Source organism: Diadema antillarum, unplaced genomic scaffold (assembly GCF_040938485.1).
Source record: "Diadema antillarum isolate AM-2024a unplaced genomic scaffold, OU_Dant_1.0 seq00000975_RagTag, whole genome shotgun sequence".
Classification (NCBI taxonomy): Eukaryota; Metazoa; Echinodermata; class Echinoidea; order Diadematoida; family Diadematidae; genus Diadema; species Diadema antillarum.
This window is the reverse complement of record NW_027271817.1, coordinates 962,772-1,095,000: the sequence shown is the minus strand read 5'-3', so window position 1 is coordinate 1,095,000 and position 132,229 is coordinate 962,772. Positions and strand designations below refer to the sequence as shown.

The 132,229-nt window shown below is 38.9% G+C and overlaps 2 protein-coding genes across 2 annotated transcripts; one reads left to right on the top strand and one right to left on the bottom strand.

Moving 5' to 3' along the window:
* The first annotated feature begins 30,719 nt into the window (after positions 1–30,719).
* Positions 30,720–92,292, top strand: LOC139742037 (large neutral amino acids transporter small subunit 1-like). Its single transcript, XM_071652598.1, has 10 exons — positions 30,720–31,697; positions 69,734–69,859; positions 78,247–78,346; positions 79,774–79,818; positions 80,296–80,419; positions 81,708–81,811; positions 83,542–83,638; positions 86,416–86,565; positions 90,804–90,981; positions 91,838–92,292. The coding sequence occupies exons 1-10, from the start codon at positions 31,199–31,201 to the stop codon at positions 91,897–91,899; spliced, it is 1,485 nt and encodes a 494-aa protein (XP_071508699.1). The 5' UTR covers positions 30,720–31,198; the 3' UTR covers positions 91,900–92,292.
* A 13,782-nt stretch (positions 92,293–106,074) lies between these two features.
* On the bottom strand, positions 106,075–116,534 carry LOC139742058 (aquaporin AQPAe.a-like). The gene is made up of 3 exons (XM_071652618.1): positions 115,835–116,534; positions 106,579–106,659; positions 106,075–106,214 (listed from the first exon to the last, which is right to left on the bottom strand). Exons 1-3 carry the CDS (start codon positions 116,444–116,446, stop codon positions 106,077–106,079), a joined length of 831 nt encoding a protein of 276 aa, XP_071508719.1. The 5' UTR covers positions 116,447–116,534; the 3' UTR covers positions 106,075–106,076.
* Positions 116,535–132,229: the final 15,695 nt, after the last annotated feature.

Sequence of the window (132,229 nt, the reverse complement as noted above, 5' to 3'; positions counted from 1 at the left end):
TCATGTACATTTACACGAACAGGCATGCATTCACACAAATCATGAATGAATACACATTACAAACTTTCAACCTCGCTGATAACTGGTGAACGTTCATTTTTCGACAGGATTTCTTGAGTCTCACTTTGTTTTGGTGTTAAAAGCATGCGAACGTCAATGCAAATCTACAACATACGAATCTTTTTTCACGGAGGTCTTTACTTTATTTCCTATCAAAAGCACACAAATAGCAGAATTCCACTAAGCATACTAAGATATTGAGATAATATTTCCTCGAATGGAACTATCAATATCATTGTTTTTAAATGAAAAACCGCAAACAAAAATGCCAAGCAGAGCCTAAATGCTGATAATGTATAATGTATGTCTGTAAGCACAGACATTTAAATTGCGTAGTTCGCGCTATACAGATACTGAGTAATATACGTTTGGGGAACATGCAGTCGGTGCAATCTTTAAATGAATTGTCAGGCTCTCTTTTTATTTTGCCACATAAGGAAGGTTTGCCCTTGTTCCTCACTTGAAAAAGTGCAATCTGCATAATATCCTGGTGTTTTTACTCTATTGAATAGAGTGAGTGAGTTTGAGTTTGAAATACATCAAACTACATCAACCCATCGACATAAATTATTATTAAAAAAATAATTATAGCAATGATATATCGAGCTCTCACCGGCATGAATCAGTAATACGTGATGTTGATCATTGTTTCATCAGTGCCCTCATGCATGTCATGCGATTCCAATTCATTATTTAATACCAATACAAACACATCGAGGTTTAAGCTACATATAAGACATTTAAGATTGCATGATACAAAACAATCTAGTAGGGGAAATGTGTTACATAAAACTAAGGGAGTTCGTCGAAAATGCCTACGGATGGGAACTGTCGAACTGTATGTTTGTCATATTTTGTTTTTTGACATATTTTGCAATACCTATCTAAACTTGACCTTTTCCCCAAAAATGTCCCTAGGGGACAAGAGGTCACTTTGTAAGTACACATAAGTCACTTTCTAGGTACTTGTCACTTTTGAGGGACCCTTAAGTCCCTTTTGGGGCACACGTAGGTCACTTTTCGTGCACACGGCAGTTACTCTAGGGGGACAACAGTCTCTTTCCTGGGACCCATGTTTCTTTTTTAGATACCCTAACGGCACTTTTCAGGTACTGTTTCTTTTGGGTACAAAAGGTCACTTTCCAGGTACTGTCTCTTTTGGGGTACGTAAAGGTCACTTTTCGGCGACGGTCTCTTTTTCGGTGCCTGTGCCTGTTTGGCACTATATCTGAGCTTGGAGATGCACTCACTATAAACGGAGTGCCATATTTATAGAGACACAAATTCACGAGCGTGATAAAATGAATCTGTGATTTGGGGGATATCGTGTATGTGTGTGTGTGTGTGTGTGTGCCTGTAATTAGTTTCTTATAAACATTTACATAATAATGAATGCATTCACACATACTATGAATGAATACACATTTCAAACTTCTGCTCCTCGCTGATAACTAGTGAACGTTCATTTTCGACAGGATTTGTTGAGTCTCACTTGTGAATGTCAAAGCATATCTTACATTCTGTTTCTCTCTCTTTCACAGAGAGAGGGAGAGAGAATATAAAAGACGCAGGTATACGACATGCACAAAACGCAGAGACGCAGGTACAGACACAGATGCAAATCTATAAACAACTGATACCATACAAGTCTGTATTCATGAAGGTGTTCATTTCCTTTATTTCCAATGAAAAGCACACAAATAGCCGAGTTCCACTAAGCATATTGCGATATCTAAATAATGTGTCCTTTAATGGAAATATGAATATCATTTTATTAATTTAAAAAACGCAAACAAAAATACAAAGCAGAGCTAAACTGCTGATTATGTATTCTTGTCTATAATCACAGACATTAAATTGCATAGTTTTGACTTTACATAATCCCTGAGTGAAATACACTTCTATCAAATGGGGTACGTGCAATCGGTGCAATTTCTAAATGAATTGTCAGTCTCTCCTTTTATTTTGCAATATCAGGGGATTTTCTGTTGTTCCTGAATTGAAAATGTTCAAACGTCTTTAACCTGCTTTTTTTACTTCATATAATAGAATCAAACACTATTGAAATATCCCATCAGGGAAATCAAAACCTACTCTTGGTGACAGGGCATTCTTGTTTGCTACACAAAAATTATGGAATAATCTCCCTTTGTTTGTAAGGAAAGCAGTTACAATTAATGAGTTTAAGGTCAGGTTAAAAAGTCATCTTTTGAAGTGATATATTCTATGTTTGAATTATGTATGTTACTTTGTAATGCGAAATAGAGTATATTATTATCGTAGCTGCGCAATATAAATGTCCTTTATTATAATTGTTGTTATTAGAGTAAGTTCAAGTTTGAAATACATCAAACTACACCACCCCATTGGCATACTGTTTAAAAATAATCATTATGGCAATGATGTATCAAGCTCTTCACCTGCATGAATCAAATGTTGCCCATTCTTTCATCAGTGCCCCCCCCCCCCCATGCGATTCCGATACATTGCTTTATACCAATATAAACAAATCGAGGGTTCAAGCTTTATATTAAGGCATTAAAGATTGCATTATATAAAACCAGGGGCGGATCCAGGAATTCCGCAAAGAGGGGGCGCATTTACGAAAATAAAGGGGAGGCGCACTCACCCCTCCCCCCATTTTTTCTTTTTATTTCTTTTGTTTCAACAAAAAATAAAGGGGGGCGTGCGCCGGTTGCGGTCCTCCCTGGATCCGCCCCTGAAAACAATATGATAAGGAAAAGTATGTTACGTATAAAACTAAGGGTTTTCGTCGAATTATGCCTACGGATGGGCTGCTGTTGAGCTGTATATCGTCGGGTGCCCGTGCATTGGCCGCTAACGCAATACAATTTGTATTGCATTAGCGGCCAATGCACGGGCACCCGACGATATGTTATATTCGTTTAAATGGAATGCTGTTACTTTTGAAAGCATATGTCAGAAAATCTTCAAACTGCAGAAAGTTTACGAAGATTTCAATACGGCAATCGGTAGAAGGTTTTGGCCATATTTTACAATACATATCTAAACATGAATTCCCCCACAATAATTATATTTCTGACGGACGCAGAGGTCACTTTTGAGGTACAAATATTATGTGTAAGTCACTTTCTGGGTACTTGTCACTTTTGAGGGATCCAGAAGCCACTTTTGGGGTACACGGAGGTCATTTTTTGTGTACACGGCAGTCCGGGGGGGGGGGGGGGCGACAATAGTCTCTTTCCAGGGACCTATAATATGTCTCTACCCTAACGTCACTTTTCAGGTACTGTCTTTTAGGAAAATTGGTTGGGGTGTGTTGTATACAAAAGTTGAAAAACTGTTATTGTTTGTTACAGTTGCGTGCGCAAGGGTCATGAACCAATTTCCTCTTTTTTTTCTGTAAACTACGTGAATTGACATTTACACTAATGCTTTACATGAGGCAAGGTATTCCCTTTTCTGATATTTTATTATGAAGATAATGTCATCAGCTATTGCACAAGTGAAACGTGGCGATGGATAATAGACATTGTAAATTAAATTAGCAGAGGTGTATTAACATGCTAGGCAATCAGAGTGGTGGCGTTATTTCTATAGCGGAAGGCCGCCGCTGACACATGCTGAAACGAATTTACATAACTCAAGTGCATTATGAAATTGAAATTACTTGAGTTTCGAATGAGTCCCTTCATAAGTGTCCGAACGCGATTCGATCGTGCGCACAGGCGCACAGGAAGTAGCTGCGGCTATCGCGATTTGACGAGACTGAATGGGAACTCGCGAAGTTGAAGATTTCAAGCGAAATTGTGGACGAAAAGGGTATCTCTACAGGCGGCGAATTCAATGTGATGATGGTGACCGCTGGAAACGCTTAACGATGATGCGACGCTCCGTGGTGGCGAGATTGAAGAGTCAAGACGGAGGTTGAATGATGTTAGAAGTTGATCTCGACCAGCGACAGTGGGTCATCGTGCCTGGAGATGTTTGGAATTTCCTCAGCGACGGCGCGTGGTCGTCCTGAAGAAGCCGAATATCTCGACGTCCGTAAACTCGCCGAACGGAGACGAAGGAAAGATGTCCATGGTGAGACAGCGTAGCTAAAAACTGAAATGTTCCTGGGTCAGAACTCTAGGCGGAGTGTACTACAGCCGGTAAAGAAACACCTCAGCTAGCAGTCAACACCTGTCCACCAAGTGCAAAAGATTGCGCATGACGACATGAACGAGCCCATGCTCGATACAGGTTGATGCAGGAGCGTGACGATGGTGGCGTTGACTCAAGCAAGATTGAGTGTGCGAGTGGTGATCGATGTGGATGTTCGCGTTGTGTCTGAAATCTGCAACAGTTGAGGTGCGAATTTCGGGTCGCGACTGGTCAAAGGTGACATGCATATTGACAATGTAAACTTAATATTCGTTCAAGAATAACATTGATGGGGTTCAGTTTCCACATTACGAGTAATGTCAAATCTAGAGTCTAGTCGAGATCGTGAATTGGCCTGAACCGGGTCAGCAAGCTAGGTCAGCTAGGTAAGCGTGGAATTTTCCACTCTGTCTTCTCAAACTGGGGAGTTTTACTGAAATCTAACAGCATCATAGCGGGGCAACCAAATGCAAAAAATGATGTACAAATTTAATAAAAAAATTGTCATAAAGTGCTGCTACAGTTTCTTTTGGGGTACGAAAGGTCTCTTTTCAGGTACTGTCTCTGTTTAGGTACCCTATTGGCCCTTTTCTTGTACTGTCTCTTTTGGGGTACCCTATTGGCACTTTTAGGGTACTGTCTCTTTTTGGGTACAACAGGACACTTTCCAGGTACTGTCTCTATTGGGGTACCATACTGGCACTTTTTAGGGACTGTCTGTTGCGACAAAAATTGTCGCCCCGTCAAAAATTGTCGCCCCCGGCTCGGGGCGACAATTTATGACGGAGTTGGCGGCAAGAATTGTCGCCCCGTCACAAATTGTCGTCTGGCGACAATTTTTGATGCTTGTGCAGTTCCCAATTTTTGACCTCGATGGCGACAATTTGTGATGGCAAAAACACTTGTTGCGACATAAATTGTCGCCCCGTCAAAAATTGTCGCCTCCGGCTCGCGAATATTTTTTCCGTACATGGAAACGCTACAGTACATGAATTATTCATAAGTTTAGCTGAAATCTCGAAGTGCGCAGGCGCGTGGACTAGGCCAGCTTGGCCAACTTGTACACAATGAACGGACTCGACTAGTGAGACTCGCACAGCCCTACTCTCTGTGTACACATGCAGTAGTAGTACACGCTATATAGTACCTGTGGGCATAATCGGTACCTGTCAGTGCCGTATATTAAGAGAGTTTATAAAATGGGTTCAAGAATGTAGCCATTTGGAAGCGCTGAAATGAGTCACGTGTGCGTGCATTAATTTCTTAGTAAATGCACGGCCGGGGCCTGACGTACGTCACAATGTTTACACTAGCAGTGCGCACTCAATCAGTTGTTACAAGTGCGTCACGCGCTACTATACGCGCTGTCAATCCTGTAAACAACTTCTAGTTCGGGCTGCCACAACAGCCGGCGGCCTTTCTTGTGCATAACACGTGGCGTACGTATACTCTTATACGTACGTACAGTACTTATGTGCGGGATTTCCGAGTGCGACGTGCGTAAATGTTTGGGACGAACATCTTCGGACATCTTGACTTTTGAGCGAGTGCTACATGTAGCTGACTGGTATTGACCCACAAAGGTACGTGAATAATGCTGTTAGTTTTCGACCCATTTTATAAAACAAATGATGCACAGGATTATTTCGTGGCGTTAGTGAAGGTGCGGCTCACTCTCGAGTATTGACAACGGTTGCAAACATGCACTCGGCTGCGCCTCGTGCATGTCGCACCATTGTCAATACTCTCGAGCGCGCCGCACCTTCACTAACACACTCTATCCTGTGCATCATTTGTATACTGGCCAACTCTTAAATTGGACGCCATGTCGTTACCCAGCGTACAGTGTGCTTATGGTTTTAGCGTGTGCGCTTTGGGGTTAGCGCAGGCGTCCCAAAGGCGCAAGGCGCTGTGTTGCTTGACTATTTTTTTTTAATAGAGAGAGAGGGAGAGAGAGAGAGAGAGAGAGAAAGGGTGTAGGTTGGGGGAGGGACATTCTCTCATTCCATCCATGTTGAACAAAGCCAACAATCAATCATTTTTACACATTCAAATAGACACAAGCACACAGGTATATACAATAGGGAAGCTGTTTAAAGGACATAATTCCTGAATATTTTATTGCTGTATGAATAAAAGAAGAATTCACAGTATGTCGTGTCGTAAACTTTCACTAGACTGTAGGCCCCTATGCTATATTGTATATTCAGCAAGTTGTCCAGGGAACAAGAATATTGTATAACAAAATGATACAATGTATATTTACAATTCTAGCTGTACTGTGCACAGACGATCGACGAATTTCACAGTTTTACTGTTTCGCACATAATAACTATCAATTACAAGCCTATTTAGTATACCATAAACTGACAAGAAGGCCTACTAGTATAAGTAGGCCCTAATTCAAGAGGAATACACCTATGTATAATGTATATACATGAAACGTCATCGGCAAGTGTATAAATTATAATGGTATGTAAATTGATCTCAAATTCTTTAAAAATAATATTAAAAAAAGACCTATAATTGAACAATTGAACAAGCACAAGTACCTGGAAAACATAATAATCATGAGGGATATCATCAGTGACATCCGTACCCAATATAAACTATGATCAGAACCATTGAATGGATATGAAATGAGTTTTAAAAAAATGAAAATGTCCAAATGGCGACCGGTATACCTCCGCCATATTACATTGTGCTTAGTAGATGTAGAGTACGCCTTGACAATGTTACACGAAAGTTTCACATATTATTGGCAGAAAAATTTGTCACAAAATTTAATGCGTCGAGTGTTTACTTTCCCTTGAACTAGGTGTAAATGGATGAGTTTTATTAAAAGAGAAGTATTAAGGAATTTGAGCATTTTTTACTCGTAAGTTGACCAATATATTTTCATGGCAATACTTTAAGCGGTTATTTTACAAATCTGCGGAAATTACTGCCATTTTAGTATTTTCACTTGACCTTTGATCATCATGGCCAAAATCTTTCCCTATGCGTCATTGTGTAGTAATGGTGGCATGCAAATACCGCGTTTGGTTTTAAGTTTGTGCATTGGGTATAATCTCCAAGGTATGGATGAACTGGGTAATAATATTTCAACAATAGATAGTAGAATTGTAACATTTTACCTGACATCGATCCTTGACCTTTGCCAGCTCCCATGACCCCCAACCCCAACCCCAACCCCCTCCCCCCCAAAAAAAAAAAAAAAAAATCACAAGAGTTTCGTCTGGAAATACATACTCACCTTCAGAAATTTTATACGGATATGGGGGAAATGGCAGTATTTTAAGATTTTAACCATTATAATTTTGACCGTTCACTTTGAGCATGTTTTCACAAATGTTATATGCTAAAAAAAACTTCCACTCCCACATGCACACACTCATGTCAAGTTTCATGGCCAACGGTTTCAACAAAAATTGATTACGAATGAAGGACAGACAAATGCCTCAGGCGACACTTCGTACGTTGTAGCGGTGACATACAATCTTAATGTGAATCAAAACTTGGATAGTCTGAAAGACACCGCGAGGAATCCAAAGAAAAAAAAATCATATAGGCCTAGTTTTCCCGTCACACTCTAATTTCCCACTTCTTTCCTTCGTTTTGGATCTGTCGGAAAGCGGTGCATCATTACACTTGAGCCAGATCGGTTAGCGCAACGCCATGCTGGAAAGGCATGACGAATTTTCAGTTTATAGCAGTAAGATATCAAAATATCTTTCGTACACTTCAATAAAATAGACAACGGCAAGGACATTGAATTGCACCGTGACTGATATTGGGGATGTCCCAAAGGCAAGCAATACGCGTAGCTGCGCATGTTCAACAATGGGCACTGCCAGTGCCGTATATTAAGAGAGTCTGGCCAACTCGGTTTTCGGCTTATGTGTTTTGAAGCCTGTGATTGGTCAAAAGCTGGTCCCGTGATCTACAGGCGCCATGTCGTTACCAAAGTCAATCACGCGGGCGCAAGCAGAGCTCATACGCCGTGCCCATTGTTCATCCTGCGCTACTACGCGCTAATATTGTCTGCCTTTGGGACATCCCCAATATCAATCACGGTGCAGTGGGGACCCCCCCCCCCCCAAAAAAAAAAAAAATATATACAAAAATAAAAAAATAAAAAAATAAAAGAATAAAAAAATAATAATAATAACATTGCCGTTGTCCACTTATTGAAGTAGAAAGTAAATATGAAAAATATTTTGATAACTAGCTGCGATAAACGTAAAGATTCGTCACGCCTTAATTCCTGTGCAGCATGGCGTTGCGCGAATCGACCTGGCTCAAGTGTAATGATGCACCGCTTTCCTTTACGAAGGAAAAAAAAGTGGTTAATCTGGGGGGCATTTCATGAAGGAACTTGTCGGATTTAATGTCCGACAAGTCAATTATATCCGACAAGTTCAGAGAAGTTACGCGATGTTTTGCATATGCACGTCAACCCGAAAACAGCTCAAATCATGATTTCGTGTGCAAATCCAATGCAAATTTTGTGTGTTTTTTTTTTATTCTTTTTTTTTTTTTGGTTTAATTGATATAAATTAGATTATTTCGACTTTTGACCATTGAAATTAATCAATCCTAATGTAGATAAGCTTGAAAAAGTGCCTGCAACAGATTTTGGCAAAAAAAAAAGGAAACAAAAGGTCGAAAAAGCAATAACTACGGTACATAAGAGATTAACAAAACAATGACAAACAAAAGAAACTGATTTTGATTGCGCTATCTTTTTTACAAGAAAATTGTTTTATGTGTCTTGAGGAACTCTGACACAAAAATTTAGCAATCCTTCATTCTTTTTGATGGAGTTATAGGTGAAAAATTGATTAATCAAAAAATATAAAATCAAAATTTTTCTATTGTATGACCATGTAATCTTGTAGTTGACATCCAGCTCTATCTTCAGGCAAAATTTTGCGGCGATCGCGCGATCGGCCGCAGAGATCTGAAGGTTGGGGATTGGCCCAATTGAAATAGGGTTAAATAAATGTCGGATGTTTGCTTTTACCTTCGAAAGTAAATAGCAATAACATTCGGCTCCGGAAGATGCCAAAATAAATGTCAAACGCTTGCTTTTACGTTTGGAAGTGAATAGCAGTAACATTCTGCTCATTCTTCTCCATATGATGCTAAAATAAATGTCGGATATTTGCTATTATATTTCGAAATGAGTAACAGTAACATTCAGCTGCGTTTGATGGTAAAGTAAACGTCTGATATGATGTATATGCCTTGATGTTCAAAAATGAAAAACAGTAACATTCGGCCCCGTACGAGGCTAAGATAATTGATTCATTGTTTCACTTTCGGAAGTGGACAGCAGTAACATTGCCTCCGTACGATAAATGTCGGATGTTTGCTTTTAAATTTGGAAATGAATAACGATTATATTCTGCTCCGTACGATGCTACAATGAATAATAACAGATTGCTGCTTTTACATTGGGAAATGATTAAGTGTATGAATCGGCTCAGTTAGATGCTAAAATAAATAGCGGATGTTTGCTTTCACGTTGGGAAATGAATAAGGATAACATTCAGCTCCGTAAAATGCTAAAATGAACGCCGGTTGTTTGCTTTTATATTTGAAAATGACTAACGGTATAACATTCGGCTCCGTAAGGTGTTAAAATACTAGTAAATGTTGGATGATTGCTTTTACTATCTGAAATGAATAACGGTAACTTTCGGCTCTTTACAATACTAAAAACAAATATCGGATGTTTACAAATGTCTGCAAATGCTCCCACTTTCTCATTTCAAACGTAAGTTTTGACCACCTGAATAGGCATCAACTTTAATAATAATCTTAAACCTATTTGCTAAATCTTAACTCAGAATAACAGTAAGATGATTGAATTTTCTATTAATTTGTCTTAAACATGGGTAACTGTATATCACTTCAGTACTACTTAATATCAAATTATTTTTCTATCTTAAGTAGGACCGATTTAGTTTTTCTTTTGTTTTTCTTGATTTTTTTTTCGGGCGACCATATTTTACTTTCGGGCCACCAAAAAATAAAAATCAATGATTTTGGTGGCCCGATCAGGCCACAAAAAAAAAAAGTCAGTTTACGACACGGCATACTGTGGCTTCTTCTTTTATTTTTGCAGCGATAATGAGAGTACCTATTCAGGAATTATGTCCTTTAGACAGCTTCCTTATGTGCTTGAGTCTATTTGAATGTGTAAAAAATAATGATTAATTGTTGGCTTTTGTTCCACATGGATGGAATGAAAGAATGTCCCTCCCACAACCTACAACCTTTCTTTCTCTCTTTCTCAATAAAAAGGTCAAGCAACATCGTGCTGTGTGCGCCTTTGGGACGCCTGCGTGTACACGCTAACCCCCAAGCGCACACGCTAAAACCATAAGCGCACTGTACGCTGGGTAATGACATGGCGTTCAATTTATGAGTTGGCCAGACTCTCTTAATATACGGCACTGGGCACTGCGGTTGAACTCTGCTCACGCCCGCGTGATTGACTTTGGTAACGACATGGCGCCTGTAGATCACGGGACCAGCTTTTGACCAATCACAGGCTTCAAAACGCATAAGCCGAAAACCGAGTTGGCCAGACTCTCTTAATATACGGCACTGGTACCTGTGTATGTGTGTGTGTGTGTGTGTGTGTGTGTGTGTGTGTGTTGTGCATGTACATACATTCGAGCGTAAACATGTCACTACCACTAGGCACTGAGATCAGTGGTCACTACACTCACGATCGAGGTTCGTCCGATCTCAGTGAACAACATGCAGGAAAATGACCTTGTACGTCTGATACAATCACGCTGACAATATCACCTAACCAATGTTACTTCTTACTTACTTGACTTAAAGGCGTAGGACGGTGTGTCCCTTTGCACTCCTCCGGGTGAGCTCACTCCAACCTCTCCTGTCCTTTGCCTGGTGTTCAAGGCTCAGTAGGGTTGATCCCGTATCACCGCGAAGTTGGTCTCTCCATCTGAGGGGAGGACGACCAGGTGGTCGTGCTGTGTGGAAGTCATTATAGTAAGCTTCCCGTGGCAGCCGATTCTCTGGCATGCGGATGACATGCCCAAACCATTTCATTCTGCGTGAGGTGATTTCTTGGCTGATGGATCTTTTGGCGTTCAGAGACTTCCTGATGTCCTCATTCCTGATGCGGTCTAGAAGCTGAACGCCTGCAATGGTCCTGAGGCATCTCATTTCAAAGGATTCCAGTCTGCTTGTGTCTGCCTTCCTTAGGGTCCATGTTTCAGCACCATAAGTGGCGATTGGTCGGATGAGGGCTTTATGTATTCTCACTTTTAAGGTTCTCGAGATGTTTTGGTTTGACCATATTGTTCCTTTGAGACGGCCGAAAGCCCAGGCTGCAAGGGTGGTCCTTCGTTTAACATCATTTGTAACTGATGGGACAGTGCTGCCAAGGAAGACAAATTTGTCTGTCTTTTCTATCGCTTCATCATCTACAATGATGTCACCTTGTTCACTTGACATTATTCGGCACTTTGAGATGTTAATTTTCATTCCCCATGCTTTACATGCTTCTTCCTGTTTTTGTGTAGAAATCTGTAGCTTATCAAATACCAGGTCTAACAGCGTGGTGTCGTCGGCATAACGTATGTTATTGATATTCATTCTGCCCATGTGGATTCCACCATCTGATGTCTTGATGTCATCCATTACAAATTCGAGAAAGAGGTTGAAAAAGCTGGGGGAGAGGAGACATCCCTGCCTTACACCTGTGAGGACATCAAACCATTCAGTGATCTTTCCATTCACAAGTACTGCACATTTCGATTTAGAGTAAATACTTTCAATCAGGTCCACCAATACACTGTCAACTCCAATGGAACGGAGACACTTCCACAATGCATCCCTCCAGATAGTGTCGAACGCTGCCTTGAAATCTATGAAGTTCCAGTGAATCGGGATCCGCCTCTCTCTTGCTTTTTCCATGATTTGGCGTACTACAAATATGGCATCTGTCGTTCCTCTGGAAGTTCGGAAGCCGCATTGTTCTTCTGAGAGGTAACTGTCGATGGTCTGTTATATTCTGTTCAGCACCATCTTGCATAGTACTTTCCCTGGTGTGGATAGTAGCGTGATAGCCCTGTAGTTTGCTGGGTCAAGCCTATCACCTTTCTTGTGTACTGGGGTGATGAGTCCCTTGCTCCAGTCTTCCGGTGTTTTACGTTCAGCCCACGCCGTATTGATGATCTTAAGGAGAAGTTGATTCATACAGGGTCCTCCGGACTTCAGAGTTTCTGCAGCTATCTTATCCAAACCGCAGGCTTTATTGTTCTTCATTGCTTTGACAGCTCTTTCAACTTCTTCAATGGAGAATGGCTCACTAGGTGAGACTGCAGGAGGAGGCTCCGGTATAGTCTGGAGAATGTTTTCATCTCTTGGGAACTTCACATTTAGATGAGAGCTGAAATGAGATTTCCAGCAGTCTAGGACTTCAGCAGGAGCAGTTCTTAGTTCTCCATCCTTATTCTTAGCAGCTGGTTGAAGTCTTTCTTTTTCTCCAGCTAATCGCCTGACCCTTTTGAATAATTCATGACTGTCATTTTTTGCATATGCTAATTCCATTTCTTGAACTTCTGAATTGAGCAGATTCTTCTTCCACCGTTTCACATCCCGCTTTACTTTCTGGTTCAGACATTTATATTTCTTCTTATTTTCTGAATTTGGATGGTTTAAAACTGTGATCCTTGCCTTCCTTCTTTCTTCACAAGCGCTACGTACGTCTTCAGGCAGACCTTTTACACGTTTACCAATATTAAACCCGACAACTTTTTCAGTGATGTCATTAGTTGTGTCTTTGAACTTCGTCCATAAGGTCTCAACATCTCTGTCCTCAAGCTGAAGTAGCGGTTCAAAGGCTCCTCCAATCCTTGCTCTAAACTCTTCTGCGATGGCAGGATCCTTAAATCTGCTCACATCATACGTTTTTGGAAGGCTCTTCATTCGCTTTGACTTTGTTGGTTGTATCTTTATGTTTGCCAAGACTAGAAGGTGATCTGAACCAATTTCTGCTGATGAGAATGATCTGCAATTGTGGAAGAGTTTCAGACTTTCTTGTTTTGTAACCATGAAGTCAATCTGGTTTTTGTAGGTTCCACATGGGGAGATCCAGGTTGTCCTCCTACAGTCTTTGTGTTGGAAGTGTGTGTTGCATAGGACAAGCTTATGAAGTGTGCAGAACTCCAAGAGTTTTTCTCCCCTGTCGTTCCTCTGGCCCAGACCAAACTTGCCTAGGGTAGGTGCCCATGTGCTGACATCAGATCTTACTTTTGCGTTAAAGTCGCACATGACTATGAGCTCCTCTTTCTTTGGGACTTTTTGGATGTGATGGAGTAGAATGTCGTAGAACAGGTCACTGTCTTGCTCACTATGGGCTGATGTGGGTGCATAGACCTGGATGATGTTCAGAGTGCCTTCCTTCATCTTAAACTTAGCTGTTATAAGTCGGGATGAGACTGCTTCATAACTAACCAGGCTTTGTATCATTCTGTTTGATATCATTAAGGCGACTCCTTCCCTGCCGATGTTGTCTGCTCTACTGGAGAGGATGACTGTGAATTTGTCCTTGGTTATGAACGTCTCTCTGTTTGTCAGATGCGTTTCACTGAGGCCAAGGATATCTATGTCGAGTCGCAGTGCTTCTTCAGTGAGAATGTCCCACTGGCCATCCGACCTCATGGTTCTCACATTCCATGTGCCTATGTTGAGTATGTCACCACTCCTGTGTTTATGGGAAGTGTTTTTATGCATATGAGTCATGCTTTGGTGGCTACGTTGGATCCTGGCACTTATTACTGGTCGCTTACTTACATTTCTTAAGTGGTCTTCTATTCCTGTGCTGTTCTTGTTGGCGCTGCACCTTGTAGATGTCCTCTTTCTATCAATCGTAGAGGTCTTCTTCCGGGGATGGGCTGTTGTTCTTCCTGCCATCTTCACTCTGGGTACCTGTAAGGATGGCAGCCCTGAAGTGTCGTCGACCGGCAGATTCTTAGCACCCCTGCCACCCTTCTGCCATGGGGTGGCCACCGGGACTCGGGGCCATGGTTTAGGATCAGCTTTTATATTGGATTGGATTAGGTTTCCCGAGGGAGTTGTGGCCATGCACCGAAGTGCAGGAGGCTGGGCACGAGGCCAATGAATTCCCAGCCGGGAGCAGCGATGGTATGCTGTGTCCGAGAGAGAGCTCTTGCCCCCTCCGAGGTTTGATTCGGGTTTTCCTTCCCTATCCAGAGCCCCGTTGGTTCCCCAGGCTGTAGAGCCCAGGTATCCAGGTTAGTACCACGAGGAGGTGGGGATGGAGCACACACAGAGAGGAGATTATGAACTGGCAGGCTTTCAGTGCACTGGCAGCACTGAAAAGTCGATTGTGAATACACGTCCGCTTCATAAATCATAGCCAAAACGTGGTATGGAGTGGGCCAACTGTATGATGTGGTAGCGATGTATTTACGAATACTAGACTAGTACCCGATCCACAAAAAGGGTCGTGCAAAAGATTTCGAAAGAGCTGACAAATTGCTACCAGTGCATACAGCAGGAGAGGAAAAATACTAGAAGCCGGCGAGGGCATGGAATAGCAAAAGGGGAGGGAACATGCAGGGAGTGAGCAAATAGGAAGCGGAAAGGTGAAAAGGCGACTACTGCTGGAGTTGCGCATCTGCATGCTTTACTAACCCAATGTTACTTCTAGCATTAATTAACTGATCAGTTTGAAAACACAGAACTAGACTCTACTGAAGTTCAATCTACTATTATTAGTCTACATGTGGATTTGTAATGATCTTATCGTTGTAATTCGAAAGTGCACTCGAGATGTTCGATCTCGAGTCACCATGATATGTGCACTGGCAGCACTGAAAAGTCGATTGTGAATACACGTCCGCTTCATAAATCATAGCCAAAACGTGGTATGGAGTAGGCCAACTGTATGATGTGGTAGCGATGTATTTACGAATACTAGACTAGTACCCGATCCACAAAAAGGGTCGTGCAAAAGATTTCGAAAGAGCTCTTATTTGGCCATTTATGCATGTACGAAAAGTGGTAATGTGGCATCAATTCCACAAGCCTATGGCTGTAGAAGTTGTGACTTTTAAAGTTTTACATTTCACGTGAACTACGCATGTACCTGCTCTCCTATCCATCACGCTGGCCGCCCTGGCTGACAATCACGATGCTCGCTCTCCGCCGCGCCACTAGCTCCCCGCATATTTCCAGCTCGGTTACGTAGGGCACTCATGAACTGCGAATCGAATGTAAACTGAATAGCGAGCACGTACGTACGCCCGCAAGTGATTACACGTGATGATGTATGTAGATAATGTACAGTATGGTAGTCCGTTCATCCTGTACAAATTGGCCAAGCCATAGAAATTTAGCGGAGTCCACGCGCCTGCGCACTTCAAAATTTCAGCTAAACTTATGAATAATTCATGTCGTGTAGCGTTTCCATGTACGGAAAAAATATTCGCCCCCGGCTCGGGGCGACAATTTGTGACGGAGTTGGCGGCATAAATTGTCGCCCCGTCAAAAATTGTCGTCTGGCGACAATATGTGATGCTTGTGCAGTTCCCAATTTTTGACCTCAATGGCGACAATTTGTGATCGCAAAATGAAACGTAGCTGCACAAATAGTGTATTGTCGCCGGCCATGTACTGTGAATTGTGTGGTTGGGGTGGTTGCTCCGGTGTTATGCTTTGGTGGGGGGTGGGTATGACTGGTAAGTTATGCGTATGTGTGTGTGTGTGGGGGGGGGGGGGGCTACATGGTATGTGTGCTGTATAAGATTTGTAGGTGCGTATTATGTGACTTGTGTATGCGTTTGCGCAGAGCTGTGTGTGTGTGTGTGTTTGGAGTATAATAATACAATATGTGGAAACTGTGCATGTGAGGTGGTTGTATAGTGGTAGTGGTTTGTTTGTCTATGTGTATACGTGTGCCTGAATGCGTACGTGTGTCTGTTTGTGTTTGTGTTTTGATGTTTGTGCGAACGAACTTTTTGGGCTGCAGCAGGCACTACTGTGGCAATGAAAATGCCTTCAATGTGTATGAGCACGTGTTTATAGAGTTCACAGCGGCGTTGATTTCAAAATAGTATGGGTGTGTCAATTTCAGCGGTGAGGCGGGCTAGGAGAGAGAGACCGAGAGAAAAGGCATGTGAGGGAGGTACCATCCTTAAAATAACTGTCTTTGTTCATTTTTTCACTGCAGTCATATTCTTCCATCAGTCGTAACTTCAACTTCCATATCACTATTCTTTGTCCCAGAATAAGTTTGGCATGCTTTATGCATGAACGAATAATTTCGACACGCCGTAAATAAGTTATCAAGCGTTAGTTGATTATAGTACAAACGAACTGCCATTTATGCACACCGCAAATGCATACGAAATTATTAAAAAACACCAACAAACACTCAAACAAATCCTCATAATGCATAATAAACCACATCAACACTTTTTTCCCCTTGATATTCGATTTCATTCAAATCATTCATAAATCAACCCATTCTGGGTGTAACATGAAACAAAGACGGTACAAATGCAATTCAAAACACAAACAAATCCATTTTTCAATTTATACTACAAAATAATCTCACTTCAACATAGATAACTCAATTTTGAATCAACCCTACTAACAATTTCTTCACGAGAAAGTTTTGACATGTACCAAACCTATATCCCTTGAATATATTGGATCATATTACTCCTTCTCACTTACAAGGGAATATACATTTAAAAAAACCCAAATGCATTACACAAATCTAGAATTAAATCATTCATAAAAAAGCCCGACCAACCCTTCCCCTCCCAACCGATACAAATCTACATCTATTATGAATATATTAAATTCTATCAATATCTGTCATACCATTTATAACTTTCCTTCTTCAAATCAAATCCCCATCCCACCAACCCCCGATTAACCAAAACCTAAATCATCCCACACCCACATTCACCAACCCACATGCACACACACACGCACACACCCGAACCGATACAACCTTGCTTCCTGATGAAACGACTTCCCAATGTTGATACGTAAGACATAATGGACCGTATGCATAAAAGCAGCATCCGCCCGCACGCAAGCACCACTCCGAATTCAAATACAAAACCGTCAAACTCATCAAACTCAAAGCTGCTGATAAACAATCAGTATAACTTTAATGCCAGCAACAGCTTACCCCTCCCCACGCGCAGCCAATACACATGATAAACACATTCTTTCATAGTATACAATAACACACACACGCACACATACACAAACACACACACGCACGAACGGACACTCAATTATCATGTGCGCGCGCACATATTCCTTGAAACCTCACCGTGACTTTTTACATATAGCTTGTTTGCATGGATGTAGCCATGTAAGTTATGATTTGGTATTTCAATGTCAAGAATGATATTACCCCCCAAAATGTGCTTCGAGGGCGGGCAACAATCTTTGCCGTCAGCCCTCATCATAAATTGTCGCCAGACGACAATTTGTGACGGGGCGACAATTTAAGCCGCCAACTCCGTCAAAAATTGTCGCCTGTTTCAGGGGGCGACAATTTTTGACGGGGCGACATAATGTCGCAACAGCTATCTCTTTTGGGGTACGTAAAGGTCACTTTTCGGGAACGGTCTCTTTTTTGGCGCCTGAGACCGTTTGGCACTATCTGAGCTTGGAGATGCACTCACAACGGAAAGCCATGAAAAGACACTAGCGTGATATATAGGGCCTATGAGTCTATGATTTGGGGGATTTGTGTGTGTGTGTGTGTCTGTCTGTCTGTCTGTCTGTCTGTCTGTGTACCTGTAATTAAGTTCTTATAAACATTTACACAATTTTGCATGCATTCACTCAAATCATGAATGAATACACATTACAAACTTCTGCACCTCACTAATAACTGGTGTATAAAGGTTCATTTTCGACAGGATTTGTTGAGTCTCACTTGTTTCTCAGTTAATAGCATGTGAATGTCAAAACATATCTTACATTCTGTTTCTCTCTCTCCCTCTTACACACACACACACACACACACACATACACATACAAGTCTGTATTCAAATATGATGTGCTCATTTCCTTACTTTCCAATGAGAATCACACAAATAGCCGAGTTCCATCCTAAGCATATACTGAGATATCTAGATGTACTGTGTCCTTTAATGGAATGATCAATAATCATTTCATTAATTGAAAAACGGCAAACAAAAATACAAAGCAGAGCTTAACTGCTGATTATGTATTCTTGTCTACAATCACAGACATTAAATTGCATAGTTTTCACTTTATATAATCAAAATACTGAGTAAAATACTTCTATGGGTAATGTGCAGTCTTTGCAATTTCTATATGAATTGTCAGTCTCTCTTTTTTTCGTCACATCTGGAGATTTTCTCTTGTTCCTGAATTGGAAACGTGCAAACTTCTTTTATGCTGCTGTTTTTTACTTTATATGATAGAGTAAGTAAGTTCAAGTTTGAAATACATCAAACTACACCACCCCATTGGCATACTGTTTAAAAACAATCATTATGGCAATGATGTATCAAGCTCTTCACCTGCATGAATCAGATGTTGGCCATTTTTTCATCAGTGCCCCCCCCCCCCCATATTGCGATTCCAATACAATACTAATACCAGTATCAACACATCGAGGTTTTATCTTTATATCAAGGCATTTCCAATCTATAAGGAAAAGTATGTTACATAAAACTGAAGGTTTTTGTCGAATTATGCCTATACGGATGAATGGCATACATTGGACTGTATATGTTATATTAGATGGATACTATTACTTTTGAAAGCGTATGTCAGAAAATCTTTTAGTTATTGCAGGTTTACAAAGATTTCAATAGGGGCAATCGATATAGGATTGTTTTCGCCATACTTTACAATACATATCTAAAGATGAATTTCCTCACAATGATTATTTCTCTGAGGGACGTAGAGGTCACTTTTGAGATGTAATGGCCCGAATTCACGAAGGTGGTACAGAAACCGTGGTTTAAACCATGGACAAAAACCATGGAGCGCCAAGTGTCGCATGGAATATTTCATTACGAAATCAATCTTTTCGTTGATGAAATGATTATTTTGTAACGAAATGACAACATTTTGTAACTAAATGAACATTTCTTCCACTACATGATAATTTCGTTAACGAAACGGTAATTTTTTCTACGAAATTACCAACTTCGTAACGGAGTATTCCGTGCGACACTTGGCGCTCCATGGTTTTTGTCCATGGTTTAAACCATGGTTTCATTTGTACCACCTTCGTGAATTCGGGCCAGTGGGTACTTGTTACTTTTGAGGGCCCAGAAGTCATTTTTGGGGCACACAGGGAGATCATTTTTCGTGTATGTATGTGCACGGCAGTCACTTTGGGTGGACAATAATCTCTTTCCAGGGACTTATATGTCTCTTTTTTAAGGTACCCTAACGGCACTTTTCAGATGCTATCTCTTGGGGTACGAAAGGTCCCGTTTGATCAGGTACTGTCTCTTTAAAGGTACCCTATTGGCCCTTTTCAGGTACTGTCTCTCTCCGGGTATACACTATTGCACTTTTAAGGTGCTGTCTCTTTTTGGGTACAAAAGGTCACTTTTTAGGTATTGTCTCTTTTGGGGTATCCTATACTGGCACTTTTCAGCGACTGTCTCTGTTGGAGTTACGTTAAGTTCACTTTTTCGAGGACTGTCTCTTTTCCGGTGCCTGTGCCCGTTTTGCACTACCATAGTATCTTAACTTGGAGATGCTCTCACTATATACGGAGTGGCATTGACACACGAGCGTTATATATTTGAGTCTGTCATGTGTGTCTGTTTATTTGTTTGTGTGTGTGTGTGTGTGTACGTGGGTGTGCGTGTGTGTCTGTGTAACTGTAATTAGTTTCTTATAAACATTTACACAATTATGCATGCATTCACACATACCATGAGTGAATACACATTACAAACTTCTGCTCCTCTCTGATAAGTGGTGTAGGTTCATTTTAGGCAGAATTAGTGGAGTCTCACTTGTTTCGGTTCGGTGTAAAAATGGCAGAGGTAAAAATGGCAGGGGTAAAAATGGCAGAGGTAAAAATGGCAGAGGTAAAAATGGCAGAGGTAAAAATGGCAGAGGTAAAAATGGCAGGGGTAAAAATGGCAGGGGTAAAAATGGCAGGGGTAAAAATGGCAGGGGTAAAAATGGCAGAGGTAAAAATGGCAGAGGTAAAAATGGCAGCGGTAAAAATGGCAGAGGTAAATAATTATGTGGTAAAAATGTCAGAGGTAGAGTTGTCAGTGGTCGAAATGTCAGTGGTCAAAATGATAGAGATAAAACATGCCATTGATAAAATTTAGTCGTTGAAATGCAAGAGGACGAGGTAAAAGTGACAGAGAATTTTTTTTTCTTCATGTTTCTGACACCTTTCTCGCAATACGCGCTTTTCGTGCCTTCTCCTGAAATAAAGCACAGGGAGACCGGGGAGAAATATGGGACACTCATGTAACTTGAAAAATGCTCGGCCAGGCAACAATCCAATTATATCAGTAAAAGATGAGCCTCGGTATACACCTAAAAATGGACATATTAAAATATTATACAGCTCTATAGGTATCTTGTCCGTAAAATATCAAACTTACTTTAGATCTGGTAGGTCCTATACTAGGTTAATAAGTATTTTAAAAAGTGTGCAAACTTCTGAAAATAAAATTGCTTGATAACAGACATGCAGGTATGAAAAATTGGCAGGGATCTTTTACTGTTTCTGTTACCACTGGGAGAAATTTAAAAGGGCAATGTTACATTTCTCCCCGCGGCACATGTAAAGAGAGTCTTGCAGAGCTTCAGCGATCCCTGTGTAAATTGAATCGCGATCATAGTGTCATAGGCGGTGATTTCAATCTATACCTGGATGGGGTTGGATTGGATTTTCTTACTGTTGTTGCATAAGGAGGGAACAACGTCATTTTCGGTGGCTGAATCTACCAATCTTTAGCAACACACCATGTTGATAACATAATGGAATCTGACTTTGGAGCAACAGCTAAGTTTGAAAGGCATCAAACATTTACATTTTTTCGCCTGCGGATTCATTCAACAATGATTGAAAGAAATCCCATGGCAAACTATCAGTTTTTACTCTCACTAGAACAGTTTATTGCTAAAGTTCGTCTCCAGTTTTAATAGGCATAAGTTTGTAAAGTGACTACAAAGTGTTCATTTAACTTCGAGATATTTGTTTTTGCGCCATGTGATGCTTGAACAATGTAATAAAATATTTTGCAAGAGCTTATTTATTTTTGCGCCATGTGATACTTGAACAATGTAATAGAATATTTTGCAAGAGTTTACTTATGTCTGCCGATACATCTGCTGTAGTTTATTTTTTGCGTTTTGTATTTTTACTTCTACATTATGTCGTGATCAGGCCTTGTGAGATAAACAGGCTCCTACGAAACCTGAATGTGAGAAAATAATATTGAACAGGTGAAAAATTAGTGGTTTGCTTCGACTATGTCTCCTTCACTTCTTTACACTAAACAGTTCAAAAAATGAAAAGTAATGACAATATACTAGCCTGGACGTGAGCGGAATTCGTTTGTGTAAGAGTGTGTATGTGAGAGTATGTATATCTGCGTATAATTTTATGTTTATGCCAAAAGTGGGTTCGTGTGTGTGTGTGTGTGTGTGTGTGTGTGTGTGTGTGTGTGTGTGATAACTTCATTGGGCGAAACAACGTAGGATTATACTGTTTAAGGGTTTTGCATCATTGTTGGAACGCCCTTATAATGATAAATGATAATAATAATAATAATAACAACAACAATATTACTGAATAATGAAAATAATTTCCCATAGGCCTACTAGGCTCTTAGCTGGTTTATTATTTCTCTGCACACAGACAGATTACGCCACTGCACTTGAATCAAACTCAGAATAATGAGAGTGCTCTAATCTTTTTAAAACATGATTAAATCAATATTCTTCAAATCTGCAATTTGGATTTGTTAATTCGAGAAATACATTTTGCTCTGACTAGGATATCATTCAAGACCTCTTCATACGTTTATATCTGACGAAATCGCTCTCATTACTTCTGACATTTTACCTCTGCCATTTTACCTCTGCCATTTTTACCTCTGCCATTTTTACCCCTGCCATTTTTACCTCTGCCATTTTTACCCCTGCCATTTTTACCCCTGCCATTTTTACCTCTGCCATTTTTACCTCTGCCATTTTGACCCCTGCCATTTTTACCCCTGCCATTTTTACCCCTGCCATTTTTACCCCTGCCATTTTTACCTCTGCCATTTTTACCCCTGCCATTTTTACCCCTGCTATTTTTACCTCTGCCATTTTTACCTCTGCCATTTTTACCTCTGCCATTTTTACCCCTGCCATTTTTACCCCTGCCATTTTTACCTCTGTCATTTTTACCTGGCACCCTTGTTTCGGGGTTCATAGCATGTGAATGCCAAAACATATCTTACATCTCTCTCTCTCTCTCTCTCTCTCTCTTACACACACATACACACACACGTCCACACTCAAAGATATAACTTGATACGTGCATGCTATATCCTATCATGTAAACATTTTGCAATAAGTCCTAAAACATAAGGAGATATCATAATTTTTCTCAATAAACCATAGCTGCAATGAACGGTTTAGTCTATAAAAAAAAATCATTATAGGCCTAACTATTGTTCGCATTTTGTATATTTAACAAACCTTAACATTGATTATACTAATTAAGATTTTTACATTGGTGTTTTCTATCCCAAACTCACATTCAAGAACTATTTTGAAGCACTATAAAGCTGGGTTTTTGTTTCATCTGCAAATGGTAGATACAGATGTATTGCATCAAAAACAATCACCTTCTATAGCAGCAACGCGTACACCTGTCCAGACTTGGCGTGATACGCATGGATACTGGTCCTGGACATAACCACCAAGTGGAAAGCCACCTATGTTCTCTCATCAATTTATATATTGTTCTCTTACTTCCACATAACTCTCGGTCTCCGATTCTTTTGTTCTCGGGGGATTATTCTGTTTTTTCCGCGACATAACCACTGGAAAAAAATTCACCTATAGAGTTATAGTACACTAAGAATGCTATCAACTCTCGTAATTAATTTTCTCTAATTTTTTACAAGATTACGGTTTAACATCTGAGCACTTCAATTTTCATCAGCTCAAACTCGTGTAAACAGCAAGCAGAGAGGTGACCTGTAGGGCTCACACCTGTAAATAAAATGGAATGTCCCTGACCGCTTCACAAAATGAAAAAAAGCATTCCTCTACAAACTGCATTTTGGTTGGAACATGAAAGCTTTTCTCATGGAATTTAAAGGGACTATAATTATTTCACTGGGAGCATGTACAGAAAATAGGTGATTTTTTCTTTTGTGAAAAGAAATCGTAGTCTTGCTTTGCGGACCCTTGGACAGAGTTTGAGCTGATGAACCCACCATGGAAATTTGATGGATGAAAGGGTATATCTCACTTATCTAGGTTAGTGATGATGAATTACCTCAATTCTTTAAGCTATATTTTACAGCATCTTTTTTTAGCCCTGTACCACAGAACTCTGTGCCCTTATGGCCTCACGCTCCTAATTCAACTCGCGCATTGCCTACCGGGAAGGCAGTACAAAGATGAGGTAATGTTATTTTTTACCAAAAAAATCATTAAAATCAGTCAAGTGGAAAATTGCCATCTTTGGTAGAGTTTGACATTGCTTGAGGACAGAAGCTTCTGCAGGCTATGAAGAAGTTGTGTGAATCAGGGTTTTTGTATTTTGAATGAATTTTTATTGATGTACGAGGTAATTTGCTATTTTTATCGTTTTTGAGAGTGACTGGATGACTAGTCTCGTATGGAGGCTCTTAACTTTTTTTTAGAGCTGGAAAACATCCCAAAATATGTTGTTTGCTTGAAAGCAGAGAAAATTTCCCTTCATCTGCTTCAATTAAAAAAAAAAAAATCTATGATTCGATTATTATTTTATGATTCATGGAATATATGCTGCATTTAACACAGGTTTCTATGGGAGCCCAGAAAAGGAGCGTGAGGCCTTATATAAAGCACTCTGCTGCGAGAACGCCCTCTGCAGCCGATAAAAAGCCATTTTTTATGTTGATTGTCTAGCCCTTATACACATTATATACAAATCAAACTCTCAATTTCTCTAATCGTTACAAGATTACGGTTTAAGATTGTATGAATGTGCCGATGAATATCAACTTTAAGTTCTTCTTCCTAAATAAAAGGCAACATTACGTAAAAAATGTTCTCTGATGGTTCTCGTAGGGATCAGTTTATGCGTATAAACAATTAATGTAGTCCCATCACTAACCAAGGAGGTGACACTCTCACCTCCCTGCACTAAGTTTATGAATATGTATCAATTTATGAAATTTTGCTACCACAAAGAGGGCATTTTGAATTCATTTTCTCGTCTGATGTTTTGAACAGATTCGTCCTTAACGCTACATCTATTACATAATTGTTCTGTAATTGGTGATCTCTTTCGTTGTTAAAATCATTATTTCATCATAATATTAATTTTCGTTAATGCATATAACATGCTGTTCCTTTCACAATATTATACCGTTTATGCCATTCTTCTGTTTAAAAAAAAGGGTTATAGTGTATGTTTTTATTCTGTCACGGACTTAAGATATATTTAGATTGGACTGAATAGAGACATTATTTTGATTTAATGGTTGGCGGTGGCGTTTAAAAACAAGGAACTTGCGACACAGTGGAAAGTCCCAGCGGGAGATTTTCTTTGGCGAAGTTCCAAAGTCCTAACCATGCGATCCTATACCTATGCTCAACTGGCTGGGAGTTTTCAACGCCTGTTATATGACCCGTATCTCTTTTTCTGTTACATTTTGTTTGTTTGTTTGTTTGTTCGTTCGTTTTTTTTTTTGTCAAATTATCTTCCGAAAGGCATTGTTTTTATTCTCATGAGAGTCTTATATAGGCTTTTATTTTTCCCCTGATCACTTGCTTTCTCCTTGACTTATTCAGAATTATCCAGACACCAGTGATTACAGTGTTATGTATTATCAGTATCAACAGGGGATACAAAAATCTTTAAACCCTGGTAATGGCGCTCTTAAAAGCATCTCGCAGCCTGAAAGGTATGTCATGGATCTGTAGCAGCTCAACTTTTCTCTGCTTCTTTCTCCTCCACAATCTCCTCTCCGCTCCGACCTCTGATCTCTGTCTTCCACACATGCACTCTCACTCTCTCTCCTCCTCTCTCTGTGGGTCATTAATCCTCCCCGCTGGTTCTCTTCAAAACAATTCCAAGGTAACCGCTTGACAACACTGACCACTTGTTTGTTTCACTGTCTAATACCAGAGAGGTGAGTCACCTCCTGTACATGTATAAATACCGACTGCTCTTTGTGTAAAAATGCAGAGTGTATCACAATTTCACCGTCGTCACATCAGTGACTGGCTCCCACAACTTGGTGCAGAGCCTCTAATAAACCATCCAATCTACAATGTACGCTCGGAGTGCTCGATGTCTTCATTTCCTATAGTGTATTCGACCTTAATTAATTAGTGAGTAGGTGTTGCTACCACTACACAATCATCATACCCACTCGCTAAATTGGTGACCCCGTATTACGAACAACAACGCAGCAATCATGACTGACACGACATCAACTCCAACCACGCCCGAGCTTGCGTCAACAATGGCTGCCGACACTACTGCCTCTCTGCACCTTGAGATGGATATTCCTGATTGCCTAAGTCCATCTCCCCTTTCTCGGAGCCAATTTTCTGCATCACTGTAATCTGCTTTTCGACATGCACCACTCAACTTTGCATCAACGGGATCGCTCCTTTTTCTCGTCACCGGCCCGCTGCCACATGCACTCGACCAGCCCGCGGCCACTCCCTCAATACATTCACCGAAAGGACTTTCCCTCGATCTCGTGCACGCATTTCATCGACACACCTATTGACATTTCAACCACGCTTCTCTAGTCATGAGCTACTCCCCGACTCAACTGGTTCTCTGAACCATGTTACGCTTACTGCCGGGGAAATTCATCGCGCCCATGACGAACTGACATCTTACGACGATTTCGACCCCGTCACTTACACCGGCACTTACGCTCATTTTTTGTACGTCACAACGCAGTCGACGACGACATCGCCAGCCAAGCCAACAGCAATCATCTTCGAACATGTCATCGCAAAGAGCACGCTGCATGTTATTGCCCGCCACAATGCCGCACGGCCGCCGTCTACTTCACCCGCCGCACGCCTCGACGGTTCCTTCGGCAGGCACGCACGATCGACATCCACGACCGCCTAATCCCCGCACTGACACCGACACCTGCCAGCACGACCCGCCTTCAACCGCGCTATACGCCATTCGAATCGCTCGAACTCTCGACACGATATGATACGAATTGCTCAACAGCTGTCGCTTCGACACGATACGGCACACCGCGATACGAATCGCTCAACTCTCGCAACGCCACGATACGACTCGACCTCGCCGACCGTTGCCGCATCGACCGCCACGAACTCTCGATCGCTTTCTGCCTAATTTTGACTCGACCTCGAACACATCGCGCATCGGCTTCTACCGGCACGACTCGCTGCTGCCGCTGGCCATCTCGAGCTTGCCGACTATCAACACGACATCTCCAGGCGACTCACTGTCCTGTCGAGAGACCGTTGATAGCTGACAATCTGACATCGACATCGCATCCGTCCATCCCGACTCTCACACCACGTACGTCCTACTGACTACAGTTAGTCTTCGTCAACCGCGATAGCCGGACAATCCCCGAGCACGTTATAATCGCAAGAGATAAAAAGACTCAGTCATATTCAGGAAATTCGTGTTGGACATTCATTTCACCGTTTGTATCGTGATTACTTTATCATGTCTGTCAAGTAAGCATCACCTTGCACATTTCAATTGTACTATGATCTGATGATCATGCTTTAATTCTCTAAATTTCTATGTTGCCTTTCGATATGCGATAACACGGTTTATAAACACTGCCTGCAACGACACGCGTCAAACTGCCAGTGATTATTTTTGTATCGTCATCTTGAAACGAAAACATGTAAATTGACAGAATTATTGTGTGCAAATTCCAATTGTTCATACGTTTACCAAATCCCATGCATTTTAATTGTAAATGACGCATACAATTTGATAAGTTCATTGCTTTGAAACGATTCAGCATAATTGACATTTGTTCGTTTGCATTTCTCGAACCACGTTCACTTTGGCATTGTCATGTATACGATTACATAGCGCGTATCATGCCTTACAACGGTTCACGAAATTTAACATAACGAATGTTAGCATGTACGTTTTCCAAACCATTCAGTACGTTTTATAATTTCTACATGTGCTCTAGCCTCGCTGCATCCTTTTACATTTTCTATCGTTCACATCTCTCCTTCACCTTTCGAGAAGCTCACTAGGGGGGAGCTACTGTAGCAGCTCAACTTTTCTCTGCTTCTTTCTCCTCCACAATCTCCTCTCCGCTCCGACCTCTGATCTCTGTCTTCCACACATGCACTCTCACTCTCTCTCCTCCTCTCTCTGTGGGTCATTAATCCTCCCCGCTGGTTCTCTTCAAAACAATTCCAAGGTAACCGCTTGACAACACTGACCACTTGTTTGTTTCACTGTCTAATACCAGAGAGGTGAGTCACCTCCTGTACATGTATAAATACCGACTGCTCTTTGTGTAAAAATGCAGAGTGTATCACAATTTCACCGTCGTCACATCAGTGACTGGCTCCCACAACTTGGTGCAGAGCCTCTAATAAACCATCCAATCTACAATGTACGCTCGGAGTGCTCGATGTCTTCATTTCCTATAGTGTATTCGACCTTAATTAATTAGTGAGTAGGTGTTGCTACCACTACACAATCATCATCCTTATCGGCGTAGTATGATCTAGTGTACACTGAACACCAAGTATAGGCCTATACTCTTTCCTGACTGTTTATCCCCGCGCGGTTATCTTCCAGTTCATAAAAGGTATCTGAATAATACACGACGGCCATAATAGCACACATCCAATCAAAACAATTGATGATTATATGAGTATGGACTTAGAAGGCGTTTCGATCTCTTGAACTGGCCACTCCCACAGATCGACGGTCATCGTTGTCATACATTTTCAAACATCTCCGCAGAGACTCCAACCCCAAGCACCTTCTGATCTGGAGATTCTCCCGCCCGACACCCCTAGCAAACGGGAGACTGCAAGTTGATGTGTGCGAAGCGAAGTTCCTAGGGTTCTAGATGTTCTCTGCTGCTAATAAGGCTTATTTTGTCGACATATACGATAGCAATAAGTAAGAAATCCTTTCCACCGGGAGACACAGAGCCAGGGCGGGAGAAATCAAATCTCAAACGGGAGAACGGGAGACTTTGCAAAAATGGACTTTCGGCGGGAGATCTCCCGTCGAAAACGGGAGAGTTGGAGTCTCTGTCTCCGTCTCAAATTCATGAAAAAAGACTTTCGCTATTTCTTTCCACACCAAGACGACCAGACAAATTCAAAGTCAAAGAGATATACGTACCATACAGCTGTACCAATCTCCTCGGTCAACACATCAAAGCGTCCGCACATAGCTCACAGCAAGTTAAATTTGATATGATAATATTATCATTACAGGACAATATCAATCATGACATTTCCCCCTCTTATGTATGAGTGGGAGAGTTTTTTGGCGATTGTATCATCGCCGAGGATGACTTCTCTATAAAGACTTAACTTTTCGTGCATGCAATCACTATAAGGACTGTACTGTACGTTATTTTTTCCGTGTGAGTTAAAAAAAAAGAATCACTGTTGCGTCCAACTTCACCCTATGTATACCCATCTTAGCTCGAAAGTGAAGTTTATCTCATTATATAGAGAGAGTGAATTTAGCCTCCTTTGATTTGGGTTCAAGCCTATACAGTGATAGAGACAACGTGCAAGGCAGAATTTTGACTATGTCAAGATCTTACGCTACGTGTTACAAAAAAAAATCCCACTTTTGATCCTTATAGTTCGAAAACTAGAAAATTACATAACACTGCCATTGATAATAAGTAATAGCTGAATAGTGTACAATTCAGAGGTAATTTTAAAATGAACTATAAATCAGTTTCATTAAATCCATAATTGATTTAATAGTTAGATTCCAAATTTTTGTTAAATTTTAATCATCTGTACAAAACTTTAACTTTGACACATACCAATGATGTGTGTACGAACCTGGCCCCTGAACAATGGACATGAATATCACCTGTTCTGAGCTCTGCTGGCTAGGCTTCTGGTCTCTAGTCGATCTCCAAGGAACATGAATGGCGCTGCTAGTCTGAATTCATGGTAAAGGGTGAAATGCATGAACCTGGGGAAAAAAGTAAGCGCATACTTTCATGTGCTTGCATACACTACATTTCAGGATGAATAAAAACTAGCTGTGATAGTGGAATTCCTCATGAGTAGGACCATTGTCTGGGTGTTGACCACACACTCCCATACACACTAAAATTGATCCCTGTGCAAAACTAAACTTTTATACAGGAGGTTGAAAATAGAGAAAAATCTGAACCCTAACATGAAAATTATTCTTGAATTTAATGAAATCGATTAATGCTTTTATTTTCAAATAACCTCCACAAAATTTTACACTATTCATCTATTGCTTTGTGTCAGTGTTATTTGATATATGGGAATAAATGTAACACCCAGTAGTTGAACCAACATTCTGATCGTAAATTTCCTGCCAAATCATGTTAATATCAAGAGGAGGAAAACAAAGGCATAGCGCACGTTTTGATATTCACTGTGCTGTGTATAGACTAGCTAAATCCCGCAATATTGTTGTTACATGTACTGACTGCTTTGGCACCGCAATTATTGCATCAGCCGGGGCAGCGTGGTTTCAAAAGAGAATGCGGATGTACTTCGTTATGATCAGCTTTGCTCTCATCGGCACGTTATTACGTGTGTATGTGTAGTAAAATCTCAGCGGACCAATCAACGGCTAGGAAGTAAATTTATGAATGGGGCTATGTCGCTGTGACGAGCCTTGAGCAAAAGGGTGATGCAAGAGTGTACATTCCATTCTAGATATGGGGAGTAAATGTTATTCAAAATCTGCGTTTTTTTTCTCCATGCTAACTCCACCATCAGGCTCCCAAAATAAAATCTGTTCAAATTTCGATCAAATGCTATATCCATAAGAATGTCTTTGATCACAGCTACTGAGTACATCGGAGAGCTTTACCTTTATGTACAAGTCGTACAAGCCGACAGTCACGTGGTTTCAATGTTGTCAATGCATGCTCCAAGCACTGGGCCAAATCAGGCGTGACGCGCGCACACACACCCATTCTTTCGATCAACCGCTAGTACGTTGTTGTACTGTATTCGCTCTGTCTGTGTGTGTACCAGTAGCGGCGTACTATACCTCGTGCGTTGGGATCGTTGTTTCTATGTGGCTGCTGTTGTTTTGTGAAATGAATCGACGGTCCTTCACTGACACTGATTTGTGAAAATACCAGGTGAAATGGTCATTGTTATCTAGAGATCTGCAAGTTTACTCCTGTTGTGGTATTTGACTAGAGATATATTTGCTGTTGAAGTTCTTAACACGGCGGGCGACACAAGCAAAAGACGGAGATTGCATACATCTGAGCATACCGGCCTTTTCACGTGGCGTTCATTCATTGAGTGTGGGTTGTTTACGTCGGATATACTAAGCTAGCTGGGAACTGACTGGGTCCATGCTGCATGCTGTGTCTCTGCACACCGAACTCGGCCTTGGCTATTTACAGTCATTTTTCAGGTTGGACGGAACACTTGTGACTTGTGTAACTTAAATGATACACCATCGAAATTTGATATTTATATTAGATAATATCCAATAATTACTCAACTCTATTAGAGGTAATCTCCAACCAAGTCGGTGGATATGGCTGATGAAAAACAGACCGCGAAGGGTGGTAACGCAGCCGTTGCTGACCCAGTGGCAAATGGCGACGATACTGGGAGTGATCGCATTGTTCTAAAACCCAAGATCTCTCTCTTTAATGGCATTACCATTATCGTTGGAATCATCATTGGTTCTGGCATTTTCATCTCACCTCAGATTGTACTAATGTACAGTGGCTCTCCGGGTATGTCTCTGGTAGTATGGGTGGTATGCGGCATTTTCTCTATGATCGGTGCTCTATGCTACGGGGAGCTCGGAACCATGATCACCATGTCTGGTGGTGATTATGCCTACATTCTAACAGCTTTTGGCCCTCTTCCAGCCTTCCTCTTACTGTGGGTTACACTGGTCATCATCCGGCCTACAGCTCAGGCTGTTGTGGCTATGACCTTTGGCAAGTACTTGCTTCAGCCATTCTTCACGCTGGACTGCCCCCCACCAGACATTCCTGTTAAAATTCTGGCAGCCTCGTGCATCAGTAAGTAATCATTAATTAATATGAAAGACCTCTCAAGAGTGTTTTATGATGAAATCACTAAAATGAATTGTCATTGACATTGTTTTGACCTCAATAGATGCATCCCCATGAATATGCAGAGCTGGAAGGAGCCGGAGCAGCAATGTAAACAAAGTAGGAGGTGAAAGCAACTCGGTCAAATGCAAGCAAAATGTACATTTGTAGGCTCAATGTATTGGTAGTATGGGCCTGGCTGGGCACAGTTAGGCTGTGCCATGTGGGTTAACAATTACAAATAATGCATTTTACTGTACATTGTACATGTATTGATTTTGTATCTACCTGTAAATTGTATGTTTGCTGTGAAATGGCAGTAGGGTAGAGGGTTAACCCCCTGCCCCTGGCCCTTATTATGATTGTCACACATTGTACTTTACAATGTACAGTGTACATGTACATTGTAGATGTATGCAAACAGTCGCAATGCTACATACGTGTAATTATTGTCTACAAATAACATGTAAAAGCCCTCTGCATTATACGGGCAATTCCATGGGAATGTGGACATGGCACTAAAATTTCAACTTTATCATATTGCAAAAGAATTACTCATTATGTATTACCCATATATTGAAGTTAAAGAAACTCAAAGAATTATATCAATTGGTCAAATAATTCCCGAGAAACAGCTGCAAATGTTGAAGACAATTTTTCAGTCATCCAAATTGCTAAAATGCATGCTTAACTTGATATAATCTTTTTTAATAGAAAAATTCTGCTAGCACTTCAATTAATTTATTTTAAAGAAGCAAATTGGTTCTACTTCAGTCTCCCATGAGGAAATTTTTATGCCACCTTCAAAAAATTCTAATCACCACATGAAAGTTCAGCCCTTGAGCCATGTAACGCGAGTTACCGAAACAAGAAATATTTTTCATTCTGAAGGAAGCAGTGGAGGTAATTTGTTGGGAATCATAATTTTCTAAATTCATCACACCCTGATACTGTACACAGGATGTTGACTTGAATAAACACTGTTATCACATTAAAAAATGTCAATGAAAAGTGTAACGCGAGTTACCATGTAACGCGAGTTACCGGCATGTAATGCGAGTTACCAACTATAAACACAAGTTTCCCCCAACATAAGCAAATTTTAGCACTTAATTGAGCTAGATTGTGGTGAAAACAATCAAATGCAGTGCTATACACACTATGCTGGACTGAAACAAAGGAGGGCAGCCTAATAAACTGTGATTAGCATCAAAGCCACTGATCACATGCCACATTGAAGAGTCTAGCCTGGCTTTCACTGCATACTGTACATGTATCCAGCAGTGAATGAGACCATTAGATTTATCTTTTGAATTTCCTGCATCAGTATTACAGAATTTTTATTACAGAATGCTATAAAGCACAGCAAGTGTTGGTTCTAATCCTTGTTCGGTGGTCTACTGAAGATGACACCTGTCCGGAGATCAGGAGGTTGTGGGTTCGAATCCTGCTCAAGTATGTATGCCCATGATTTTTTATCATGGCTACTAATAAAACACTGATCAATTCAGTGAGCTTATTAACGTTGATGTAGGGCAAGTTGTCAATCAGTTGCAATGAAAACATCTCAACGGAAGAATTTCATGAATTTGAATAATTACGCAGTACCCACTGCATGTTATAAGGATTAGAACCAGCACTTGCTGTCGGGCAAAAGCACGGTGGTCTAGTGGAGATGACACCTGTCCGGTGATCAGGAGGTCGTAAGTTTGAATACTGCTTGAGTATGTACGCCCATGACTTTTTTATCATGGCTACATTTGTACTACTAAAACACTGATCAATTCAGTGCTTATTTACGTCGATGTAGGGTAATAAGCCAGTTCGTATACACTGTTGCTCATGTACACATTGGTACAAATGACCTTTCTTTTTTCTCAGTTGGTTCGGCACTTCACTTGTTTTCAAAGCAGCATAATGCATAAGCTTGCATGACATAACAATTTATGGAACTTCTGTTCAAAAAAAGAATGAACTTGCATTTAGATCAGGGGATCAGAATACTCCCATCAGTTTATAATTTAGCAGGCATCCATTTCATTGTTTTGTATTGAATGCAGTAACAGCTTATTTCCATTTATATTGCAAAATACCATTCTTGCTGTCAGGTGGATGTGCTGGCAAGCATCATTTAGATAAGGATCGCATGAATAATCATCGCATCACAGATGCTTATGTCAGTGAATTTACAAACCAAAATGCCTGTTCGTACAAATGATCTTTTTTTGTTCATGCACAAAGTGGAATTACGAACTGGTCTTTTTGTCAATCAGTTGCAAAGAAATGTACTAGTTTTCACTCCTCACAAAGATAGGATTTGAATTTTTGAAAGATTGTAAGCTGTTTCGTAAACTTGTATATAGGGTTTGATACTTTTATGTTTTGTTTTAAAAAGACTTTCAACATTTTTCATCTTTACACTCTGAAACTTACAATGTAATAATACACCTATATCATCTAGTATATATTCAAACATATTCAAGGTCTCTATGAGGAGTGAAGCTCTTATTAGTCTTAAACACACTCTTCTATGGGGTTTATTAGTAAAATATTTGTTTAACATTTATTCGTTTTACTTGTGTATCTACACAAATAAGCATTTCTCAGATTATTCAACACAAGATTCAGTGCCATCAGAACAATTGTATGTCATCAATTTGTGTCACCCTGTGGTAGTGGACATAATGTAACGCGAGTTACCGTAACGCGAGTTACCGACATAAAGGCTCCCTACATTTTTCCAGGTCATTGTTACTCAACTTTGATATTGTTAATTTATGAGTCCTAACCCACTATCAATTCAAGGTAGGAAAACTTTTATCAAGATTGTCTAGTATGAGGAGACTTTCCAAAAAGAGGTCTTCATAGAATTGACCATGTCCTTTTTGTGTAACGCGAGTTACCGAAATTAGATGATTCAAGAATCCCAACATGTTTGTCCTTTATTTTTCTTTTTGGATTCATTTAGTTGGTGTATGTCTACTTAACCCATGATGAAAAAAGTAACTTGTAGATCCTACCAATTACAAAGATATTGGCACATTATCCCCAAAATGTACCCATTATTTGTAACGCGAGTTACCGTGGAATTGCCCCATACCATCATTATTTTTCTCACTCTTTCCAGTCTGATTTTTTTTTTTAATGTTGTACAGTGTACAACATGTACATTTTGTATTTCTATACAAATGTACTGTAACCATCAATTCTAAACTGACAATGACAAAACCTCTTTTCTGTGTGTACAGTGTACACCTGCTCTTTATACCTTGAGAGTACATGAAACTTCTATCGTGTAACAAAAATACACATAATGCAGAGAAGTAATGCTACCCTTAATTAAGTGTCATTGTAGTTGGTTCATATAGCCAATGGACACAGATGTCATAAAGAAAACAAAAAGATGGTTCAGTGGTCACTTTTTCATGAGTTAAAGGGATGGTACAGTATTGGTGGAGATGAGAATTAGGCTTTTAACTTTTTGCGAGATACCAAGAAAACACTTATGAAATACATAGTACAGAGCATACCATTCTAAGAGGAATTCAAAGTTGATTTGATGAAAATCGGGTTTAGATTGACTGAAACATCCAAAAACAAAGTAAAACAATGCGATCGTAAAAAAGTGTGGGTCCCACACTTTATTAGAATCGCTGTGTTTTGGATATCTCAACCATTTCAAAACCAATTTTCATCAAATAAACATTGAATTCCTCGTGGAATTACATGCTCTTTCATATTTTATAAGAGGTTTCTCATTATTCCACCAAAACATGTTAGAAACCTGAAATTAAGTCTCAACCAAAACTATCGATCCCTTTAAATTGATCACATGTACTGTACATGGTTGAGAGTTTGAACAAGAGTGTCATACATGTAAGATAAACATGGTAAAGAACTGTATGAATGTACAATATACAGTATAATACAGTTTAATGTACAACATGTATACACACCTACACATGTACATGTGTAGCAACTGAAAGTTATGAATGTTGCAATGACATCCTGCGGATGTTGTGGATGGAGGTCTTTTCCAGCTCTTGTTATACTTGTACATCTAGAACCCTACTCCTGGGCCGCAGACTAACACTTTTTTTTCTACTGGTCCGACCTGTCTGTCAGACCAGTAGCCCAGTTTTTCCATTTTTATACCCCCGCCAAACGAAGTTTGAAGGGGGTATATAGGAATCAGCGGACGGTCGGTCGGGCGGTCGGGCGGTCGGGCGGTCGGTCGGGCGGTCGGTCGGGCGGTCGGTCCGTTGCAAATCTTGCGTCGCGAACTACTTCCTCAGTTTTCAACCGATTCCCATAAAACTTGGCACAGATGTGTGCCTTGGGTTGTAGATGTGCAAGACGTATTTTTTGACAGTACCCAAAAGTATGTTGCCATGGTAACGGCATATTATGGGCAAAAATGGGTACAAATCTTGCGTCGCGAACTCCTCCCACAGTTTTTGATCAATTTTTATGAAATTAGGTACAGATGTTCATCTGAATATGTTAATGTGCAAGACACATATTTCCGCAGTGGCAAAAAGTGCGTTGCCATGGTAACGCCATGTTATTGGTAAAATATAGGGCAAAATGCTTCATGGCAAAACTGCTTCATCAGTGTTCTTCCAATTCTCATGGAATTCATATTGAATGTTTGTCTTAGGATATAGGTCAGCATGACACATTTCTTGACAGTGACAAAAAGTTTGTTGCCATGGTAACAGCTCACATATTATGAGCCAAAATGATGGAAAATTTTGTGTTGCAAACTACTTCCTCAGTTTTTGCCCAATTTCCATGAAACTTGGTACAGATGTGTGCCTTTGGTTGTAGATGTGCAAGACGCATTTTTCGACAGTACCCGAAAGTACGTTGCCATGGTAACGGCATATTAATGGCAGAAGATCAAGGAAAGATCTTGCGGATTTAACTACTTCCTCAGTTTTTTGACCAAAGCTTATGAAATGTTGTTTGGTGGGGGTATAACCAGTCGCTGTAGCGACATTTCTAGTTTTACTTGTCCATTCCTGAAAAAGTTACTGATCACACAGTGATTTTTACTGGTCAGGGACCGTCTGGGACCGTCGGCCGAGGGCCAGTGTGCAGCATTGCCTATTCTCATCGCCCACTTAATGCCCAAAATGATCAAAATACAGTGTATGATTTGTCCTGAACTTGCATACTACAATGTATCTACATTGTATGTACACTGTATAGAAGTACCGGTATGTATTGAGCAAGTGCTACAGCAGAATTTTACAAGAAAATGCAACTACAGCGTACAATTTAAGTACAAAATGCAAATTATGTACAGCTACATGTACTTGTGTGTGGTACCATGCCATGGTAGTGATTACTTTGTGCACTGAACAGGTCCATGTGCATGTGTCATCAGCCTGATCAGAGTCTCTTGGCCATCATTATGGATACTTTTTGGGTTTTCTTTTTGTATTTTTTTCCACAATTTTGTGAACATACAAAATGTACAGTGTACATGTACTAGTACAGTTTGTACCTTTTTGACAAATTTCATGTTCCGTGTTCAATAGTCCAAAGATTTACTTGATTTCACTTGCCTTTTCTGTTTCACTGATACACATGTACATGTACATTGTAGTAACACCTTTTCACTTCTAATTGTTTGTAGGGGGTGTTATCCTGTGTAGTTTGATATCTCACACCCCCCCCCCCCACACACACACACACACAATCACACCGTACAAATCAGTTAAATTATGTGTGTTTTATTTTGCATTTTTTCCCACTATTATATAAATATAGTGCCTTTTTGGCAAATTTCAAATCCATATTCAATAGTCCAAAAATTTGCTTGATTTCACTTGCCTTTTCCGTTTTTACAGATATACTGTATAACACTTTTTTTTTTTCACTTCTTATTACCGGTATGTTTGTAGGGTGTACGTATTGTATTATCCTGTATACTGTATATGCAGTGGCAGATCCAGATGGGGGTGCACCGGATGCGTGCCCCCTCTTTATTTTTTGTTAAAACAAAAGAAATAAAATGAAAATAAGTGGGGGATGTGCGCCCCCGTTTAATTTTGTAAAGGTGCCTCCCCATTACGGAATTCCTAAATCCACCCCTGGCTATCTCACCCCTCCCCCCCCCCCCCCCACCCCCAACACACACACACAATCACACTGTACAAATCAGTTTTGTGTGTGTGTGTTTTTCCATGTGGAATGGGGGATTGGACGTGGGAAGATTATGCAGTCTACGTCCTCACTGATTTGCCATGGAGACTGTCAGTTTTCCAGGCACCATTGTCTGCATATCCATAATTCAATGTTAATGTTTTACACATTTGTAATACGTTGTATCATGTAAACGAACTTTAGTTAGCAGTACGTCGTACAGAAAGGATACAAACCACTGTATTAGTTGCATACATGTACCAGGGGTAGGCCTGCTGTGTTTTCCCTGGTTTTCCAAAGGGGAATATAAAAGGCTAGTATGCTACACAGTATTCATACTGTAGGCCGTGTCACACCTTTCCGGGCAAGCTACTCGGGCTTGTTGCGAGGAGGGATTTTCCAGCACGCAGGAGAATTTCCCTGGGCGGACAAGAATGTTTGCGAGTTTCGCACTTGTTTCTTACCTACTAGACGCGTGCTACTTACCTTCTACTTGCGTGTATTCCATGTGACCTGCCTGAGAGCTTTGAAACCGATCCGTTTTCTGTTACGACCGACTTACAGGTGCTGAGAAGTACCTGCGTTGGAGTTACCTGAGAGGTGCTGCCGGTAAGGGTCTCCTACTGGTGTTCTGCGTGTACCTCTGAAAGCGAACCCCCACGACTCACCCGGAACAAGTTTTGCACATGCTCAAGGCCTTGCCATACCGTATCTGGGGAAGTTTTGCGGCTTGACTCTATGCAGTTGGTCCGCACCTGACAGTACCTAGCGCGTATCTCGCCTGTAGTTGCGCGGAGGTGCGCACGCAAGTCCCATTTAACCGCAGCCAAGTTTTGAGCATGACCAAAACTTTTTTCCGGGTGAGTCGCGGGGATGCCCGGAGAGGTCCACACAGAACGCCAGTAGGAGGCCCTTAGCGACAGCACCTCACAGGCAACTCCCACGCAGGTACTTCGCAGTCCCCGTATGCAGCCAAGATAATGACATTCTGTGGGACTTCTGCCATTCCTTCAGAAGGAATTCCTTCACTGAGTTGTCAGCACCCACGCGACTGGTACACAGGTCACACAGTATACCCGCAAGTAGAATTTAAGTAGAACGCATCCAGCAAGTAAGACACATGCTCTGACTCGCCCAAATCCTTGTCTGCCCTCAGAAATTGTCCGGTATGCTGAAAAATCCCCACACACAAGCCCGCGTACATGTAGCATGCCCGGAAAGGTGTGAATATGACAGGGCCTAAACATGGATGCGGGTAAAAAGATTTGCGTGCGCACCTCCGGGCGACTACGAGTGAGATACAGTGTACGTGCTGTATCACCCCTAAATGTAATATCAACGCTAAATGTAACATCGACCCTAAATGTAATACACCTTAACCCTAAATGTAATAACAACTCTAAATGTAATGCATTTTAACGCTATATGTAATAATCGAGTCAACCCTAAATGTAATACATTTTAACCCTAAATGTAATAACCGGAGACAACCCTAAATGTAATACATGTCAACCCTAAATGTAATATCGACCCTAAATGTAATACATATTAACCCTAAATGTAATATCGACCCTAAATGTAATACACCTCAACCCTAAATGTAATAACAACCCTAACTAAATGTAATACATTTCAACCCTAAATGTAATATCGACCCTAAATGTAATACACCTCAACCCTAAATGTAACAACCCAAAATGTAATACATTTCAACCCTAAATGTAATATCGACCTTAAATGTAATACCGACCCTAAATGTAATACATCTTAATGCTAAATGTAACAACAATCCTTAATGTAATTCATGTCAACCCCATCAAATATGATATACAGTATTCAACGCTCAATGTAATTACGACCTTAAATATTATACCTGATTATAGAGAGGGTAAGCAACGCAGAATATCGGGCAAAATGTCAGGGGGTATACGAATGAGATATGACGCAACTTTCTCTCGCACTCTTGAAAGAACGATAATAGTTGGTTAGACTTATTTTTGTTGTTTACCCAGGTAAAAATCACACAGTCTTATTAAATCTATCGTTTGCTGCAAAGTTAATTAGGTCCATGTGACATAGTTCTTAAATCTATTAGCTTTATCATGCTATCACATAAACATTTTGTATTCCCATCTTTGTTCAGTGTTCATTATTGCTTAGAGTTTTGTTGAAAAAGAAAAAAAAATGCCTTACTCATACATTCATATATCATAGGAAAGTCAACATATAAATGGTGACTCAAAGATGATAAAAAAGACATCTATTTCTTTTTGCTTTACTGGCATTTTTAAATCTATTTCGTGTACCCTCCCCAAGACCAATTAGTGTCCCAGTTTCGTGTAAGTATAGTCGTGATTACCAAGAGTCGTGAACAATGTCATGAGGCTAATATTTCGGACAGTGATTTGCTGCCATGTCAATGTGTGACAGATATTTCGTCATTGAAAACATTACATAGATTATGATGGTTCGTAAAAAAATTTGCGAAATATTTCTAAATCTTTATAATTTCTAATTTTCTCAATCTACTCGCTTTATCATCCCGTTTCATCAGTAGGTATATGTTTTTTGTCCCCGCTGAACAAGTTCGAGCAGGGGACTATGAAACGGGCTCCGTACGTGTGTGTGTCCGTGTGTCCGTCCGTCCGTGTGTCCGTGTGTGCGTCCGGGTGTGATCAAAATGTTCAATTTGCTACTTCTCTGTCATTTATGAGCCGATTTTGATTCTGTTTGCTTTATATGAGAGCACTACATGGGAGCTTTGAAACTTGTACACAGAATTTCAGTTGTGACCTTTGACCTTGACCTTTGACCTATATTGTACATTTTGCTACAAAATGCTACTCCGCATTTCTAACCCGATTTCAATTCCGTTTGCTTTATATGATGGCACTAGGTGAGGGCTTCAAAACTTCTACACAGAATTTTGACCTTTGACTTCTTTGACCTTTGACCTTGATTTTTTTACCTGTATTGTACATTTTGCTACAAAATGCTACTCCTTTGCCATTTCTAACCCGATTTCGATTCCGTTTGCTTTATGTGATGGCACTAGGTGAGGGCTTCAAAACTTCTACACAGAATTTTGACCGTTGACTTCTTTGACCTTTGACTTGATTTTTGACCTATATTGTACATTAGCTACAAAATGGTACTCCTTCGCCATTTCTATCCCGATTTCGATTCTGTTTGCTTTATGTGATGGCACTAGGTGAGGGCTTCAAAACTTCTTCACAGAATTTTGACCTTTGACTTCTTTGACCTTTGACCTTGATTTTTGACCTGTAGTGTACATTTTGCTACAAAATGCTACTCCTTCGCCATTTCTAACCCGATTTCGATTCCGTTTGCTTTATGTGATGGCACTAGGTGAAGGTTTCAAAACTTCTACACAGAATTTTGACCTTTGACTTCTTTGACCTTTGACCTTGATTTTTGACCTATATTGTACATTGCATGGCTACAAAATGCTACTCCGCCATTTCTAACCCGATTTCGATTCTGTTTGCTTTATGTGATGGCACTAGGTGAGGGCTTCAAAACTTGTACACAGAATTTTGACCTTTGACTTCTCTGACCTTTGACCTTGATTTTTGACCTGTATTGTACATTTTGCAACAAAATGCTACTTCCGGCGGGGACATATATTATTTACGCATCGCGTAATTTCTACTTTTCCTTGTTTTCCTTGCAATATTATTCCTATTCAGAATTTCCTTACAAAGAATTTTTGCCCATTTCTTTTCTTTTTCATCAAAACTTTAAACAAACATGAACACGGAATGAAGATTGGAATACAAAATGTTTATGTGATTGTATGATAAAGGTATAGATTAAAAAGAAAAACTATGTCGAATGTACCTAATTAACTTTGCAGCAAACAAAGGAATTAATAAGACTGTGTGATCTTTACCTGAGTAAACAACAAAAACAAATCTAAGCAGCTATTGCTGCTCTTTCAAGAGTGCTATAAAAAGTTGCGTCATCCCCGTCATATTGACCTTTTGCCCGCTATTCTGCGTTGGTTACACTCTCTATAATGAGGTTTTTACATTTAGGGTGGTAATTACATTAAGCGTCAAGATGTATCACATTAAGAGTTGACATGAATTACATGTAGGATTGTCATTACATTTAGCGTTAAAATGTATTACATTTAGGGTTGTTATTACATTTAGCGTTAAGATGTATTACATTTAGGGTCGATATTACATTTAGCGTTAAGATGTATTACATTTAGGGTCGATATTACATTCAGGGTTGAAATGTATTACATTTAGGGTTGTTATTACATTTAGGGTTAAGGTATATTACATTTAGGGTCGATATTACATTTAGGGTTAAGATGTATTACATTTAGGGTCGATATTACATTTAGGGTTAAAAAGTATTACATTTAGGGTCGATACTACATTTGGGGTTGAAATGTATTACATTTAGGGTCGATATTACATTTAGGGTTGACATTTCTACATCTAGGGTTGTCCCGGTTATTACATTTAGGGTTAAAATGTATTACATTTAGGGTTGACTCGATTATTACATTTAGCGTTAAAATGTATTGCATTTAGGGTCGATACTACATTTAGGGTTGACATGTATTAGGGTCGATATTACATTTAGGGTTGACATTTCTACATCTAGGGTTGTCCCGGTTATTTCATTTAGGGTTAAAATGTATTACATTTAGGGTTGACTCGATTATTACATTTAGCGTTAAAATGTATTGCATTTAGGGTTGTTATTACATGTAGGGTTAAGGTGTATTACATTTAGGGACGATATTACATTTAGCGTTGATATTACATTTAGGGGTGATACACGTGCTAGGTACTGTCATGTGCGGGTCATCTGCGGAGACCTCCGGGTAGCAAAAATTGTTCTTCATAAGTCGCACGCAAGGCTCTTTGCCATCATTGTAGAGAGTGCGGCATGCTAAATATTTCTCTAAAGGAACCACGGGTTTTTATATAATACTGTTCTTTTTTTTTTTTGGGGGGGGGGGGGGGGGGGGGGGTCGCCAGCAAAATTTCCCGCGCTTGAGAGCTTCCCAGGCACATTGTCCTGCTTTTGTTCTCATGTATAGAGCCATTGTATTCACTGCCGTTCACTATCACGCCTCGCTGATTTAGGGAGTTTGCACAACTTCATAGGTCTTTGTTATTTTATCCACGTCCATATCGCCGCGTGTTTGGATAAACTGGCTAATGAATGGTTATGACTGGAGTCTGCAAAGCAGTACATGTACTTTATACAAATTGTACTGTCATTGAAGGACACAAGTGGTTTTCGACAGCCAGCAGTCGTGGGTGTTCCAGGACAGAAATGTACGTGTATCTGGCTACCGGAACGTACAAAGTTGTATACAGTCCAGGGGCCGCGGAACGTTTTTCAGTTTGGTGAGAACTTTTTGCATTTTTATGTTGTAAATGGTATTTGATGCATGTTTTCCGTCTTTTATCGACTTTAAACGGCCCCACTATATGTTTAAGGTAGCAGGATATTTTGATGTGGATTATTATTGAACAATTTGCCTATAAAGACTTGAAACCCCCGCTTACACGTACCGGCGTAGCCTGGATAATGATCTTGTGATATTGGGGAGGGCAGTGGTTACTATGCCAGGGAGCGAAGCGACCGAGCCCGAGCGAGCTTAGGGAACGGGGGAAGGGTGTGGGAGGGGGGTGTTCCCCCTCCCACGGTGAGAACTTTTTGCATTTTTATGTTGTAAATGGTGCAATTTGATGCATGTTTTCCGTCTTTTATCGACTTGAAACGGCCCCACTTGTTTAAGGTATAGCAGGATATTTTGGTGTGGATTATTATTGAACAATTTGCCTATAAAGTGGTAGCATATGACTAAACTTCTTGTATAAATTCATTGTTACAATTAATTTCATAAATGTTGTCTATTAAGCAATCAAACAGAAAAGGCATGCTCACGAGAGTGTATATACAAAAGGGATATTTCTCCTCCTACACGAAGGTGATTTTACATTTTCAGACCTGAAATTCAGCGATCTGGTGCAAACTTTTGGTTCAATACTTGGATTTTTTTCTAGCTCCCCCAACCCCCCCCCCCCCCCCCAAATAAAAAAATATTTATGGAAATAATCTAGATTTTTTTCAGGAAAGTGTTAAAACTAAATAGCAGAGTCACGGCATTTAGCTCTTATTCCGCGTGTGCATCATCTGTGTGTATGTACAAAGTCTAATGAGGTAGAGGGGGAGGGTGTGGGAGGGGGATGCCCCCTCCCAATCGACGGAGCTTTTGCGTTTTTGAAATCAAGATAAAGCGATCTGAAGCACACTTTTTGTGAGAAATTCGGGTAATGTGATTTTCCCCCGATTTTTCCCCTTTCTTTCTTTTTTTTTTCTTTGATTTTTTTTTCACGATCCAAAAGTGTGGGGGGGGGGCTGCAGCCCAGCCCCCCCCCCCCCCCCGCTTCCGCGGCCCCTGCAGTCATGTACAATACTGGCTACTCTGTCAGGGCCGGACCGGGAGGGGGGGGGGGGGTGTCTCGGGCCCCCACTTTTTCTCTTTGGTGTTTTGGCATTGTAATACACCGATGTACATAGGGTCTAACCACTGCCCCCCCCCCCCCCTCCTGGAAGTAGCACCAGAAAAACGAGAGGTTTTGTGGGTTTTTAGCTCACCTGAGCCGAAGGCTCAAGTGAGCTATTGCGATTGCTCTTCGTCCGGCGTGCGTCGTCCGTCGTGCGTTGTCCGTTGTCCGTCGTCCGTCGTGCGTAAACTTTTTAGGTGATCCGAGTATCCTCTCGGATCACCTTCTGTATCTGTACTGATTCTTTGTTCTTCTTTTTTTTTTTCTTTTTCTTTTCTCCTCAAAGGTTTTGCAGACGTACACAGCTCAGAAAGTCCTCTGCCTATCAATTTCTAACTCATACCATGTATGTATCATGTCCCAAAGACAACAAATCTAATGTATCATTGTGATTGCTCGACCGTGACGTCACTATGACGTCATTATATGAAACACATTCTCAATCATATCTCATTAATTGAATATAATTTTTCAATGAAATTTACGTCACATATATTTCAAGTTATGCGCATTCTACTCATGTTCTCAAAATTCATATTTTCTCTTAAAACGTGCGCGTACGCGCGCGTTGAAATATTTGTATGCTCAAATCGAGCTCAATTTTTTTTTGCACACGTTTCAGACCATTTGGAGCATATTTTGAAAAATTGAAAAAATTGGACAGACGCGTACGCGCGCGCACATATACACACGCACAGTTCATATGCAATAGAAATTTCCCGTTTTTCACATTTATCGGATGCCTGAAATGTCAAGGAATATTTCTACCAAGTTTCCAGTCAATTCGACTTAATATGACGTCATACGGGCCCGTCAAAGTTGAAATTCCGCGCGCGCGTCGATATACAGTGCAACTATGCCAAAAACCCGCCAATTTTAAATCCGATTTTACTCGTCAGGATGGACGGTGAACCCCCATTTTTTTTACATATTCTGAAAGCTGATGAGTTTTATATGTGATTTCATGGGTTGGCGATGCTGAAAAAATGACTGAAATTTATCAAATTTCTTGATAAAATAAAAAAAGTAAATTTTCAAAATGACGTCATCAAATTTCAAGTTTACTCAAGCGTATCTCACTTTTCCTTGGCCAATTTTCACCCAGATTTCAGTATGTTGTAGCTTATTAAATGTTCTTTCAGTAATGCACCAACAACATTTTTATTGAATGACAGCATCACCTCGTAAAAATGGATTGAATGTAATCTTGTCAAATTTGACCAGTTTACGTGTTATCTCTATATGGGAGTGCAGTTTTTCTGGAAATGAAAATTGACATGACTATCTTTATCGAGCACTAGCTCACTTATGCTTCAGTGAATTTCTCCCAGATGTTAATATGTTGTAGCTGAGACTTTGGGCTATCGTTGGTGTGCCCTTCGTTTTTTCATACGGCGTCGACATCACGTCAAAAAACTTGGTTGAAATTAAAGCTCATCTTCGATGTATTGAGATATTTCTTTCTTTCTGCAACTTTCTTTGCAATAACTCAAGAAAAACAGCCCCTATCACCCCCATATTTTGCACACGTTTAGTTCATGTCACGTACATTGTTTCATAAAATAACTACTTGATCGGACACCATCTTGGGTATGTAAATTAGGGTCAAAGGTCATAAATGTTTCATCCTGTATCTTGGTGAATACATGTCCTATCTTTCCCATATTTTGCACACGCAAAGACCATGTTACAAGGATCATTTCACAAACTAACCACTTTTTGCTCAGATGCCATCTTGGGTGTGCAAAGTGGGGTCAAAGGTCAAATATACTTCATTCTGTATCTTCGTTAGTGTATACGGAATTTGGTACCAAAGATGGCAGGTCTGACTCCCTTTTCTAAATAAGAATCCAAACATCACACGGCCGATGTCCCCTAAACGCATATAAAACATTTATGGTCATGCCTATGATTTGGATCAGGACTCATGAATCATTGATTTCCAAATAGATCGGATCACCTACTTTGTCAGTGTTGACAAATTCCAAGTCTAGTTACATTTTCGTCTTCTTCTTGAGAACCCCATGACCGATTTTCACCAAACGTGGCCGGTAGCATCCCTAGGGGGACAGGATCTCAATTTGTTCAAATGGGCACCATGGCCCACCTGGGGGCCCCAGGGGGACCCAAACACCCTAAAAATTAGGAATCTTTAAAAATCTTCTCTAGAACCAGAAGTGATAGGGCTTAGTTGATACTATGAATAAGTACATTCATGACTGTAGTTTCAAGTTTGTTCATGGGGGAATCAGGGGTGCCCCCCCCCCCCTTGGGACCCAGGGGAGTGGGTGGGGAGGGGTCCTAATGAGAATCTTCACTTTGAGATCACCATGTCTGATTTTCACCAAACTTGGTAGGTAGCATCCCTAGGGGGATATGATCTCAAATGGGCACCATGGCCCACCTGGGGGGTCCCCAGGGGGGCCCAAACCCCCTAAAATCAAGGAATCTTTAAAATCTTCTCTAGAACCAGAAGTGATAGTGTTTAGATAATACTATGAGTTAGTACATTGATGGCTGTAGTTTCAAGTTTGTTCATGGGGTTGGCGGAATCAGGGGTGCCCCCCCCCCCCTTGGGACCCAGGAGAGGGGATGGGGAGAAGTCCTATTTTACAGTTGTAATGGAGCCTGAATTGTACATGTTCATCTTCTTGAAAACCTCATGATGAATTTTGACCAAACTTAGCAGGTAGTATCCCTAGGGGGATAGAATCTCAATTCCTTCAAATGGGCACCATGTATGTCCCTCTTGGGGGGCCCCTAGGGCCTCCCCCCCCCCCCCCCACACACGCACACACACATTAAGGAATGTTTAAAATCTTCTACTCTAGAACCAGAAATGATATAAGCAAAGTTAATACCATGAGTTTGTACATTGATGACTTTAGTTCCAAGTTTATACATTGCAGATCCAGGGCTGCCTGCCCCCCCCCCCCCCCTGGAGTTGAGGGGGGGGGGGGGGGAGGATCCATATGCAGACCTAAGTTTCCAATGTTCTCAGGTAAGAGTGTGCAAGAATGCATGGAAGGTGAAATTTCGATACTCAGGTGAGCGCGTGACCCCCGGGTCTCTTGTTTTTATTGCCAGCCGATTTTTTTTTTTTTTTTTTTTTGCTTGTTACCTACAGTTGTACTTAAACCCGGAAGTGACACTGGGCCCACACTTTTAATTTTAAGACGTGGCACCGACCATGTGTATAATGAGCACGTGAAATTTGACTCCATTTGCTTTAGGAAAGGCTTTATTACCACTTCATTCGTTATAAACCAATTAATTCATATAGTACACAATTTTTATGGAGACTATGCAAATTATCTAATGAAAATACATGTAGATTAAAATACCTTAGGCTCTATGTGTTATACAGACATGTAGGCCTATAGTAGATTTACAAACTACACTATAGCTATAGCCCCCCCCCCCGCCATTATACACTAGAGTTGTTTAGTTGTTACTGTGGTGAAAGTCAATTGTATAATAAGTGTGCGTGTTATTTATTGATGAGTGACTTTTTTTTTTTTTAGTGTAAGACACAACACTCATAGTCATGGTGTTGAAGATCAAGATGAAACAAAAATCGTTAACAACTTTTTTGTGTGTTTTTTTCAAGCAAGATATTCTGATGATAAATCTTGCATAAATAGAATATACAAAAACATGTATAACACATTCATTGTGTTAGGTGATTGATAAAAAGTCAGAGTAACAGAAGGTACATATGATATAACATGTCCCTTGAATAAACAGAATGCAATATTTGATAGAAATGATTACAGGTGATATAAATTTTAAAAATAGCGCATTAAAAAATGAAGCTAAAGCTACTTTTGCATGTTTTGTTAACAGCTTGTCGCTCAACGACAAATATAGAATCAACAGTAGAAGTCATGGAATAACATCTATTGAACTTGATATAAAACTACAAAGGCTATCATATGGCCTAAATTCAAATTCCAGCATGCAACAACTACAATGTAACTATACGCTATCATGAGTTCAGTGCCCCAAATGACAAAAGGTTGCTTGTGATTTTGAAATAAAACTCTTTCGACAATAACATTTACAGTGTAACTGTCTTCTCTGCTGAGGAAAATTATATTTTGCGGCCTTGCACGACCAATGAAAAACTAAACATTGATTTGATGACTTCAAAATATCAGTTTTGTGCACATTTTCTTATTACAAAACAAAAAATTTGAAGAGTAAAATGATGCACTGATCATGTTAACCGAATAAAGGCCGCAGATGTAAGCAGGTCCCCACAAATCACATGTTTCCATATTTCTCACTAAACAGTTGTGTGGAGTGGGTATCTCCTTTACACTGTAGCTTGTAGAAAAGATACAGGAATTGACCCATAGCAAGTGGTGTGATGTCATGTGTACATAATTGTACATGCACATGCAGAGCCACTATAAAGTGATGCTAGCTAATGTACAGTATTAGATTTACGAAGCATTTGTAGGTTATTTAATGTATACGAAACTGACTTTCAGCTCAGTTAAAGAATACCAAGAATGATGAAGGCCACAATAATTACCATTCTGAGTATACTGCATCTATACTGTGTATATAGAGACTTCATTTTTCTACATGGTTTTATAGGGAAGTTCTTCATGGCGGAATTTCAGTATACATTTACAGTTGTACTTGTACCTCCATTGCATTATACACATGTTGTCCCACGCATTACCAAATCTGATTAAAAATCGTGTTTATTATATTAATCAACTTTAGGGAAGTTCTAGGGAAGTTCTACGACTTCTTCATGGCAGAATTTCAATATACAAATGTACATTGTGTACATGTACTTCCATTGCGTTATACACATGTTGTCCCACGCTTAACCAAATCTAATCAAAGATCGTGTTTGTTATATTAATCAGACTAACTTGTCTTCTTCTGGTTGTGATGGAACCTAATGTAAATTTGGTCTTTGAATTGAATTAAATTGAATTGAATTGAATTGAAAAGTGCATATTGAATGACATCCATTGCAGCCCGCAGGCTGAATAATTGCGGACATCTGACAAAAACCGGCATGAATACATTCTATACAAACATACAGTAAAAAATATTAACTATTGCACAATAAAGTTAACCTTTACCATTAACAAAGTTTCAGGAAGATTTAATCTTCAGTTTATATGCAAATGAGAAATGACCTAAAAAGTAACACGTGGGACATGCCAGTTTTGGAACACCCCTCATTTGCGTATTTACGTATGTAATCAGTTGAGAAACTGGAAATCATAGTCGTGATAACTTGTTATCCAGAAATTCGGGTCCCAATATCATTGGGATAGAAAAGTGGAAAACTTTTAAGACATCTTTAGAAAAATAATGATAATGTCCCACACGTTACCCTAATTCTGAATTTATGCAAATGTATTCATTTATTACTTGTCACGCATGGGCAACTTTCTTTCTTTTAGACTTATTAAGATTGATGTACTTTAATATCTTTACTTTACAATGACACCAAGTTTGTCTTATTTGAATCATTTTAAATTTTAAGTCAAGAGTGATCAAATAGCTTGAACTTGCCGATGCATGTACGTTGTAGGTCCTACATTGATAAGTCATAGGCCTGTATATTTTAAAGAAGTCAGTTTGTAAGGAAAGCAGATCACACAATTTTATACAATGCACAGATCAATCAAAACATTACATAGGTCTACTTTGCACTGGCAGGGTGCTACATTAGCATTTGCCTGATTGTCCGCGGGGCAAGTGAAAACCAAAGTCGGACAAGTGTTTAAATTTAGAACAATGAGAAAACATGCTTGCCCAAATTGTGCAAGCAAAAGTTTTGAACTTCCTACTCAAAACATATTAAACATGAATGATAATCCTTGAAATTGCAAATGGAGGTTGAGCCAGCCCCAGTTATTACAATTCCCGACCTCACGGAAAAGATTTGTGCAACATAAAGCGAGGAGACTACAGTATGTACTATAATTCTCTTTTCTATGTCAAAAACCTATCGAAAACTCGCCGAACACGCCTGATATTTTTGACGTCACTGAGTGGTATCAGCAAGCAGAAGCTGACTACGTCCTGGGCAATGGACATCACTGGTTCCAAAGTGTAACTGTTTTCCTTGTTGAGCATTTTCTTGGCATTTAGCCAGGATAAATGCCATACCAATGCAAAGTAAATATAACGCTCTTCCGTGTCATTTGACTGAACGACAATCTTTCAAATAGAAGTTGAAATTCCATCAGCCCGGCCCGATCACGGTAAAAGTCATTTCTAGCATTCGTTTGGCCTTGCAACTGTTGAGTTTATGCATTAAGCCGCACTGCATGCCACGCCAGGTGGTTTGCTGTTCATTCACATTCACCATTGTTCCAATATGTAGGCCTACATTGTAGGCGGGCTTTTCAAACTTTAAAATGCGATGGTCCTTGCATTCTAAAATCTTTAATACGCCTTTCCGGTGATGGTTTCTAACCTGGGCACTGATATGTAGTAGCGCTCTGTGCCATCTTTTCTCTCGACGAATATCACAATTAGCGTAATTCGAAGTATTGTAATTTAACCTCTTCTTCAGTAGCAATGAATGCACTTATGATTTGTGTTTCAGCTGTACACATCGTCTACATTGATCCATTTTATGACGTCAGTAAAACCCTCGCTTGCATTACCGCAGACATCGTATGAATTTTCTCTCTGCTGTTGTTGCATTCCCCCGTTGTGGAATGAGCAAAAGTCTTATACAGTAGTTTGTCCTTTCCAAAATTCTAGCAGAAACGCAGCTGAATAAATTTGTGTCAAATGGTAATTTTCTTTGAATAGTCACTTTAAAGCCACTTTTTTTCCACCCACCCCCCCCCCCCCCCACGTACCAGTACGCTGATAGACCACGTGGTGTACTTTATTGAGAGATGTAGACAAACCCACGAAGTCAACCATGCAATGAACGCACTTTAATTCCATTTCAGCAACTTTCCAACTCTTACCTACATATAGGCCTATAGAAGACCCAATGCAATGCAACACCAACACTCGATCGAACCTTGTTTGTTACTCTGAAATAAAATAAAAAGTTATGTAGAACCCTGAATGGTGACAAAAAAGTAAAAACATGTATATCGATAGAAAGAGTCGGGGCTGGCACACACACTTTTTTTTCTTTTTTTGAGGGGGGGGGGGGGGAGATAATACCTACAATAGGAATACATAGGGTGTATCCAGTTGACCCCCCCCCCCCCCCCACACACACACACACACTTTTCTAACCCGGAAGTGACACCAGAAAACAAAAATCCGTAGTGTACTAAACGGCGTATACTAAAAGTGTGGGTATAAGGCTTATCTTTTTCTGTTTAAATGTCAGCTGCGTGAAGAAACCCAGAAGTGGCATCAGAAAGCAGAAAGTTGCGCTGAGGGCCTTTTATTTTTTCCTTTTTTTTTCGCTTGTTAGCTGATGAAACCAGGAAGTGGCACTAGAAATATAAACTGCGTCCCCCCCCCCCCCTTTTTTTTTTTTTTTTCTCAAAACGTGGCGCCGGCCATGAGAGCGATCTGCTGAAAAGCAGTTCTTTGTAAAGTGTATAATAGGATCACTCGGGGGGAAAATGTATCAAAATTTATTATACACTGTATTTACAGTTAGAGCATTTTACGACAAATACTATATATAATAATATGTTGCAGGTAATTAGAAGGAAAAAAACACACACACACATCATTGGTAATACTTTCATTGTATGATACTGTATTCCCAGTACTCCTTGTGCCTATTTAGGTTTTGATGTATGACCTATACAAGTGTGTATGTCAAGAATGAGTTTTGAATGTTTGATGGTATGTTAATGTTTGGGTATGCTGACCAGTATGATTAGATTTGCAGGAGTACGCTAACGCACACTTTTGACAACCCAGTTAATGCTTGGCCGGGCGTGGTCATGTACCCACACTACTTAACCCATTTGAGGATTGGCTGATTTTGCTACAACACACATTTCTCATAGACCCCTGCTCGAGTATACTCGGGACTTGCCCTCAACGGGTTAACATACATGTCCCCCAATGATACGGATAGTTTCGCAGCCGTTTTATTTGATGTGATAATAACATCACTGAAAACAGTCTTGACGTCTTTCTCTTTCACTGTTAAATATACATCGAAGCTCTTTTATTTTAGTGTTATCACATCTTCAATACACCGTTCCTATATTATGCTGAGAACGCCTGACGACACATCGCACCTATTGTACATACAGTGTAGGCCGCCGCGTTGAGTGCCGAATGACGACGCCATTCCCTTATACATGGTTTATATTACAGTAGGCCTACGTCCAGAGTGCCCACTCTAATCATCTTGGAGCGAGCTCAGATCGATTTTGTCCTCTCGCTTCAGTCCAGCAGGTCTTTGATTAAATCTAATTTACCCGTTATGCCATGGAATTGAAATACTGGCAGATTGTTGTTCCATCCAATGCTAGTACTTTGCCGCCTTTTCGCTTGCACCGTAATTAATTAGAGGTGGTGGAAGTAGTGTACCTCTTATAGTGTTTATGTGAAATAATATGACGAAAGGTATACATTTATCTGCCTCTCACGCGCTGCCATTGACTAAATGTACTTCAAAATGGATAGAGGTGCCCCAGCAACCAAGATCAGACTAAAACTTATTATTTGCATGTCTGAGAAACTATTCAACCCAGCATGATCTGCCGCCATGAATCAACCAGAATTCGCAAATATGAAAAGAAGGACTCCAAAGTAAGAGAAGAGGTCAATAAACTATAAATATTTATGCACGTCATGCATGCAGCGCTAACATCGAGATGTTCTGTCGGGATGACGGGAATGTAGGCCTACCTCCCTTGTAATTGTGTATAGAAGCACCAAGGGGTCACCGGAAACATCAGGAAATTATAAGGGTGTACGAATTAATAGGGTTTTCATTGACGGTTTGTTATGCGTGGTGAAAATAAATTGACTATTACTCGTATGTTGTATGTATAAGATTTCTTTTCAATATTTAAAAAAGGCATTTGTTTAGTTGACACTGAGCTGCCCAAATTTGTAACTTCAGATAGCTACTAGTATACTCCGATGATAGCGACGCTCTAAGGGCCTCTTACTTTTCGCACGGAACTCGTGGGGCCTACATCTTATACTACCTTCACTAATAAAGGACAATGAAACCCAAGACTAATAATTCCGAACTAAAATTAGATTCAATGCGGGAACATTTGTGAATGTTTGCACTTCAAGTTGTCAGCACTAATTGTACATGTATATTACAGAAGGCACATCTTACATAGCTCTTGTGACGTTCCTACAAGTAGGCCTACATGAAGAGAGATATAAGTGCTTCATGATCGCTAGTGTGTCCAGGAAACGTATCGATCGAGAGGGAGAAAATTAAAATCAGTGCTTGTGTTTGCAGGACGCAGGAGTTCACCCGTTACAGTCGCCTTACGAGTGTTATGCGTCGTCAGTTCGTGCGTATAAAGTAATTGGCACACTCCGCCTAAAACGCAAGCATTAGAATCACTTGAAGGTGATAATCGCAGCAATGAACGCGAAGATGTTCGAGATGAATTTCTATCTGAATTTTGTCATCAAATCTAGAAACTGAAACCTTTCATATCGTGAGAGTTTCTAGGCCTGAAGTACTGTACGTGCTCTCCGTGTATGACGCTTTGACCCGAAGGTCGCAAGTATCATGACCTTCTGTCATTGTCATCCAGTCATCAGTGTTTACATCGCACGGTTTACGTGAGAGCTGGCAGATGGATTGATATTCTCCGAATCAATTGAGAAGTGAAAGGAATATCATATCAGTGTCAGTGATCCACACGGGTCTCCTTTCTACTGTACCTCCCGGATGAAAGACAGAAATTCAAGGATGTGAATACAAGAGCGACCCGTAGGCGATATCAAAATTTGGAAATTTCACCATATTCAAGTGTTCTTCGCAGTCATATAGAACTAACTTGTACAAAATTATAGCGAGTTTATTTACGAAACAATGATATCGGCCCTAATTACATTTGCCAACTAAAACATAACACGATGATATCCTCGCCTCACAGTCTCACATGTATTTGTTTAGAAATAAAAATAATGGAAATCATGCATGTTTGTGTCGCAAAATTTGAAATCGTTACTGTTTTGGAATGGTTGATGAGATGAATGTTTCTCAACTTTGCGCAGAAGCTGCGAGACGTTTTGAGGCAATAATCATCGCATATACTGTCATTGCCATAAATATATTGCGAGCGATCTTATATTTCATGAAACAATAACACTTTATTAAAGCTCCTTCGACTTTTAAAATTTTGAAATGGAATAAAATACGTAGATGAAATCTCCGCATATTAGTCAACTGTAGTGTATAGAGTTTAACTGTGAGAAGACATGTCGTTGGTTGAAATTCAAAGTATAGTGTCCCTGGGAATCTGAACTCTAGGAGAGCAAATGGAAATACAACAATATTAGCAGAACACATCAGCGAAGTTTAAGGAAAATCGGTTGAAAAGTTTTGATTTTATAAAGTTTCGGTGCCGCCATCGCTGGATGAGAAGGCAAGCATTTTGTTATGCATGTGCAACGATACAAAAAGAAAATAATTACACGTATATAGAAAGAAAATCAACATGCATGTATTATTTTCACTTTTCTATAGCATTTTGAAAAAGCAATTAAGTTGCCTCTTTTAGAGAGCAATGAGAATAGTGTGAGTAGCATGTCGAGGAAATGTGTTATTTTCATTTAAGAAATGACATTTTGTGGAATTATCCTTATATTTTCTTTATCGATGTCCTGCAGTGACCTCACGAACCTGAAGTATTCTCATGCAGCGATGGCGGCATTGAAACTGTACAAATTCATAACTTCTCTTTTTTTCATAACTTTTCCTCAAACTTAGCTGATGTGTTCTGCTGTAGTGTTGCTTCATTCACTCAATCCATCACATGTCATTTGGGTTTTATCGGAAACCCCCTTCAATGTAATAAACGCTTATCAAAGTGATTCGTCTTGCATACCAGGCTGCCGTTTTCTGGCTTGCCATTGCAAGACATAACTGCTATAATGTTTTCATGCGAGACACGTTTTTGTGAGTGACGAAATACATGTTGCCATGGCACAGGTATTTTTCATACAAATCGTACAAAAATATGTGGATTGAGCCAATTCCCTCACTTTTTGAGCATTTGACTCGAAATTTGGCTCAAAATTATCACCGCCATGAGGAGGTTACTGTACGAACTTTATCTTTCGTCATTTTCGAACAATGTGTTGCCATGGTAACATTTTTTTTTTAATGAAATTAATTAAAAACAATATTGTGGATTAGCCTAACTCCCTCAATTTTTGAGCATTTGACTTGAGATTTTGCATACATTGTGACCAACATGAGTTTTAGAAGTGCAAAACATGTCTTTGGTCAATGTTGAACAATGTGTTCCATGGTGACAGCATGAACATTGCTCGTTTGTCCAATAAAAATCATATAAAAATTGTATTATGAATTGAGCTATCTTCCTCAGTTTTTGAGCACTTGACATAAAATTTGAATGTGCGACCACTGTAATAGGATGTGAGTATAGATGTGCAAATTTCGTCTTTCGTCAATGTTGAACAATGTGTTGCCATGGTGACATTATTTTTTAAAGAAAATCATTCAAAAATATCTTGCATTGAGCTAACTCCCTCAGTTATTTTTTTTTTAGCATTTGCCTTGAAATTTGGTGCATTTACCGCTTTAGAATGTAAATGTGCAAAACACATTTCGTCATTGTCATCAAACCACGCATTAGTTATGGTTACAGTATTATTTTGATATGTTTATATACGTGCAAACATATTGCGGATGAAGCTAACTCCCTCAATTTTTTAGCATTTTACTCGAAGTCTTGTAATTGTGACATGTGTAGATGTGAAAGGATCGTCTTTTGATAGTGTCTTTTAAATAGCAATGTGTTGCCATGGTAACAGCATCTTTTGAATTTGAAAAACAAACAAACATACAGTAATATTGTGAATTGAGGTAACTCAATTAAAAGAAGAGGGAGATGCGAACGAACAAACTCGTGCGTGCCAAAACCGTGCGTGAATTGCTTTTTGAAGGTCCTTTCGTTCGTGTCGATAACCTGTAAAGAGTTTCGAAAGCTACCGATACATGATTGTCTATATATCATTGGCAATTATAGGGCCTACATTGTAGGTCAGATTTCTATACATTAACATATTCATCCACCTGTTTTTGCAAAGTTCCAGCTAAGTTTTAGAACTTGCGAGGGATTTCTGTGGTTCGATCCCGCTCTTGTCTATCTCGACTATTACTCGAGGAGACGTTATATGCGGCACAGTTGATGGGTCATTCTGAGTGTGTACTGTCGCCCCATTGCTGGTCTCTGCTATACTCCTCATTAGTGAGCCATTCATCGGTAATTCAATGACTGCGGGAATCCGAACTTTATCGAAATACAATTGATAACCTTTGCGGCACTGTCGCCTCCTCTGTACTTTCTCCAAGGTCGAATGGATGACTGCTGAAGATTACTACTATGTTCTCATACTTTTGTGGCATTATAGCATAATCAATTCATTATTTGTCGGTTGTGAAATTCGCAGATAGAGTGATGTACCTGTAAAACACTATTCGGAAGCGATATTTCCTTTTATTATAACTATTGTTTACATTGTGTTATTTAACAATATTTAACACTGACTATACTGATTAACGTTTTTACATTTTTTTTTTTGATAATTCTAATTGACATTGTAGAACTATTTTGAAGCACTGAAGCTTGGTTTTTGTTTCATCTGCAAATGGTAAATAATGTCTTATATCAAGAATTGAAATGCGAGGGGGAGTGCAGAAAGAATATCGAATCACGTAGAGAAAGTTCAAAAGTTCAGAGGGGTCAGAGCGCTAAAGGGTGGAGCGCAAATACCCCAAATTAGCTTATTTTCATAATTTGACATTTTCATCGTTTTCTTGGATACTGGCAGGTGGAATTTGACCAAAATTAGCGTATACAGAGGAATTGTCAGTGGGTGGCGGGGGCTGTAGATTTTTTATTTACTGTATTTTTTCTTTCTTTCTGTTTTGTACAAAATTTGCTGGTGGTGGCGCCCCAGCGGGCCCCTTTGGCGGGGCCCATCATATCAGGAAAGGATGGTTAGCTGCTCCAGAAGGGGCGTGCAGCAATCCCTGAATCATAGACAGTTAACATCAAAATTATACCCCTGAGAAATTATTAGTTTTGAGCAGATTTCGTACAAGTGAAGGATGGAGTAATGGTGATTGGGTGTTAACTTTCTACTCTTATTCTTCCTCTGTAAATTGACATTAATTTCAGTTTCACCTCATTTGCATAACAATAGAAATGTTGAGATAATAACACCCAATCACTGTCACTCCATCCTTTACTTGTAAGAAATCTGCTCAAAACTAAAAATTTCCCAGGGGTATGAATAATTTTGTTGTTACCTGTATATAAACTTGCCTCGGATGACTAAGCGAAGTGCGCTGTTCAGATGAGCGCTGTATAATATTGTATGCTATATACAACTGTAGACCCGCGGAAGTACACTTGAGGTTTAGTTTAATAATACCTTTCTATAAATGCCTGTTATGTATGTCTATACATGACTGTATTCTAGGTGAACACTGTGCAGCAGTTTGTGATATTACAGTGTTCAGTGATACAACGGGGGGGGGGGGGGGACCAAAAACCTGTGTGTGTGACAGGAAATAATTTCACTAGATTCATATATCTAGGATGTCGAAAGAGCACGTGACCTTGTTCCTCCAGAAGACTGATGATAGGCATTTGCCTTGAAAATATATTTCAGAGATATAATTATTTTTGTTGCAAGATGACGGAGCGTGTAATTTTTTCTCAAAAATATAGATTTGAAAACTACTTCAGCTGTATTTTCGGAATGTGAAATGGTCTGTAAAAAAGATTAAGAAACGCGTTTGTATACTCTTTATAACGATGAAAACACAACGGTGATTATTATAAGTTTACGTAATAACAAAGTTTGAGCTATTTATGATAGCGCTTAATTTGATACCAGTCTTGTCTTGGGCAAATTATTTTCAATAGGGTCCAATTCATGGTTTGTTTGTTTGTTTGTTTGTTTGTTTTTTCCATGAACATCACCAACAACAAGGATGATACTCATTGGTTATGACACTATTAAATGTTGCGATCAGATGAAATGACTCACAGAAAAGAATCTTTATGATTTCACACCGTGGATGAGTACATTCCCATTGCCATGTTGACCCATTGGAAAGTCACCAGCTTTCCTCGCAATTTTAGAAGTTCACATATCTCACAATGTATATTATTCATAATGAAATTGCCAACTATGCAGACCAATGTAGAACGACACAAGTTCTTTTACTGGAAATAACAAGCGAATATTCATGAAGTAGAGTCACTCCGCGTCAGTCGTATCTTATTTATTTATTTATTTCACATCTTTAAAAAGGGTGGCCCAAGTCAGCATTGGCTGGTTTTCATCGGGGCTCTTTAAAACACAACACATAAAACATTCCAGAATTACAATTACTAACAAACAAAGAAAAAAGAAAAAATTATACATTCATTCAATACAATCAAAAATCAAACATATAACGCTTATAGGACAATTTCAAAGACATGTAAATACTACAACATTTCTAAATGAATAAATATGAGTTGGGAAAAACTATAATGAACAATGGCATCTATTGCACAAATTAAACAACTGATAAAACTGTGTTGGTATTAATCATTGAGTTTAAAAAAAAAAAAAAAATCTCGATATTAAAACCCAGTACATGTATATGCGTGTATCAGTAGCTGTGTCAGCTAGTTCACATGACAGACACACTGAAATTATTAAGAGGCGAAAATAATCATGGTATCATTCCAATTGACTTCTATTATTTAGCAATAATGACTCTACACGTTTTGTTGTATATAGTTATGAGAAGGTTGAAATACGTTTGAACTCACGACCTTCCGTCCACTCGAATAAACTTGATAATGCCTACGTTATCGTTTACTTTTTCCTCTTCTGTTTCCCTTTGTTAAAACGGTCTCCATTATATACAAATTGTATACCTGAAACACGTTACATACGTTCTGTCACTGTTGATTATAGTATTTTGATATGAATCGTTCACCAACTTTAGCATAAAAAAGATGAGGAAAAGTTTCGCAGTAAATTGGGCCAACGTTATTTGGCAAAGCATCTTTCTGCATGCATGTGCACATATTTCATAACGTTTATTATCCGATTCTCTTCCATCTCACCACTTTTATGTGTTCATTTCACACTTCATTTGGCTATAATTGAGCTACTGAAACGCATGGTCACTCATTACCCTCTATTCTCGTGGTATCTAAACCAAGAGACAATTAGTGTCTAGATTTACAAGTCACTTGAGATTCTACATCGTGATGAAAACGATCAAATTCAAAACTTAATGATCTTTTGCCCCTAGAATATCTCCCACAGTACTTTGTATGTCAGTGGTGAATTGTTTTTGCGCCTTTGCATGTTGTTTCCCGATCCACTCCGTCCATTTCCCCCTACCGTCAACAAGGTTGATGACGTCAACGGTGAGCAAACCCCGTCTTTGTAGACGAAGCCGTGATTGGATGCAGCAACGCATATTATATACAGCGCTCTATATAGCAGAGATTCATATTTGGGCAATCAAGGAGACTCATCATACAGCCCGCTGGTAATAGGATACTCCCGCGAGTCTGATTTAAGCAGCTCTATATCAGGTAACCAATCTATTGTATAGATGAGACAAACTGTATTTCACTCTCTTCTTGGGGGGGGGGGGGGGGGGGGGAGAGGGTTCGACCAATTTGCAGGTTGCATACAGCGTAGTATATAACTGTTCGCAGATGTAGATGTGAAACTATACACAACCCTGCGAGGTATGCTGTATAAGAGCGAACAATGGCAGCTGGGCTCGAGAGAAAACCGGAAATTACATGTCCTAAATAGCAGGTGTTATAATGTAAGACGTCGGGCAGTAGTTTCTCTCTACTTCTCTTTCTGTCACCAAGTCTCAAAGACCCCGTTTACAGTGCGAGGCTCGGCCGCGGCCGAGCCCGCCTTCATTTCAGTGTAAACGCACATAAGGCCAAATGCGGGGCCAAAATTGGCCGCGCATTTGGCCACGCTCTGGAGGTGGTCTCGGCCACGGCCGAGCCGCGGCCGAGCCCGGCCTTTTCTCAGTGTAAACGCAAACTGGGCCAAATGCGCGGCTAATTTTAGTCTGGCTTCCAAACCCTCTGCCGTACTATTTCGTTATTGAGGATATTAACCCCCTCAACGTCGAAAACTAGTATAGTTTAAGGTGGTTTTGTTCTGCAAAGGATTTTTCCTTCGGCAAAGGCCTTTGCCCAAACGGCGACTTCGTCGCCACGGAATCCAGTTGGCAAAGGGTCTGAAAACCAGACTATACCAAATTGCGTTTGTTTACAAGCAGAGCGCCACTACGACAAAATAGGTTTGAATTAAAAGCGCGGACAAAATAGGTTTGAATTAAAAGTGCGGCCCAGCCCCGCACTGTAAACGGGGTCTAAGACCCCGTTTACAGTGCGAGGCTCGGCCGCGGCTCGGCCGCGGCCGAGCCCGCCTTCATTTCAGTGTAAACGCGCAAAAGGCCAAATGCAGGGCCAAAATTGGCCGCGCATTTGGCCACACTCTGGAGGTGGTCTCGGCCGCGGCCGAGCCCGGCCTTTTCTCAGTGTAAACGCAAACTGGGCCAAATGCGCGGCTAATTTTAGTCTGGCTTCCAAACCCTCTGCCCGTACTATTTCGTTATTGAGGATATTAACCCCCTCAACGCCGAAAACTAGTATAGTTTAAGGTGGTTTTGTCCTGCAAAGGATTTTTCCTTCGGCAAAGGCCTTTGCCCGAACGGCGACTTCGTCGCCACGGAATCCAGTGGGCAAAGGGTCTGAAAACCCGACTATACCAAATTGCGTTTGTTTACAAGCAGAGCGCCACTACGACAAAATATTGAAAGGTTTGAATTAAAAGCGCGGCCGAGCCCGGTAGTGTAAACGGACAAAATTGCGGGGCTCGGCCCCGCAATTGAGGCTGGGCTCGGCCGCGGCTCGGCCCAGCCCCGCACTGTAAACGGGGTCTTACTTCCGCAGTGCCCACTTAATAAGTTCCTTTTCGTCGTACATTTCGCACTTGAATAAGACTGTTGCGTACACGGGAGGAAGATGGCTGTGGCCCCTTGGTAACCAATAACGAAGTTTCTTTCGGTTACAGCTCTGCAAAGGCGAGAAACACCTGCCGAAGAAATATCTCATCATTTTGTAATCCTACGGTAAAGATTTTAAATTGCACAGTATGTCACCGTCTGTGTGTATGTGTGTGTGTGTGTGTGTGTACTTGCATCTATCCCGTCCTTTCTGTCCTTCTCTTCATAGATTTGTATTTGTTATCCCAATACAAACGTGGTTTGCTATGTATCACATAGGTACTCTTTATAGACTGTCTTTTTGTGAGCGAGAAGAACAATTTATGTCCATGACATGCTTGCTCTAAATGAACACCAAACAAAAAATAAGTTCCCCTAAAACAAATCTCTGTCAATCCTAAATCTGGAACCTTAGAAATGCCAGTATGAGGATCACTGCATGTACAACGGGTCTGCACACAATGAATTATTATATTCACTATGTATGATTAAGTTGATTTTTGTGCACAAAATCGAGGCAATACCTACTGCATGATTTCAAGATACGATTTTTTTTTTGTATTATAATGCGCTCATTCAACCATGAATTGATGCATTGTATGCGAAAATCGTAATTAGCTTTCCCAAACATGAATTCTATGTCTTAAGATAAAAATTACCCTGGGAAACATGTCAAAACTGCAGTTTTCGCAATTTTTACCTTGTGGTTACTCAAGCGTGAAATTTTGAGCGCAAGTTATATGGTACGATAGGAAGCACATGTTTGTTACCTGCCTTCTTATGCTGGAAATTCGAAATTTGTTGAGATACAATCATTGAATCTAAGTTACAAAATAGGGCTTGTGAACTTCATAAAGTTCATTATTTGGCCTTTAGGGATTACTCAATGAATGATATCCACTCAATTTCACGTGAAAGGCAGCTGAGAGACACTATTAGTTCACTGTACAGTTACATTGTACACTGTACATGCCCCTGTATTCAGATTCCCTCAAAGGTTCCCGATTCATAAATTGAGAAAGGGAGAACGTAGTTTATGTTTAGTGTTTAAATGTACGAGTATAAATCATAGACGATACATCTTCCCAGTCTTCTGCAAGTGTCTATTCGTTCATGTCCAACGAAATCAGGGCATGTTATTATCGATTGAGTTCATATAGTTCTGCCCACATAGAGGAAGCGAGACATAGGTGTCACCTTTCTGTCATCGTCGTCATAGTCGTCGGCGGCGTCGTTGCCGGCGCCGTCAACATTTTTATGTACGCTCTCTAACTTTCCGCAGCTTTGAGCTATGACCACAAAACTCACACTACAGGTACGAAGTCTAAAAATGCTGGTCAAGTTCAGGTATGGGTGTTGTCCAACAAGGTCAAGGGTCAAAGGGTCGTTGAACTTGCAATGATAAGCACTGTACTCACTTATTTATGTACTCACAATAACTTATCACAGATTTGAGCCGTGACCACTGTAATACCGCAGGTGCATAACCTAAAGATGCCTGTGCATAACCTAAAGATGTTGAATATAGGTGAACTCCGACAAGTTCAGTGGTCAAAAACTCAATGAACTTTACCTGGTAAGCACTTTACACGTTCTATAAATCGTGGTGTGATACTCTCGATAACCTTCTTCTTCTTCTTCTTCCTCTGATTAAGTCTGCCTCCTTCAATAGACTGAAGATTCTTCCACAGCTTTGAGTTTTAATATGGCCGCACTGAAAATTCATGCCACGGGTACATCACCATCACACATGCGGGCGAGATATCGCTTGGCGTTTGCCTTGTTTTTTATTTAGTGTGCCTTTATGTGTATACTGTAATAATTACATGCACTGCACTCGTTAGAATGCATTTGTATAACATCCGCTGTAAAGCCCTTTTTACACTTGTGTTTCTTAACCCCGGACTTTCTCTGACCCAGGACTATCGTTAGTCCCGTACCAATTTTTTCAGCTTTTTACGCTGGCCAATTAGTCCCGTACTATCTCTTGTCCGGGGCTAAGGAGAAAACTGACCATTTTACACTTGTATTTCTTAGCCCCGGACTTTCCAAACCACATGAATATTCATGATTACGCTGTGTAGTGTACACGTACACGCACGCACCGGCAGCACTTGATTACCTCGTTTCTGATTGGTCAGTGAGGGTCGGATTTCGTCTCCGTCGCTTAGCCCAGGATTATTTTGTCGTTCTGTTTACACTCACTTGCTTGGCACCGCAATTGCGGTGCTAACCCTGCTATTTTGCAGGGCCAGATATATAGTACCGGACTATCGGTGGGGCTAGCCCACTTTGGCAAAAACGAGTGTAAACAGAAAGTGGGCTAAGGATATTCCCGTACCAACGGTGGGGCTAAGGCCCCCCCCCCCCCCCCCCTTAGCCCCACCGTTGGTACGGGACTAAGCAAAAATTTACAAGTGTAAAAAGCCCTTAACTGAGCAAGTTCCGTTTAGCATCGTGTTGATATATAATTCATACGATAGATCTACTTTATCGTACCAATTAGGAGGTTATACCCCGGGACATATACATGTATACTCTGTGCCAGTCAGTCGTGAGATGAGTAATATTCGGCTGCTGTTGTGTCTCTATAACCCGATAGGCCTTCCAAGCATATTTTATTTTGTATAAAGTTACACCATGTCATAGAGCACTGCGCGACGCCCAGAACAATTTGTCTGACGTGCAAACCTAGGCCTATACCTTATATGTATATCCTGCATCATGTTAGCACGACCTGTATAATAGAATTAGAAAATATGCTCTTGATTTGATAGTTTGTGCAATACATACAATGAGTTAGCGGTTACTGTCATTCTAACAATCGATTGTCAGTTACAAAAATATAATGAATATTCATTGAGGTGCTGTGTATCTTCGCAAAGTCAGAGGTTTGCCAAACTCTTTTGGTCCAAACACCGGTGACTGTTGTCTCACCTCCCTGGTTCAAATGTGGTTTATCAACCAGCAGTGTGTAGAAGGTGTGACACGACAGTGGAATCACTAAATTGATTCATCAATGTGTCCCAGCTAGACATCATGCTCTGTGGCACGCTACAGCATTCCTTAAAGGACATGTTCACCTTTATATACATGGAAAGTATAAAAAAAGAATTCTACAATTTTTTTTTTTAAAGTACACATTCCCTCAACTTGTAACTGCCATTACATGTTAAGGGTAATATTACTTCCCCTGCCTTCTGAAAGAGGCAAGTCATGTGCTCTTTTAAAAGTGGAAATATGTTGGGTTTTCTTTATATTTTCTTTATATCGTTCTACACATGTGACGTCACAAGCTGTAGTCTTTTCCTCCAGCAGTGACTGAGCAGAAACTTAGAAAAAAAAATCATAACTTTTGAATGGATTGTCCGATTTTCCTCAAACTGTCACTGGTATGTTCTACTAATATTGCTGCATTCTCTCAATCCACATGTTTATGAAGGTGGATTACTGGTAAATAATGGTGTCCCAAGTAGTGGCTCATGCTGAAAGTACTAAAATGTGTGTGCTTTATTTAACACAGAGGCTGCGGAACGGGAGCGGGATGTGTGTGTGTGGGGGAGGGTGGTCTGGTGCCTGTAGCCCCTCCATGATGTTGGCTCTTAATAAAAACAACAGTTAATAAAGATAAGAAAACAAAGAAGTAACCCTTCCCTTAAAGAGCAAAAACACACACACACGCACAAACAAACCTCGAGGGCTCCTCCGAGATCTTTCCAATCACAAGCCCAAGCAAACAAACAAACAAACGTTCCGCTGCCCCTGTTAGGAGTACACATTGCGTCAATGGGAGATCATGTTAAATCATGTGATCTGGATGTATGCCAAGATTTTACCGTAGTGTCATTGATGCTTTGGAGGCAAGTCGCCAGTATACAACGAGATTACCCCGGGTACCTGCACGCGCTTTGCAATAGGCCCTATGCCTAAAATCGTGTACCTAGCACGTCCATTTTCATTTCATTTCTGCAAACCCCCTTTCTTGTTTACTCTCTGATATAAGAAGTCTGACATTCACTAAGGCGTATGCAAATCCTAGACGAAGATCCATTGAGAATAAGTTTGAAAATGCATGATCACCAGGTTTCACGGCATGCAAAATGGTCTCCATCAGAGTCAGACACGCCCAGCGCGATCAATCGCGAGATGGTTCTGTTCTGTGTTCTGTTCTCCCCTCCCGCCATAGCTCTGACTTTATAGCTGCAGTCTAGAGCTCAGACAATTCGTGTGACGTGCGCAACAGCAACACAGACCACAGAGCTGTGAATGTATTTTTGCATCATGTCCACATCTTACATAGTTTTACCATAGGGCTTACTATATGTTAAAAATTTCTGCTAACATCCACAATTCGCGCCACACTTGTCATGTAGGCCCTACTCCTTTACCAAAATTATATCTCCAGATTATCCGCATAATAGTTCATGCGGCCATATCAATGGGAATTGTGTTCACAGAGAAAAACTGAAAAAAGTTCCGCTGTTGTTACTTTTTTTTTTGCGAGTGCCCGTAAACAAACAAACAAAAAAACAATACCAAGCATGGAATAGACGGGTATTTGTCATGGTAAACGCATACGCACCTCCCATGATGCGTTATGCAGGAAAAGTGACCATATACCTTGGAAATAATCGGCATTATTTTGGCATTGCGTTGACAAACTTCAAGTCTTGTGAGATGCGGATATTACGGAGCTTTGGATTTTTGCGACGGGGACGTTCAGAGGGGGAAAAAACCTGGTTTGAGCATGCGCAGAATCGCGTATCAGACGCGATCTATTTATAGCTCGTGCGCCTGAGTTTTCACTACGCGTTCTGGGCTATTTTTACGTCCGCCCAGGTCACGACGTAGAGAGCTACTAGTACTTGATGCACCGATCATATGGGGAGGGGGGGGGGGGGAAGCATTTTATTTTTTTATGCGTTGCGTCCCAGCGTAATCTATAAAACTACTTTTCAGCACGACGCAGGGGAGAGGAGAACGTCCAGCTCAAGCTTCGTCTCTTAAAAGCGTCCGCGCAGCAAATCTAAAGCTCCCTATTACTATAGTATACGGATAATAACAGCGTTGAAATACTGAAGCGCGCGAATTACTGTCAGGCAGCTCTGATTTGTCGACCAAATACGAGGAATGCGAATATTATCCGCATTATTGAATTTATGAAGAGGACAATGAATTGTGGAGTAACCGTGGTGATCATAAATCAGATCTATTCAGGTCTTGCAGGCAGTCGTCTCAATCATGTTGATTATACGAAAGTTTTGGACAGTTTGAGAAAAAAAAAATGTTACGATCAATAATTGTCGATCCGTATGCCTTCCCCGGTGGTGTGTACAGACAATAATTCTCTATCGTAACTGTAATGGCACCATGGAGCTATACATAGTAGCTCCATGGCATGATCGTGTAGTGCACTCCCGTTATAACGAAATCTTCGGGACCAGCAGCTTTCTTTCAGTATATCGACATTTCGCTATTATGAAGAGTTAATACAATATGTTATGAAAACACGCACACCATTCGTATACATTATTATCAAGTGCTCATCATCTGCTGAAAAGCAATGTTAAACGCGATACTATCACATTAATTCGTTTAAATTTTAGATTTAAGAAAGAGCATAAAGTTTATAATTTCGACTTTCATGCATAGTTTGAAAACACATGTAAAACATTAAATATGTATAATCTTTATGTATATATATATATATATATATATATATATTGTATGTGTGTGTGTTTGTTTGTGTGTGTGTGTGTGTGTGTGTGTGTTCGTTATTCTGAAGGTTGGTTATTCTGAAGATTTTTCATCCGAAAATGAAATAAGGTTGTTATTCCGAAAGTTCGTTAATCCGAAAATATAAAAGGTCCATTACTCAGAGGGTTCAGTAATTCCGTGGGTAGTTTGTATCCCCACATTTTTTCACTTCGGATAAACGAACTTTATTAGGCTACCTACATTGTAACGTTCATTTCATTTCATTTCTTTTCTTTTCATTTCTTCTTTATTCGCCTCATAAAAAGGTACAATATACATGCTAAAACCACTCAAGAGCCTAATTACACAAAAACAAATCAAAATATACATGTACAATATAATGTTACATTATGTCATGCAAACCATGTAGCAGCACAGAATCAGTCTAAACAATATAGTATATGTGTGTGTGTGTGTGTGTGTGTGTGCGCGCGCGCGCGCATGTGTATATACGTTTAACGCTATATACAAATCTGAATAAGAATAAATATTTGGAAAAAAAAATACATATAGGCACGCTCACGAGGGGTGTTCAAGAGCACGGACACTCTAAATTGACCCTTGTAGACACCCACCAGTATACTCCCCAACTCGCCACTCCTTCGGAATCCCAACATGAAAATTAATGAGGCTCATTATTACGAAAAATCGTTAATCCGAAAATGATATGAATAAAGAAAATTCCTATAATTTTTGGAAAAACGAACCGCCGTCATTACCATTCTCTGATTAACGAAGGTTAGGAAGAACAAACCTTGGGAATAACGCCTTAAATGTTCGTAATAACGGATCCAATTTAACATCTAGGTACATGTATATATACGGAATTTAAGTCTCGCAACGATGATCCTTTGAAATAACGAATCTCATTTTATTTCGGATTAGCATATAACGCAAGTTCTTCTCGGAAACGTCGTGTGACACAGGGAGCAAACGCAGAGTAATTTCTATTTAAACACACTGAAATGTGAAGCGTTCGCCCAAGCAGAGACGCTCTGTAAATGTTTGTTCTGCAGTGGGATCCGCATTTCGTTATAACGGAGCACATTTCTTCTTCTTTTTTTTCTTTTGTCGATGGCGCTCGGAAATGATTTCAACCGTTTTCGCTGTAAGCGAATTTTGCACCATATGAATACTTAAATGATGAAAATTTTGGGTTAAAGGCACCTTCACTAGCAAAAGTAATTTGCTGACAGTAAAATGTCTTCAAAGGTAGATCGTTCAAAGGTCAAATGGTCAATGAACTTCACCTGATAAGCACTGTACACGTAGTATTGTGCTGTTCTCGCTAACTTTCCATAGATTTGAGCTATGACCACCAAACTCACACCACACGTACCTAAAATGCCGGTCTTGTTCGGAAAGGGATGAAAATTTTGGGTTAAAGGCACATTCACTAGCAAAAGTAATTTGCTGACAATAAAATGTCTTCAAAGGTAGATCGTTCAAAGGTCAAATGGTCAATGAACTTCACCTGATAAGCACTGTACACGTAGTATTGTGCTGTTCTCGCTAACTTTCCATAGATTTGAGCTATGACCACCAAACTCACACCACCACACGTACCTAAAATGCCAGTCTTGTTCGGAAAGGGGTGAAGTCCGACAAGGTCAAACGTCAAAATGTTAACGAACTTTTCTGTGTAAGCACTGTACAGCTCACAATATTAGGGTGAACCGGGTACTCAATTAATTTCCCACAGGTTTGTGCTATAACCGCAAAAGTCACACCATGGGTATACATAACCTAAAGATACCAGTCATGTTCAAATATGGGTAAAGTCCGACAAGTTCAGAGGTCAAATGTCAATGAACTTTCCCTGATTTAAGTGCCTATTGTGTGCTCCACAGCTTTGAGCTACTGTATGACTACAAAACTCACACCACAGGTACATTGGTCAAGTCAGACAAGGTTTATGGTCAAAAGGTCAATGAACTTACATTGGAAAAATACTATAGGGTGAGAGCAAGACATCTCTTGGCATTTGCCTTGTTTGTTTCTTTCTTTCTTTCTTTTAATAAATTTGCATTACATGCCTTACTTCAAAATGTCTATCTCACTCCTTGGAATATTTGGTGTTTTATTTGGTTTGGTTTGATTTCATGTTTTATTTTTGCAATTTTCACTCGAAAGCAAAATCATGTTGTGTCTGTTTAATACATGAGATGCTTGTTTATACTCCTTGTTTCTAAATGCTCTTGTCTCTTTATTATGGTATATGAAACACAGCCTACATTCTGTAGCCCTTTTAAGTTTTTGTTTCTGAAGTAGGATTGCAATAAAATAAAAGGAATATTCTTTCTATTCCTACTCTGCAGCCGTGCTAACCTTTGTCAACAGCTACAGTGTCAAGTGGGCTACCAGGGTGCAGGACTTTTTCACAGCAGCAAAGGTTTTTGCACTCATCATCATCGTCATTACCGGCCTGGTGCAGATCTTCAAGGGTAGGTTTCACATGGGTCATTAAAGTTGTAAACCTTTTCTTTACTATATGTAGTAGTAGGTTTCACTAGAGCAACTGAGACTATGGACTTTTCCTCTCTTAAGTAGCGAGGAATATGTGTCACAAGGTGTCACAAGGGTTGCTGACCAGTGAGATTGTGGATCAAGGCAAGAGCCTTCCTTCCCAAGATACAGGGGTTAGTGAGGTTATGGGTCAAGGCAAGACCTTTCATACCCAAGTAAAGAAAGATGGGATGGTTTCACTAGGATGAAAGATGTTATGAATCAAGACAAGATCCTTCCTCCCCAAGAATTAGGGTTATTGAGTTTGTGGATCATGTCAAGCTCCACCCTCCTCAAGATACAAGGGTTTCTCTAGGGTTACTATAAGGTTGTGGATCAAGACAGACCCCTCCCCCTTTCCAATGTAACTGTATCTCAGGAAGGGTCTTGCCTTTACCCTCAACCTCAGCAACCCTCTTGAAACCAACCCCTCTATTTTTGGAAGGCTCTTGACTAGATCAACAACCTCGGCAACCCTAGTGAAACTAAGCCCTGTATCCTGGGAAGGAAGGGTCTTGCCTTGATCACAATATCAGCAACTAAAGGCAAGACCCTTCCTTCCCAAGAAACAGGGATTGGTTTCACTTGGATTGCTGAGGTTGTGGATCTAGTCAAAGGCCTTCCCAAGATAGAGGGGTTGGTTTCACTAGGGTTACTGAAGTTACGGATCAAGGCAGACCCTTCCTTCCCAAGATACAAGGGTTAGTTTCACAAGGGTTGCTGAGGTTGTGGGTAAAGACAAGAACCTTCCAGAGATACATGAGTTGGTTTCAATAGGATCACTGGGGTTTTGGATCAAGGCGAAACTCTTCTTTCCCAAGATACAGGGGTTGATTTCAGTAGTTTTACTGAGGTTGTTGGCCAAAGCAAGGTACTTCATTCCCAAGATAAAAGGAGTACGGGTAGGTCTCACTGAGGTTACTTATAAATGCTTTTGAAATTAGCGGTAATATGGGGATATCGTGAAGAGAGTAGACATGAAAAGATTACTTCAAGTTTATGTTTGTTGGGGTCAATAAACTCTCCAGTATGTGTAGAAATGCTTAAGAATAAAAGGCTTACATACATCAAATACATACATGTGCACATCAGCATACAGACAGATATTCTTCAAATGCAGACACAGTCATAGCTGTGGAGTACATGCTGGTAGGAGGCAGACTGAAGTTTCTTAGTTGGCTCACCATGCTGGTAGGCTACATCATACATCGTGCAGCAATAGATCTGAATCCTAATCCATGACATGGAAAATGATATTTCTTCATACAGATGGTAAAGGCCTAAATTTCTTTTTCCAGTCATGAACTTTGAAAAGAATTTCGATTATGTACTAGTCGAGAACTGTGTAAGATAATCAGCGAAAATAACTCTGGTGAGATCATGGATTTGGATATCAACAACAATGGGATTAAAAGCAGTGACAGCACCAATAAAGAGGGAGATATTGGAGAAAGAAGTTGAAAAAGAGGCAGAACCTGATGAAGCTAATTAACTGCTTCACATACAAGGCAGATTTTAGGCTGCTGGCAGAGGGAGATGGCAATGTGGCTGGTTGATAACAGAGAAACAGAAAATGTGGATTTTCAAATGCTAGATTTGGCAAATCTAGGTTTTTAGCTCACCTGAGCTATTGTGATCGCTCTTCGTCTGTCATGTGTCATTTGTCATGTGTCTTGCATAAACTTTTCACATTTTTATCTTCTTGAAAACCCCTAAATGGATATTCACCAAACTTGGCAAGTAGCATCCCTAGGGGGATAGGATCTCAATTTGTTCAAATGGGTCCCAGGGGGCCCAAATTACCCTGAATTAAGAAATCTTTAATCTTCTTCTCTAGAACCAGAAGTCATAGAGCTAAAATTAATACTATGAGTAAGAACATTGATGACCGCAGTTTCAGGTTTGTTCATGGCAGATCCAGGGGTGCTCCCCCCCCCCCCTGGAGCCTGGGGGAAGAAGGGATCCAAAAAAATGGGCCTTAAATGTACATTATCATCTTTCTTCCTGAGAATGCATGGTCAATTTTTCACCAAACTGGACAGATATTATTACTTGGATGATAGAATATATATTTGTACAAATGGGCACGAGTGGGAAAGACCGACAAAGACTAGTGACTGCGTGGAAGGTGAACTTGCGATAGTCAGGTGAGCACGAGACCCTGGGTCTCTTGTTAGCTCACCTGAGCCGAAGGCTCAAGTGAGCTATTGCGATCGCTCTTCGTCCGGCGTCCGGCGTGCGTCGTCCGTCGTGCGTAAACTTTTTACATTTTCATCTTCTTCTTGAGAACCCCATGACCGATTTTCACCAAACTTGGCAGGTAGCATCCCTAGGGGAATAGGATGTCAATTTGTTCAAATGGGCACCATGGCCCACCTGGGGGGGTGTTTAAGGAATCTTGAAAAATCTTCTTCTCTAGAACCAGAAGTGATAGGGCTTAGTTGATACTATGAGTAAGTACATTGATGACTGTAGTTTCAAGTTTGTTCATGGGGGAATCAGGGGTGCCCCCCTTGGGACCCAGGGCAGGGGGGTGGGGAGGGGTCCTAATGGGGCCTAAATTGTACATTTTCATCTTCACTTTGAGATTGCCATGTCTGATTTTCACCAAACTTGGTAGGTAGCATCCCTAGGGGGATAGGATCTCAATTTGTTCAAATGGGCACCATGGCCCACCTGGGGGCCCCCAGGGGGCCCATGCCCCCTAAAATGAAGGAATATTTAAAAATCTTCTCTAGAACAAGAAGTGATAGGGCCTAGATAATACTATGAGTTAGTACATTGATGACTGTAGTTTCAAGTTTGTTCATGGGGTTGGCGGAATCAGGGGTGCCCCCCCCCCCCCCCTTCGGACCCAGGAGAGGGGATGGGAGAAGTCCTGCAGTTGTAATGGAGCCTGAATTGTTCATGTTCATCTTCGTCTTGAAAACCTCATGATGAATTTTGACCAAACTTTGCAGGTAGCATCCCTAGGGGGATAGAATCTCAATTCCTTCAAATGGACACCATGTCCCTCTTGGGGGGCCCCTAGGGGGTGCACCCCCACATTAAGGAATATTTAAAATCTTCTACTCTAGAACCAGAAATGATAAAGCAAAGTTAATACCATGAGTTTGTACATTGATGATTTTAGTTCCAAGGTTGTTCATTGCAGATCAAGGGCTGCCTGCCCCCCCCCCCCCCCCCTGGAGTTGGGGGGGGGGGGGGGGGAATCCATATGCAGACCTAAGTTTCCAATGTTCTCAGGTAAGAGTGTGCAAGAATGCATGGAAAGTGAAATTGCGATACTCAGGTGAGCACGTGACCCCCGGGTCTCTTGTTCTTATTGTGAATATCAGTAATTATGTCACATAGAAACATGAAAATTGGCCTTGAAAGTGACTGCCCTGTTGGCATAACTATGACATGACTTAACGAGGGTTAGCGTTCAGCATGATGAAAGATAAACTTGGATATGATTGTTTGTGTATTTTCTTCCTGACGTGGAGGATGAGCGTGAGTACAATGATTTGATACAGCTGCCACTGTTTAGTCAGAACTCAGGTAAGTGACAATATCATGGCAATACTTCTAAAGCGTGATACTTTCTGCTCAAACAGGATCTAAAGATAGGCTAAATGGACACATTTTTTGTTAGCTCTTAGTAAAACAAAAAATGCAGTTTGTTCAAAAAATCACCCTACTGAAGAAAGAACATGAAGTAGATGTACTACAAAACATAACCACAAATATTAAGAAAACAATTACACTCCGAGCTCTGTTATGCAACCATGTTGGGAGCAGCGCCCGTCCAGATAAGGGATTTTGCTGGATATGGGAGAAACAATGTTTATGTGCATGTACAAAAATGTACATGTACATGTACATGTAGCTGTCGACCCAGTGGTAGCTACATAGGTATAGCATACGTCACAACAGTGGCATAATACATGCTAGCCTGCTTCAAATTATAGTCCATCTTTCACAGGAATTGAAACTTTTAGCATAAAATTCATTACAGGATTCCGTTAGGAATATTGTAGGTAAATTGTGTGACTTTCACAAGAGTTAAAAGTGAGTTTGAAATTATTGTTTTGTTTTTTTCATCTTCACTGCCTGAATAAGTTCCGATGATGGAGAAGTTTGGATAAGAGATGGCTGGGTAATTGAGTCAGACAGTACCAGTTACAAGTGGGAACATTTATTATAGATGAGTATGAAACAGCCGTTGGGGATCAATTGCAAGACAATGCATAATATAGTCCCTGGGCATGCTGAGCCCAGATTAGCCTCAAATTTGGCCTGCTGCATAATATTTGAAAGAAATCCTTTTACTGAGGGATATTTGTGCACAAGTATGCTCAAGGTTAAAGGTTAAATGTTTGGCAAAATCAAACAAACAAACAAACATGACTGCTTTCTAGCCATTATATAATTGAGTAGTTGGTAGGAAGGGTAATAATGTAAAAAGATACTCATTTAAATGAAATGAATGGATGAGTCAAAGTTGGAGGGTTGGTCGTTAGACCCTTCATTGTCAGTCAATAATTGCAGTTTGGAAAGTTCAAGTTCAAGTTCTTTATTTCAACACTTTCATAAAAAACATCACAATGAATACGCAACAAAAACACATTAACACATTTACAATCATTCAATCCTCTGCAGGACAGAGGAGAAAATGGAAAAGAAACATTATAAAAGTGTAAGGGCACAACAGGAAGGCTGATTGCCTTATATGAAGTTGGACCCTGATGACAAAATAATTCATTCAGATTTGCATATTAATACACAAACACACACACACACACACACACACACATACATTATGAGGTGACACGTCGCTTTATGCGTGGCAAGGTCATTACAAGTTATGTAAATGTAATAAATACAACTTATAGATCTCTTCTTGAATTGATTTAGTGAAGAGATAGTTCTTATTTCATTTTGTAAATCATTCCATACCAAAGGGCCTCTATAGAAAACAGAATTTTTGAGCATAGAGGTACGTACGGACGGGAGATAATAATCAGTAGAATTTCTTGTATAATAATCATGGATGGACCGATTTGAAATGAAATATTCTTGCAGAGAAGTAGGGAGGAGGTTGTGTGAACACATAAACATAAAAATAGCAATTTGTTGTCTGTTGGGAATGTAAAAATTGTAAATTTTACACAATGAATTTTGGTTCCATGTAAACAGATAAAAAGGATAACTCTCAAATAGCAGAATATCTCTTCATGCAAAAGAATAAGCCAGTTCAGGGTTCCATTTTGCGCATGAGCAGAAGAAGGTCATTGTTTTCAATTCACAGAGATAAGCGTCTGTGACCTAATGAATATTCAAGTAATACTTATAAACTGTGCTTGCCAACACATCCACCCAACAGCAAAAGTGGTACATTGTATTTGGCGACATCATAGAAAAAGATTATGAAGACATTGAATGCAAAATAATGTAGTGGCTGCTTTCCCATTGTGGTCACCTGGTCTATGCAAGTTTATCCTTTCTTTGAACATGACTGTTGAATTCCATAATTTGTTATGTCAGGCAAACTTATGCATTTTGTCACTTTGAAAACGAGTGAAGTGCCTAACCCACTGAGAAAGATGAGAAATCATTTGTACCCATGTGCACATGAGCTACATGTAACTCCAAACTGTCTTATTAAAGGTCAACCCTCAAAGTCAAATGTCTTGATCAATGAACTTTCTCTGCAGGTATTAGTCCAGGCGCAGCGACCCAGGAAAAATGACTTCGTTCAACCCACCCCGCAGAAAAGGTTTGACTGCATGGGGTGGTCGGTTGGACCCTCTGGAACACCCCTAGGTAGTATGTGATATCAAATTGTGGTATCAATGAAATTTTACAGGCCATTTTAGTTGCGACATGACCATATTCTTCGAGGAAGCGTCTGCGCACACTAAGACTACTACACGTACCACTAGCACTGCTACACGCGCCAATGCCAGTGGTGCGTGTTATAGTCTTAGCGTACAAAGACTTTTTCCGCGACAAACATTGGTTTTTGCCTGCAAACTAACTTTTCACGCTAAGCTGGAGTCGGTGTAGTGTAGTTTCCAGACGTTTTTATTTCGTCTTTATTTCTCCGAGTTGAAGCAAGCCAAGTGAGAGTGCATACCCAGCGATTGTGACGCCTGAACCGTTTTTTGTGGCAATCATTGAGCATGCACCCTCACTCGGCTTAGCGCAATACAGCGGGCTTCTGCACAACACACAAGCTGTAACTCAGAGAAATAAAGGCGAAATAAAAACAGCTAGAAATTAAGACTAGGGTCGGGCACTGAAAGTGACAAAATTATCACAGTTTTTGCATTTATTTCACGAAGGATTCATCGAAACGCCTTAAAACTATATATGTGCATGTTGCTAGAGATGTCAGCAATACAATGGGATACATTGTAAGGTATAATATTGTGCATGGTTACCATGGTAACCGGATGCCTACAGGTGATTGGTAACTCCCAAAAATATCTGGAATTTAGACAGGTTTGTTTCTTTTGCCTTTCGTGCACATCACTCATTGTAGATGAGCTCTGCACTGTAAAATTAGTCTGGATAAAAAGGGAAAAGACGCCCAAGATTTTTCCCTCATTCTCTCCTCAGCATTAATTCATTACTGCACTTTTTGAATAAAATGTACATATCATGATATTTCATTTTATTATATATATATATATATATATATATATATATATATATACATATACATATATCTATATATTTTTTTACAATAGCTAACGAACACAAAAGTACGCTTAATTCTTTGATGGATAATCCAGCACATGTGTATATTCCTTCTTTAGAAAGGAATTTATCGCTATTCTTGAATAAACTTCCTTTAAGAACATAAACAATCAATTGCTTTCCTCAGCTCTTTTCCAGGATTGTTTTGAATAACCATCGCTCTGTAAATACTCGAAAGAGCTACTATAGAATACTGGCTTTGCTTTCTGTACTCATCTTATTTTTAAGGGAAATTTGTGTCCATACATTATTAAAAACTATACACATTTGCCTATGCTTTGAAGTCAAATTTGTGTTGAAAATACGACGGATGCAACTTTTCCATGCATTTTACTATTCGAAAATGATATCTTTCTTTCAATGGCCGTTTATTATGCCTTTGCTTACAAATTTTGCTGTAACTTGATAATGCTTCAAAATATTCTTCACATATACCTGATGTCGTACACTTTATGCAGAAGGAAGGACATGCTTATTGAGCTTTTGAAATTATGGGCTTTAGTTTTTGAGTTATTGACAACTAAATTCTGATTGGATAATACTGGTTGTCATGGCAACAGGGAAAATTTTTTAAACGAAAATCAATAAAAAATTGTGGTTTTTTTATTGCATCTATAAGATTAAAAAAAAACAATGTTTGCAGCAGCAGGAGGCATTTTGGGGGTTACCAGTCACCGTTAGGCATCCGGTTACCATGGTAACCATGCACAATATTATGACTTACAATGAATCCCTCTGTATGGATGACATCTCTAGCAACATGTACATATATAGTTTTATGCAGTTTTGATGAAATCTTCATGAAATAAATGCAAGAACTGTGTGAGTTTGTCGTTTTCAGTGCCCCAAATAGCGACAAGCGTTTACCGACCCTAGTCTTAATTTCTAGCTGTTTTTTCGTCTTTATTTCTCTGAGTTGCAGCTTGTGTATTATGCAGAAGCCCACTGTATATATTGCGCTAAGTGGAGTGAGAGCACACACCCAGTGATTGCGATTCGGTCGTCACAATCACCGGGTATGCGCTCTCACTCGGCTTGCTTGAACTCTTGAAATAAAGACGAAATAAAAAACGGCTAGAAACTACACTACACCGAACCCAGCTTAGCGTGAAAAGTTAGTTTGCAGGCAAAACCCTTGTTTATCGAAGAAAAAGTATATGCGCGCTAAGACTACTACACGCAGCACTGGCACTGGCGCCTGTAGCAGTGCTAGTGGTGCGTGTAATAGTCTTGGCGTGCGCAGACTCTATTACGTTTGTTCCAACAAATCATGATGAAAAGTGGCCAGTAAAATTCTACTGACACCACAATTTGGAACCACATACTACCTGGGAATGTTCATAGAGGTCCCATCTACCACCTTGTCTGGTCAAACCTTTTCTGCGGGGTGGGTTGAACGAACTCCTTAATTAAGCCTCTTACAGGAATTAGCGCCTTGACTATATGTAGGGGCCATATGTCTTGAGAAATGCAATGATTACATAAGTAAACATATCTGCATCCTTTTGGACTGCACATGTTTGTTTGTTTTGTTCCTCTACCTATAGAGTTCAGTCTTGTCTGTCTTTCTTTCTTGCAGGGGATGTGCAGAATTTGCAGAATGCATTTGAAGGTTCTTCATACGATGTGGGAAGCTTGGCCTTGGCCCTGTATGCTGGCCTCTTTGCCTATGGAGGATGGTGAGTTTAATATCTTTGGAACTTGTGAAAAGTTTTTACAGATGAAAATATCTCGCTATATGCTAATTTTGCATAATGTATGCATAAAATCAGACTTCTTGCTATAAAACACTAATTGAAGCGCCCAAAAGGCATGTTGTTAGTGTTCATGTTCTTTCTTGTGTCTTTAACAGATGTGAGTGGAAAAGATTGTTCCATTAAAAACAAAAAAACAAAATCTTTGGTTTATTGTTTTTTACTTTTTTGCCCCCCCCCCCCCCCCCCCCCCCCCCCCCCTTCAGATCTCGGCCGTGGATGGCGCGCGAAAATTTACAGTATGGTAGAGGCCAATGTAATCTACAACAATGTAAAGTTAGATTTTTCAAATTTTGATTCTTCAGATCTCGGCCGTGGATGGCGCGATCCTCGCGAAAATTTGCAGTATGGTAGAGGCCAATGTAATCTACAAGAATGTATAGTTAGATTTTTCAAATTTTGATTTATGTATTTTATATTAATTAATTTATGCTAATTTATACAAAAATACTTTTTTGCCTATATAAAAAAGTAAAGCTCCAAGACTTCTAATTTTTGGTGAATATATTCTTTTTAATATCCTCAACAATGATATTGAAGCAAAAATTCAGATTCATAATTATTTCTTATGTATTTTATTGTTTATTGAATTTCTTACGTATTTCTTTGTTTTTTTAATTTTTGTTTTTCTTGGGTTTTTTTTCGTCAAAACTTGTCGCAGAATATTTTTAAAGCATAATCAGGCTAAAATAAATCATTATCAGCCATTGAAAGTAAAAATATTTATTATTATGTGAATTACTTGCAAAAACACAATTTACATTGCATTTGTACACAAAATCATGTTTTTGAGCAATTTTTGGGTCGACAAATTTTTTTCAAAGGGGCGTGGCTTCAAAACAGAATGCCCGGGAGTGACAAATTTGGTCTCAAAAGTTGCGCGATACTTGAAAGAAAAAAGTCATCAAATGTCGCGGCGAGAGCATCACGCGTTGCGGAATAATCACGCAAAACATCGAGGGGGGCCAAAATGGGCCCCCCCCCCCCCATGAAAATCAATGAAATTAATTTCTATCAATAAAATGAAAAAAATAGTCATGCTTTTATGAAATTTGGCTGTACATGAATTCATGTCCTTGAACAATTTTTGGTCTGACATGAGTGGTCTAAAATGCATAGAGACACTACGGTAGTAATATGCGCTATATAAGCATTGTATTATTCTTATTATTATTATTATTATTATTATGGTGAATTGCATACTTTTTGTATAAGCTCCTAACTTTTTCCAAATATTCATGTACCTGTTATCTTCAAATGTCCATACCCTGAATGAAAGTGCAAAAGTCTATCATATTTACATACTGTCCTTTTCTCTACTTAACGCAATCACTTGCCTTTCTGCATGACAGGAATTACCTGAATTATGTCACGGAGGAACTTAAAGACCCTTACAGGTAAGTGAAGACCAACTGGCATTTAAGCTGCAACGCATCATGTTTTTAGTGTGTGTAGCTGCAAAAACCTTTGAACTGAATTCACAAAGTGAATGATGTGACCAGTTCAGATTATGCTCACACGAGCATGGGTACAGGTACAGGTAACTGTTCTTTTTCTTCAGTTGATAATACCCCCATTCAACAGAGACTTTTTCTCATTGGTCAGTTGTCAGGGTGGAATGGGGCCTTCAGGCACTTTACTCATTTTCAAAGTGACAAAATGCTAAGCTTGTCCTACGTTATAATTTATGGAATTCATCAACCATTTTCAAACAAAGGATGAACTTGCTTAGGGCAGGTGACCAGAAAAATTTCCAGATTTCAGATATCTACTCTATCATGGAAACATAATAATGGTATCAGCTTGAAATTCTATAACACTGATTAAACCTAGCCACAGCTTTTTAAAAAGTGAGTTTGTTTGCCACATTGCAGGAATCTCCCAAGGGCCATTGTGATATCTGTACCTCTTGTCATCTTTGTGTACGTCATGGCCAACGTTGCATACTTCACAGCCATGTCACCCAAAGAGTTGCTGGCTACTGAGGCTGTTGCAGTGGTAGGTTTATTGCACTCTTTTTCATCATTGCTGTAGAGCATTTCTTGATACAAAAAAAAAAAAAAATTGATAATGATAATAAGTTATAGCTCCAGACAAGATTTCTGGATTTAAAAGATCCAATATTTGAAGGTACAGGACCTACAGTCCTTTGAGATGGACTCTAGTACATGACTCATCATCTAGCAGAATGGGCATTAGTGGATAACAATAAAGCCTAGTGTATGTGTGTGTTTTTCTTTAATCCTTAATCTACTTTTCATTGAGATCAGTGTGGATGTTTGCATGGAACAGAGTTCTCGAGGAACAGATGTCAAAGGAAACCAAAGCTCAAATATAAATGTGGATTAAATGAAAGCAGCAATATTAGTAGAACACATCACTGAAAGTTTCAGGAAAATCAGACAATCTGTTCAAAAGTTTTGAATTTTAATGTTTCTATGGCTAATCGCTGGATTATATTATGAAGGAAATATAAAGAGAATTCCATAAAATTGAATTCTTCATAATACAGTTTGGACTTGTTACTGACATATATGTCAAGGGTATTATGGCCCCTCTTTCTGAAAGAAGTAGGTGAAGTATTCTTTCATTAGGCTAGAAAATTGAAGATATCTATTTATTATATATTTCATGAATTTGAAAGTGAAGATATTTTGAAATTCCTTTGCCATCATCGCTGGATAAGGAGACTACTATGTATACTTTTGTCTTTGTATTGTTGTTTATAATGACATCATAAAGCATACAATGTAGTAGTCTCCTTATCCAGCAATGATGGCAAGGGAATTTTTAAGAATTCATACATTTTGAACAGTTTGTCCGATTTTCTTCAAACTTTTACTGTTTTCTACTAATATTGCAGCTTTCACTCAATCCACATTTCTGTTTAGACTCTGGTTTCCTTTAATTTCATTTCACGGTATGCTAAGCTGTTCTTTTCACCAAGAAGTCCATTCTTACTGTGTGTTACTACATTTAATTCAAGGCATTTCAGTGAAGTAAATGCAGGTATTGTACCTTGCCTTTACACTATTAATCCACTGACTTCTTAAACAATTTCATGCCCTTCATGTTTACAATATAAGTAATGCCATGTTGCTTACAATATGTTTTTATGTTATTTCTCATATTCTGGCACGTGAAATGACAGCATATGGAGGATATTTACTTTTCCTTTAGCCAGCACTCTTTAAGTAATTGGCCTAATACCACCTTCCACACACAATTCAATCAACTCTACTGTGATGATTAATGATTACAATGTGAGTCACTGTTCATTTTGCAGACGTTTGGGGATAAGCTGCTTGGAGTCATGGCTTGGATCATGCCAGTGTCTGTTGCACTATCCACCTTTGGCGGGGTCAATGGCTTATTGCTCACAGGCTCGAGGTTAGTTTGGAATGGATAGGACCAAACTTAGTGGACTCTTTGTAACATTCCAAATGAAAGAAGTGGTAACAAATTTAGCCCTAGCAAGGAGTAATAAACAATAATCCTTCATGAAAAAGCTATCAGTGACTTTGTGAATAGTCAGTGGGAGCTGTTGGTCACACAGTGTTGATAGATAGATACAATTGTACATTGGTTGTTTTGTGTTCCCATTCATTTGTTTGTACAGAAAGATGTACTAGTAAAAGCTATGGTTTTGTTGTTGGGTTTCAAGACTTCAATTATTTTATGAGAGGGAAACTGCTTGACAGCCTCTTATTGATTTCCAGTCAACTAAGGACATTTGTGAGGGTTTACATTCTAATGGGAGACTTACGCAATGAAATCAGTACTTCATCAAGCATTTTATTGTTGTTTTTGTCGAGCCCACCGGAGGTGAGGGGAGACCAAGGGATCAACTTGAACATGGCATGGAATCATACTTCAAGGCTATAAAATTGCAGATTGCCGTGTACACATCAATGGTGTATTTATGATGAGCAATTACTGCAGTTCCTGAGTCCTGTGAATTGTACCGTAGACAGATAAAGTGTAACTTTGCTTTTTAATAAGGGCTCATGTCAAAAGGGGAGCTTATTCTTGATAATAAACAATAAATGTCTTACCACCTTTTCAGAACTCTCAAACTGTATTTTTCATCTCACTGACAGAAGTGGTAACATGTAATATTACTGCATCATTGAAGACAGTAAAGAGAAGTTTAGGAGACCCCTTCTTGTGTTTTGTGTACGCGGGGATTCTGCAATTATAATGTTGTTAAAGAGACCATGATGCTCATGCTTAACACACAGATTATTAGATCTTTACCACTTAAATTCCCTACTGTTATTGGTTTTTTTTAATGAAAGAATGCTTTACTTAACTCCCAGAGAAGGTGTGAGAATAACATTCCCCTTCACATATCAATCACAGAGAATACATGTAGTTTACATTCAGAGGAATTATTGTTTGTAGAATTCTCTTTGTTTGTTGATTATATCATTCCACTGCTGTGACATCACAAATTGTACCTTTCTTTTATATCCAGCATTGACAGTCAAATCAAAGTTTTAGAATGCATGATTTTTATTGGATTTATCAATTTTCCTCAACTTCAGAAATATTGTTAAATTATTTTTCTTTTTTTAATTCCCTTCATTCACATGTTAATTTGGAGTAAATTCCCTTGTACAATGCTATGCCATTCTTCAAATGTGAAATGACAGATGCTGTATTCCAAGGGACATGTTTTAGTCAGCAGGAGATGATATACACAAATAGCCAACATGGTGCTATGTTCAGCAGGCAACATTTAACTCTAGCCTGGACACCACAAATACTGTGTGGTATATATCGTAAGTTTTATGTCAGCCAGCAAACAGTGACTGTAGGACTAGTGCTGGTGCCAGTCATACAGTATCCCTGGCACCAGCAAGAGATGTAAACTGGATATTAATCTAAGGACACACACACTTGATAGCTCATTTCCTGGTGATGGTTTTTAGCATTTGAAGATAAGTAATATTTTATTATCAAGATTTCCCACCTGAAAAAAAGAAAAAGATATTTAAATGATTGCATTAAACCGTTGGTACTGCAGTAATGAGATCATGATACAACGAGGGATTTTTGTTTGACTTGAACACATTCCTTGTGTTCCAGTAAACATTTCTGTCTTATTTGTCTTGTAGAATCTACTTTGTTGGAGCTCGCATTGGACACTTGCCTGAAGCCATTGCCATGATCAGTGTCAGCAGAAAGACTCCTCTACCTTCTCTCATCTTTACAGTAAGTAGTGATGTCCCTCCAAGCTGGAGTTTATGCAGAGTGTGCTTTAAAATGCCTTCCAGTACACAGGAACAAAGTGAATGGGGCAGTAAGTTGGGCCACTCACCCCAAGGACAAGCTAAGATTTGTTGATGATGAGGTCAATACTTTTCTAAAGGTGAATAAAAGAAATGAATTCAGTAAAATCACATTTCAAAATATGTCACTGCTGATGAAAACATGTGATCTTGCATGTCTCTTGCACACTCTTGTTTATGACAAATTGGAGACAAAGAATAATATTGTCGTGCACATGGCAGAATGTTGTTAACCCTACGACCAGTCCCACCGCCTAGTGACAATCTGCCATGTGCTGAAAAGTGTGTTTAAAACAACAATCTGCCATGTGCATGATGAAATGTTGCCAAGTAGCTGGGGTTGTAGAAACAAGTATTGCCACCTGACTTGAGCAGTTGCTTGGTCCACATGCTCTTTGTCAAGCTTGTAAGTCAGGAGCAAATGCTACTATCATGCTTCTAGCAAGGGGTGATAGTGGCATAAATTGGAGATTAGTCATCCATTACACACACCTGGCATTACCATGCCATTGTTCCCATCATTGCTCAAGTTGGACTAGATTTCGTCTCGAGATTAATACTCCAGTGTTTCAAGCTATACATGTGACAGACTTTAATGATTAACTATGAGACTAGGCCTGATATTAGAGTATGCATAGAATTTATGTGCTGAGCACATGTTTCAATTAAAATTACATGTGATCTCATTATTGGGATGATGTAGGTGATATATTCATGATCCGATAATGGTCACTGATTATTGTCATCTTTGAAACTTGGAAATCACTAGTCAACACAGTTTAGAAAGATATGCAGAAATCAGAAGTACAAATTTCGACTTACATTTTAATGACTAAGGGGGCTACCTATATACTTTTTATCTTGAAGAATGTTTGTATTGTCAGTACTGTGTGCACACAAGATTTGGACAAATTTGCACAAACAGTCTTTGAGATACAAAACCAATGGGAGATTCACGTATAAGCATGTGGGAGTGTGTCAGTGTTTTAAGCTCAGTTACTGTATTTAGCAAGAGGATTTTGACATGAACTTGATAAAAGTAACATGAACTTGATAAAACTATGACATGAGGTATTTTATGAATTATCTTTACTTTCAAATGTAACTTTTGAAATATCAACTTTAACCCTAATTTGCATAACCAAAAGCCATACACTGTCAATTTGCTGTTATATGATATGATCAGCTGGTCACATTTTACCTGCATTAAGATTTGACACTAGTTTTTTTTTTCTTCAACCAAATCAAGCCATGACACTAAGAGTCATAAACGAGATATCAACTGTGTTATGACTGCTTGAGAATAAAATATTGAAACAAAATAGAATGAAATATAAACATGCCATAAGAACAGTAATGTTGATGAGATGTTATCAGCACTTCTCACAAACAGCACCTCAGGTAGCACTTGTCAGCAAAGGAAAAGGCATACATGTTTCAGGCTTATTATCTTATCAGGGAGAGCTTGCCAACCTCCCTGGACACATGCAGGTCATGGGACTGGTGTAAGATGCCTGCGCTTATTATTCTGATGGAACCATAGAGATAAGCAGTACAATCAGTTTTTATCACCTAGTTGTACTTTATTACTATACATTTCACATACGAACCCCATCCCGTGTTCCCGCAAGTGTTTGTATAATGTATATACCTACATCTTTCTTTTGTTGCTCTGAAATGGCATGTGGACTAACCTTGTACGTGACATATAGCAGGCACAGTTCAGAGAAGCAAACCATCACTCTTTCCTCTCAAAAAAAAAAGAAAAATGTACACTTCCAGAAGGAATTGCTATCATCTTTGCTTGAGTATGTTGCATACTGTGTGCCATTTCATAATACTGTGAGCTTTTCAAATTGAAATGACAGAAAAAATACATACATAAGCTGCAACTTTTGTCAGTTGTATGAAGCTGGTGAAACTTTTGTGTGAGCATACATTGTAGAGTGTGTTGACTATATTGTGTGAGGACACTGTTTCATTCAGCAAACTGGTATGCATATCTAAAATAGAGTTAGTTAAAAGCAAGCTAGGTACTCATGTAGACATTAAATGAGCTGGTACCTGCAATACTGCCTATGGTGTAAATGGCAACCTGACTCGTAAACCAAACTCTTTCCGGTGATATTCTCTAATATTACAGGTACCTTTTCCCCTTTTCTCTCTGCTGTGCACTCTCAAGCTTGTCTTTATTAAACAGTACAAACTTGGCTAAAAGCTATTGCTAGTATACTTATGTTAAGTTATTTGTCAAGCATTTATAGTCAGGAATCATAAGCATGTATTGCAGAGTGCAGTAGGAGAATAAGCTCTTACCAGTCATAAGCTAGTCCACCAGCGTAGTATGGACCTGAGTAAGAGGAACTCCTGTAATCTACAAAACAGAAAACTTTGCATGATGATTAACAATTCAGCTAACAGTTGTATGTTTAAGTATTTCCTGTTAAAAAAAAAATAAATAGATAAACTTGCTTAATATGGTTAAGATAAAGTTAAAATGAAGTGAAATTTTATTATTCATTCCCTGTCTTCAATGTAGCAATGTATGTCAATAAGTCACATGATTTTGCTGACTGCATGCCTTGTCAAGAGATTTCAACTGCTCTTGCATAATTGCAGATATTAATACCATGATATTTTCTTTGCATTATTCTAACTATATTTTTCTTTGCATTATTCTAACCATTTTTTCTTTGCTAGTGCATCCTGTCTTTGCTGTACCTGTTCGCTCAAAACATCGGTCAGCTCATCAATTACTTCAGCTTTGTGACCTGGCTGGCGACTGGGACATCTATCGCTGGGCAGATTTACCTGCGATACAAGCGGCCAGACATGGCAAGGCCTGTCAAGGTAATGACGAGCATGATGTAGAAAAGTGAAGTAGCTTCAAGGCTGTAGGCAGTGTACCAATCCATGCCTCAGATTTCTAAATCTCATTCATTAATCAGTCTTGGTGTAGGTGGAGAAATATGCGAAAGAACATCATGCTAACTGGAAGGCAGATTACCTTAAACAGTGAAATCAGATACAGATCTGTATTTGTCTTTTGTTTGTTGGGAGGGGCGAGGGGTCTCTTCTTTCCCAGAAAGCAAACTGCACATAAGTTCAATTCCACACTGTGTTCAAATCATATTTGATGGAGTGAAAACAGACAAACAAAAAGTCACAGGCCTCTCAAATAAGCAGACCTAAAACAAAGACTGTGGTATATCATCAAAGCTTCATTATTTGTGCAAAAAAAAAGGGATATTAGTTGCAATCACATGGAGCTATGTTTTCATCACCTTACATATCTCCCAATAACACTCACACACACACACACACGCACACACACACGCACACACACACACACACACACACACACACACACATCTTCATTAAATTTGCATTTTATACAAAAAAAAAGAAACACGTCTTCTCGTAACGTAAACAGTTTCTTGTTTAGTTCATCAAACAAAAACATGATAAATGAAAGAAAGATATTATTCAGAGGGGTGAAGGCTCAGGTTTGAGTTTCTTCAGTTTGTCTCCCTCTACAAATGAAAATTTGTTAAGATCGCAACTGCTGATCTGTAAATTAACAAACATGTCGGAAAAAAGGAACCAGTGGGACTCGAATCTGTCATCTAGTGCTGAGCTGAAAACATGATACTTGTGATATTTTGTGCACAAACCAATATAGAGAGCTGTGAATTGGTGACATAACTCAATAATCAATTTCAACAATACTCTTTTGAGTTTTATGACATTACAATAATTAATGTAATCCAAAATTATCTTTCTACATCATTTGATGTCAGCGTTGATGTTATTCTGCAAATGTTACAGAAGTAACAGAAGTTGTTTTGCTCTCCCAAAATTCATGATTTTGAGATATGAGGTCTTGTCACACCAGGGACAATAGGTGGTTTGACGAATATCACTTTTTGATGAGAGCATATGATTATTTTAATCATATTAACACTCTTATTTTATTGTCTTATTTTGATGAAACCTTTACCATTGTGTTTGTCAGATTTTACTCCATTTTCTTGAAATTGACTCTGATATGGTGGGCAAGTTACACTTTACATCCAACCAGGCAATTTTTTTTTTCAACTAAGGCCACACTAAACTTGAGACATTTTGCTCTGCAAGATTTATCTTGTCAATCTCCCTATGAATGTAAAAGGAAATGTGTTCTGCAGGCCATTACAAAAAGTATTTGTTCCACTTTACTGAGTGGGAATTTTGGCTAGACATATGTCCATTTGTTACTAGTACTTGCCTAATAGTAGTTTTACTTGCCCTCACCCTTGGGCAAGCAGACAAATAGGTGTATTGTTTCCTGTATTCTGATATTGATTTTTGTCCCCGCCGAACGAGTTCGAGCAGGGGACTATGAAACGGGCTCCGTACGTGTGTGTGTCCGTGTGTCCGTCCGTCCGTGTGTCCGTCCGTCCGTGTGTCCGTGTGTCCGTGTGTGCGTCCGTGTGTGATCAAAATCTTCAATTTGCTACTTCTCTGTCATTTATGAGCCAATTTTGATTCTGTTTGCTTTATATGATAGCACTACATGGGAGCTTTGAAACTTCTACACAGAATTTCAGTCGTGACCTTTGACCTTGACCTTTGACCTATATTGTACATTTTGCTACAAAATGCTACTCCTTCGCCATTTCTAACCCGATTTCGATTCCGTTTGCTTTATGTGATGGCACTAGGTGAGGGCTTCAAAACTTCTACACAGAATTTTGACCTTTGACTTCTTTGACCTTTGACCTTGATTTTTTGACCTATATTGTACATTTTGCTACAAAATGCTACTCCTTCGCCATTTCTAACCCGATTTCGATTCCGTTTGCTTTATGTGATGGCACTAGGTGAGGGCTTCAAAACTTCTACACAGAATTTTGACCTTTGACTTCTTTGACCTTTGACCTTGATTTTTGACCTATATTGTACATTTTGCTACGAAATGCTACTCCTTCGCCATTTTTAACCCGATTTCGATTCCGTTTGCTTTATATGATGGCACTAGTTGAGGGCTTCAAAACTTCTACACAGAATTTTGACCTTTGACTTCTTTGACCTTTGACCTTGATTTTTGACCTATATTGTGCATTTTGCTACAAAATGCTACTCCTGCGCCATTTCTAACCCGATTTCGATTCCGTTTGCTTTATGTGATAGCACTAGGTGAGGGCTTCAAAACTTCTACACAGAATTTTGACCTTTGACCTTGATTTTTGACCTATATTGTACATTGGCTACAAAATGCTACTCCTTCGCCATTTCTAACCCAATTTCGATTCCATTTGCTTTATGTGATGGCACTAGGTGAGGGCTTCAAAACTTCTACACAGAATTTTGACCTTTGACTTCTTTGACCTTTGACCTTGATTTTTTACCTATATTGCACATTTTGTTACAAAATGCTACTTCCGGCGGGGACATATGTTACGCACCGCGTAATTTCTACTTTTCCTTGTTTTTTTTCTCCTGCTTTCGATATTGATTATTTAAATGGTAGCATGGGTCAATCATATGCTCTGTTGCCAAACGATGAACTCATCAATTACTGTTTTATCTTACAATACACATCTAAAATCTGATCACGTACAATTATAGCACTTCCATTCCAATGTAAGAAAAGTAGTTCCATGAATTTCCATTTTGGATTTGTTTTCAAGGGACAAATTTGTGATTTTATGACAAATGGTAACATTGTGAAAGAAGTCTAGTTGATTTATAAAATAAGGAAAGCCAGTTTTCAGGCAAAAGCCTCAATTAAGGCGCTGGTAGTACCAAAAGTTCAGGTTCTTATGTGTACAAAGTAGCTTCATATAGATGTACTTCAGGGCCTCTCTGTCACTCTCTAACCAAGGAGGTTGAAGAGAATGGTGTCACAACCGTCTTATTTCCTTTGCTCGATGTTCGATGCCGCCACTCGAAAATATTTGAATCATGTGCCAAACAGGATCTGCCATGCAGATAGGAAGACAATTGACTCATGTCTCATTGCATAGTCACCAGCCACTTTCTAAGGAGGATATTTCTTTGTGATGGTAATTACTTTTTGCTATTCCTTCTTATAAAAGGTACACATGTAGGTGGTACAGACACGAGGATGCGCGAATAGAAATTGGGCAAAAAATGCTGAAATAAAGATGAAAATTACTCGACTCGGCATACCCGGGCATTAATCTGATATATCTATCAGTAAATAATAATACTTGAAAGATTATTCCATATTAGTTTTATTTTCACATGATACAGCTCTGATTTACACTTTTGCACAGATTTCAGGACGGGATTGACTTTTGTTTTACATGCTTTATCATTAGAATAGATTTCATTTAATTTAATCAATAAATAAGCAAAATATGGTCATCATTATGTTAACGTTCAAAATTATATCCCCAGATTGCTCAGCAAGACAGCGGCGTCGAACATCGATCATCAAAGGCACAAATGCACCTGTGGAATTCCTTTGTACATCAATAGAAATCTGACAACTGTTTGAATAATTACAGCCAGTTGGAACTCCAACTCTTAGACCTCCTTGCTCTAACGGGCATCTGTGTAAAATGCAAAACAGTCACATTTTTATCTCCAAATTTTGAAATTTCCAGCTAAGATGTATGTACTATAAGATATTCACTTCACGATGTTTACCTACGAATGTTGTAGAAATAGCCTCATGCAACAGCAGTTGGATTTCAGTGTCAGAAAAACTCTTCTGTGGATTATGTTGATTGATTTGTTTTTGAAGGAACATTTCTAAAGATTTATAAGAAAAAAAAAATACATGCAACTTCTTGATGTTGGCAAGAAGAGTGAGCGAATGTTTTGAAGGAAATCTTGTCACACCTATTTGGTGTTTTACATTTATTTAGTCTCATGCACATTTAGTTTTCTTCTTTTTTTTTAGTTACGATTAATGTATGTGTATGGCCTTAATCTCATATATGTCAATCTAGAAGTAAGCAATGATGAAGAAATATATGCTTACAGTAAGGGTTGTACTGAAGTAAAGACCCAAATGACTTATGACATGGAATTCAGACATTCCTGTAACCACATGATGTATCTGCTGCCTTCTACAGGTGAATATTGCACTACCAGTCCTATTCCTCCTTGCCTGCATCTTCCTGACCATCATGGGTGTGTATGCAGCCCCCATCGACACCCTTATAGGGGCCGCTATCTTGTTGTCAGGCATCCCTGTTTACTTCCTGGGGGTGTGGTGGACCACAAAGCCAGAGTGGTTCCTTCTTGCCATCCGTAAGTGTAGTGCCATGGTTTTGTATTCTTTGTGCAAAAGAGTGCTGGTGTAGAATGAGGTGGCAGGTGTGTGGAATTAATTTCCACCAAATAAACTTTGAAGTCCTCTTAGAATGGTATGTTATATACTATTTGATAAGTGGTTTCTTGGTATCTCACAAAAAGTTAAAAGCCCGATCCTCATCTCCACCAAAACTGTACCATCCCTTTAAAGGGATGGTACAGTTTTGGTGGAGAGGAGAATTGGGCTTTGCGAGATACCAAGAAAACACTTATGAAATAGTACAGAGCATGCTATTTTAAGAGGAATTCAAAGTTTATTTGATGAAAATCGGGTCTGGAATGACTGAAACATTAAAAAGCAAAGTAAAACAAAGCGATCGTAACAAAATGTGGGTCCGACACTTTATTAGAATCGCTCTATTTTGGATATCTCAGCCATTTCAAAACCAATTTTCATCAAATAAATGTTGAATTCCTCATGGAATTACATGCTCTTCTATATTTCATAACAGGTTTCTCATTGTCTCACCAAAAAATGTTAGAAACCTGACATTAAGTCTCAACCAAAACTATACGATCCCTTTAAGTCGTTTATAATTTTAAGAACAGCTTTATGAAACACCCCCCAGCTTGAAGCATTTCAGTGAGATTATTAATCCCTAATGGGTTGAGCCAGGTCTGCTGTGATGCGAATGGGTGATGATAATCACTTGACAGCTAGTAAAACTGCCATATGAATAATTCTCCCTTGATTCAAGATCAAATGTTACTAGCAGTGTCTTCTTACTGGATGAGATACAAGCAGTCAGCAGTATTAATATCTTCTCTTCTATTTCTTGTCTTTGTTCTTCAGAATCATTCACTATCTGGATGCAGAAGCTTCTGTTCTGTGTTGCTGAGGAAAAGGAGGATTAGTCCAGCTTGTTCAACTGATAGCAACCAGCCCTTAGAAACTTCAGGACCCAATTACATGAGGGTTTTTGGTAGAAATGGTTCTAATGAAATATAGATTTCCAATTTCTTTAAGACTTGTGAGCAAGTGTGCAACCACTGTCATGCTTGCCATTAAGCTTGGAAATTAAAATGAAAAACATGTGAGACAGAAATCTCTAGCTATTACACTTTAATAAATACATCAAAGCAGTGATACAGTAATTTTTAAAAAAAAGTACAAAGTTTTGCGTGCAGAGAATGCATGTTGCATTTAATGCCTGATGAGTAAAAAAGAAAAAAAAAATCTTCTTATCTGTCTATCCCATCAATCCATTCTTTCAATGGAGTAATTGTAATATGATATGTCATCTGTCAAGCACAACCCAAATGTTACTCTGTTGTTTTCAGCTATTTTTTTTTTTTCATTTTGCAATTGGAAAAAAGATTTTTTTTTCCCGCTGTCAAAAACTTTTATGCCACGAGCTAAGAAACTTCATTTAGGTTTGTTCAGTAGATAAATAATTTTGTAGACAGGGCAAAAATATAGACAGTCATATCAAGAAAGTGATAGTTGTGAAAAGTCAAGATCAGAAGTCATTGTACTTTTAAAGGAAAAAGAAAATTCAATCAAAATTTAAGCTAATGATGTTTACTAATAATGTAAGTTGGTCAACAGGGTACAAATAAATGAAAATTCATGTGCATTGACATAATAGTGGTATAAGGTCAGCAGTCACTGTACGTTGGTTAAGAATGTCCCTCTCCAGTTATAACTTTAGCTTTGAATGCCTAGTGATATCTGACAAGAAAGGATAGAAGTGACTAAACAATCAGATGCCTTATCCGACAGGTTTAAGTGTATTAGTGGAGAAATGAGCAAAAAAAAAAATGGGATTCCTTAAGTCTAGTAACATTGAAATTATTTCTTCATGCACACAGGGTTTGAATTCAATCCTCTGTCACTTGCCAGGATCAATGAGATTCATGAATATGTAAATGAAGGGCTATTTCCTTATAGCAGTTTTAGTGATTGTGTGAGAAGTATCCTAAGTGGATACTGTGCTGCTGTTATATTGCAGTAACCAGAATTGGATCCCATAAGTCCAGAAATTAGGTATTTATGATATAAAGCAAAATGAATGTACATCACTGTTTGTTCTTTCTTTTGGGTCAGAGTGGACATGTGTCCAGTCTTGGTGAAGACTTCATGCACAAGGCTTTGTCAAGCCAGCAACTAAACTGTTGACATCTTTTGGAGGCTGCACATCTTCTATAAACAAATATCTCAATGCATAGTGCAATATGACAGGCTGTTACCAATTATAGTATCAGGCAGCCAATACATGCTACAAGGTACCAATCATCAAGCAGCCAAAATATGGTACATTATTATTCAGTCAATGCATGATAGAATAATATGGGGTACTGGTATCAATTGTCTGAATGTTCATTCTTATCCCTTCATTCCCATTGAGTAGAAAGGAGACAAGTCATAATAGTGTTGGATATCACTCGGGACACAGATTCTGCTGTAAATCAGCTCTGCTACGAGTAAGAAGGGACAATTTGAGAGGCAAGGTAGCGTGATTAGAAGAAGAAAAAAATCATGACCATCTGACCCTAGATGTAGCCAGTTAGTAAGGGAAAATTAGCAGTGAAGCATTACAAATGCAGTCCCTTAACTTACAGCTGTACATAGGAAAGCATACTGATGACTTCACTGTAAGGGTTTCAAGCCAGTGCACATTTTAGAGACTTTCTTTACTAGTAGGTTGGTATCACACACAATAGAAAGCTAAGTTACATCACAGTGAGAGTTTTGATTTGCATATTCCTGTTCTTACATAAAAATCATCACAGGTAACTAGTAACAAAAAGCTTAAATTTCAAATAGTGCTCAATTTCATTTGTTGAATTAACAGTTTGACTAGATTTTTGTCTCAAAATCAACTTGTATAATGAGCCTAGTAGGTTAACACAACTTTCAGAGCATTCTTCCATCAAAGTGCAGTAAAATCTGCTTGCCATAAGCAAAGTGGCATCTGGCTGACAATATGATACCTCACCTGCTCTATAGGTTTACATTCAATTTTATGTGAAGAGTGATGTGTGCGCATATTAGTTAAAACAGGGTGTAAAACACAATACATGTAGTCTGTGTTTCAGTCAAACTAGTTTCATATTTCTTCCAGTCCTTCTGTTGCATGTAAACTTTATTAGAGTTTGTCACTGCTGTCTTAGAGTGAAGCATTTCTGTTTGGGGTTTCTTTTTTCTTTTTTTTTTCCCCAGAAATGAAATAAAAAATGAGTGGCATGTAATTATATCTGTATATACATTTACCACATGTAAGAAACAAAAAACCAATGTACTCAAAAAGATTCACAGACCAATTAAACAAGTAGGCAAGGATAGCTCAGCACATAGGATAGTCAGTTCTTTTATTGACAGGCAGTTCTACAACCTAATTGATTAGAAAGTCTGCTTGACATGGAGGCTGAGGAGAGACCGTACTCTGACAAATGCTAAAACCTATAGCTTAATATCTGACCAATTAATAATAGGATGGTTTGGGGTTTGTTTGTTTTGGGTTTGATTTTTTTTTTTTTTTTTTTTTTTTTTTTTGGGGGGGGGGGCATTTAGTTTTTGTTTTTTGGGTGTGTTTTTTTTTTTCGTTTTGGGTTAGGATTTGTGTGTGTGTGTGTGTGCTGTGTGCTGAAAAATACAAAGATTTCAATTTTTTGGGTTTTGGTTTTTGCCCCTGATATGGTGATAGAGAGAATGCGAGACTGTAAGAATAGTAATGTATGATGGAAAGGTGTGTACAAGAGTGGGTAAAAATTAAGTACACTGGAAAAGAAATAATGTTGACAGAGGTCGTAAACATCAGCCAGTATTCCAAACAGCCTCTTGAAATTGAAGATTATCGTCATATGACTGTATTGACGGAGTTTGTTTGGTACAAAAGTGTAAAGAGGCTTTAGCTGCATCAATGAGAAAAGCTGACCCAGAGGTGAGCTCTCAACCAAGTTTAATTCTGTCTGTTCTTGAGGTTAATGAGCACGTCAGTAGGATTGCACATCTCTTCAAAACTATGTACATTTACTGTGTCCAGTGATAATCAGCTTGATGACATTTTGACACTTTGTGGTATTGATCTCCTCAAACTATGTAAACTTAAGGTGAATACAGGAATTCATCATTAGGTATTTGCGTGAATACTGTCAAGAGTACTAAGTAATTTGGTACCTTTTCTTTTCTTTTCATTTGTAGTACCGGCATATTTGTTTTTTCTATAGAAATCACGTCAGTATCAGGTTTTAGGGGCGGTCAGTCTCTGTATACATATTCTGGTAAACAGTATTGTGACAGTGTTTCCACTTTTTTCCCATTCTCTTCCCATTCTCAGCTGAAGTGTAAGCGTTAGACATGTGCAATATGTAATGTGTGTCATGCATGTTTTTCTCATTACTATTGATATAATTGAAAATTTTGAAGAGCAATAGCCAGTAGACAAACTTACATAAAGAAATTATCTGTTTTGTAAGACATTCATTCTTGAATAGTAAAACATAAGTAAATTTTGATAAATGTATCAAAAAAAAAATAAATCAACTGAGCTATAACAGCATACTTGCCCTTTTGTGCAATTTTTCATTTGTGGTAAGCACATTTTTCACAAAAATATTTTTCTCAGCATCCATGTTCTCTTATCTAAAATCATACAAGGGCATTTTTTTCCATTTTTGTTTCCTTACATTACTATTTGACATGACAGTAATATTTCAATCTGTACGCTCTGAGGTGCTTTAGTTATGCTTGATTTAGCTGTATCTTTTTTTTTTCTCTGGTTAAGCAGAATTGTCTTGTATTCTATGTACGTGTTTGCAGAAATTGGAAGTTAAGTGCTTTTTAATAGGTAAAGTAGTTAACCGAACCATTACCTGTAAGTTCCTCTGTCTATCTCCATCTGCGTTTTTTTTTTTTCTTTTCTTCTTCTTCTTCTTCTTCTTTTTCTGTCTCAGATAAAATGTAACCCATAGGCCCATATTTATCTCAGCAGAGTTAAAATGCTGCTTAGATATTGCAGTCATATCTTGTTGGCCTGTTGTACATCATCTGTAAATTTTGTACAGTTACATCATTGAGATAACGCACAGTTTAATTGTAATCTAAATTTGCAGAAATCATTCTAGGAGTAACAGAGTCAATGTTGGTGAGATGATACAGGTTGAGGCTTAGGAGTTGATCCTAAAACATTCAAAGGGATATAAGTTGTTCATGGCCAGCCTATTTAAAGACCTAATGGGAAAACAACTTATGGATGAGGCAAACTGTTGAGAAAGTTATATTTTCATCTCTTGTAAGACCTGCATGATAATTGCTTGGAAAGATTCACTCTTTGGCTCTGGTGTTTGGTATGTAATACTTTAACTTGTTTGGGATGGAGTTTTTGTTTTGTTTTGTTTTGTTTTGTTTGGGGGGGTTCATATAAATAGTGTATATATTATGACATCAAAATGTAGTATTCACAGGATGTACCATTACATGTATTTGAGCACTTATTAGATTTTGAGATTGCTGACTAAAAGTCAGAAGTCGCAGTAAAATACTGACTTGCACAATAGGCTGTTTGACTAAATTTCGTCAGACAAAACACTCCAGCTGATGGTCATTGAGAGATGGTCAAGCATTCTTTCTGTACTCTTTCCTAAAAGTGGCTACCTTTCATATGAGATTAAGCTGACATGTCAGTCAGTCATTTCAAGTTTTAAGTCTTGTCGTGTTGTAGCTGCACCCATCTTGCCCTTATTCACCAGTTGTGCTTCATTAAGTGTGAAAGTTTCTTCATCAGGCAATGTCGAAATGACCTACAACATCCATTAGTGTACATTTGTTTTTTTTTATGTCAGTACAAAATGTTATGATATAAGACTCGGTGATTGTGACTATGTTGTAGGTTTATTCAGAATGTGAAGAAAACAGTAATGCATTGTCAGTCAAATTAACTTATATTTATGCAGGGGAAGGGGTAACAATACGTGCCGGTACACATCAATGTGTATTTTTGTGTTTTTGACTATTGGTATTCTTGTCCTCGTTACAGCCCAATCATGTGTTAAATTACAAGTACATATTACAAAGGTTGACAAGTCAAGTCAAGTCACGTCACATCACATCAAGTCAAGGCAAAGTCTAGTAAGTTATTTCTGCACCCTCATGCCTTGTCGTTGACCTGGTCAGAGTGATGCAATGTTTTTGTTTTGTTTTTCATGAATGGATTTGTTTCTAAAGCTTGGAGTCGTATTCTCAACTACACTGTATCAGGTACTTCGTAAACTTGATGAGTCATTTCATGCATAGCCTAGCTCGGAAGTTTTGCCGTTTATTCTATCTGGCGTGAGATTTGTGTATATTTATCCTTGTAAAGTTTGATCTTGCTTGATGTATTTTTTTTTTGTAGCACCATTTGCTCGCTTGTTCATTTGCTTTATTTTTTGGGTGAAATAAAATCTTTAGTAAACCAAAATACTGTTGCTATTACGTGTTATGTAATTGTGCATATTAGAGTCATCAATTGCCACTGCTTCCAGAAATTTGGTAGCTGTATGAATCGTAAATGAAACTGTCCCAACTTTCTTAATCATGAAGCACTACACGCACACTTACACCCACTAACACGTTCACAAAGCAAATTACTTTCTTGAGCCAAATTTGATATCCTTGTCATAACTCACTGAGAAATAAATGCTGATGAATACGAAAAGCTAATGACTCAATGGAAGGAAGGCTTTCTGACCAAAATTCTTGGACCTCCATAGAAATGTGTGCTTGCTTAAATGACTAAATCATATCCACACACACACACCCACACACACACACACACACACACTGCACTGAATACAAGATAGCCTTCATTTTGGCTCATATGTGTTACATATACAAGAAAACTTAGAAATTGAAACAGACATTGATATTAAGGTGGTTTATTGAATACACCGATATTAGTGTACAACCTGAAAATGACTATAATGTGATGCTATTGCTAATTTTTGAAGGTCATTGCATGACTAGTCTTGCAAACGAGGTTTCATGGTACACGTGTACATTAATACAAATCTGTATAACGCAAGATATACGATCACTAGAATGTCAGAGATGTTCCATTGCCTTAGTATTCCTAACGTTGCCGTACTCTTCGTATTACTAACATCGTGAAATACTTTATATTCAATTCATTTTCAATCTCTTCGAATGATAAACAAAGACCACCAAGTAAATTATGTCCAAGTAAATTATGAAAGATGATGTAAAGCCACCAATAGGTTGATGTGTAAATTCCTTCTTCTGCCATCACTTTCTGCCTTCACTATGTGCCAACAACTTGTAACACCAGGGAGATGGCAACACCACCCTGTCTACTGATCGGGTTTAACATCAATTAACACTATTTCCTAGCCATGGACAGGATTTTTATGAAGTCTACGTAGGTTATCATACATAGACTGTTTTGCAAGGGAAAGGATCAAAATTGATGAAACCATTCGGTTTTCATTACTTCCCGATATTCTGCCACATCCAAATTTCTCTTTTTATCTCATAAGTGTACAGTGACATGCCAAAATGGGGCTACAGTTCTTCCATAGTCGTTTATTCAACTTCAGGAATCTTTCCTCTTAAGCTAATTCATAAAACACGACATTGATAAGCAAGACAGAATAAAGAAGAAATAAATTCGTTAGAAATCAACGATTGAATCACGTGACGAAGAATGAGAAGTGACCACCTGGGATATTAAGTAGGTACATTGTATGATGCTAGCCAAGGAATTACATGGAACCGATTTGATCATTGCATTCAGCAATACTGCACCATGCATAGATATACGTATTGAGTGGACAGTGCTGCGAACTGAAAAATGTCAACAATACTGATAGTGATATTGATGATAGTGACAATGAGAATAATTGCGGAATGCAAACCGCTACTGAGAAGTTTAAATTGAAAAACACATTACTTTGTTGTTTTTTGCGCAAAATAAAAACTGTATTACATATGTATTTCAGAGATTAAATTGATAAATGATGTAGAGCTGAAACTTGATATATTGTAAATAAGAGTATCCAAACAGTTAAGAAGAGTATCAGTCAAGGGGATCACCCCTCACAATACATGGAAAACGGTAATAAGCCTTAAGGTTTATTGTAAATATAACCTTCAAGCTGGTTGTCTTTAAACATGTCACTCTTAAGTAGGCTTACTCTCTTTTTTCTTCCTTTTTAAAAATAAATAGCCGACTAAGCGAGGATCAAGAAAGCATGTCAGCTGTTTTTTTAAATTTGAGAATCTGGAAAATTAAATATTCCAGGAAACTACCTACAATGATGATAATCACTGCAATATAACAACAATGCCGGAACCAGATATTATGTACTTTAAACCACGATGTGTGTAAAGTACTGAGTATATATGTATACGTTATAAAGCATAGTGGGTTTTGATGACCTCTGACCCCTGCATTGATGACGTCAGTAAACCAACAGCTACTGATCAATGAAGGCCAGAGCCATCTCTGACAAAAGATGACGTCATAACCATTTGATTATTATCTAAAGGTGTTTTGTTTATCATGCTGTCTTGAAACTTGAAATTATCTCAGTTATAAATTGATCACTTTCAGTACATCGCATTCCCGCTATAGTATAACCAAGAAGGTTCAACAGAATGGAGTCTCAACTGTCTTATTTCCTGGGGTTGAATCCATGTTTGATGCCGCCACTGGAAAATATTTGAAGCATGTGCCAAACTGGATCTGCCCCGCAGATAGGAATACAACTGACAATTGACAATTGCATAATCTCCGGCCACTTTCTAAGGAAGATACGTGTATGTCTTTGTGATGGTAATTACTTTTCGCCATCCCTACTTATTAAAGATAGGTGATATTGTAATGGTAAAGGCACGGGGATGCGCGAATAGCAATTGCGCAAAAAAACGATGAAATAAAAATGAAAATATATCGACTGGCCATGCCCGGCCGCTAATCTGATATATTTATTAATAAAGAATTCTACTTATTAGATTATTCCATTTCAGTTTTATTTGTTGGAATTAAGTGGAAAAGTGATAAAACCGGCTTTCTAGGAGGGTACAGTTTTAAACACTTTCACATGATAAAGCTATGATTTACACTTTTGCACATAATATTATTTCTTGACGGGATTGACTTTTGTTTTATATGCTTTATCATTAAGTGAGATTTCATTTCATGTAAACGAATGAACAAGCAAAAAAAAAAAAAAAAATAGCCAACATTATGTCAACGCTCGAAATGAATCTTCAGATTGCTCAGCAAGACGGCAGCATCAAACCCCGGCATTAGAGGCACAAATGCGCCTGTGGAATTCTTTTGTACATCAATAGAAAACTGACAACTTTTTGAATAACTACAGCCAGTTGGAACTCCATCTCGTAAACTTGCTTGCTATAACGGTTACCACGAAATACCGGTTACAACGAAATATAAATTCAGGCCACAACATTATCCGGTCTTTGTTTTTATCGCCTATTTTGTTCGGTTATAACGAAAGAAAGCTGCTGGTCCCGAGGACTTCGTTATAACGGGAGTCCACTGTGATATTATTACTTGTTGAGCAAATTTGTTGAGAATCCATTTGTTTCATCGTTTTCTTAGAATCATGAGAAAATTTCGATAAAACAGAAGAACTCTATGACTTTTCTTTCCAGCCCTTGTCACCAAAAGATGAACAAGATCTCCCTACTCTTTTTAGTGGTATCCCTTCGTCATTATGTCCAATGTATTTCAAAACCTGACATATGTTCTGTTTGTACACAATCACGAGAGCTTTGTGCGTGTGTGTGTGTGTTGGTGAAGGGGGGGGGGGGGCAACTCTACGGCGTTCACTATCATTCAAACAAAGTGTCGTCTGGTAAGTTGCAGCAAGCTTTACATAGAGCTGCCATGATACATACTAGTAATCAAAGATAAGCATAGTGATTGATTTCAAAGACTTCGAATACCTGTTTGGAAAGGGTCGTGTGTAATATTTCATATCTATAACATTCTAAGGTAAGAACGTGCTTCAATCATAGGGTGTTAAAATCACAAATTGGTATGTTACAACGTTGCAATTTGAAAAACAAATGAAATATCTGGCAACCTGAAGTGAAACAATTACATGGACCTTTTAAGATTGTACAAGGTGCTCTGATAGGATGTCCGATGCCAACGCCGCTATACCCTAGTATTTGACGTGCCCCAAGCCTGCAAAACAAACAGTCATTGATTATGTTATACAGTAGGCCCTACTGTCAGTGCAGATGCATAAACAAAATATGTCGTCACCCTCTGTGGTACAGAAATGTTGGCCCTTTGTCGTCGTTTTGTTGTTGTTGCATTTTTCCTGGGTGGGGTTTTTACTTTTACAGTTAACTACATAATTTTCCACAATCTCCCATATAGTACAACCGTACATGTATGTTTAGGATAGTTATAAACAAGTAAATTCGACTAATGATATACAACTTCTGGCCAACGAATCCTGCAGATTATTTACATAGGTTAAGAGAACAATATTACACATTGGAATTCAAGGCTGCAACTCCTCCTAAATTCCATTTACCAAAAAAAATATATAAGCGGATTCAGCAAATGCACGACTGGTAGTAATACACATCTGCGAACTTTGTATGAGTATCAGACAATATTGTATTGTATGTTGCTTGAAGGTTTGCATGGTGAAGTAAATGAGGGGAAAGGGTTTGCGTAGCACCATGTGTATGTAGTCTTTGTAGGGATCGTGGCTTGACAAAAGAATGTCCTAGAAAGAAAAAAATGGAGAATTGAGGAGGGAAACGACATAGGGAGAGCGCAAGACAGGCAAATATAGTGAAAAGTGAGGGCAGCAGACAGCTGAAGTTGAAGTTGCACTATGTGGAGACGGGAGAAAAGGGATAGAGAGAGTCGTAAGGAAGAATATAGTGAAAATCAAGTAAAAGGTTCGGACATCGCTGGGAGGAGAAAAATGAAGTTGAAGGCTGGAAATATGGAGATAGGAGAGAGAGGTGGGTATTCATTATTCATGAAACCAAGGGGGAGAACCGAAGTCTATGAACGATGTGGACTATGAAACGCGAAATCAAAACAACAAAAGGAGAATAAATCGGGAAGAATAGAGGTAAGTCGAATGAGATAAGACTATGGGTAAAAGAGAGAGAGAAAAAAAGAAAGAATTATTCTCCTTTTGTCTTTTTAATGATAATGATTTTATTATGATAATGAGATGATGATTTTGATGATGATGATGATGATAATGATAATAATGATAATGATAACAATGACAATCATAATCATAATAATAATAACAATAATAACGATAATAATATTAAGGCCTTCTTCACCCAGGGTAGCCTCTTCAGTGTTGCCACTGCTCTACCAGACGACCTTGCCACTATTATTACCCTGTATAGCGTTGGAGATCAAGGAAGGTTGTTGTAGGTAAAAACATCTTGTCCAAGGACGGGTGCACTGGGCGGGAATCGAACTCGGGTCCTCCGATTGGGAGTCGGGAATCTTATCCACTATTCCACAGCACCCCTACATATAGAGTCCTTTATAGAATATTGTGTAATATTTGCATATTTATTTTTGGGAGATAGAATGTGGGTTGTGGAAATGCGACGTTCTCTGAAAGGATATGCATTCAATGACACTATATATACTTTATAAAATGTTACATCAAAGGTCATCACTGAAACACACACACATACTCCTGAAAGCAAGACAGACGTTCTTTTGAAACAACACAAATGAGAGGTGACAACAGACAATGTGCTGATGCCAGAATTAATACCTATCAAAAAAAGAGTAAAATATGTTTGACAACTTCATAATCAGACAACAATGGAAGACAAATGGGAAATCCATGGTATAGAGCACTTACGAACACAAAAATGAATAGACACAAAATCTCTAAAGGCGGTACACACTTATTGGATGAAGGCTTCAGCGGCTGGAAGTTTGTTCTTTGTTAATGCTTAAAATGTCTATCTTTGAAAAGAAATTATCTTTTGTTCTAGCAGCTCGTATGCATGGTATCAACTTTCGGAAAAACTTTGATCTGCATAACACATCAAACGTTTACTCCGTGCACAGTCACGAACACTGCAATAGGATAATTATGATGATAACAAAGAAACAAATTGACCTCATTTCTTCAGCATACCCTGTTATTGCATACACTGTTTTCTCTGATGTATATTCTCTGACATGTCTTTTATCCCGACGTTGCTAAATACCTGTTTTAAATTCAAAGGGGTGCACGTCACAAGCTCGACATCCACGAGTTATGCTGTCTACGAGTCACTCACGAGTTATACAGCCAAGGCCCACGAGTCATGCTGTCTACGAGTCACTCACGAGTTATACAGCCAAGGCCCACGAGTCATGCTGTCTACGAGTCACTCACGAGTTATACAGCCAAGGCACACTAGCTATACGGTCCACGAGGTATACACTATAAAGGAAAATAATTCCCACGAGTTCAACACTTCGCAAAAAAGCCGACGAACTGGACATATACATCACGGTAATTAATGTACGTCATCGATATTGTATAGTGTCGCACTGCAAACCCTTCGTGGGCCACATTTGCCTTGTGTTGAGCTCAAGGGCCTTATTTGCCTAGTGTTTAGCTCGTGGGTTTGTTTTACCTAGTGTCTAGGTCATGGACCTGTCATACTTTACGTCTAGCTCGTAGGCTGTACCACTCGTGCTTGTCTAGCTGGGGGCAACAGTAATATGGTGGGTAAAACATCCGGTCTAAAAATGCAGACATTGTGCTCATATCACAATCAAATTTTAAACTCTCTCGACTTCATCATAATAAAGCGCTATCTTATGATGGTACATAAGTTCTATAGGTAATGTTTGTACATTATATTGCAAACACATGACTTGCAATGTTATCTACATGAAATCTTCGTCGAAATTTGCTACAAAATATATTTATGTTGCCGCATTTCTGTCAAGGTATACCTTTATATTGCGAAGGTGAATCGTATGTTTGCACATCCTGGGAGCAACAATTAAAACATGTAACCACAAATAGATTATAGATTATTTTGGACACTTATCTCAGCGAAGGTCGACGTGTGCAAATAAGTTTGTTGTGTGTGCGTATGTGTGTGTGTGTGTATGTGTGTTGTTCGTTTGCTCTCCATTGCGTTCACAGAATTTGACCTTATAATCCTCTGGGAACTAGTGCCATGGTCAATTTTAGCGATCATTTTACGATGCGATAATATCAAACCTGTCAAGGAAGCAGCCTATAACGAGATGGTTCATACAAAGTCAGTTAACACAAGTTCAATTAATTAACTATGACATGACATGAATGTTATACATGAAATATTGCTATCAAGAAATCAATGTTTGCATATCTCAAATTTGTAATTCAAGGCGACTGGTCCGGCCTTGCCGAAGAGAAAATGAAACGCTGCCAATCAATGTTTTAAGCATGGCGAAGCGTAGCGTATGTCGTTGTCATCTTCTGGTCAAAGTTTGCATAAAGTGAAAGTTCTTGCGGAGTATATGACTACTATACCCGTTTGAGCAGCAATATGGATATGTTGACAAGCGAGTATGTACTGCACACATCATTAATCGTGATAATAAAAGACTAGTTTACACACAAAGGTTTGACTCGAAGATGTACTTTGTCCAAAATGAGTAACTACACTGATGTACATGTATTGATTGCATAATGACAGACAAGCTTATTTATCGTTTGCTTCAACCACATGAGCACATTATGACTGAATATATAAATCGTGTGAAGAGAAATTAACAATAAAGCAAATTGATACGTTGATTAATTGATTATTCTATTCATTATCATGATTGATTCAGCAGCAATGATTGAAATTTGTATGTAGTATAGTTACAGCAGGAAAAGATGAGACTGAGGTTCGCATTGTGCTTTGCGTTAACTGTCAGATGACAAAATGGAGATTTGAGAAAAACTGTTTTCCCATACATCGTATAATAGTATACGCCCGAATGAAGGCATAGAAAACCTGATACTGTTAGATCAACAGGATTGAAGTTTTCGTCTTTTCAAAACAACATGGAATGATTTCGTGAGTGAAATCTGCAAATGTGTATGGGTAGGAATAATTATGATATTGCTTGCAATGATATCATTCCACACTACACACACTTTGACTTTTGAGTGCTCTCATGACTCTAGTTTTCAAAGCAGTGTTAAAAGAAAAGGTGAAATCAAAAAACTGTGAGTATAAAATATGAATGGCGACTTGGAAGTTAATGAACATTGTAATCTAAAAACACTCACAGCTCTCGCCGAGTACGGGGAGGAATTCAGGTCAAAGGTTACAGTATCCAGTCGACGGTAGTCTTTCTTGATATACTGTCCATGCGATGCATACATTACCTGTTTTAACACAGACACTGATCAGTTGAAAATGACTTTCATGCAATTATTTTTGAAAAAGGACATTCAAGGTAGCTATACTTTTAAAATGACTTCATAAATGATAACAAGTAAAGCAGATATATCTTATTAACATGTCATGAATTCCCCATCTGAAGTTTAATAACTTACCTCACAGATTTTATGCTTATTGTTTGACTTCAGCGACAGTGGTCATAGCATGAACATTTTGCATAGATGATAAATATTTATGATATAGATTGTGCTCAAACTTCCATTAGGATGCAGAAATTAAAGTCAGAAAGTGACTTGAAATTGGCTAGCATGAGATTCCTTTACTTGGTATTACATTATTTTAGATGTTTATTATTCTGTGAATAAATCCAGTGAGTGTCATACCAGCTAAGATCCAAAGTGAATAAATATGAGACACTCGTATTATGATGCATTCAAATCAACCTAAAGCCTTCGGCAAAAGTGCAATACATCAACAAGACCAAAGTGTTTTGGATTTAATTTTGCCCCACTGTACATGAATTACTATGGAACTCTCTTTTTTTTATACAACGACTTCAGATGGATGGAATGATGATCGGAATGGAATCGTTTTCTTTATCCAGATCACAGGCGGATACACATCAAATCCCGACTAAACACTCGTCACCTCGTCAATTACTTCGCTGTGTCTACCATTTGGGTGCGCTCTCCCCATCAGTTGTGCGTCGGCACGAAGTTTCTCGGAGAATCAGCGCCTTTTCGGCGAACAGACTCTGGTAGACCAGTGTTGCAAGGATACCTGCTCCAATAGGCGCCGCCCAGTAAACCTGATTCATAAGGAAGAATCAAATGCGATCACTGTCGACAAGTATTCTAAGAATCTTGAGCGGATGTGGGTGAGGGTGCTGATAATATCACGGGTTTACTGATAATATCGCGTTAACTCGTTATGGTAAATTCATATTGTATACTCGCATATTATTGTGTTGCTTTCACTCTCTACATGTATAACACATTTAGATGTGATAACAAGAGTACTATACATGTAGTTGCAGATTTACTTACCTTCAATGTCATTATCATCACCAAAACGTTCATGGCTAATTAACAGTAACAAAGGGTCAGTTTTCAAATTACCTCTGAAGTCTGAAAAGGGAAGATTGAAAGATAAAAGTATACAGCTAGATTTACCCATTGGTCAGTCCACACCCAGTTTACCAAAGCGGGGCCGAAAGAGCGGGCGGGGTTCATACTCGCCCCAGTGTATGGAATCTGGGGAAGAGGAAAGAATTAATCAAACGTGTATTAAACATCTCAATAGCAGTTCTTCCACACACCCCAGTCACGTAAACTGCATAAATTTGGTTCGAATGTTACACATTTCTCTTTATGATTTCTCACTGACTAAGATTTTAGTTTCATATCCCTCTCAATTCAAATATCACTCGGAATCATTCCATGAATAAAGCTATCTCTACATGAATTCTTATTTGGTCAAGGTATAATGCTCGTCCATGATGTATTCACGCTTCTCCTCCGTAAGAAAGCACTCTATTCGAGGTTTTAGGATTGACTTTCTCAAAAGGGATTTTTGAAGCGAATGACTGTCAATGCTTTTGTGACTATGTCGTTTTATTTGGAATGCAGTGAGAGATGACCGACTTGCCGCCATCTTGTTACAATCATGATGTAACATAGCCTGGACCCGTTTTCTCTACTGAAATAAGCTAGGGCCTACTAGTACAACGTTTCAGTTTCAGTAAGTTTTAAATCTCCACTTGTACATAACAGAAAATAAGTATAACAATATCAAACATATTATTCACAAGTCATGAAAATATAAACAAGATTTCACATTGCAAGTATATAATCATGTGAAATAATACATGAGTTTCATTACAGATCTTTAAGTGTACAGATCTTTAAGTGTACAGGTGGGGGAGACCGATATCAATAAGACCGATATCAATAATAAATCGCTTGACTTGGACAACGGCCTCTGAACATATATGTCTTGATCTACAATTTCTGTTTAACTAAAGGAATAAAACACATGATTTCAGTTGTGTAGAACAAATAATGTAAATCTTTAAAGTATTTTAAATGGCATTTGACCAAAAAGGACAACACAAGGTGGAATGTATGAAGACGGAAAAAACCGAGAATAAGGGACCCGAATAGGAAGACTTAGAGAGAAGAGAGGAAAAGCGATGAGATACAGTGTTCAGGAGTTGAGAGCTAACAAAAGCGTAATTTCTAATTCGAGTGGTGTACATTCCGAGAAGAGCGTTTTTATATGATGATTTAAAACGTTGTAAAGATAAACTGCGTTTAAGGTCACCATTCTTTTCATTCAATGAGTTCCATACATCTGGACCATGATGTCTTGAGCTATAATGAGTGTAGGATTTTCCAAATTATAATCTGTTGCATGACGGGTAGGAAATGAATGAACACTATAATTTGAAATATACATATCTTTAAAAAATTCTGGGAGCTGATTATTGGTATATTTATACATAAATATTGCTGTTTGCCATGTATGCATATCAGAAATTCTAAGTCCTTAAATCATAAAACAAAGTTTCAGTGTGTGCTAAGTAGTGTGAACCGGTAATAAGTCTTACAGAACGTTTCTGTAATAACAATATAACAATATCGATTTTTTTTTTTTTTGTGTGTGTGTGTGTGTGTTAACAGCGTAATTTCCCCACACAATATTGCAGGAAGTGATATGGGGTAATATGAGTGCATTATGACGAATTTTCAGGGTATGTTTGGTAAGATATTCTCTTACTTTCAAGAGGATCACGATTTATATGAATCGATAGTTACCTCAAAAAAAAAATTACACAAAACTTTTGATCCAATTGCTTACCATCAATATGTAACATGATATCATCAATTGGTGTATGGCTATTTCTAAAGAAAACGTAATTCGTTTTTTTCAATACACTGCATTCAGTGATAATTTGTTGCACTTAAACCACGTTGAAACCTTTAATGATTCTGAATTGACAACTGTAGTCTGTGTATGTAGATTTTTATGAGAAAAGAAGATGCTTGTGTCATCTGCGAGCAAAACAAAGTTAAACAACGAAAATGAATGCACTAAATCATTTATATAATTATATCAAAAACAACAAAGGTCCTAAAATCGATCCTTGTGGGACACCACAGAGGACGTTTTGTTTATTGGATTCAGTCGATTTTCAAGATAAAACACATGCTTTCTGTTGTGTAAATAATCTTTAAACCAGTTAGAGCTTGGCCGTGGATACCGTAATTTCTGCATTTTGTACAATAAGTTATCATTTATTTATTTATTTATTTATTTATTTATTTATTTATTTATTTATCTATCTATCTATCTATTTATTTATCTATTCATGTTTTCTTTAAAAGCAGGGTTGTCTCGTTCAGAGCCCCAATGGCCTGCTTTGCAAGGGAGCCCTGCATCACATACAAAGGTTACAAAATCAAATACGAATTACAAATAAAATCGGGTAACATATATACAAATAGAAAAAGCAAATACAAACATAATACGACATAATACAAGTGGTGGTCATATGAAATGATAACTAAAACAAAAGATAGACTGGTGAAGCCAGAGGCGTTTCTTGAAAACTGGTAATGAAGGGGATGATTGAACGGAAATTGGTAGTGAGTTGAACATTTTACAAGCGGAGTATGGTATCGAATGCCTTACTCAGATTCATGTAAATCCCGATAGCATGTTCTTTTTTCATAAATGATTCAATAATTTGATATGTAATTGAATGATTGCATAATCAGTAGAATGTCTTTTTCTAAAACCAAATTGATTAGGAACTAATAATGCATTATCATTCAGAAACCCATAAAGTCTTGTATGTACAATCTTTTCTAGAACTTTTGATAGGGCAGGAAGCAAAGAAATTGGACGATAATTTTTCAGTGAGATGAGTAATCTTTCTTATAAATTGGTATAACCTTGCCTATTTTTAATGAGTTTGGGAATTGACCAGAAGAAAGCGATAAATTAAGAATATGAGATAATGAGTCGAGTCTGTGTGAGTTTATTATCTGCTTAACAAGGTTAACACTAAACCCATCATATGCCTTTAGAATGGCTAGTCTTAAGTTCCTTGACTGTTTTGATAATTTCATAACGATTTGTAGGTGCAAGAAATAGAGAATTTTCGGGAGATGGCGGTATAAGTATTGAGTAAAATGAGCATTTCCCGAATTTATGGCAGTGGCAAGACGAGGACCCATCTCAACAAAATACGTGTTAAATTCTTCTGCAATTTTGAGTGGATCGTTTACCAGCTCATCATCAACATATAAATTACATTTATCGTTATGAGTTTTTTCCCTAATGAAATATTTACTGTATTCCAAAGCACATTTATATCAATTTTATGTGATTCAAATTTCCGTGAGAAAGTCGTATCACTGAGGTAAGCTTATTTCTATAAAAACGATATTTTGAATATTGAGATTCTGATTTACTCTTCAAAGCTAATTAATAATTTATTAGGTCAAAATCCCAACAATATATAACTCTGTCACTATGAATTAAGCCCTGTACATACCACATGCAGATGGCTCGCAGAGCAAGCAAAGCACTGATAACATGGTGACATATCGAAGAAACAGGTTTTTGCAGATTTCGTGGGAAAATGGAATTCTGTAATGTAGTTTGTTATTGGGTCGTTTGTATACGTTGTCGCATTTCTACGCTCATGTATTGTCAACAATGTTTGTAGACATAGGCCTACATATGGAAAGGGACCAAAACAATCAGTCAAAAATGAAATCATCCCATAATATAAAATAATTTAGAGCAATAGTTTACATGAGTGTTGGAGCAAAACTTTTTTTTAAGCAAAGCTATCTACCTCAAAGGCAGAGGAGAAAGTGGATGCACAGATGTAGGCATATAACACATTACATCATCGTAATGTATTACAAACTGAAGCCGTTTTTAGGCCTACATGGTTGCAAATCGTAGTGTTTAAGCACAAGTTCAGTAATGTAGTTGCTGTGGTATATCTGTATGTCATGTTCTCTCCACGTTGCTGTCATTAAAGCAAATTTGCCTTGTTGATCATCGAGAGTACCTCTTAAATACTTTCCATCGACGACTTAATACATAACATTCTATTCAAAGTAATAAGATGACTTGTATGACTCCATGCAATCCCTGTCAATCGAGGCTCCGGATTTACATTGTCCGTTTTTTTCTCGATTGTTGGTTCTTTTGGGGAGCTTGGGTGACCCGACAATCAAATTTGGTGACCCGAAAGAAAAACAATCTAAGAAATTAAAACACGAAAATAATGCAATAAATTATGATAATTACGTGAAGATAACATGCTTCGAATGTCACGTTAACTCTGTGACCAAAAGTAGGATGCAAAACATTAAGAAAACTAAATGATTTAATTGTCAGATTTTACTTATTTCAAGTAACACGTTCCATTGCAATCAAACTTCTTAAACTTTTACCACTGTTTACATCACATTGCTGTTTTCTCAATACTAATCATGCTGAGATGGTATGGATCAGCACATTTAGACAATGTGAAATAAACTTTACATCTATTTCACTATTTCTCTAAAATCCCCTCCTATTCCCTTCTCTCTCTCTCTCTCTCTCTCTCTCTCTCTCTTTCTCTCTGTTTTATATATAAGACTATATAGCACTGCAAGTACACAACGTATACAGAGCAGACACTGATCAGATTGCGAATGACAAATCACAAACAAAGTCCAGGTTTAAGGTCCAATGTTTGCATTGAGCCGTAACAATTACATACAAAGTCTGATAAAGTCCCAACGTTGTACCATCACGCTTACGAAATTTCTGACATTTCTGACATTATTTTGCAGCCTGAGGTTGCTTTGAGTGACATTTCAAAAGACATTTGTAACAATTGCACATTTTTTTTTTGCACGTATTCTGACAAGCACTTTTTTTAAACCAGTACTGTTTGAAACACCCTTAAAATTTGTTTATAGAAATAACACATAAATGATAATTGACATCTCTCCATGAATTATCATAATCCGGGAATAAATTAGAAATACAAAATCGTTGTGCTCCATGTGGCACTGCCATGCTCTTTTATTTATAAGCGTATATCCCTATTTTTTTTCCTCTCTCTCTTTCTGTCTGTCTGCCTCCCCCTCTCCCTCCCTCTCTCTCTCTCTCTCTCTCTCTCTCTCTCTCTTCTTAGGAACTATTTTTTACATAGCAGGCTTATTACCCTTTTAGAAGGTTCCTCTCACTAAAACACGTATATATAGGTTCACTTCATTGCATATACACTTTAATTTTTGCTTCGTTCCCCATTGTTATTATGTCATATATTAAGCGTCATATACCTAAAAATTGTACCTGTACGATCGAATTTGCTAACTTAAAAACTGTTCATCTCTACTTGATATCGTCTTGTTTACAATTGTATTATGTGTAAATCATTTCCAGCTTTGTTCAAAAGTTCAATATGCTGTCTTGCGTTATTTTTGTACAGTGTGTAAGGCAACGTGGAAATAAATGCAAATGCAAATTGTAGCATTCTGAAGTTCATATGATATCACATTGACTACCCTATGACTTTAACTGAAGTAAGATTTACTAAATTCTTAGGAATCACAATTGACTCGAGTTTAACTTGGAACGATCACATTCATAATATCCACACGTCTGTCTCAAGAACTGTAGGAATTTTATATCGACTGAAAAACTTCATTTCTCAAAATTCCCTGACTATTCTATACAATGCATTGATCTTACCACATATCACATACTGCAATATCGCTTGGGGAAACTGTGGCTCAACTAAAATTAATCCAATTTTTACTCTCCAAAAACGTGCTGTACGTTTGATTACCAATTCCCGTTACTTATCCCCATCCAATCCCCTATTTCGTCAACTAAAAACATTGAAAATTGAGGATCTTCACACCTTTCAAACTGCTGTTTTTATGTATAAATATAAATTTCATTGTCTTCCAAAATTTTTTGATGGCTTCTTCACTCCAAATTTCACCGTTCATTCATATCCAACACGTCAGTCGTCCGATTACCATCTCGAAAACCCCAGAATCATTTTAGCTCAAAAATCATTAAAGCACAATGGACCAGATATTTGGAATTCTTTACCCCCTAATTTAAAACAACGTACGTCGTTGAACATTTTAAAAGGAGAACTAAAAAACACCCTCATAATCCAGTATACTTCTGACACATAAATATTCATACCACCTGGTCAACAAACACCCTAAACAATGAGTTCACGGCCATAACTGAAGTAACATTCACCTCATCACACTGATACACAAAATAACACTCAACGTACAAACCAAGATTCATCCCAACACAATGCACACCGCACTGCACCGCACGCCCTTCGCACAATTACTTCCCACTCAGTGAGTGGCAAGATTTTCTTTATGTATCTCTTCGTTGAGCCCATTGCACAATTACCCCCCACTCAGTGAGTGGCAAGATTTTCTTTATGTATCTCTTTACCTGGGGCCATCATCCTCGTCAAGCTTAGCTTATGATGATGGTCCCCTGCATTTCATTTTTATCATTTCCTATTGCTTCCTTTCATATATGATATTCGTTCTTGAAAAAAAAAAGAAAATGTATGTAAGATCCAAACGTTACGAATATTAGCTGTGTAAATGACTGTGTAAGTATTTTGTTGATTTGTTGATTTGTATTGATTTTGAAATGCAGAAATAAAAACTGAACTGAACTGAACTGAACTGAACTGAACTGAACTGAACTTGCATGTCAAAGTGTGTAAAACGTGTTAACATTAATATCTTGCTTTCTTGTAGGCTGTGGTGGAAACCATAGCGGTATATAAAAAAACAAAACAGAACAACAACAACAACAACAACAAAAGGGCAAACTGGCAGCCAGTAGCCTTTACAGGCGCATGTATTATGAAGATACAGTGTGAGAACTTTATTGTATTCACCGAGCACGTTAAGATCAGAATAGGGGGAAGATTGAATTGCATTCGAAAAGAATACAAAAGAAGCATAAATAACAAAGGTAACATATGGCGTGCATGTGATATCCATGAGGACACGTCGATGTATTTCCATACACGACTGTTGGTGTAGGGTGGGTAGGATTGCCTAAAGGGAAAAGGGAATCCAAAAGGAAATCAATTCTGTTTTTATACCGTGAATACGTGGAATGTATTCCTGTCACAATAGGAACTGTTAGTCAAGTTGAAGTGAGTTAACTTGGAGTTAGCCCACTTCGATGATAGTGGAGCGCCAACGGTCCCTCAATTTCAAACTTGGAGCTGTGTGAACATAACTCGCAGTTAAAGAGCAATTTCACCAAACATCGAAAATGTCCGTTATAAATCGGAAACAAAATTAACGTGTGAACGTGCATGGTTAGTGACATGATGATGTTAGATTTACGATAATGGTGTAATTTTAGGTCATACCTATTTCTGAAGAGTGGTATACACAAACAACAGAGAAGAAGTTACCTCGGAATCACTACTGCGGCATTTTGCAAGAAACTATACTGACTGATTTAGTCTGAATATACCTGTTGTCAGCTATAGTCATTTTCTTTGACTGACAAGGAATCTATACAAAGTTTTTTTTTTTAATGAAAAATAAAGGAGACTTTATACCGAGTCCTGACTATTATAATACGCCACACTTTACTTACTGGATGTGGTAATACCTGAATATAAGTTGCTTTTGTTGTTGTTGTTGCTGTTGTTGTTGTTGTTGTTGTATTTTAAAGCAATTACACATTTTCTCGCCAATTACTACTATGAAGTGTTAGACATCAATATTGTCGAGCGCAGTTGTTTTTCTTTTATAACTTTGATGGGAATATTCCAAAGTTTTAAGCAAGTTTTATTTATATGTTATTAATCATTCACTTTCTCGCGTTGCTCGTGTTGTTTTTTTTTAAGTTTGTATTTCTTAAATCTCTGTGTCTTTAACTGTAGGGCCTATATTTCTGCTATTTCTATCCTGGTCTAGTTACTCTTCTCATCACGTTTAATTTCGACATCCTCTGTATCTTTAGTGTGGATTGCTTATATTGGCATAGCAATCCCCACTCTTAGATTAAGCGGTTTTTCAGAACATTTTTTGTGGGTACCTCCCCTCCGGGGTTACAGTTCGTTATTCTGAAGGTTCGTTCGAAGAAACGTGCATGATACATTTTTTAATAATGTTTATGTATACATAACTGTGTATACGTTATCCCTACTGGACGTCCCAGTCAAGCTTTTCATAAGACGATCCACACAAAATGTTTATATAACATATATGTCATGTGATTGTACAAATTATGTGCATATTTGGGAATAATGTATGTAGGGCTTATGTGCATTTTGTGAATAAATTATATCAAATCAAATCAAGTCAAATCGTTAATCTGAAATTAAATAAGGTTCTTCATTCCGAAATTTCTGTAATCCAAAAAAATAGATAAGGGTCCGGTTCATCGGAAAATAAGAAAAGGTTCGTTATTCCGGAGGTTCGTAAATCGGAAAATAAAATAAGGCTGCTTAATCCGACAATGAAATAAGGTTCGTAATTCCGAAAATAAATTGACAAAATACTGTTTCGTAATTCAAAAAAAAAATACGGATTAAGCAATCAAAATTGAATGTAAACATTTACATAGACATTTTCGCACGATACACATATTTATTGACTAACTTGTGTATTCCAAAATTGTGCTATTAATGGAAAAAAAAGTATTTTCACCTCCTCCTCATTCCACCCTTACCTCTTCCACTTAATCATCAGGATGAGGCATGCATGACAAAGAAACAAGATCATTAGAGGCCAGTTAAAGGCAGAAAAATAAATCATGTTATGCGTGTACTGATCATCTCCTTTGAAAGGATCCTGCGTGCTCCCCTAAACACTATGAGATCAGCCCTTCCAACCCTCGTAAATACTCTGTAGAAACGGTGATTCCCCCGCCAACGTGTTGATGTCAGTACACAAAAGATGAAAAGAAGAGATAGTAACGCAATATTAGCGTCCAGCAACTAAGTAATACATTACAATCTCTTCTGATAATAAAATTAGTAAAAGCCAAAACTTTCCGGGAGTTCTGCTCTAAATTCCTTGGAGTGGGTTCCCCTTACAACCCTTAGGAGCAGTAAGACACAATACGTCATTTCTCTTCATACTCTCTCCAACCAACTCTCCGCCAACAGATGATATCCTTATAGGGTGAGGTGGTTAACGTTAAGTAAGCACGGACATGAATGTTAAATGGTGTGTGATGTCAAATTTAATGTTTCTACATCTCAATAAACCACCATAATGATCGTGATTGGTCAGAAGTTTGAACTTACTGCGTGCCTTTTCGAGCCACGCCCCCTCTCTACAGATACTTTGTGGGTAAGTTGTATATGACATGGCTAGATAATGTACTTACGCCATACATGAGTCCAGTGGCCACAGTGAAACCAATGGCTACAGCTGGTGACCCTCTCAGGTCTTTTCTGTCGCTATCTATGGTCGCAAAAATCATGAGCACGAGATGGAAGGTGATGAAAAGCTCGAGGGCGAAACCTTGCCATAGGGACACGTCTTCTGCATAGTTTATCCTCGTCATACCGATAAAGGACCGTTTGTCCACTGGGCTGATGATTCGTAAAATTGCAGCTCCTCCTGTAGCTCCTATACACTGGGCAGCAATATAGACAACGGCTTTCACGATACTAACCTGCCGAACCAATGCTAGAGAAATTGTCACTGCAGGGTTAAAATGTGCCCCACTAACGTGGCCAAAGCACTGAATAAGAGTAGCAATTGCTAAGCCATTAGAAAAAGCAATGAGAAGATTGGATGGTGTATTACCACCGGTCCATCCTACCGACGCACCGGGACCCAGGGGTATAAATAAAACTAGCGCGAGACATTCTGCTGCTGCACCCCTCCAGAAAACCGCACTCCGAAGATTGTCCCTTTCCAAGTGTGCCTTGCTACTTGGTTTGCCGGGTGCACGATACGACACGAGCAAATTAACGAAATTATTCTTTACCATTTTCGGAGAAAGCTGCTGAACGTATTTTTACTGTGGCAAATTGACTTCCGTATAAAAACCCCTTCTCGAAGCTGAATATAAATGTGAATATATTCTTTGAGCCTTCGAAAGATCTTTATCCCAGCACATGAGAGAGAAGATCTGCTGCTGTAAACCAACTGAGCAAAGCGCTGTCCCGTCGCTGAGCTAGGTACACATTGCAACGCGTGACTAGACTAGACTTTGGACGTGTGAGCTCAGGGATCATCTCAAACACTAGGGGCGCAAATAATGCCGTCACAAATCGCCGGGCGTGCTCCTAAATCTGGGTCGAGCGGCTGATTGTCGATTCACAGGCACGAATTCATTTCGGTTGCAAAGCAGCCCACGGGTATGTAATCACAAACGAAGATACAAGATCATAGACTGCAACCATCTGTGTAGCCTACTAGCCTGAGTAGCGTTTCTTCACTATACCATTGTAGACCGAGATCTCTTCCCGCAGAACGTATCATTTAAACAAGCAGCATCACAATAATCATCTTCAAATGACGAAATACATTTGATACACGTGTGCACAGATCTAATTTTTAAGAATTTGTATGAGTTATTTGACAGGACCCTACAGACATGATTTGCAAAAGGAAATTTAATCAATGTGAAAGAGATAGTCAAGTTGGGATTTCCGTTTATTATCAACACGAATTGACGTACAAGGTTTAATCATATTGTTGTGCTCTCTTACACATCTGTGAAGAACTTCTTCATTCATGAAAATTTAAATGAATAGATGAAAATGTGAACGAAACGGTTTGAATCTATCAGGTCAACATTGAGTACAATAATGTCAAAATTGATATCTTGAAGGACATATTTGAATTCAATCTTACCAAGATGTGAAATCATTTTTTCTCCCGCTTTCCCCAGAATAATTTGATGTCGTCAAGTCAGTGACGCCTTGATAGATCTGTATCTGGTTATTTCTTCCTGACTGAATCTTCAACGCTTTTAAATGCTTCCCTCTAGCCTCCCAGCCAATCAAGGATATCGTTTGAACACGACACCCCCCTCAAAAGAGAGAGAAAAAGATTAATGATAATAGATACGTGGGCAAAGCAATGAGATCATATGGTTAGCTGACAGAAAAATAAAACATGGTTTTGACAACATCGGAACAGGTAGATTGAAAAAAAAAAATCCAGTTTGTACCAGACACATTCCAGTGAGCCATATGTTGCTCATTCATATATGAGGAAACTACTACATTCCCTTTAACACTTGTCAGAATAGGATTAATGCTTAGGGAGATCATGATTGTGATTGTGAGTCCAACTCTCCTTTCCCAATGGTGTGCCTATGTCTATTTGACATCTCTAAGACGACGCCTTTCCTCTAAGGGATGTTAACTTATCTCAAGGGCGCAATTTCCATAGCCAAATTCTTCTCAGACGGATAATATATGCATGATTTTCAGAAGGCAGAAGAAGCTATGCAGCCACGATCGAGGTGTGCCCACTGAAATGCCTTCCCTCACTTACTTACTATCTTTCATCGGAGCTCTAGAGGCAATGACGTAATTGAGAACATGGGTTTACATGACGACACGACACGGTTCTAGCAGGGAATTCCACCTCCCTGGTTATATAGCAAGGAGGCTCGCCTAGTAGGCTACTTCTCATGGTTATAGACAGAAATGAGCTGAAGCCCCAAAACAGGCAATGTGTATTACCGGGGAAATAAGCAGCATCTCATCTCGATCAACTAAACACACATTTTATCTTCCTTTGGATGTCAATAATATATGCCCTCTTTCTATTTTTCCCTCTCTCTTTACAGGCGTTTTCAAGCGACACTGCCTTTTTACGTTAGCTATTTGTCGTTTGTTTCTATAAAGGGAACACACCTTGTTTTTCATCATACCTGTATCTAGAAGACATTACGAAATATGATAACTAAACCTTTGTTAGTATTACCAGAAAGAATGAGACTTCATGTCGATTGCTTCTGGTTTTGTCAGATATTTCGTTTGTTTATCTAGTTTATTGTTTCGTTTTGTTCTGTTCTGTTGTTGCTGCTGTTGGTTGGTTTTTGTTTGTTTGTTTGTTTGTTTGTGTTTTTTTTTTTTGCTTATCTACTTGATTTTTTTTTTTGGGGGGGGATTTTATATTTCATATTTTTCTTATCAAAATGTGTCTTCATAAAGGCCTGGTGAGACCGCTTGAGGATATTAAGTGTGTATCATCCTGCTTCCCCCCCCCCCCCCCCCTTATTTTTAGAATCACTCTGTCCCCCAAATTTTATGTCTGCACATAACATTAAATGGATGTTTAGTGCATACATGAGTCACAACCGACTCACGTATAACTGATATCCAACTTCATATCACTCCGTAAAGAACGAGGTGAAAAACCAGTCCTGTATGATTTTTGTCCCCTTCCTTTAAGGTATACACAGAGACACATCTCCATACAGACACGCGTAAGCATACACACACACACACACACACACACACACACACACACACACACAAACAAACAAACACACTTGTACCGTACCCTCTGGTGTACTCAAAGATGTCCACACATCACATATTAAAGTATCTCGACTGGTGACATGTTGACCAAGTGTTCGTGTGTTAAAAAGAAACTGAACCATGTCGAAAAGTTTCCTGTTTCTGTTTCCTGAATCCAGTTATAGATATTTGATTAACATTCTACGCCTTTCCTTTACCTGCATCCCGTATACGGCAGTGATAGTGGCAGTGCGTTCGATGCCTAGATGGAAGTTCGCGTTCATGGTATAGCACTGTTTGCAAACTGCAAATATACATCAATATGACTTCAGGCGCATTATGAAGTAGAAGCATTATCAGATATCATGAAGTTCTGCTCCTAAATGTGATTTTTTTTTTCTCTCTTTAAGTTAACAGAACAAGTGACATAATTATAATAATGTGCTATCGAGTGCAATTAGATTTTTTTTTTTGGGGGGGGGGAAGAAATCAGGGTGTTGCAGAGAAAAAAAATAGAGGTACAAAGATGATTAAAAATGTGAAAATTTTGTGTTGTAACATCTTTTCTCCCATTCGCTTTCTCACAATTCTCTTTGTATCATTATAAACTATAACATGTATATCATTTGACATTGCATATGGTACTGTTGTTGTGGTGGTCAAGATTGGTTGTGGTTAAATTTGAATATTTGCACCTTAATCTTAGTCAAATATATCACTTTACATGAGGACAATTATCAAAACAACAACAACAAGTGAAAGAACTTCGTAAATCATTTTTTCCCGCGGAGAGCAGTCTGCTATCATACGGTTGACAGTTTAAAGCAGATAAAGACCCAGTGCACCTTTAAAGGCAAAATCTCGTCAACCTGGCATTGCATGTTTAAGTGACTAGAATTAATTACAGGCACTTGCATTTCTTTTCATGGGCAATATGAAAGTGCCAATACTTCCTAGATTGAGTAGATATCTTGTTTTTAAGAGGAGGTCACAAGTTGAAATTGTGTTGTACTTTGGAAGCTTGTGTAACACTCAGGAGGACTTTGCGACACGTGGAACGCAAAAAAAAAGAAAATACATAAATAAATAAATAAATGAATAAATGAATGAATAAATAAAAATGATGATAATAATAATAATAGAAATAATAATAATAATCATCATCATCATCTTCATCATCATCATCATCACCATCAATATCATCATAATTAGAAGAAGAAGAAGAAGAAGAAGAAGAAGAAGCGAAGAAGAAGAAAAAGAAGAAGGGGCGAAAAAGAAAAAGAAAAAGACTTAAGAAATCTAATGTATTCCTGTGCCTAGTACCAGTTTACCAGATTATCGAATGGTGTACAAACCCAATAAAAGGACTATAGGCATGTATAACAGATCAGGTGATTTTTATGCTGCCTTTCCAAATGCAATTTTCTCAAAATTAAAGTGACTGTGGAACCTCTTTCCTAATGATTATTACTTCGCATGTCGAGCTACCTCAGATCATTACCGTTAGTCAGGTTCAGTGATTTCCAGACATACCATGAAAGTCCTTATATGCTACAAATAAATTTATGTTCATTATCTTCCCCGAAGGATCCGTTCCGTATATTCGATTGATACACCACCGGAACGTAACTGTTCTCCCATAGGTTTTATCGTTGCAAGCATAGGCGCCGGAAGTGGGGGGGGGGGGGGGGGGGGCAAAACGCATTTTTGCCCCCAAAAAAAGCCCCCCCCCCCAAAAAAAAAAAAAAATAAAATAATAATAATAATAATAATAATAATAATAATGATAATAGTAACAATAAAAATACATGAATAAACAAAGAAATGAAATAGATATGTATATATATATGAATAAAAGGGAAAAAATATGGCTACAAACGGCAGCTTTTGGACTGTAAAATGTCAAAATTTTCAAGCTCGCTCGCTTCGCTCGCTCGCATCCAGCAGTTGAGCCCGTTGCGCCTCCCCCTTAATTTCTAAAGCGAAAAACATAGCTACGACGGCAGTTGTTGGACTCTGGAATGTCAAAATTTTCAAACTCGCTCGCTTCGCTCGCTCGCATTGAATCGTTATGCCATTCTCCTAATGTTGCTGACAGTAATTGCCAGTAGTTGCGCCCGATGCCCCCACCCCTTAATTTCCAAAGCGAAAGATAAATATAGCTACAAACGGGAGTTTTGGGACTTGTGAAATGTCAAAATTTTCAAGCTCGCTCGCTTCGCTCACTCGCATTAAATCGTTATGCCACTCTCCTAATGTTGCTGCCAGTAATTGCCAGCAGTTGCGCCCGATGCCCCCCCCCCCCTTAATTTCCAAAGCGAAAGGTATAGTTACAAACGGGAGTTTGGGGACTGTAACATGTCAAAATTTTCAAGCTCGCTCGCTTCGCTCGTTCGCATTGAATCGTTATGCCACTCTCCTACCGTTGCTGCCAGTAATAGCCAGCAGTTGCGCCCGATTCCCCCCCCCCCCCTTAATTTCCAAAGCGAAAGATATAGCTACAAACGGGAGTTTTTGGACTGTAAAATGTCAAAATTCTCAAGCTTGCTCGCTTTGCTCGCTCGCATTGAATCCTCATGCCATTCTCCTAATGTTGCTGCCAGTAATTGCCAGCACTTACAGTTGCGCCCGATGCACCGCCCCATTAATTTCCAAAGTGAAAGATATAGCTACAAACCCCAGTTTGGGGACTGTAGAATGTCAAAATTTTCAAGCTTGCTCGCTTCGCTCGCTCGCATTGAATCGTTATGCCATTCTCCTAATGTTGCTGCCAATAATTGCCAGCAGTTGCGCCCGATGCGCCCCCATTTATTTCCAAAGCGAAATATATAGCTACAATTAAAACTCCAGTTTTGGAACTGTAGAATATCAAAATTTTCAAGCTCGCTCGCTTCGCTCGCTCACATTTTATTGTTATGCCATTCACCTTATGTTGCTGACAGTATATAATTTGTCGATCGTTTCACACCGTCATTCCATAATCCATGTAAGGAAACTTACAATGTTCCTCAATGACTGCGTTGTTGAATGTATCACATTCCGTAATGTATTGCAGTCCCATTATTGCTCACGCACACACGCACAAGCATACAGACCGTCAAAATTACTTTATGGTTCCCCCCATGTTTCGACCCACCGTACGCCACTTTACATAGGCCTATATATATATATATATATATATATATATATATGATAGATGTGTGTGCGTGTGTGTGTGTGTGTGTGTGTGTGTATTGTGTAACATATGCATGGTCTAATCTTGAGCCCCTCCAATGTTTGCCCCCCCCCCCCCCCCAATCCAAAACTGCTTCCGGCGCGCCTGGTTGCAAGTGAGGAAAACAATAATACTCGCAGTACAATGTTTGTAAGACATGACGGGTTTTTGTTTTTGTTGTTTTGTTGTTTTGTTGCGTTTTGTTTTTGGTGTGCGCCTCCATAGGTAGCCCCACTCATTTAGGGCTCTGATTATTTTGTGTCCTTTACCACATTCTTGTTGCATTTTTGCAATTTGGTTGTTTATATTGTATTATGTTTGTGTCAAGGATCTTGCTAGACCTTTTCCAGTCAATTTGTTGGTAAGTTAACTGTAGATTGTAGCAGTTGAATTTTGAATCTTGATACTGTAGCCTACTCTGTATTGCTATTTTCAGTGTCCAGTGTTGTACACTTGCTCCTATACATCTTTTGTGTGTGCTTGATTTGTACTTTCAATAGCACCTTTTCGTTGTCACACCCTACACATGTGTATGTCTATGTATGTACATGTATATGTATATGTATATGTATATGTATATGTATATGTATATGTATATGTATATGTATATGTATATATGTATATGTATATGTATATGTATATGTATATGTATATGTTTATGCAGTATCACCTCCACAGCAATGGAGGGGATTTAGATCTGGCGTCTCTGCCATCTTTTTTGTATACCTCTGAGTGTATCTGTCTTGAACGTGAACCATGTATATGTATTCATTCTGCCAACCGAAAATGTAATGGAAAATGTGTGCGAGAGAGAGGAGCGACCGAGAGAAAGAGCAGGAAATGAGGGGGGGGGGGACTTGGAGTTGCTATACCTGTGCGAGGGAGCGGAGCGACCGAGTCAGTGGGAGGGTGTGGGGGGGGGGGGGGGGTATCCTAATCCCACACGAGGAAGATTCTGCATTTTTAGACCTGAAATTCAGCGATCTGGTGCACATTTTTGGTGAAATATTCGGAAAATTATCAATTCCCAAAGTGTGCAGAGTCTAAATCAATGACTGGGAACCGAGCGGGGAAAATGTAAATAAAAAGGAGATTACGGAACTTTTAAATCTATTAGAATTTAAGTAATAGATCTGATGCACACTTAAATGAAACATTTGGAAATCTGTCAATCTAAAAGTGTACTAAATCTATAGGAAAAGGACATAACGGAGGAGGGAATGGGAGGCGGTATCCCCATCCAACGCCAGAGAGATTTTGCATTTTCGGAATTGAAATTCAGCAATTTGTGCACACTTTGGATAAATATTTGGACAATTTTGGACAACTTGAGAGAACTTCCTTGTTTCAATTTTGTATAGATTTGGTCTCTCTCTCTCTCTATCTCTCTCTCTCTCTCTCTCTCTCTCCAATTTCTTTAATATAATGTGTGTAACAACCTTTCGTTGCGCTAGAATCTTATATTTTGGAGTTTTTGCGTGACAAGTTTTGATTGTCCTTGTTGGCATCATATACCATGATTGTTATCATGAGAAGTATCTATAATGCTATCAGCATACAGTTTAAGTCGTTATTCTCATTAGCGGTCGATGAGCTCCTGATGAGTATGAATGATAATATACATATACTGACAACAGAATGATTAACAAAAAAGGATTATAGTAAGGGCTATATAATTTCCATCTATTATAAAAGAAATCAAAGGGGTTAATGTTTTTTCTAATGACTATACTTACTGTAAAGGATAAAAAACGTGTCGAGAGTCCATGGCGAAAGAGCAAAACAAACGAAGGAGAAAAGATGAGAAAAAAACTTATCTGTGTATTCTAAATCAAATTTCAAGAGCACTTTAAAGTGATTTCGGGGTTTTTTTATATTCGACATTGTCAAAATTCACTCTCTTATTAAATGGTTGTCGGTAAAACGGTTTTCATAGTTAAGATTTGAGCCGAAACGTCTGCAATGGATCGTATCTCAAACATTGTCAAAGTTTGTTCGGACAGCGGAGTGGTGGCGTAGGCAGGTCCTTGGTGTCGAGGGGAGATTGCATTGTGATATCGGTATCATTCCTTTATCAAAGGTTTGTCAATGTGTGCATGATTATGTGTAACTTGATACGACTGACGCTAAGAAGTGCGAGTAAACTAAACGTAGTGAGAGAGCTCTGAAAATTCTGCATTGTCTCTTTACAAAGAGATTGAAAACGCCTGTTGTTTGCTATAGCTGTTTAGTGGCCTTCTGCGAGATTATGGCTGGCGGGAATGGTGGAACAAAGCTATTTTGCGGCTCATAGTCCTCCTCATTTTCTTTCAGATGAAAATGTATGGAGCAGTCTCATAACGCCAAACTCTCTCACTACGAACTAGCGAACTCCATGCCCTTCACGACCGAGGTCCAAGTAACGAAAGGCTCTTTGGTGCAATATGAGCCAATTTCTAGATGATTTTCAACAAAAGCTATGCACCAAACTATGCAAAAATTGACATAACTAATCAAACTCATGAACCCCTGCATCCATGCAGCCCTATATCAACAGATCTCTCTTTGCCTAGTACCAACAACATGACTGTCCCTTAATCCGTCCAATAAATCAATTTGTTTTCCTGAACAAAAGATTCGCATCGAGAAGAATAACGGGTTTAGATTACGCTCAAACATGTCAGCAACTATGGTGCGTCATCTTACACTTATGAATGCTGGAAATTGTGCAACTTATCGGCTAACGACGGACAAACCATTGATAAGAAAGTATCATGGCAGGAGACCGAAGAACAAAGACAACACCGTCCGGTAGGGCGGCGAGGTGGCTCAGTTGGTAGCGTATGTTTTTAATCGAATGGCTCGTGTTCGGGAGTCAGTTACTATTATTATATCAGGGCCGGCGCAGCCGTGGGGGCTCGGGCCCCCACACTTTTTGTGCACCATACAAAGGAATACATAAGGTGTCATCCCTTTGGGCCCCCACACTTTTTTTCAATCCGGAAGTACGTAAATGGCACTAACATAGAAATAGATAGAGATCTTGAAGTATGGCAGCGGTAAGGTTAATTAGTTTATGTGTTTTCTCTGAAGACGTTTTTCTTCCTTTTTTTAACACCCGGAAATGGGAGGGGAGAGAATGAGCTGAGGACCTTTTTTTTTTTTTTTTTTTTTTTTTTTTGCTTGTCAGCTGAAGAAACCAGGAAGTGGACGGGGAGAGATGAACTGAGGACCTTTTTTTTTTTTTTTTTTTGCTTGTTAGCTCATGAAACCCGGAAGTGGGCCCCCACACTTTTGAAAACACTGCGCCGGCCCTGTATATGGGGGTTTATACTGAGCAATGTTGTGTGTTACCATGCTATTTGCCATCTCGTAGAGGCAAGATACCCTGTCCCTCGGATAGGACAAAAAAGAATGGAGGTCCCGTGTTGGAGAGTCACAAAACACGAACGTAAAAGATCCCGTTTTATTCATTACTTGCACAAAACAGGATGCATAGCCCGATGAAGTGGTCGGCCCCAAGTAGGCCTACTCCCAACTGGACCCCATGGAGACAAGCTTTTGTGGGCTATCCAGAGGGGGCTATACCCATAGCCAGTTGAGAAAAATGAAAAGAAACAAGGAAACAAAGGAACGTTGGAGTGCTATGGCAAAATGGATAAGACTCCAGACTCCTCACCGGGGGACTTATACAGTTTGATTCCCGCCCAGTGCTTACGTCCTTGGACAAGAGGTTTTGATCCACCGAGTCCCTCTCGACCCAGGTATATAGATGGGTACCTGACAACGCTAGGGTAATAATAATAGTAGGGCCCTCTGGTAGAGCAGTGGCAACACTGAAGAGGCTACCCTGGGTAAAGAAGACCTTCTCTCTCCCTCTTTCTCTTAATACGGGCTTCTAATAAACTTCGACCTTTTTTTTTCCTTCTGACAAATTCTTTTTTTTTTAAATCTAAAGTATGGAACCGTTCAAATTTCCACAATGGACTTACACTTGGAAATGATATGTCATAATTTACAGAACTCCCTCCTTGTGTCTGTCATAAAGAAATCAAGTATAGTTTACCTACGTCGTTACCTATACCCTCACGGATGATTGATGCCGTGAACCTCTCGTGGTTCGCCCTATGTGACTAGCAATAGCCAACAAACGGGTGACATTGTCCATACGAGAATGAAGGAGCAGAAGAAGATGAGTGTGCGATGACTTCTGGTCATCGTCATCAGTTCACTTGGTACATTGTGCGCTGCTGTGATTGTGGATGAGTTTACCTGTTGAGCTTTTGAGTCTCCTCATGACTGGTCCTAATCAAATCTCCTCAGTCATTACGCGCTCTCTAGATGAGATTCTTAACATTTTCTGCGGCAACACCACATTTTATATACATGTACGTCTGTTACGGCACATTTTGGTAAATTGCACATTTTGGTAACTGCACATTTTGGGTTTTTTTTAAAAGAATGTTACCACAATGTGCTGATAGTGCACCTATACCTGACGGGATCAACTGTTACCAAAATGTGCAGTTAAAAGTGGATTTGCCTGCACATTTTGGACAATCTGCACATTTTGGTAACTGAACTAAAAACCCATGGATGGGCTTGAGAGTTATTATACCGTCAAGGAAGCTGCCGCCAAGGGCCTCCTACTGGCGTTCTGCGTGTAGCTCTGCGGGCAATCCCCGCGACTCATCCGGAAAAAGTTTTGGTCATGCTCAAAACTTGGCTGCGGGTAAATCGGACTGGCGTGCGCAGCTCCGGGCAACTACGGACGAGATGATTTTCCTGCCTGCTGGAAAAAACCTTACTCGCAACAAGCCCGCGTAGCTTGCCCGGAAAGGTGTGACACGGCCTTTAGGCTACCGAACTCATTCGGTGGGGACAAAAACCAACTGCACTTACAATTTTGTTGTTGTTGTGATGATTGTGGAGGAGCAGAAAGTTACCAAAATGTGCCGTCAATGTCCTGCAGATTTTGGTAACTGCACATTTTGGTAATCTATCAAAATGTGCCGTAACATATACGTCCGACTTCCTGCAATCAATGTGTTTTATCGAATTGTCCAAGTTTCGCATCCATGTTGCCATGGGAAATGCTATGGCCCGTAAAATTCTCACCTTTCGTTGTGTGCTATGCTGACGTCTACATGTTTCCCCGGTTATGTTTTGCATTTTCTGCACTGCACAGCTTGCCATAGCTACTTTCTCCTGATTTCAGGGCTGCTGATGGAGTTCTCTCTTTGTTCATCCAAGTTCCCAAAAGAAAAAGTCATTCAACACAGTGACGTAACAGTTATTTGTATCTCTGTTGATAATTTACTTGTAACTCTTTTACAATGTTATTCTGTTCATCGCATTGTGGTACCGATTTCATGACGTCTGTGTATATGAGCGTTTCTTTGTATTTCTAATTGTTTGTTTGTTGGAAGTGAAATAAATCAACCTGAACTTAAACTACGGCTTCTCAGTTTTTTCTCCTTCTAGAATGAAATGTTCTTTGTTCACTCTCATGCCTGTCAATTACCCTGATTTTGTTTTCTTTTGTACTTGAAAGCAAGGGATTATCAAGCAGAGGGGTGAAGATGTGAGGTATAAGTACTCTTCAATCTGTCTGCCCTCTGTTCAAATGAAAAATGAAAATCGCAACAGCTGATCTACATTTTAACAAACATGTCGGGAAAGAGAACAAGTGGGAAACGAACCTATCATCTACTGCTTTCCGGGCAGCAACACTACCACCAGGCTATCCCTGGTTGCAGGCAGTGAAATGATGAACTTGGAACAAACACCCAACACACCCAAGCTCCGATATTCCGATTTTCACTGCGTTTCCGTGCTGATATCATATCACTCCAGATCTTGAAGTTTTGTCTCCGTTATTTCCCTCATGCAGAATTCTAAAAACTTTCTTAGAGTTTTGTTGTACATTGTAAACTTCCCGGTAATTTTTCTCAACAAATGTGTTTTGTCCTCCATTACCAATCTATTGGATTTCTAGTGTATTTCCATCATCCATGTATCAGTGTATTGTCCCTTTTGTTCGTCGCTGACCCAAGGTTTTTAGCCACGTATGTCCATTCGTGTATACATATATTGCTCTTATTGCCCAGCGAATCCCGAGCTGTAGTGAGAACTTTATTTTCTGCACTCTCCGGTGGTTCATTTGGTGTTTATTCTTCATACGTCTCCTGTAAAAGATCAGAAAACTTACTCTCTACAGAAACTGTTCTCTTGAATGGATTTTGCATTATACCTCGCTAGTGTTTTAGTCTTTGGTTTTGCACGAAGTTTCAGTTTACAAGGAGTTTCAGTCGTTAATGGGTGAGTACTGCCACAGTCTGCACTATCTGCAACAATAAATTTAAATAACAATGAATCAATCAAGATGCAATTTCAGGGAACGAAACTATTAACTTATTGCCTACATCTTCAAGAAAACCCCTTCCAATATGCTTCGATGGTCACAGAAAAATGGAGATCTTTGTAAAGCATGTATAAGTCCGTTCCCTCCGAGTTTTGTAAGGAGACGCGTTGTCCAATTGTGTTCGCGCTTTGCAAATACAAAGACGTTCATTGTGTTCTCGCACAATATTTCTCTTTTGAAAAAGTGACTGTTTGTTTCTTTTCATTTCCATGTAATAAAATGAGTAATGAACAACATAAAAAAAGAAACAGAATCTTGCAAATGTGGTTAAGGTGTGAAAAGCAGTGATTAAGTAAAGACATTACATCATGAACCCATGGAAGAATGGATCTTTTTTGGCTTTCTCTTTTCACTCTTTCTTTTTTTCTCTCTCTTTTATCGAGATGACCATGAACGATAATGTCTATATATTAACATATTAATGCAACATTATGCAGAGAATTTGAATTCATTCATAAGTTATCTTGTCAATTATGAGCAAAATATTTTCATTTATAGGGATGCCAATACTATCCAACTGCTAAACACACCCATTACATGTTTTACAGACATTCATATTTCTCCATGACCGCTGAAGCAAATTAAACGGGGTTTTTCTGCAAGATGAAGGTATAAATAGTTTGATATCCTGTAATAGCATTTATAGATTGATTAATTATTGATAAAAAAAGACTGCAGAAAGCATAGTTGTGCATTTTTGGGGGACACACTGTATGCTATCTCCCTCTCCTAAAATATTTTGGAGTGCGAAGCATGTTTGGAATTAGTGTAAGTCTCGTACACTGTATATACTTTGACAACTTTGCTCTCTCACAATTCTTTTTTTTTTACACGCATTCTGTCTCAGTCTCTGACTGTTTATATTTCATATCTCAATCTTTTCATTCTTTGAAAATCATTAATTGCAAGTGGTGATTAATCCTCAACCTGTGAGCTTGAGAATAATCAATGTAAATTACAGTGTGGCAACTGCTTATCTGCACAAGATGAATGGCCATATCAATGTCACATTTAATTCAGATTGTACGGACTTGTTCTTTATCACTTCAGTCATGAAGTCTACATAAATATCAAATCAAATTCAAAGTTTTGTATTTACAATCTTAGTCCCTAAATCATATTTATTATACAATTAGTTTGTATAAACAGTACACAGCCATATATCAAAAAAAAAAATGAGTCACATACAAGTCATCATTGTTGCATTATAATGCCATTTTTTGTGTATGTATATATATATATATATATATATATATATATATATATATATATATATATATATCCCCTCTTTGCACGTTCACCACATGATGATAGTTTGTGTTTTGATGTATGTTTAGTTCCCTGTAATTTTTTTGAACATTTATTGGATGTTATATGTAATGTAATTTGTTGTTTATCTGTTGTCAAGATGTGTTTATGAATGTGTGACAAAACCAATTTTCCATACCAAGTTTTTATACATAAATTGGACAAATAAAGAAATGAAATGAAATGAAATGAAATGAAATACAGTCTATGTGTGTGATACTTGGAATCAAGAGATGCATATGTTTGATGGTTGCGGGAAAAACTGCAGCAAAGTTATGCTCACAGCTTCCTAAATCCCATGTTATTAGTAGCTGCATATTTAATACAAAATCGTTTCAGCCAGGATGGTAACATTGCGTGCTACAGGAAATCACTACTTCAGCTTCACACAAGAAGACAAGCACCTTCTACTTGATATATTCCATATATTTATTGCACACATTAGAATAGATAATATATTCAGGTGTAGTGATATAATGTATATTGCACGAATGTATTCAGTATTTTGACTCGCATGAAAACAACTGTTTGAAAAAAAAAATCACAACCACACAAAGTCCACAAGTCACAGTACACTGGGTTTCAATATTGACACTTGTAATGCATGTAGGTTTTAAATTTATTTCTAAGTAGCTACTATAGGTAGCACTAGATGACAAAGCACTCATATTTCCTTCCTAAACATTCGGGTAATGAAACAGAAATTGAAAACACCTCGTTCTCTGCAGGACCTTTAGATATAATCTTCTTGCTTTTTAAACATAGACACTTGACTTTGTGGATATGCAATACAATGTACTATGAAACTTGTACTGGCCTGAAGAAAGGATCAACCAAAACTCAATGTCTGGACAATGACAATAATACCGAGCTGCTGGAGTACATACATGTATCTTCAGATAGTATGCTTGTACACATTTCTGTAGTGCTAGTGTCGTATAATAATTGTAGTTGCCTAGTTCATGTGTTCATGTATACTTCACAAGACAAAACACCAAATCCTCATAATAATTCTACTACTAGTTCCAACTAATGATAACATGGTCTTAATAACTCAGGGTAGCCTCTTCAGCATTAGTACTGATCTTCCAGAGGGCCCTGCCATTAGTTTCACCCTAACATTGAAAGTTACTCATGTACATCTTTCCTGGGTCAAGTGGGATAGTGGGTAAAGCATCTTGTCCAGGAATATTCATTTCCTGCTGCTTGACTAGATTCTTGTGAACACAGCTTCAACAGTGTACTGAATAAGAACCTACCCAAATGCAGTGTTTCTTTGCTGTGGTCTACCTGGCACAAATAATGTTTTAAGCAGATTCCCAAGTCGCCAAGCTCCACCAGCATTAAAAAAAAATTGTATGTGGTACTGAACATACCTGACAAAATTGACAACAAAGACATGAAGAGTGCATGTTATATACTTCTCTTAGGACAAAAATTTCAAATGACCAATTCTATGCAAATAAATACAGTAGCATCGATAGGCGAATACTTTTGAAAATATCTGTTGCATGAAGATATTATTTTCATGTATATTCAATACATAGGTTTGTATCTGCCATGTTTGGTGTCAGCTTGATTTGAGAATCGTTACTTACATTGGCATGGTATCCCCCCCCCCCCCCCCCACCCCCTTTGTTGGCAGAAATTGTGTGGATATTTACAGTTTTCATAGACTGGAAGAAGGATCATGGGTTAGATGGAACATACCAACAAGTGGTCATGTTTAAACTTTCCGGTGTGTTTCCTGATACTACACTTTTTTTGTATAGTGTATGGCACATCCTGTCTCAAATTCTGAGCTCTAAAGCTGTTGCCACAGACAATCAACTGTATTCTTAAAGCTACTTCTTCTCTCATGTCAAAAGCTCTGCCATATAAAATTCATGTCATGTAGGATAATTCTGTACATGGATACTAACTCATGTTCTCTGCACCTTGATTGCAGCCAAGTTCTGGAGTTTGTCATTTATTCAGATCTTATGAATAACCTGTGAGGAAAAATAAATACAAACAAACAAACTTTCAAAACACATCTATTTTCATACTTATGCATAACAACTGTACATGTTTTGGATCTTTGTTGGACAGCGCAGTATCATAATTATTATAGTCATAAGGTGTGCATGCTTTGTACGGTTGGTAGGACAATTTTTTGCTTAAATAAGATCAGTGTTGCATCAGATGTACAAATGCCTTGAAAACTATTTAATATGAAGTGTTTATGTCAGTCTCAAAAAATTGTTCTCAAGCCATTTGATATAGGGCATTCAGTGCTAGAAATTAATTATTTACACCATGTAGTACTAGACATATTGATTACTAAATACAATGTACATTTCAAAAAGTTTGTACACCAGAATTGAC

What these genes read in the sequence shown, in the direction of transcription:
- LOC139742037 (XM_071652598.1), top strand. Translation starts at nt 31,199, where the DNA reads ATGGCTGATGAAAAACAGACCGCGAAGGGTGGTAACGCAGCCGTTGCT. An exon ending in CTCTTTGCCTATGGAGGATG is followed by an intron (nt 78,347 to 79,773) that starts GTGAGTTTAATA and finishes TCTGCATGACAG; the next exon opens with GAATTACCTGAATTATGTCA. An exon ending in TACCTTCTCTCATCTTTACA is followed by an intron (nt 83,639 to 86,415) that starts GTAAGTAGTGAT and finishes TTTCTTTGCTAG; the next exon opens with TGCATCCTGTCTTTGCTGTA.
- LOC139742058 (XM_071652618.1), bottom strand. Translation starts at nt 116,446, where the DNA reads ATGGTAAAGAATAATTTCGTTAATTTGCTCGTGTCGTATCGTGCACCC. An exon ending in CCACTGGACTCATGTATGGC is followed by an intron (nt 106,660 to 115,834) that starts GTAAGTACATTA and finishes CCTCTTCCCCAG; the next exon opens with ATTCCATACACTGGGGCGAG. An exon ending in GGGTGTGGACTGACCAATGG is followed by an intron (nt 106,215 to 106,578) that starts GTAAATCTAGCT and finishes CTTATGAATCAG; the next exon opens with GTTTACTGGGCGGCGCCTAT.